At 57.2% G+C, this 108,854-nt stretch overlaps 1 protein-coding gene across 1 annotated transcript; it reads left to right on the forward strand.

Moving 5' to 3' along the window:
* Positions 1-20,287: 20,287 nt before the first annotated feature.
* Positions 20,288-100,807, forward strand: JPH3 (junctophilin 3; the record flags this gene model as incomplete). The annotated part of the gene is made up of 5 exons (XM_082677235.1): positions 20,288-20,669; positions 53,446-54,223; positions 96,703-96,827; positions 97,955-98,808; positions 100,371-100,807. The coding sequence occupies 5 exons, from the start codon at positions 20,288-20,290 to the stop codon at positions 100,449-100,451; spliced, it is 2,220 nt and encodes a 739-aa protein (XP_082533361.1). The 3' UTR covers positions 100,452-100,807.
* Between the last annotated feature and the right edge of the window lie 8,047 nt (positions 100,808-108,854).

A 108,854-nucleotide genomic window follows, 5' to 3' on the forward strand; every position in this document is an offset into this window, starting at 1 on the left:
CAACACCCCTCCAAACTGGGCTGACGTCCGTGCTTTCCTCCTTTCTTCCTGCTCCTGTAAAACATCCCAGAATCCCACTGGCGTGGCTTCCTGGGGGTGGGGACACGCCTGTCCTCCCAGCCAAGGCCTATGATCAGCTCTTGCTGCCGAGGCTGCCAGTGGCCAGTGAAGCCCTTGTCTGCGGTGACTCATGCTGGCATTGCCACGGGCAGCCTGGGCAGCCGTCATTCTAGAACATGGTGCTTAAGACCAAGGGGAGGGCGGGAATCAGGGGCCTCCCGTCACCGCAGCTCTGGGAGCTCCACAGTAAGTGGGTTCCCAGGGTTCTTGAAGGTGCTGGCGGATGCACATGTCCACACAGACAGGCACGGTGGCTTCCCCACCATCTGGGGACGGCGAGACAGGGTCACAGGCAGCCCACCATCAGTTACACGCTGGACCCAGAGACACCTCTCTGTCTGTCTGCCAGAGCCCAAGAGAGAAGGAAGCTTGCCCCTTGTCCCCCACCCTCCGTCCCCCCACTGCTCTTCCCGTTCCATTTCTGCCCGTAATGAGGGCAATTCAGAGGCAGTGTGGACTCTGGAGCCAGCCTGCCTGGGTTCAAATCCTGGCCCTGCCCCTTAGCAGCTGTGTGACCTTGGGCAAGTGGCCGCACCTCTCTGTGCCTCAGCCTCCCCCTCTGTAAAATGGGGTCATAATACTACACTTAGCTCATGCAGTTGTTGTGAGGATTAAATGAGTTAATACTTGGAAAGCATTGAGAACACATGAGCACGATGTAGCCATTATAAAGTTCTAAAGGGATATAAACTATATTTGCATATAACGTTTGCTGTTACTGACAGCTATAGACAGATACTAGCAACCATTAGGTTGGGCTGTAGAAGACAGTTTAATGAAATGAGAAAATAGTCAGGACGTGTGCTAAGTGGAAAAAAAAAAGGAAGTACAAAAGAGCCTCTTCCTAATTTTGTAAAATATATCTCAAAGAAATCCGTTAACTGTGTGGCCGCTGGGCGCTGGGGTGATGATGACTTTCATTTCTTGTGTGTGCTTTGCTGTATTTTCCAAAGCGTGTACAGTAAGTGTAGTTGTTATAACGTGAACCAAGTACATTTAAAAACTGCTCTCAAAGGAGAAAGCTACAGTTCGGGAGGCCCTGACCCTTGTCATGACGGGGAGCCACCTTTCCTTTCCCAAAGCTGTGGCCCTGCTGCAGGGTGAAGGTATGGGGGGATGGACTGGTGAGAAGTTAAGGGAATCCTCTCTCCTTCCCCAGCTCTGCAGGGAACGCAGAGACACGGGGCCAATAGGCTCAGCCCCTCCCCGCTCCTGGCCTCCTGTTTCCTTTCCTGGGCGTGCCTCCCACGTGGGGTTGTTGTATGGATTCAGTGGGTAACACCGAGGCCAGGTCCTGACACACAGATCTTCATAAACAGAGGGAGTGTCACCGCCTGCAGCCAGGTCAACGCTGACAGGCACACGTGACCTCGTTCTCTGCAGGGAGGAGGGGCTGATTCTCCTTCCCATGCGACATGGGATGACTCTGAGGCTCAGAGAGGCTGAGTGACTCGCCCAAGGCCACACAGCTAGCGAGGGGCCGACTTAGGACAGAACACACGTCCTCTGAGTGCACTCCAGGCTTCTGGGAGTTCTTTATTCAGTCGGTGATTCCTGAACTGACACTATTTACCAGCCAAGTCTGGCCTCCCTGTCGTCAGTAACTGTAACTGCCATTCGTCAGCAGAACGCGCTGAGCTTCTACAGACAGCTTTGTGGCCACGTGGGCAAAGGCCACACCTGTCTTGTTCTCGGCCACACCCCCAGCCCTGGCCTGGGGTTTCTGGAACGAATGTTGTGTGAGCCGTTGAGGGTTTGGGGTGAAGGGCCTGTGTTTGGGAGGAAGGTGGAGAAGAAGCCGGTCTGCTCAGCTCTTCACACGGCCATGTGCAGAGCAGGTCCTGCCAGCTCAGGGCGAGGTCTGTTCTCTGACACGTGGGTCTCGCGGAGGCTGTGATGGGCTGCGATCACCAGACTCAAGCACACTCCAGGGTCTTGGCCCCCAGAGGGTGGCCCCCAGAGGGTGCTCACGCTCTGTAATTGTCCCCCTCCCTGTGTCTTTCACTTCTCACTGGCCCTTCCTCCAGGAAGGCCTCCCGTGTCAGATCAGCTCTGGCCACGGTGGGGGACAGGAGTGTGTGGCTCAGAACCTGGTCTGTTTGGGCATCTGAGATGATTTCCACGTTGCTGGGGGGCAGATGACTCTGACATCATTGGCTCAAACGCCCCCTGCCCCATCCCTAGGGCACGAGGCTCTCTTTAGGAGGAAAGGCTGCCATGCTCTCAGGACATAAGCAGGGGTAGGTTGATGAGGAGTGACCAGTTGGGGTAGGTTGATGAGGAGTGACCAGTTGTCTCAAAGGAGTCAGGTGTGTTAGTTAAGATCCTTTAGCAGTGACACCAAAAGCATGAGTGATAAAAGAAAAAGCAGATACAAAGGACTTCATCAAAATTAAAAACTTTTGTGCTGCAAATGATAGAACCATGAAGAAAGTGAAAAGACAACCCACAGAATGGAAGAAAATATTTGCAAGTCATCTATCTGATCAGGGATTTGTGTCCAGAATATGCAAAGTACTCCTACAACTCAATAATAGAAGTACAAATTTAGAAAAGGGCAAAGGATTTGAATACATATTTCTCCAAAAGAAGACATGCGAATGGCCAATAAGCACATGGAAAGATTCTCAGCATCACTAGTCACCAGGAAAGTAGTGCAGCTGGCCTGGAAAACAGTCTGGCATCTCCTCCAGAGGTGAAACAGAGTCACCATGTGACCTAGCGATTCCGCTCCTAGGTTTATACCCAAGAGAAATGAAAACATAGGTGCACAGAACACTTGAAAACAAATGTTCACAGCAGCATTGTTCACAGTTGCCAAAAATAGAAGGAACCCAAATGTCCATTAGCTGATGAATGGATAAACCAAATGTGGTCCATGTACATAATGGAATGTTACTCAACCATGAAGAGGCACGAGGTACTGGTGCTAAAACATGAATGAACCTTCAGGACATTCTGCTGAGTGAAAGAAGCCAGTCACAAAGGGACCTTATTGTATGATTCTCTTCTCTGTGGAATGTCCAGGACAGGCAAATCCATGCAGACATAAGGCAGATGAGTGCTTGCCAGGGGCTGCGCTGCAGGGGGGAGGATAACGAGTGACTGCTGATAGATATGGGGCTTCTTTTGGGGGGTGATGGGAAGGTAAAATTACACTGTAGTGGTAGTTTATAACTTTATACTAAAAACATTGAATTATACACTTTTAAGTGTATTATATGGTATGTGAAGTATATCTCAGTAAAGATTTTTTTTTTTTTTTTTTGAGGTACGCAGGCCTCTCACTGCTGTGGCCTCTCCCGTTGCGGAGCACAGGCTCCGGACGCGCAGGCTCAGTGGCCATGGCTCACGGGCCCAGCCGCTCCACGGCACGTGGGATCCTCCCGGACCGGGGCACGAACCCGTGTCCCCTGCGTCGGCAGGCGGACTCTCAACCACTGTGCCACCAGGGAAGCCCCAGTAAAGATTTTTTTTTTTACATCTTTATTGGAGTATAATTGCTTTACAATGGTGTGTTAGTTTCTGCTTTAAAACAAAGTGAATCAGTTATACATATACATATGTTCCCATATCTCCTCCCTCTTGCATCTCCCTCCCTCCCACCCTCCCTATCCCACCCCTCTAGGTGGTCACAAAGCACCGAGCTGATCTCCCTGTGCTATGCGGCTGCTTCCCACTAGCTATCGGTTTTACATTTGGTAGTGTATATATGTCCATGCCACTCTCTCACTTTGTCCCAGCTTACCCTTCCCCCTCCCCATGTCCTCAAGTCCGTTCTCTAGTAGGTCTGTGTCTTTAGTCCTGTCTTACCCCTAGGTTCTTCATGACTTTTTTTTTCTTAAATTCCATATATATGTGTTAGCATACGGTATTTGTCTTTTTCTTTCTGACTTACTTCACTCTGTATGACAGACTCTAGGTCCATCCACCTCATTACAAATAGCATAATTTCGTTTCTTTTTATGGCTGAGTAATATTCCATTGTATATATGTGCCACATCTTCTTTATCCATTCATCCAATGATGGACACTTAGGTTGTTTCCATCTCCGGGCTATTGTAAATAGAGCTGCAATGAACATTTTGGTACATGACTCTTTTTGAATTATGGTTTTCTCAGGATATAGGCCCAGTAGTGGGCTTGCTGGGTCATATGGTAGTTCTATTTGTAGTTTTTTAAGGAACCTCCATACTGTTCTCCATAGTGGCTGTACCAATTCACATTCCCACCAGCAGTGCAAGAGGGTTCCCTTTTCTCCACACCCTCTCCAGCATTTACTGTTTCTAGATTTTTTGATGATGGCCATTCTGACTGGTGTGAGATGATATCTCATTGTAGTTTTGATTTGCATTTCTCTAATGATTAATGATGTTGAGCATTCTTTCATGTGTTTGTTGGCAGTCTGTATATCTTCTTTGGAGAAATGTCTATTTAGGTCTTCTGCCCATTTTTGGATTGGGTTGTTTGTTTTTTTGTTATTGAGCTGCATGAGCTGCTTATAAATTTTGGAGATTAATCCTTTGTCAGTTTCTTCATTTGCAAATATTTTCTCCCATTCTGAGGGTTGTCTTTTGGTCTTGTTTATGGTTTCCTTTGCTGTGCAAAAGCTTTGAAGTTTCATTAGGTCCCATTTGTTTATTTTTGTTTTTATTTCCATTACTCTAGGAGGTGGGTCAAAAAGCATCTTGCTGTGATTTATGTCGTAGAGTGTCCTGCCTATGTTTTCCTCTAAGAGTTTGATAGTTTCTGGCCTTACATTTAGGTCTTTAATCCATTTTGAGCTTATTTTTGTGTATGGTGTTAGGGAGTGGTCTAATCTCATACTTTTACATGTACCTGTCCAGTTTTCCCAGCACCACTTATTGAAGAGGCTGTCCTTTCTCCACTGTACATTCCTGCCTCCTTTATAAAAGATAAGGTGACCATATGTGCATGGGTTTATCTCTGGGCTTTCTATCCTGTTCCATCGATCTATCTTTCTGTTTTTGTGCCAGTACCATACTGCCTTGATTACTGTAGCTTTGTAGTATAGTCTGAAGTCGGGGAACCAGATTCCTCCAGCTCCGTTTTTCGTTCTCAAATACCTCAAGTTTGCTTTGGGTATTCGGGGTCTTTTGTGTTTCCATACAGATTGTGCAATTTTTTGTTCTAGTTCTGTGAAAAATGCCAGTGGTAGTTTGAGAGGGATTGCATTGAATCTGTAGATTGCTTTGGGTAGTAGAGTCATTTTCACAATGTTGATTCTTCCAATCCAAGAACATGGTATATCTCTCCATCTGTTTGTGTCATCTTTGATTTCTTTCATCAGTGTCTTATAATGTTCTGCATACAGATCTTTTGTCTCCTTAGGTAGGTTTATTCCTAGATATTTTATTCTTTTTGTTGCAGTGGTAAATGGGAGTGTTTAAAAAGGTCTTTTTGCCAGTGCCAGAAAGCCCAGCTCAGAGTGGTGTACACAAAAAGAGATCTGTTTGCTTCTGTATCAGTAAGTGGGTAAGTTCAGACATCCATCTGCCCTCAGGTACCGCCTCATTCAGGGACTGAATCAGGTCCTCTGCACCTGAGTGAAGACGCCCAACACGTAGGCTGAGAATCGGGGAGAATCTGAGTGCTTTTGCCTGAGCAAAGGGGAGTGGGTTCTTAGCAACCCTGTGTCCACTGCAGGCTCAAGTTCGCACAGGACACAGCTGCTCAAGAGGAGGAAAGGGGGGCTGCGTCCATGTGGAAGGCGAGGTGTGGGGCAGAGCTGGACGAGGGGAGGAGCTGTCCCCAGGCCCAGGTAGCCCTGAGTCACCCCATGGTCCTCGGCAAATACTTGCCCACCTTCTTCATTTCATCACCCCCAACACGTACTTGTTGAGCATCTACTGTGGATGGACACTGAGTTGGGTTAGAATGGGAACCCAGCAAACATGGTCCCTGCTTGTAATCATCTGGCAGAGAATACAGATGGGGAGCAAGCCTGGACCCCACGGTACACCAACTGCCACGATTTGGAGGGTCCAAGGAGCTACGGCAGCACAGGCAGGGCCACCCGTCCTGGCCTTGGAAGCGGTAGGGGGTCAGGCAGACTTCCTGGAAAGCGTTACTAAGCAGAGATGGGACAGGATGCAGCAGGAGGGCAAACAGAACAGGTGAAGGCAGAACCAGCAGGGGAACTAGGAGCAGGGAAGGGAGTAGGAAGGGAGGAGGTGGGAGGCAGAGCCCGGCGCTGGTCAGGGAGGCCTTCTAAACCGTGTTAAGAGGGCTGGGTGTAATCCCAAGGCCAGCGGGCACTGACAAGACCCATCGTTGATAGGACCGGCTTGAACTCACCTGGCCTGGCCCGCACACCTAAGGAAGGTGGTCTGCGCTGGTCGGGGCTCCCATCCACTACCGTGACTTCCCCTCCCCCGGCCTCTGAGCCGGTCTACACTGGCTTTGATCCTTGATACACCCACCACCTATGGCAGCTCAGCCCCTGCCCACAGCCCTCACCCAGACTCCACGACTTTCATCTTCCTCTTTGACGAGCCAGCAAATTCACAAGCATCTTCAGGCCAGACCCCCAACACACACGTGCGCACATGCACACGCACACGCACAGGCACACGCACACACCCGCACAGTCATCCAGCTCACCCCTCCGGATACACAGTAGATGAAAGGCAGGAGAAAGCCACTGGCTGCCTTGTTCTAATGAGGTCTAATCACACTCATTAGCCCTGGGAGGCAGAGAAGGAGGGAACAGAGAAAAGCAATCCGGCTGGGAAGGGTTTCCCTGGATGTGTCTCTGTCTCCGACATCCCACCTGCTGAGCAGAAAGCGTGAGTGAGGCGTCCTAATCCTCCCACCCCTCTGCCCATGGACTGTGTCCCCAGTGCCACCGCCGTGACATCAGTGTCAAGCAAGGTCAAACACAGATCGAAAGCAGCCCCAGCTAACAGCACCTCCGGGCTCCACCGTTCCCTTATGTGACACGCTTCGGTTCAACAGATGTTTAGGGAACACCCACCGTTCATTCATTCCTTGGTTTGTTCATTCATCATTGACTCAAAATGCAACGATCGCATTCCTGATGTGTGCCAGCCACCGTGCCGGGCGCAGAGGGGGACGAGAGGAATCGGATGGGATCCCACCTTGCAGGGCTCCCCCTGCCATGTGAGTGGGTGAGACCATGAATTAAAAGCTAACTACATGGCAGAGTGGCATGTGCTAAAGCCAGAGGAGCACAGGTGCTGACAAGGCTCGGAGAAGAGGCACCTGCCTAACCTGGGATCCCTGGAGACGGATGCTGATGGTGGGTCCTGTGACTGAGTAAGTGCTCCTGGGACAGAGATGAGTGCACACATTCCAGAACACATAGATCAGAAAGCAAGAGTCATTGTTTTTAATAGCCCTAAACTGGAAACAACCAGCCTGAATGTCTAGTTACAGTAGAACAGCTGAGTAACATTTGATGTATTCATACAATGGAATATTATACAGTTAAGAGAATGAATGAATCCCAGAGACATACAACCACATGAAGGACCCTCAGCGGAATGTTGGGCAAAAAAAATGCATGTAGTATAATTCTAGTCACATAAAGTTCCAAACAGACGAAACTAAACTACAGGGTTTAGGGATACATATACACAGGTGGCAAACTATAAAGGAAAAATGATATTTATAAATTCAGATTAATGGCTCTGTTTAGGAGAGGAGAGGTTATGATTGGGGAGGGACACACTGTGGGGTTTGGGGTGACGATAACGTTCAACTCCTTGGCCTGGGTGGTTATTCATGTACAACGCTATATAACCATTCATTAAAATGTCTGAATATGTGGCTTGACCACAGATAATAGCTTGTGTTCCCCGGTGAGGGGACGTTTACACACTTGAGACAGAAAAGTGTGGTAGTTGCAAGCGCATTCTTTGCTGTTGGCTGATTGGGTTCATTTTCACCTTGCGCAAGTGACTTGACCTGTCCGAGCCTCAGGTTTCCTCATCTGTAAAATGGGGTTAATGATAGTACCAGCCTCATAAAGTTGTTGTAGGATTAAATGTGATGGCAAATGTCAAGTGCTTGGCACAGAGCCAGGCACACAGATGTAATAATTAATCATGATCACCATCATCACCATCACCAACATCACCATCACCATCATCATCACCAACATCACCATCACCATCATCATCACCACCAACATCACCATCATCACCTACATCACCATCACCATCATCATCATCATCACCAACATCACCATCATCATCACCACCAACATCACCACCATCACCAACATCACCATCACCACCATCACCATCATAATCACCAACATCACCATCATCATCACCAACATCACCATCACCATCACCATCATCATCACCATCATCATCACCACCAACATCACCATCATCACCAACATCACCATCACCATCATCATCATCATCACCAATATCACCATCATCATCACCACCAACATCACCATCATCACCAACATCACCATCACCACCATCACCATCATAATCACCACCATCACCATCACCACCATCACCATCATCATCACCAACATCACCATCGTCACCACCAACATCACCATCATCACCAACATCACCATCACCACCATCATCACCAACATCACCATCATCACCAACATCACCATCACCACCATCACCATCATCATCACCAACATCACCATCATCATCACCAACATCACCATCACCATCACCATCATCATCACCACCACCAACATCACCATCATCACCATCACCATCATCATCACCAACATCACCATCACCATCATCACCACCAACATCACCATCATCACCATCACCATCATCATCACCACCAACATCACCATCATCACCACCATCACCATCACCACCATCACCATCATCATCACCAACATCACCATCATCTTCCTCATCATCACCATCATCATCACCAACACCATCAGCATTACCACCATCATCACCAACATCACCATCATCTTCCTCACCATCACCATCATCATCACCACCAACATCACCATCATCACCAACATCACCATCACCGCCATCACCATCATCATCTTCCTCATCATCACCATCAGCATCACCACCATCATCACCAACATCACCATCATCTTCCTCACCATCACCATCATCACCATCACCAACACCAACACCATCAGCACAGCATCACCACTATCATCACCTACACCACCAAAGCCTCTCTTTTTCCTTCTTGTTAATCCATCCAAATCACTTCTTTCTTATCCTTCTCTTCCTTCTTTATTCCTCTGGCACTCTCTTCTTCATAATTGTCTTCATCTAGAAATTGAATGACCCGGTGACAGCGCCCCCTGGAGTCATAAATAGGTCTAGATCTTGGTAAATAAGGAAGTAAAATTATACCTGCCATTTTTCAAAGCTCTTTCATTCTCAGTTTCAAATCATCTGTCCCATTGACAGAACACACATCCCAATTTATTTTATTTTTTAATTTTATTTATGTATGGTTCATTTACAATGTCATGTTAGTTTTAGGTGTACAGCAAAGTGATTGAGATTATAAATATATATTCTTTTTCAGATTCTTTTCCCTTATAGGTTATTACAGAATATTATGTAGAGTTCCCTGTGCTATGCAGTAGGTCCTTGTTGGTTATCTATTTTATATATAGTAGTACGTATGTGTTAATCCCAACCTCCTCACTTATCCCTCTCCGCCCCATCCACTTTGGCAACCATAAGCTTGTTTTCTTTTTAAAAAAATATTTATTTATTTAGCTGTGCCAGGTCTTAGTTGCAGCATGTGGGATCTTCGTTGCCGCATGTGGGATCTTTAGTTTTGGCACACAGGATCTTTCACTTGTGGCGTGTGGGATCTAGTTCCCTGACCAGGGGTCGAACCTGGGCCTCCTGCATTGGGAGCGCAGAGTCTTAACCACTGGACCACCAGGGAAGTCCCCATAAAGCTTGTTTTCTATGTCTGTAGGTCTGGTTCTGTTTTGTAAATAAGTTCATTTGTATCTCTTTTTTTTTTTTTGGTTCCACATATAAGTGGTATCATACAATATTTGTCTTTCTCTGACTTCACTTAGTATGATAATCTCAAGGTCCATCCATGTTGCTGCAAATGGCATTATTTATTTTTTATGGCTGAGTAGTATTCCACTGTGTATATGTACCACATCTTCTTTATCCATTCATCTGTCGATGGACATTTAGGTTGCTTCAATGTCTTGGCTATTGTAGATAGTGCTGCAGTGGACATTGGCGTAGATGTATCTTTTTGAATTATAGTTCTCTCTGGATATACGCCCAGGGGTGGGAGTATGGGATTATATGCCAACTCTGCTTTTAGTTTTTTAAGGAACCTCCTTACTGTTCTCCATAGTGGCTGCACCAATTTACATTCCTGCCAACAGTGTAGGAGGGTTGCCTTTTCTCCACACCCTCTCCAGCATTTATTATTTGTAGACTTTTTTTTTTGGCCGCACCACTTGTGGGATCTTAGTTGCCCAACTAGTGATTGAACCTGGGCCACCACTGTCCTAACCACTGGACTGCCAGGGAATTCTCATATATTTAGGCTTTTTGATGATGGCCATTCTGACGGGAGTGAGATGATTTTGATTGGTATTTTGATTTGCATTTCTCTAATAATTAGCAATGTTGAGCATTTTTTTCATGAACACACATCCCAGTTTTTGCCTCAGAATCTGCTTCCTCTAACTTGCACTAGAAATGCCAATCATGTCTTCTTCTTGCTGTCACAAGGCAGGACCCCACTCCCTGACCACAGCTGATTGGGTCAGGGATGGACACCTGACTCTAGCTGACCTAAGCTGCATCTCTCCAGGGAGTCAGGATCCAGAGAGTCAAGGTTATTGACTGCCAGGGTGTTGGACTGAGAGGTGATGGGAAGAACACCCCGCAGCAGAGAAAGCTGGTCTGTGGGGAGTGGAAACGCAGAGCAAACAGCAGGAGAGACAGTGGAGCTCAGGAAAAGAGAGGGACTTGGGTTCTGGTTTCTGTCCAGAGCCTGATTTTGCCTCCATCTTTAAGATCAGAGAGATCCTCCTCTGTTCCACTAAATTGCACATTCTTATCCCTGATGGCCTGTGGTTTGCATAATATTTTTCTTTAAATAGATCTTCCCCTGGCCCCCTTTTTAAAAACATGGATAGATTTATTTTCAAAGAAAACTTTACATTCGCGATCTAAACAGAAAATCAGTAGCATATGATATTCTCAGAAGGAAACTGTAAAACTAGATATAAACAATAAATAATAATAGATATAAACATCAAAAATTAAATAGTGAATACAAGGAAAAAATAAGCCCAATTAATTTACAAAGTGTTTATCTGAGAAATGCACATTAAAATCATAATGAGATACCACTACACATTCACTAGAATGGCTAAAATTAAAAAGACTGACATTACCAAGTGTCGGTGATGCTGTGGAGCTACTGGAACTCTCACCTTCTGCTGGGGGCATGCTAACTGATTCAACCACTTTGGGAAACTAAAGACTAAACTTAAATGCATTTGACACTTGAACAACACAGGTTTGAACTGTGTGGGTCCACTTAAAAATAGACAGATTTTTTTCAACAGTAAATACTACAGCACTAAACGATTTGTGGTAGGTTGAATCCATGGATGCAGAAACGTGGATGCAGAGAACCTGCGGATACAGAGGGCCGATTATAAGTTATATGTGAATTTTTGACCGCACGGAGGGTGGGTGCCCCTACTCCCCTCGTTGTTCAAGGGTCAACTGTATACTTCTCCTCTAGTCCCAGTAAGTTCATGCCTAGGTGTATACCCAAGAGAAATGAGTGCCCCCCAGAAGACACATAGGCGTGCTCATACCAGCTTTATTCAAAATAACGCCACACTGGAAACAACACACCTGTGTATCAACAGGAGAGCAGAGAAATAAATTGTAGTACATTCATGCAATGGAACAGGAACAGCACTGAAAAGAACAAAGTGCAGGTGCACGTACAAAACAGATGAATCTGAGACATAACGTTGGGTGAAAGAAGCCATACACACACGTGTGATTCCATTAACATGAAGTTCCAAGGTAAGGCAAAACGAATTTGGGGTGATACAGTTCAGAATAGCTGTTCCCTGCAGTGGGTGGAGGGGCGATGGGTGGGAGGTGCTCAGGGAAACGTCCTGTATCTTGAGCCACGTGGTGCATGTATCTCGTTACCGTGAGGGGTGGGTACCGGGCAGAGCAGAGTGGCCACCTCGCATCAGGGTACTATTACTGCCGCTATTGCTGCCAGCTCCTGATGGCGTGATCCCAGCAGGAAGCGGGAGAAGGATGGCGGGGATGTTGCCGGGCAGCAGGGAGGGGGGGTGCCCGCGTGCTTGCTCCGAATCTAGACTCTGCCCCTCACTGGCAGGTTAGCTCATGTGCCCGAGACTTTCCTCATCCGTAAAGTGACACCATCTGGGGGCTGATGTGGCTTGGGGGTTTCAGGGCACTGAGCCCAGCTTGCTGCAAGCACCCACTGGCTGTCCTAATGAGGGATGGTCAAGGATGAGGGTTCCTGACCCTCCTGGCAGAGAGGACAGTTTGAATGAGTCTGGAAACACTTGAACTTGGAGTGTCAAGCTTGGAGAACCAGCTCCTACAGGATTTACTTGCCTATCTTAGGCAAATTGCTTATCTGCTCTCTGCCTCAGTGCCTTATCTGTGACCTGGGGACCAGCATTTCCTGGGACTAAGATGTGGGCCTTGCAGCCACAGGGTGGAGAGAAGAAGCACCCAGCAGGGTGTCTTAGGGTAGCATTTCAAAGCTCAGCTTAAGTTCTCAACTTTTCTCCTGAGCAGACTTTTGACCCTGGAGCTGGTCAGCAATTAATCAAAAACAAAGGATTCCTTTGTTATCATCTCCACACAGATCAACCCCTGGGGATGGGATGCTTGCCCTGAAGCCTGGGTGCCGGCATCCCAGAGCAGACCAGGAGTGAGATGCCCCAAAGAGTTCTCCTTGCCTTTCGTTTTTTAAAAAATATTTAATTAATTAATTTTAAAATTATTTTTGGCTGTGTTGGGTCTTAGTTGCAGCACACGGGATCTTCGTTGCAGCATGCGGGCTTCTCTCTAGTTGTGGTGTGCGGGTTTTCTCTCTCTAGTTGTGGCTCGCGGGCTCCAGGGCACGTGGGCTCTGTAGTTCGCGGCACACGGCTCTCTAGTCAAGGCACACGGGGTCAGTAGTTGTGGCGCGCAGGCTTAGTTGCCCCGTGGCATGTGGGATCTTAGTTCCCTGACCAGGGATCGAACGCGGGTCCCCTGAATTGGAAGGCAGATTCTTTACCACTGGGCCACCAGGGAAGTCCCCTCCTTGCCTTTCTGGAGCTGACACTTGCTAGCCATATGTGGCCTCGGGTCACTCACTTTACCTGCTTGAGCCTCAGTTTCCCCATCTTTAAGGAGGAAGTGATGGTCACAGTCTGGACCCCAAAGGGTCCTGCCAGGAATTAGATGAAATCAGGTGCTCAGGGTCCTGGCAACAGAAATGGGCCAAGGACATCCAGGAAGCCTGTCTACTCCTCACTGTGCTCCCATCCAGGGCTGGCGTCTTTCCCTGCCTCTGGTTTGGGGAGAAGGAAGAGCCCAGGACAGTCTCGAGGTGTAGACCCTCATGGGCACCTCCAAGCAATTATCTTCTCTTCTCTGGGTCCTGAGCAGGGACAGGCAGAGAGTTACAACTGGAAGATGAATGATGGTGGTTTGGGAGAAGGAGAGAATGGGAGGGGGAGGACCCGGGGGCCTCCTGCACCTCTCCACCTGCTCGGGGCAGAGGCAGCTCCTGTAACAAGATCATCCTCATTCTTGGGAAAATTATCCCTGGAAAGGGGCAGGAATAATACTAATAACAGTTATGAGTTATTGAGGACCAATGAGGCAGTGGGGACCGTACAAACACCTTACTTACCTGGGTTGAGTCCTTTGCTCTTTGCCCCAACCCTACAAAATAGGAACAGGTGTTGGTGTCATTTTACAGATGAAGAGAGAGAGGCACAGAGCCATCCCATAATGGGCGCCCAGCGAAGAAACAGCTGAGCTGGTTTTCACACCCCGGCAGCAAAGGGGACTGCGCAGATGAGATCACGGATGCCTGTCTTAACAGCTGCTCCTGGAGCTGTAGCCAGGCAGAATTCCCACGTTTGCATGAGTTTGTGTAGTGGGCCCAGTTTTGGGGTGGAGAGATCAAGCCTTGGAAGCTGGCCTGGGTGACCCTAAAAAGATAAGCCCTTCTGAAGAGGTTTGCTCATTGCTTACTACGGCCACAGTCCTGATAAGTAATCCATGGCACGGCAGGGCAGGGTCACACTGAAGTGTAGGAAGAGTAGGCGGGGACTGCTAGGGGAAGTCCTGCAGCCTGAGAGCCGAGGGACCAGGGAAACCATCTTGCTCCCCACTTTATAGGTAAAGCCACTCGGCCTCCGGAAGCTCTGGGAGACTTGCCCAGTGTCACACAAGTTAGTGTCAGAACTGAGACCAGAATCCAGGTTCCCCAATGCCTGATAGGGTATTTGTCCCTCTCATCACCCTACTTAACACTAACTCTTAGGTCAGCATATTCATGCAACAAAAGTGTACTGTACACTGACTGTGTTCCAGCTTGGGGGGCATGAGAGTGAGTGACACAGATGTGGCTACATCTGCATGAAGCATGCAGTCCATTCTGGTTGCTACTGCTGTGTAACAAATATCCCCCAAATTTAGTGGCATAAAACAGGCTGTTATGGACTGAACACTTGTTTCCCCCCCCCCCCCAGTTCATACATTGAAGCCCTACCCCCCAGTGTGACTGTGTTTGTAGACAGGGCCTCTAATGAAGTAAAGTTAAATGAGGTCATAAGGGTGGGGCTCTGATCCCTTAGGATTAGTGTCCTTATAAGAAAAGACACCAGAGAGCTCTCTCTCTTTCTCCTTCTTGCTCTCTCTCTTGCTCTCTCTCTCTCTCTGCCATGGGAGGACCCATGAGAAGGCAGCCATCTGCAAGTCAGGAAGGGGCCCTCTCTAGAACCTGACCATGCTGGCACCATGATCTAGGACTTCCAGCCTCCAGAAAATAAATTTTCGTTGTGTAAGCCGCTCAGTCTCTGTTACTCTGTAATGGAAGCCTCAACAGACTAATACACAGGGCTTGGCAAACTTTCTCCGTAAAGGGCAAGCTGGTAAATATTTTAGGCTTTATGGCCACGTGGTTTCTGTCCAAATTATTCACCTCCACCACTGAGTGTAAAAGCAGCTGTAGCCACGTGTAATAAATGGGCATGGTGTGTTCCAACCAGACTTTGTTTATAAAAGCAGGCAGTGGCCCCTGAGCTGTAGTTGACGTGACCTCTGCCTGACCTCACAAAGCAATAATCATCTATTTTGTTCAGAAATTGAAATTATGATGGAAACAACCTAAGTGTCCGTTGCTGGACGAATGAATAAAGAAAATGAGGTAGATATAGAAATAATGGAATATCACTCAGCCATAAAAATGAAGGAAACCCTGCCATTTGCAACAACCTAGATGGACCTTGAGGGCATTATGCTAAGTGAAATAAGTCAGAGAAAGACAAATATAATTTCATCTCACTTACTTGTGGAATCTAAAACAAAAAAACCCAAAAGCCCACAGATACAGAGAACAGATTGGACTGGAGGTTGCAGGGGAGGGGGGTAGGCAAAATGGGTGAAGGGGTCAAAAAGTACAAACTTCCACTTATAAAGTAAATAAGTCCCAGGATGTAATGCACAGCATGGTGACTTTAGTTAACAGTACTGTGTTGCAGATTTGAAAGCTGCTAAGAGAGCAGATCATTTTTTCTTTTTAATAAATTTATTTTATTTTTAGCTGCATTGGGTCTTCGTTGCTGCGCACGGGCTTTCTCTAGTTGCGGCGAGCGGGGGCTTCTCATTGTGGTGGTTTCTCTTGTTGTGGAGCACGGGCTCTAGGCGCGCAGGCTTCAGTAGTTGTGGCATGTGGGTTCAGTAGTTATGGCTCGCAGGCTCTAGAGCGCAGGCTCAGCAGTTGTGGTGCATGGGCTTAGCTGCTCCGTGGCACGTGGGATCTTCCCGGACCAGGGCTCGAACCCATGTCCCCTGCATTGGCAGGTGGATTCTTAACCACTGCGCCACCAGGGAAGCCCTAAGAGAGTAAATCTTAAATGTTCTCATCACAAGAAAAAAATGATTCTGTAACTCTGTATGGTGATGGATGTTAATTAGACTTATTGTGGTGATCATTTTGCAATATATACAAATATCAAATCATTGTTGTACATCTGAAACTAGTATAATGTTGTGTGTCAGTTACACCTCAAAAGGGAAAAAGAGAAATTGGAATTATGACAAGGCATGGGGGGGAAAGCCCCATGGATGGGGTCTCTGATCCACGTGGCATTTGCTGGTGTGGCCGGACAGGAGCTGGTGGACTGACTTTCAAAATGGTGTGCTTACAGAGCTGTCAACTGGGGCTGGCTGCTGGCGGGGAGTCCAGCTGGGGCTGAGGGCTGGAGGGCCCATTTCTCTCCTGATGAGCCTCTTCACGGGCTGCTTGGGCTTCCTGACAGCATGGTGAGATGGGCCCATGCTCCCAGATCTCAAGAGCATGAGGCAGAAGCTGTGTCACCGTTTACACCCTAACCTTCGAAATCACATTGTGCCACTTCTGCTATACTCACCAGCCGGCCCACCTCCCAGCAGATAGAGCGTCAGTATCACGTTATAAGAGAGCATGAAGAAAGGGAGCTCCCGATGCAGATGTCTCACTGTGTAGGGTAAACATAGGCACCTTCAAGGAGACAAAGGGGAAACTATAGATTGCAGCTCAGGTCTCTGAAGGAGACACATGGGCTTCTGTGGAGGTGAGAGGGAGGCATTCTTTATATAGGGAAAACAGGAAGCCTTTCTGGAGCTGAAACCGGAAAACTTCCCGGTCCCAGGAAGAGGGAGTGGGCATAGGAAATAGCAATGCACACCCTGGAGGCTGGCAAAGCAGACAGCTTGGGCTGGAATCCTGCTTAATCAATATCTTCCCTTTGGCCGGGCACTTCCCAGAGCGGGCTTTAACCTGGTCATTGTGGAAGCCCAGGTCACCTGAGGAGTTGCCCGTGGAGTCACTAACATGAGCTGTTCACCCCAGAGCCTGGTGCACAGAACCGTGAAATTCCTCATGGTGGTCTGGCTTTTTGTTCCTTCTCCCTGGCTTGTGTTTTGAGATTGCTGGGTGGTACTGTGTTTATAGCCTTGGACAGTTTCCTCCAAAATGAAATCAATACCGCCAGCCCTACTTTATGGGAGAATGATTTCCAAATTGCACAAAATGAATGCCTCTACTATCTGCATTACAGGGAAGAGAGTCTGTCACTGTTGGAGCTAATCTGAGAGGAGGCAGGGTCATGGGGGGGGGGCGTGTTTGGAATTGCCTGGGGGAAGGGTATGCATTAGCCAGAGGTAGAAGGTGCTGACCAGTAATTGCTCGGAACCAATCACCATTTCCCAGCGAGATCTCAGTTGCAATCCACTGCTTGTGTGAGGAAGGGCTGCTGAATCAGCAAAAGAGAGCTTGGAAATAAAATGAAAGAAAGTGCAGACTGTCCAAGAGAAACGGCAATTTTATGTCAGCAGTGTCGAGGGAAGCAGGCTGAAGGCTGGGCATCCCATGTAGAAAGCCGTGACCTTTGCTGGGGGCTGGGCTTCTAATAACACCACTTCCCACTTCTTGAGCGCCTACCGGGCACTGGGCGCTCAGCTGAGCTGAGTTCTCACAGCGACCTGATGGGAATTGCCCAAAGCCACACAGCTGCTGGGCCATGGAGGCAGGATTTGAATCTGAATCTTGAGGAAAGTCTGCAGCCCTTTCCCTTACACATTCATGATATCTTATTTTTCATTTACACCGAACAGCCGTGAGATACTATTTTATATCCATTTAGAGAGAAAAAAAAATGCAGACCTAAGTCTGATAACACCGAGTTTTAGCCAGAAAGTGGAGAACCAGAAGTGCAGTGCACTGCAGGGTGAGAAGGAAATTGCTCCAGGTGTTCCGGAGAGCCATTTGGCAACGTCCATTAAGTCCAAGATGTGCTCTCCCCAAGAATTCCACCCCTAGGAGTTTAGCAAAACCTTCCGGAGAGTACAGGGAGGCGCCACCTAGAAGGTGCATTGAATCACTGTAACTGCAAAGTCACAGAGCAAAACTGAAAACTCCCTAATTGTCCCTCTGCAGGGGGCTGGTAAAGAGAGGACTGCCCTGCAGGCTGGTGGCCCTTTAGGGAGGGGGCTTTGGTGCTCAGGTCAAGACAAGAAGTTGAGCGTGAACTCTGGGAGAAGGAGGAGGGGCTAGTTTTCCAGTGAGAGCCCGTTTGGCCAAAGGTGGGAACAGTTCTGGCAGGCGGTGTGAGCAGGGCCCCTGGCTAGTGGTGACTTCAAAGTGTAGCTCTTTTGGCGTCCTAAATCTCAGCTCCAAGGCCTGTCTTGCAATTCCTGACTCTGCTCGGCCCGAGTCACCCCTGCACTCCAACGAGCCCCGACCCTGTGCAGTCTCCCCCCGCAGCACTCGGGTGCTGCCGTTTGCCCAACACGTTCCGGGAGAGCTGGGAACTCGGGCTCCTGCCTACGGATTTATGGGCCAGGAAATGCATTTCAAATTGGTCCCAGGATACTCGGATCCAGCAATCAGACACCATCTCTTGGGGGTGGGGGATGGGAGTATGTGTGGAGAGAGACCTAATAACGCCCGAGTGGCGATCCCACTTGCTCCCCCAAAGCACAACCGCTCCCGGGATGGGGGGCTACCTGTTGGCCAGGGCGCGGGGGAGGGACGGAATTTGGGTGTCTTTACTCCAAGGTATGTGCGTGTAGCCGGACTTTCTCTTAATTTATGGGGCGGGGCTAATCTCCAAATACCAGTTTTCTAAGGCGAGCATCACCCTTCCCCCAAACGTGGACCCGAACTGCCTGTAAGGAAAAAGGACGGATCATTTGTCGTAGAGAAAACCACCTGTGGTCCGCCAAAAGCCTCTTCAGTCAAGTCAGGGCCAGGCGTCGCAGGCGGGAACCGGGCGCGAGGGGCGAGGCTCGGGGTGGGGGAGCCGAAACATGCGGGGCGCCCCCGGCCCACCCTGGGCGTGCTGTGCAGGGCTTCACCTCGCAGCTCCCGGGAGGGGGCAGAGAGCGCCCTGGGTGCTGGGCACCTTCCCGTTACGCAGTTCCTGTCCCTTTAAATCCAAGTCCCGGGAAAGGGGGGGCTGGGGCGCCCCGGCTGGACCCCTATTTCCAGGCTGGCCCGAGCAAGAGGGGAAGGCGGGCGGGCGGGGCGCCTGGGGCCTCCGCCTGCGCCACGCGCCCTAGACCAGGAGGAGCAGCTCCCCTCTCCAGGCAGCCGGCGCGCTGGGGGCGGGGGGCCGGGCGGGGGCGCGCGGGCGGCGGGGTGCGGGGGCGCGCGCGCGGGCGGGGCGCGGGCTACGGGCGCGCGCCGCGCCGGCCCGAGCGCGCGAGCCGGCCCCGGAGCGCACGCCGCCGCTGCCGGCCGCCGCTGCCGCCCGCCGCCCGCCGCCCGCCGCCGCCGCTGCCGCCCGACCAGCCGCATTGCTGCTGCCGCCGCCGCCCGGCCCGGCCCGCGGCCCCCAATATGGTGCAGCCGCCCGCGCCGCCGCCCGTGCCGCCGCCGCCCGCGGGCCCCGCCGCCGCCCTCGGGCGCCCGCAGCGCGGCAGCCGCAGGTGGGGGACTGCGCCCCAGGCCTGAGCTCCGCTGTCCTCGCCCGGCCTGCGCGGCCAGCCCGGCGGGCTCGCCTCCGAGGGGCACTTGCAGCTGAGGTGGAGCCGTTTGCACCAGACGCTCCTGCTCCTGCCCCCTCCCTCCCCCTCCCCTCCCCTCCCCCGCCCTCCTCCCCTCCGGTCCTGTCTCCAGCGGGAGCGCGAGACGCTGGTCAGGCTCCGCGGCGCAGCTCGAAAATGAATAATCGCCCCCAATTGACTTAAATTCCACCGAAGCCGGCGCCGCGGCCGCCCGCCGACCGGGACCTGCTCGCTGTGTTTTTTGCTTTCTCCATTCTTCCTTTAAAAAAAAAAAAAAAAAAAGCAAAACAAAACCAGCCAGCCAGCCAACCAAGACTCCGGTTTGTTGATCGCCTTTTTTTTTTTTTTCACCGTTTGCGGGATTTGCAAACCGAGTTACATGCATGTCCAGTGGGGGTAGGTTTAATTTTGACGATGGAGGGTCCTACTGTGGAGGCTGGGAGGACGGCAAGGCGCACGGCCATGGCGTCTGCACCGGCCCCAAGGGCCAAGGCGAATACACCGGCTCGTGGAGCCACGGCTTCGAGGTACTGGGCGTCTACACCTGGCCCAGCGGCAACACGTACCAGGGCACTTGGGCGCAGGGCAAGCGCCACGGCATCGGCCTGGAGAGCAAGGGGAAGTGGGTGTACAAGGGCGAGTGGACGCACGGATTTAAGGGGCGCTACGGGGTGCGGGAGTGCACGGGCAACGGGGCCAAGTACGAAGGGACCTGGAGCAACGGGCTGCAGGACGGCTACGGCACCGAGACCTACTCCGATGGAGGTAGGTGCGCTGGGCGCGCGGGGGCTGGCGGAGGAGGGACCTTCTTCTCTTGCCTCTTCTGTTTATCTCTGGGGAAGTCCAGCTTTTCCCTCCAGAGGGCCGTGGGCACCTGGGGCATTTCCTGGGGCTCCCTGGAGGCCACAGCGGCCTTGGCTACAGGTTGCCCCACTGCCTGGCGGGGGACAGTGCCTCTGTGCTAGCTGAAGGGTGTTGGGGGCTTTCCAGGAGCAGTGCCAGGCCCGGGAGCCGCGGAGCTGAGCAGTGTCAGTGCATCGTCCAAGAGGAGGCCGGAAAGGCCAGACTGGGCCCGCGGCCTCCTCCGGGACCCAGCAAGGGCGCAGGGGGGCTGGGAGAGGGCCCCCTCCCCTTGTTGGCAAAGCTCCCTGGGTGTCGGCCTCTAGGAGTCAGGCCCCAGCTCTGCTGCTTGTTTTCCTGCGGTGCCGACGGGCCTCCCTGAGTCCTGATCAACCCAAGCCAATGGAAAGAGAGTGGCTGGGAGAGCTAGAGGCGGGGGCTGCAAACCCAAACCATCACAACAAGGCAATAAACTTCTAGGTGGTTGGACGCGGGCTAGCACTGCCGGAGCAGGCTGCTGAGGGGAGGAGGGAGGGAGGCCCATCTGTTTAGCGCGAGCCCAGGAAGCTCGGCTTTCAGTGGCTGAATCATTTTCACCATTAGTTTAGGGGCGCTCTGTGCCTTCATCCTAAGATGCCATCACATTCCCGGCTGGAAGCCAGAGCTCTGCCCGCCTGCCCACCCGCCGCCGCGGCTGTAGGATGGTTTCTGTGCGGGGAGCCCTGGCCAGCTTTGCGGCTGTCCCCCCCTCCCCCCGTCCCAGACGGTCCGGTGTCCACTCCTCGGGGCGTCTGAGAGGCGTGGAGAATTTACTGTTTCTGCAAGCCAGACCCCAAACGAGCCTGCTCTCTAGAGGCTCCCTCCCCCACGTAGGAGCTCCTCCCCAGAAGTGGCTCCATGGCTCCCCAGGAATTTTTCAGGCACGCCTGGGAAAGCAGTGGGGCCCAGGGGGGACTTGCGTGCTTCGGCACAGAGATCACGAGCGTACGTGTGGTCTCCTGCTCGCTGCCTCCGAGTTAAACACCTGCTCCCCGGCCACATCCACAAGTGACGGAGGGCTGGAGAGTAATTATTACTTTGGCTTATACAGCCGAGAGGCAGGGTTCGTTATTCCCCCGAGGGGAGGAGGCGTGGGGGGCAGTTACTTATATAACGCTCTTGCCTGTCAAAGCCGTGGCGCCCCGTCCCAGGCGGCCTCTTCTGTGCTGTTGTTGTTTTCCTGGAGTGGGTTGGAGAGCTTCCCTGACCCTGGGGCGCTGGGGCAGGCTGAGCAGACGGCCCTCCCTGGGTTCTAGGCCGCGTGTGTGTGTGCGTGTGTGTGTGTGTGTGTGTGTGCGTGTGCGTGTGTGTGTGTGTGCGCGCGCACGCACTCGCAGGCACGGCAAGGCCCAGGCGCAGATGTGGGTGGCTGAGGTGGGCGGCCGAGCAGCTTGGCGCTCCCAGCTGGGCTCTTCGGGAACCCCGGGACCGTTGTCACCCAGGGGCTCTGGTCTGGCCGCTAGGCAGATCCGTCCCTCCAGAGGTGCTCCCAGCTGTGCCTGTGCCTAGAGACTGGAGCCTGGGAGGAGAGGAGCCCCGGTCCCTCTGGAGCTCAGCAGAGTGTCTGAGAGTGAGGTCCAGCACCCCAGTCGGCCCACCTTCCCCAGAAATCTTCAGTGGCCAACAGAATTCTATGCTCCGTTCCACAGACATCTACTGAGTGCCTACTCTGAGCAGGTGGTCGGGGCTCTGGGAAAACAGCAGGCGGAAGGCCATACCCTCGCGGAACTTCCATTTCAGAGGGAAGGGTGGTAATTTCGCTGTGACGGCTGGGAGGGGAGGGTCTGATTCTGGGGCTGGGCGTGAGCGTAGGAGCAGATGCGTCGTTGTGAGGAGTGCTGCCTTCGTTGGGTGGACATCCTTGGGTCTCTACCCGCCATTCAACCGGCTACGCCGTGTCCACTCCCTAAAGCACTTCCGTCTGCACTGTGTTGCTTGAGTCTCACACGTTGGAGGGGCAAGGGTCATATCCATCATAGACAGAGCCAGGGAGGCCCCGGAGCCCCCGAGACAGGATAGAACCCCCAGCCTTTGGTGGCAGAGTCGAGGGTTTGAACCCCTGATCTGTCCAGGGTGGGGCCCTCTTTCCTCACATCACACCACCTGTATGCCAGCCGAGGCAGGCACACAGATGCAGGGCGCCCGGCCGACTGCTGCCTTGTGGTTGGCAACAGGGCATGATGGAAAGTCGAATTGACCTTCCTGGCCTGGAATAATCAGGCCCAGACATCTGGGGCCACTTTTCTGGAACGTGGTCCCCGCTCCTCATGAGGAAGGAGGGGACTGTTGAGAACGTTTGCCCTCAAGCAGCGCGTGGGGTGAGCAGAGCCGACATGGGGTGTCGTGGTCTGCCAGAATGGAACGGCGGGCCTCCTCGCCTGCTCCCAAGTCAGCTGGTGGGCGGGGGTGGCCGTGTTTCGGAGAGGGCAAGTAGAGCCTTCATGAGTTCACGGTCCTGACTCCAGTCCTACTCTTCCTTTGCAAGAGGAGTGGGAATGTTGGGCCCGCATCAGCAGAGCTCCCGAACTTCAGCCCAGCTCCCAGTGCTGACTTGGGGAAGTGGTGATTTTCATGAATAATGCACCGACGGCAAATGTAGTCTGCATTTAGCTGGAATTGGTACGGAATCCATTTCAGCTGGGGACACTTCTGCCAACTCCCCCTCCTCCAGGTTCCTCCTCCCCCGGGCGCAAGGCATGCATTGCTCACTAAAGTGAGCTGAGCGGCCTTCACTGTCTGTCAGGTGACCCCGCATTGACGGTGAGGCCTGAGGGCGCAGGGTGGCAAGAGCACATGCTGTGGGGTTGGCATCCGTTGGGCTTGAATCCCAGGGGTGCCTTTGCTCTGCTCTGTGACCTTGGGGAAGTTACTTAACTTCTCTGCGTTTCTGTTTCTGAAGCTGTACAAAGGGCTGATAATAACTGTGAAGTAGGTGGAGATTAATTGAGGCGGTGTACACGTCAATGCCAGGAATAGAGTAAGCATTCGTTATTATTTAACCCTGTTTTATTATTACAGTTCATATGTGATGAATGTCACTTACAGTGATCGTTATTAGAACCAACAGCCAGACATGACGATGATGATAGTGAAAATGATAATAAAAGGCAATGTTCAGCACTTGCTGTGTGCCGAGCATGGGGCTGGTGTATGTATAATTACAGCACTCAATCCCTGTACCTCTCCGGGCTTGGTTTTCTCCGTCCTCTCATTTCCCACATTGGGAAGCTGAGTCTCAGAGGAGCCAGATGAGTTGGCTGGTGAACGCTGGGCGGCACCCGGATTCACGCTCGGGGCAGCGGTTCCAGATCCCGTGCTCCTGTGTGGAACACCTGTCTCTAAACTCCCTCGTGCAAAACTCCCTCCTTGTTCCTTCCTCTTCCTCCGTACCCGTTCTCCTCTGGGTGCAGCAGAGGAGTTGGAGGCAGATGCACACGGGCAGACACCACACCCAGGCCCTCTTGTCTGCTCGCTGGACCCCTGCTTTGCTGTACAGGTAAATATTTCCTGCTGGGTGCCATGCACACAGGATCCCACGGACCAAAAGTTACCCCCCCCACAAATAAAACCCTCCCACAGCCCGAAAGATATGAGTCATTGCACACACCCGGCCGCTCCCCCTCAGTTACAGATTCCGTTCACCGGCCCAGATCCCTCAGCCCACACACGAATCACACACGCCCACAGTCAAAATTCAGATTCCCCGGTGCCTGCGCGCACACACAGTACACCTGTCACCCAGAGATGGGTTCCACCCTGTCTTCCAAAACACAGCCATGTGCATCCTCCAGCTTTGTTCGATTGCCAGGTACTCCAGATCCCTCCCAGCTCCAGCTCCTGAGAAGCAGCTCTCCCTGTAAAGGGAGGGTGCCAGCCGCGGAGCAGGGCTCAGATACAGATGACTCGCGGCTTTGCTTCCACTTTAAATACACGTTTAGGCAGTTAATGCCTCGTTGAAGGGGGAAAAACCCTCATCCAAAGTCAGTGACCACTGGTCGTGTTTTGGGTGCTTGGCCAGGAATATGTGAAAAGTAAACTGTTTTGTTTTGTTTTTTAATCCAAATGCTCAATTTAGGAGGAAGCAGGTCCATGGACACGGGTATTACGCCAATAGGAACTCATTTCAGAAACAAAAGGCAGTTGGAGATAAAAGCATCTCCTCAGAGAGCCTTTCAGCCCCTTTGGGGAGGGAAAAGTCTCCATGAGGTGAAAGGAGAGGGGAAAGCAAGTAACTAGTTCTTTGTAGCCAGAAATAGCTGAGAAAGGAGTGTAGCTGAAAGCTCCCCCCATCCAGCACAGCCCCGGGGCGATGTAACGAGCCTTATATTAGGAAGCCTAACTGGGCTGGTGAGGAACTAAGTATCAGCATCCTCCGAAAATAGCCCTCCGCCGGCTGGCTAGTGAGTAGCCCTCGCTGACGCTAACAGTTCGCGCAGCAAACCTGGGGAAAGGGGGCCGTGCGCCCATCTTCCCTGAGGATGCCGTGGAGAGAGGACGCCCCTGGGGGAAAATGGTGATGGTGGCAGTAGGGGGTGGGCCAGGAACGTCTGCCCTTTCTCTTCAAGACTGTTTCTTCCTCATCTTCTGCCAGGCCTCCACAGCTCGAAAGACCGGCTAGCTATCAACCATGAGCTGATAATTCTGTATAAAACATTCCTTAGTCCTTAAATGTCAGCAAGAGATTAGATTTGTGAGCCCTGGAAGAGAGGATGATGTTTGCTTGAATTTTCTGCCGTGGTCCATCCCTTCTTGGATTAGCCACTCCCCAATTTGTACTTTCCTGACTTGTGAAAGGTCACGTGGTCAATGAAGGTGGCACTGCAAGGGGTCCTGGCCCCGCCGAACAGGCCCTGTGGGCTGGAGGAAGGGACCGGCTCTCCCATCATTCCGGAGAGGAGCTGTCCCTTCAGCACCTTGGAGAGCGCCCCCCGCAAACTGCCTGGGCTGCCAGGGAGCCCGCCTTGCTCTAATTCCTCCGGGCATCTCTTCCCGCCAGTACCGGCCAGTGACCACCTGGCCCTGACCCCTCCACACTCGGCCACCAGAAGTCTTCCTGCTCCCGCTCTTTCAGTGTGTGGGTTCCGTGCTCCATGAAACACCACTACTGGGGGTGTTTGTTTTTCACCCCAATCCTATCAGTCTTTTCTGAAAAAGTTGAGTGCCTTCTAGATGTCTCCTGGTGAACCAAGAGAGCATTTCCCAGCTAGGGGAGGCAGCTTTGGGGTGGGGTCCTTTATTAGGACTCATGGAAATAAGACCTGAGGTTTATTTCCGCCTTGGGCTGTGTGTGCTCAGTTCCTGTGGGTGCACAGGGGTTATAAGTGCACACCAGGGACATCCCTGGCGGTCCAGTGGTTAAGACTTCGTGCTTCCACTGCAGGGGGCATGGGTTCGACCCCTGGTCAGAGAACTAAGATCCCGCATGCCACGCAGTGTGGCAAAAAAAAAAAAAAAAGGGCACACCAAAGGCAGCAAAGGAACGATTTTGTCTGTAGCAGCGAATGAAAGACTGTTTTGCTTCTGTTCTCTTTAAACGGGCATCGACGGATTAGTCACCTACACCAACCCTGCCCAATCTGTATGTGGCTATTTGAATTTGAATTTAAATTAATTACAATGAAATGAAATTTAGAGACTCGGCGCTTCCGTCACACTAAGCCACATTGCAAGCGCTCAAGTGCCACTGTGACTCGTGACCACCACCCTGGACAGTGCGGAGACAGAACATTTCTGTCATCACACAAAGTCCTGTTGGACAGCGCTGGTGTGGAGTGTAAGAGTCATGCAGGAAGGGCTGTGTGTCTGTGCCGGTCACTGTTGAATGTCCAGTAACTAAAGTGGTACCAACATACAGTGGTCACTCAATAAATACTTGTGGAATGAATCACCTGTGCCAATGTAGTAGTGTTTCGTGATTTCATCCACTGTCATCATTTCACACATCCATGTTGTTGCAAGGACTTAGAACTGGATGTAGACAGTTAAAGGGGAATTTTAAAGCTCTTTAAAGCATTGCCATTGTAATTCCCTGGTCGGTTTTGTTTTGTTATCAGCTCTGTCGTTGCTTATAGAGACTGACAGTGTGTTACATGAGTAAGGCAGATGGTGTTGAATATGGTGCATAATAGAGATAATGTCCTAATGCTGTGAGGCATTCATGGCCAGAAGAGTTTTTTTTTTTTTTTTTTTTTTTTTGCGGTATGCGGGCCTCTCACTGTTGTGGCCTCTCCCGTTGCGGAGCACAGGCTCCGGACGCGCAGGCTCAGCGGCCATGGCTCACGGGCCCAGCCGCTCCGCGGCCATGTGGGATCTTCCCGGACCGGGGCACGAACCCGTGTCCCCTGCATCGGCAGGCGGACTCTCAAGCACTGCGCCACCAGGGAAGCCCCAGAAGACATTTTTGGAGCACTGTCTAATGAGCAGCTTTCGTTGTAAAGTGCTAGGAAAGACAAGCAGAAAAATAAGCACCCTTTCATTTGCACACTTTCTAAAGATCCCTTTTCCTGTTTGATTCATTCATTCACTGAGAAGCATTTACTAGTTCCTACAGTGTTCAAGCCATAAAGACTGAGAAGCTCAGGTCCACTTTTGATGAATCCACCTGGCAGTCTTTGCCGAGCCTGACTCTGTGTCTTCATTCATTTGGGCTGCTGTAACGGAATACCATGGACGGGGCAGGGTTTGGGGGGTTTTAAACAACAACATTCATTTCTCACAGTTCTGGAGGCTGAGAAGTCCCAGATCAAGGCCCTGGCAGATTTGGTGTTTGGTGAGGGCCTTCTGGGTTGCAGACTGCCACCTCCTCTGTGTCCTTACCTGAGGGGAGGGACAAAGGAGCTCTGTGGGGTCTCTTTCATAAAGGCACTGATCCTATCATGAGGGCTCCACCCTCATGACCTAATCACCTCCCAAAGCCTGTACCTCCTAACTCCATCACTTTGGGGGTTAGGATTTCAACGTATGGTTTGGTGGGGGGAGGACACAGAAATGCAGTCTAGGGGCTTCCCTGGTGGCGCAGTGGTTGAGAGTCCGCCTGCCGATGCAGGGGACGCGGGTTCGTGCCCCGGTCCGGGAAGATCCCACATGCCGCGGAGCGGCTGGGCCCGTGAGCCATGGCCGCTGAGCCTGTGCGTCCGGAGCCTGTGCTCCGCAACGGGAGAGGCCACAACAGTTAGAGGCCCGTGTACCGCAAAAAAAATAAAAATAAAATAAAACACGAGAAACAGGAGGACATGAGTTTTACCAAGAAGAATGTAGCCTGTATGCAAAACTAAACTATGTGAAATAATTACGGGTTTCTTATGCCAGACTTTGGGCGTCCCAAATGGAAGCACCACAGGTGAGAGTTCTGAGAAGGGGTGGGAGAGACGTGTGTGTCCTTGAGTGACAGCAGAGACGTCCCTGGAGGGCCCCTGAGCTGTGTCTGAACGACGGCGGGCAGGGTGGCTGTTACCCCAGGGCTGAAGTTGCTGACTTTGAAGGAGGCTTGTTCTCGGCCTCGGTTTTCTCATCTCTGCGATGGAGTCATACCAGTTTCTTCCATCTCCATCTCCCACCTTCGCGGGAATGTCAGAGGTGTTGATTGGAATGCAGGGAGGGCTCCCTGGTGCTTTTGGAGACCTCTGAGCGAATCGAGGGGCAGTCTCCACGGCTGGTGCCGTCCCGCCACTGTCTGTTACTCGGGCCAGTGCGTCCCACACGTGAGTGTGTGTGAGAGTTGCCTGGGAGGTGTGCTACAACAGGTTGCTGGCCCCCTGCTGAAGTTCTGGGTCTGAGGTGTCGCCCAAGAATTTACATTTCTTACAAGTTTCAGTTGATGCTGCTGCTGCTGGTCTGAGGACCCCACTTTTAGAACCACAGTGCTGGGCGGTGCCTCTTCACCCTGGCTGCACACTGGGACCACCAAGGATGGTTATCCCTGGAGACTGTTAGAAACGCAGAATCTCAGGCACCCGCAGACCTGCAGGGTTAGAATCCACATGCTTGCGGGACGCCCGGGTGGTTCTCACGTGGGCGGCTCCGTTGTAGCACGCTTGTCCCGATCTTGGCTGCTCACGGAGTCATCTTGGGTCCTTGGGGAAATGCTAGTGCCTGGGCCCCACCCACACATGCTGACAAGGTGGTCTGGGTGTGGCCTGAGATTCTTTTTCAGAGTGTGCAGGTGATTCTGACACGTGTCTCAGGTTGACGGCCTCTTGCCCAGAGCAGCCTCAGCCACACGTTGGAACCACTGGGACGGTTTCAGGGAGGGGTCCGTCTGGGTTCCACCCAGCACTGCTCCAGCCAGGATCTCGGACGGTGGCATCTGGCTTGGGTGTGTGATAAAAGCAGGCAGGGCTGAGAGTCGCTGCTCTGGACAGAGTTTTTTAAAACTCTGGGCCAAGTGGCTCATGAAAATGAAAGAGACGGTAGCGTTCGCAAGCACCACATGTGAGTGCTGTTACGTTTCTGCTCTGTCAGCAGTGGCTTCCTCCTCTGTGTCTGTGTCTGCCCTTTGTTTCTTTTTTTAATATCTATTTGGTTGCACTAGGTCTTAGTTGTGGCAGGTGGGCTCCTTAGTTGCAGCTCCAGGGCTCCTTAGTTGCAGCTCGCCAGCTCCCTAGTTGTGGCACGTGGGCTCCTCAGTTGTGGCATGCGAACTCCTAGTTGTGGCATGCATGTGGGATCTAGTTCCCTGACCAGGGATCGAACCCGGGCCCCCTGCATTGGGAGCACAGAGTCTTATCCACTGCGCCACCAGGGAAGTCCCTCCCCTTTGTTTCTTGTAAGGATGCCTCTCATTGGATTTCAGGCCCAGCCCAAATCCAGCGTGATCTCATCTCAAGAACTTTAAGTTCATTGAATCTGCAGAGACCCTTTTTCTACATAAGGGCACATTCCCGGGTACCAGGGTTTAGGACGTGGACATATCTTTTGGGGGACACTCTTCAACCCACTACCATGCCCTACGGGCTTTGGTTTGAACGTGCTCCGGGGTGCATACGTGTTAACTAGAATCCTAAAGCCAGGAGATTCCTGTGGAAGAAGGATAATCACTGTTTTTAACCTCCACTTTGTCCCAAGTACTGGGCTGTGCACTTACCATAGATGTTCCTTCTTTTAGTCCTTAAATCAGTGCTTTGGGGTAAAGCGTGTGCTGTCATTTAAGGGATGATGAGAAAGTGAAGCGTGGCGGGTTCCGTGGCTTGACGAGGTCGCACGGCCGGGGGCAGTGGGCCTCGGCTGGCCCAGAGCCGCCCGTGGCACCTAGCGATGGCATTTCCCAATGGAGCAATCATTTCAGCGCCCACCCCTGACCCCACCCCATACCTTACTGTTGAGGAAGCTGAGGCCCAGAGGAGTCCAAGGTCTAACAGTGAAGCAGAGAAAGGGAAGGAAGACACATTCTTCTGAACCTGAGCCTTTGCTGGGCCTTTGCCCAGCCATGCATAAACTTGTGGGGTCTCCCAGACCCCTCTGAGAGCATTTGGAAGCTGTGGTCCTCTCCCAGGTGGCAGGCAAGTCCCTGTACTCATGCGATGTTTTGTGGGCACCTCTGGGTCGAAGATTCCCTGAGACTTCTCCATGGACCCCGGATAAGAGCCCTTCCATCCTCCACGGATGTCCAAATGGGCCGAGATCCCACAGCCAGTGGGAAGTGGGAGCAGGGCCTGCGGAGTCCACGGCGGAGGCCTGGAGCGGGCAGTGGGCCTCTCCCTGTCCCTCCTCTCCTGTGAGGGTGCTCGGTAGCTTCTCCTGGGGGACTCCTGGGTCCGCCCTTGCAGCCAACATCTGACGCTCTGACCTTCCTCCCATCCCACTCCCCCCAGCTCACTGCTGTCACTCTCAGGCCTGGCGAGTGTCTGGCCTTGAGCTGGGGAGCTGCGCAGGCTTCTCTCCTGTGGTCTCCCTGTGAGAGAAGCATGACTCCCCCGTTTTACAGGTGGGGAGCTGAGGCTCAGGCAGGCAGTGGAGACGGGAAATGCTGCAACAGGGCTGACCTTGCAGTCTCTGGGCTGATCGCCTAACCCTGGCCACCTGGACAGGCTCCCAGGGGAGAGCCCAGGGGCCTGCAGTGGGGCCGTCTGACACAGGCAGTCCCAGGGACCACGCCTTGAGAAGCACCTGTCCCTCCCACCCCGCGAGCCAGCCTCTGCATCAGGGCTGAGGACGGCAGATGGGAGGAGGGGAGGCATTTCCAGGTGGGGGTGGGTGGCAGCCACACTGTGGGCAGGTCAGTGGGGGAGGGTTTCAGGAACCAAGGGTGGCCAGGGGACCCCTCCCAGGAGTACCAGGCAGGATCTTACCTGGTAGGCCGGTGTCACAAAGCCAGGCAGGCTTTGTCGGAGGCTGGTTGTAGGAGCCAAGCCGAGTGGCTGTGGGCCATGCAGCCAACCTGTGTGCATGGCCTTTTCACAGCCCCACCCCCAGCCATTGGGTTGCTTACTGCTGAGTTCAGAGACGCAGCCGCAGTGGTTGACGTCCACTTTGGTGAGGGCGGTGTGTGGCACCAGGCGTGGTGCCCCTCTGCTGTCCCCTCTGGGCGCCCCGTGTGCACACACGCCTGTGCGCTGGCTCCCGTGGCCTCCACGCTCTGGAGGGCAGAGGCCCGTCTGTCAGGTTCCTGACTGCGGCCCCCCGGTACGGCCGCAGCACCTGCAGCAGGGGGAAGCTCGGGGGACCGTGGTTGGACGATGCGTGAATGACACACCAGCAGAGAGCTGAGGATGTGAAGGGGCAGTCGTGTGGAGAGTGGGAGAACGAGCAGGTGGGGAGAACAGCACGTGCAAAGGCCCAGAGGCAGAGGCGTAGGCTGCAGCAGAGTGGGGGCAGAGGGTAAGGGGTCTGAGCACAGCTTCCGGGCCATGGGAAGGACGTTAGATTTTGTCCAGAGGCCAGGAAGGGCTCTGAAAGGTTTAAGCAGGACAGCAATGCGATCTGATGTTTGTCCTCTTGTAATTAAACATTTTGTTTCCAGATAATTGTAGATTCACGTCCAGTTGTAGGAATAATCCAGGGACGTCCCCGAGCCCTCCACCGTGCCTGCCCCAAGGGTAACATCTTGCAAAACTCTAGTAGTGTTATGGCCCAAATGCCAACGTTGATACCGTCCGATGCAGAATATCCCCTCACCGCAGGGACCCCCGTCCCCCTTTATGGCCACACCCACTCCCCCCTCGCCCCCGCGTCTCCTCAGCCTCCGGCAACCGCTGATCTGCGCTCCATTTCTCATTTCAAGACTGTTCTACAAATGTAGCCTCTGGGAGCACCTTTGCCGCTCGCCGTGCTTCTCTGGAGCCCGTCCAGGCCCTTGTTCCCGTCGACGGCCGGTTCCTTTTACTGCTCAGCTGTGCCCCGCAGAGCGGATGGGGTGCTGCCCCGTCACCGTCCGGGGCGTCTGGGATAGTTCCCGCGTGGGGCTGTTGGGAATACCCGCCGCTGCTAACTTTGACGTAGAGGCTCTGTGTGAACCTGGGTCTTCATTTCTCTGGGATAAATGCCCAGGAGTACGTTTGCTGGGCCGTGTGGCAGTTGTACAGTTGTGTTTGGATAATCACTCTGGCTGCTGGGTGGGGAAGGAAAGGGGGGCCAGAGAGGAGGCTGGGGGCCCCTGGGAGGCGGTGCAGGTGTCAAGGGGGGAAGGGATGATGGCCTGGGTCCAGGTGGTGACAGTGGGCTGGGGAGAACCAGAACCCTGAGAGCTCAGAGGTGAGCAGAGCAGGCGGGCAGAGTCAGGGACGGTCAGCACCCAGGCACCGGGGACACAGGGGCCCCTGGGGGAGGGGTGGGCGTGGAGCCAGGTGAAGATGGTGAGGCTGCGGTGGAGGTTGTGAGTCCGGATCTCAGTGGGGCATCATACTCTGGGACTTGATAGCAAAAGGCAGGAGAGAGGTTGTCCCTGGAGGGGCCCCAGGACTCAGAATCGGCTGAGGAGGGGGGCAGGGAGGGGAGGAGGGTGGAGACAGGCCCGGGGGCGGGGGTGGGTCAGCAGGAGCAGAGACGGGATGGGGACCCAGCCCTCACTTGTCCCGGCCACGTGGCCACCATTTTCGTCCGTTAGGAAATCTGATTGCCCCACACCCTGTGAGGCCAGGCCCACACAGTTACTATGCCCATTTTACAGACGAGGAAACCAAGGCCAGGGGATAGAGTGACTTGCGAAAGTCACGTGGGAGATTTGGGTTCTGGAAGCCACAGAATCACACAGCACAGGGCTGAGTTCAGACCCCAGATCCTTGGTTACGAGCCTGCGTGGGGCGTCCTGAACGTTGCATGCGAGCCCAGGCAGAGATTTCTGAGCTGGCGCCTGGATGCACAGATGCTGCATAAATAAGCTAGTGTGACTGTTGTAAACCGTTTACAGACACCAGTGGTGGCTGCTGGTCCCGCTTCTGCGCTGCCCGTTTTCCCCTCCTGTCCTTGCTACATCCTAGAGGTGGTATCAAGCCTGCGCCCTGAGAGGAGACAAATGGTATTGTTTTACTGAGACATAATTTACATAAAATCCATCCTTTTAAAGTGTACAATTCACTGCTTTGAGAAGTTCACGAGGTTGTGCAGCTATCACCACACCCTAATTTTAGAACTTTTTTTTGTCACCCACAAGAGAAACCTCGTTATGCATTAAGCAGTCAGTCACCATTGCCGCCCCCGCCCCCACCCCCCCACCCTCCCCCCACCCCCACCCCCGCCCTTGACAACCCCTAATTTGCTTTCTGTCTGCATTTGCCTGTTCTGGACATGTCAAACAGATGAAATCCTACACTACGTGGGCTTCTGTGTCTGGCTTCTTCTATGCAGTGTCTTCAAGGTTCATCCACGTCCCGCGTATCAGAACTTCATCCGTTTTTAAGACTGAATAACAGTCCACTGTATGGACAGACCTCAGTTTGTTTATCCGTCCATTCATTGATGGACATTTGGGGCGGTTCCACCTTTTGACGCTCGTGAGTAGTGCTGCTGTGAACATTGTGGACGCGGTTTTGTGTGGAAGTATGTTTTCCATTCTCTTGGGTGAACACCCACAAGTGGAATTGCCAGGTCGCATTGTGACTCTTGTGTTTCCCCTTTTGAGGCGCTGCCGCCCTCTCTTCCAGAGCAGCTGCACCGTTTTACATTCCCATCAACGGGGTTTGAGGGCTCCAGTTTTTCCACATCCTCTCCACGCCTGTTATTATCTGCCTTTTTGATTATAGCCATCCTGGTGGGTGTGAAGTAGTATCTCACTGTGGTTTCAGTTTGCGTTTCCCTCATAACCAGTGACACTGAGGAACTTTTCATGCGCTTCTTGGCCATGCATGTGCTTTTGGAGAAATGTCTGTTCAGGTCCTTGCCCACTTCAAGATTGCCCTCTTACTGTTGAGTTCTAAAGCTTTTCTATGTATTGTAGATAGCCACGGTGACTTAAACTGCAGCGCCTGAGTCCTAGCCACCCCCAGGGTGCCCGTTGGCATGCTGCCCCCCCATTGGATGGTGGATTCCTTGAAATAAATCGTGGGTGCCTTCCTCTTGCCCCCAGAGTACCTAGCACGGTGCCAGACAGGGGCTCAGTAAACGTCGGGACCTCAGCCCACCAGCTAAGCGGCCAGGTGGTCCTGTCCAGTTCTCAGCGAGGTGGCTTTGATGGGCTGCATTTAGGGTCTGTTTTACCAACGGCGAGAGAACAGCAGTGGTATCTGCAGGGAAGCTGGGACCCACACAGGTATTTATTGAGCAGGGGCTGTGCCGGGCAATGAGCTGGCCCCAGGGAGAGCAGGGAACCGAGAGCCCCAGGGCGGTGTGTGCATTTGCACAGGCTGGGGACCGTGTCAGTGAATCCGGGATGGAGGAAGCTGGGTCCATGCTAACATGGGCGCTGGCGGGTGTCTGGGGCATCCGGGAAAGCCTTCTAGGGGAGCGACTTTCCCGCAGAGACCCGAGGATGGCAGGAGTGAGGCGGGTGTCCGAGGCACGCCAGGAGGAGCATTTTTAAGCACCCAGAGGCAGAGGGAACAGGGCCGCCCCGGAAGCACGGCCGTGCGGCCACGGCCTGACCCTTTGGGTCTGCACAGAACCAACCTGATTGTCAGGAGAAACAAGAGCCAGGAGGTAACCCACCAGGGACCGAGGTCCCAGGCAACAGCTGGGCCGGAGTGTCCCTGGGCCCTGGTGTGCCACACTGCCCGGACGGCACCTGTGTCCATGGTGCCGGGCTCAATGTGGAAGAAATTAATCGTGGGTCCCAGAGAGAATGCGGCAGAAATATAGCAGAAGTCAGGGTTTTCTCGGGGCTGGATCCAGGCTGCCATGTTGACAGTGACCATGAATCGACAGGCGGAGAGTGTCCTGCTAGCTCGAGGCCAGGCAGGAGGAGGAAAGGACAGGAGTGTTAGTGGAGAGACGGAGAGGGAGGGAAGGGGGCAGATAGAGACAGAGACAGAGGAGACAGAGACAGTGGAGGGAGAGAGACAGGGACGGGGAGAGGCAGGGCTGGGGAGGAAGAGACAGAGTTGGGGGTGGGTTATGGAGGGGAGGGGAGGGAGAATGAGCCCTTCCTGCTCTCAGGGGCACACGTGTGTTATGTCTCACTTCGCCCCTTGTTTCTAAGCCCAGAGCCCAGCCCCTTCCACATACCTTCCCATAAAGTCCCAGCAGCAGCCCCTGAGGATGGCTGTCCTCTAGCCCAGAGCAGCCGGAACCCACCCAGAGCAGGGCCACCCCGGCTGTTGCTGTGCCCCAGGCAGGAACCCCTGCCTCAGTGGGCAGCCATGTGCCCCCGTCTCGGGACACTGAGGGGCGCTAAGTAGATCTGGGTCCCCAGGGCACGGGGGTCTCTAGGTGATGCCCAGCAGTGCTGCCCAGCCACCCGGCAGCCCAGGGCTTGATCCCACTTGAGGTGCTCTCAGTTTGGCCCGAAGTCCTGAGATGAAAATGCGGGTCTGCCTCAGCTGCCCACGGAGCAGGACCCCCCGCCTGGGGACAGCTCTCCATCTGCTTGGAGATGCCCCCTGCGTCATCCTGCAGGAGTGGCCCCGGCCCAAGCCCACTGCCCAGCAAGCCGCGGGGGGTGGGGGTTGTCAGGGCTGGTTCTGAGCCGGAGCCAGTCAGGCTGCACGGTCAGCCTGGGGGCTTCTGAGTTCCCTCAGCACCCGCCCCCGCCCTGGGGAAGGCAGACCTGTGCCTCCAAGCTTCCCCGCCCACCCACAGTGGCCAGCAGGGAGGAGTTCCTGTGGAAACGCCCAGAACTCCCTCAGGGCGCAGAGGCCAGCCCCCCAGGAGCACTTGCTTGGAACAGTGGGGAGCCCTGGAGCGAGAGGGTGTTAGAAAGAGCCTGCTGTGGGAGTGGGCTTTGGGTGGGCCGTTTGGGGAGGGTCTGAGGAAGGGGGTTCACCCTGGAGTGGGTGCTGTCGGAAAGGGGGACAGTCCTCTGATGGGGGTCTGATGCATCTCCGGAGGGAGGCGAGGATGCAGCTGAAATGGTGAAGGGTGCCTTGGCCTCCTTGAGGGTTTGGCACTGTGTGGGTGGCCGGGTGACCTGTGTCACTCCGTGGTGGTCAGAGCAGCCTCGTCTGAGGTCCTGTTTACGTCCAACGGAAGGACAGCCCAGCCTGGCCGGCTGGGAGCCAGGCCAGTGCCCAGGTGTCCGGGGGCCTCTGGGGGAGGGATGGGAGCCCCTCAGGTCTTCACACCATCAGACCGCCTCTCCCAGCCGCCTTCTGCCCTCAGAGCCGCCGTTCTGGCCGCCGTGCCTCGAGGATCCTGGGCGATGGCTGAGGGAAGTTTCCGGAAAACCCAACCTCAGGGGCCTGTCTGCCAGGGGCGCAGGCCGTCCTGCCTGTGTGGCCGGGGACCGTGCAGGGCCTAGAAGGAGCGTGGGCCCTGGGTGGGAGCAACGGGGGTGTGGCCTGGCCAGGTTCCCTGAGGCACAGGGTGCTGGGAGCTGAAGGAGCCGGGTGAGGGCTTGCTGGGAGCACCCAGAGTGAGTCAGGGTCCCCACCCTCTCTCAGAGCCCGCCTGGAGATGCCCAACCCCGCTGCAGCCCCGGGGCTGACCGGGAGTCGGGGTGGGGCTGGGGGACACGGTTTGGCCAGAGGCCTGCCCTGCCCCAGGCCCCCTGAACATTGAGTCCTCCCGGGTGGTGCAGGGCTCCTCCCTCTGCGCTCGGGGTCCCTTCTCAGAGCCGCTCTCTCCAGAGACGCCTGTGGAGCCCGCGACGTCCCTCCTTACCCTGGGGCAGCGGGGTGTGGGGCCAGGTGTCCCCCCACTGGGCCCAGCACAGCTTGGAGCTGCGTCCGTGGGGGCCACAGGGGCAGCGTGGGGCCCTGGCACGGTGTGTCCTGGGCCCGGTCCACCCCTCGGCTGGCCGCTCTGGCATCCGGCAGGGTGGGCGTGAGCTTCATCCTCAGCTCTGGGGCCGGCAGGCCTGGGTGTAACGCTGTCCCAGGGCGTTTGCAGCCACCCTCACTGGACGTGCTGTTTCCATGGGTGACGGGGTCACGGGTTTGGCAAACGCCGCCGTGGTTTGCTGCCTGCCTCAGTCCCAGGTGGAGGCTGGTGAATATAAGGATGTAATTTCTTCCCTCACGATCCCCAAGTCTGTCCTACCCCTGGGAGTCCGCAGACCCCAGGTTGGGGGGCCCCTGCACCGGCCCCGCCCTTTGGGAGCAAATGTCACGTCTGAAGTCAGAGTCTCCTCCTCCGTGTCCTGGGTGGAGTCCTGACGGGAGCCTTCTCCACCCCCTGGGCCACTGGGGCCTGTGGGTGGACTTGGGGGTGCCCTGTGGGGTCCCCATGGAGCCCAGTAATCAGGGGGATTGTTTCTGGCCTTCACAGGAAGTGGAGGTGTCCCCACTGGGGTGGTCAGGGTAGCTGTGATGTCTGTCAGGAGTGGGCAGAGACCCCCAGACCCCCCCCCCAGGGCAAAGGAAGGGTGGGCCCGCCTCACCCCCAGGCCCACTCAGACTGCAGGGGCCCCACTAAGCTGAGGCTCTCTTTTTAATAGTTTGAGGTGCAGGTCACACACCATACAATTCACCCATTTAAAGCACACACTTCCACGATTTCTAGTATATTCACAGAGCTGTGCAGCATCACCAGTCAATTCTAGAACATTTTTATCACCTCAAAAAGAAGCCCTGTCATCCCCCCTCCCCCTCCCCCTGTCATCCCCCCTCCCCCAGCCCCTGGCAACCGCGAATCTGGTTTCTGTCTTATGGATCTGTCCATCGTGGACATTTCACGCAGATGGAGTCCTGCACTGTCTGGCTTCTTTCACTCCCTGTAATGTTTTCAAGGTTCATCCATGTTGTAGCTTGACTACGTGCCGTGTGAATATGAAGACAGTAGTGTTCCAGGCTACGGGTGGACCATCTTTGGTTTATCCATCATCATTGATGGACCTTTGGCTTGTTCCCCTTTTGTTCCCCCCTTTTGCTGTGAACATTCGTGCACAGGTTTGCGTATGGACGTGTGTTTTCATTTCGTTCTTTGCATTTGGGGGTATAAACCGAGGAGTGGAATTGCTGGGTCAGGTGGGGTCTCTAGGTTTAACTGAGGAACTGCTGGGCTGTTTTCCAGAATGTCTGCACCATTTTACATTTCCATTCAGCTTCTTTTTAAAGAATCTTCTGGAAGTTGAGATGTCCTTACAGGCCCTCTACCCCTCACCCAAACCTGGGGATTTATTCCTGGACGCGGTGAAGTCTATGTTTGGAGAAACTCCTAATTTCTCAAGCACACCGTCTGTGCAGGGCGCAGGACCTGCTCAGTTTCGCCCCCTGCAGGTGGCCCTGCCCGCGTTCCTGCCCCTCCCCACCAAGTGCGACTCTAGTTTCCTTCATGGTGGGGTTCACCTAGTGTCTCTCTGTCCCCCTACATCTCAGGTCCGGGAGGTTCTTTGCTCTCTGTACCCTCAGCCCCTGGCACTCGGAAGGTACCTGGTAGATAAACAGTCATTTAGAGTAGGGGGGTGTCCCCACGCCACGGGAAGCGGGCGCTCGGGGGAGGTGGGAGGGGCCCCGAGGAGGTTCTCAGAGCAGAGAGTGACCAGCAGTCCTGCTCTCTGTGTTTCGGGGCTTTGGAAAAAGAGACGGTGCAGGGCCAGCTGGTCCCCAAGCACGCTCTCCTTCTTCTCAGAGAGGGTGGACGGGAGGGGAGGACGTCCGTGAGGAGATGGCAGAGACCTGAGGGTGGATCGGGCACCTGGGCGGGGGCTCCATGGGGATGCTTCAGGTACCTGGGGGAGGGGCTGCGTGGGGACGCAGCAGGCACCTGGGGGAAGGGCTGCGTGGGGATGCATCAGGCACCTCGGTGGCCTCCGTGGAGCTATAACGCACCTGGGCGGCCTCCTCGGGGATAAAAGAGCTCACAAGCTGCTCCCGGTGCTGGTACCCGGTCGGTTAGGAGCTGCAGCCCAGCGCGTTAGGAGCTATTTTATCCCCATTTTACAGGCGTGGAAGCTGCAGATAAGTCACTTGCCTGGCCTCACGGCTTAGTGGTGGTGGAGCTGGACTTGAACCCAGGGTGTGGCAGGTGTCCTGCCCACCCCTGTTGCTCCCTCTGCCGGTCCCCCTGCAACAGGAGCCCCACGCGGGCCTCAGCCATCCCCTCTCCCCCCTGGGGGTCCTGCGCTCCAGGAACTGGGGCCTGTGGGGGGGGTCTCACTGGGGCCCAGGCGGGCCGGTGGTGTGGAACCCCTGCGTGCGGTTGTGGGTGTTAGTGTTTTCCTGCGATAACGGCTCATAGCTCATGTCACATCTCAGACGGCTCGGTGACCCACCTGAGCCCAAATCCTCCATTTTTTTTTGTTTTGTTTTTGTTTTTTGTGGGGTTTTTTTTGCGGTACGTGGGCCTCTCACTGTCGTGGCCTCTCCCGTTGCGGAGCGCAGGCTCAGCAGCCATGGCTCACGGGCCCAGCCGCTCCGCGGCAGGTGGGATCCTCCCGGACCGGGGCACGAACCCGTGTCCCCTGCATCGACAGGCGGACTCTCAACCACTGCGCCACCAGGGAAGCCCCCAAATCCTCCATCTTAATCTGGGTGCTCGGCCTGCGGCCTGGGCCGCCTTCCTGGAGTGTTTGGTGTGTGTGTATAGAGCGCCCGCCCTGGGAAGAGCTGGCGGGGCTCCCCGGAGAGTGTGAGACAGAGGCTGCTGCCTGGGGTGAAGCTGGGAGCTTGACCATCGGGCAGATTTTCAGCAACAAGATCGGTGGTCGTCAAAAAACATAACATAAAAAAGAAAACGATTGTTGGTCCTGAAATAAGAATCACCTGTGAGCTTTTAAAACCCTCTGCTGCTCAGGCCTCGCCTCTGACCCACTGAATCGTCCCTGGGAGGACTGGGTGTCAGTTACTAGTTTTCAAGGTCCTGCAGGTGGTTCTAACAGGACAACCTGGGTTCTTGATCTCGAGTGGCATGTGAGTCACCTGGTGGGCATTACAGCCCCGGTGGTCTGCCCACCCCCAGAGTTTCTGCTTCAGTGGGCCCGGGGGAGCCCGAGAATCTGCATCTCATCAAGGTCCCAAGCGATGCTGTTGCCGCCGCAGTGATGGAGAGCTGCAGCACAGAGCAGCCATGGCCACCCGCGTCCATTACGGCCCCCCAGGTCCTCCGCCTGGTCACGGGCTAGACCATCGCGGCTTCTGATGTGACGTACTTAACGCAGCGCCTGCCACGCGCCCTGCACCATCCTGAGGTGCTTTGCAAGTGTGACTCCTCTTACTCGCCACGAGCATCCCACGGGGTGGGTATTGTCACTGTCACTCGTCACAGCAGGGGACACGGAGACCCAGCAAAGTTAGGTGACTCGGGCCCGCTCTGAGGGCAGTGCGGTGTCGGTCTGACCCCAGCTCCTGGCTCTTCACCCCCACGCTGTTCTCCTCTTCTGTGGCTCCGAGAGAGAAGTAACTTTGACCCCCATTTTGCAGATAGGGAAGTAGAGGCTCGGGTCAGGTCACCTGTCCAGGATCCGAGCTCAGACCTGCCTGACTTCCGGCCACTCTGGTCAAGGACCCTCTCCCGTGAGGGGGCTCCCTCGATTCTTCCTCCCATCCCTGCCCTGCACCCCCTGCTGCCCCACCTCACAGTTATGTCCATGAACCCCTGACCTGTGAGAGGCCAGCCCCGCGGGCCTCGGGCAGCTGAGCCTCAGTGCCTGCTGGGTGACCAGAGAGGGGAGCACGGGTCCGGGAAGGGTGCTCCCCGGATGGCGGGATTGGGAACCCTGCGTCTATTCCTGTCTCCCCTGTTCAGGCCCAGAGGGAGGGGCATGAAGGGTGAACAAGGGTGGTCCCTGCTCACTGAGGCCCGACAGGATATGGGGCTGAAACTTGGAAGCTGGAGTCAGGGATGCCCAGGTCTCCAGAGCCTGCACCTTGAAACCGTTCACATCACAGAGAAGACAGTGCTTGATGTCAGTGGCGTCCGAAGCAGCAGCCGGCCTCCCCTGAGCGAAACCCAGGGTTCTCCTGACGCCCGGGGCAGCTCCTGGGTGCTGGGTGCAGAGCTGCGTCCTGAAGGGACCCTCCTTCAGGATGAGTCATCCTGCCATTCTGAGTGAGGACCGCCAGTCCAGGGGGACCTCGTGTAGTTGGAACTGCAGGCTGCGCTCTTCGATGCTGACCCCCTGTTTTTCGGTGGGCAGTGGAGAGGGATCGTCCCAAACGTGGGCCTGGGAACCTGGCACACATGGCGGGGGTCCTAGCTGAGCCGCTTCCGTCAGGACTTTGGGCAAGTGACTTAACCTGATCACGCCTCAGTTTTTTTCTGTCTGTAAAATGGGTACAGTGTCTCCCTCATGGGCTCTCTGTGGGAACTGACTGGCTTGGACCTGCCGTGAGCACTTGGCAGTGGGGAGAGGAGCCTCTGTCGTCCCCGGGAGGTCAGGGCAACAGGCGAGCAGAGGGCGTCTCCTCAGGGAGTGCAGCTCAGAGGGAGCCAGGCTCCCAGGGGAGAGGACGCTGACTTGGGGTCTACAGACCAGCCACTTCTCTGACTCATCCTCGATGTGCACGCGTCAGCCGACGGTGCCAGGTGTGGGCCTCTCCTCTGATGGGGAACAGGTGGCATTGGGGCTGGCCCCCGCATCCCCGTGGCTCCTTCCAGTTCTGGGGACAGCTGAGTGGGGAGGTTCAGATCTTCGCCCCTTCCTGCTGTGTGGCCTTGGACAAGTCACCTTACCTCTCTGAGCCCCCTGTTTTGATCACAGCTCCTGGCCCTCCGTGGATGGTGAGAGCTCAGCAGATGTCAGCCGATGGTGTCCCTGGACACCGTGGCCGTGGTTTCTGACTGGGCTGCCCTGGAAGGTTTTCTGGGTGCCTGCAACTGAGAAGGCAGCCAGTGTGGGGAAATTCTCAAGGTAAACTTAACAGGGTTCATTCTTCGGAAGTTAGGTCCATCTCTTTTTTTTTTTTTTTTTTCCTGACGTGGAAAAGACCTTCCCTTTATTCATAACTACCAAAACTTAAGCAACAAAGATGCTCTTGAGTAGGAGTGGATGACACAGTATGGTTCAGGTCCACAGAAGACGCGGAGGCCTTAAGTGCGTACGACGAAGTCAGAGAAACCAACCTGAAAAGCCTTCGTACTGTATGAGTCCCACTCTGCGACTTTCTGGAGAAAGCAGAACTATGGAGACAGTCAAGGAACACTGGTTGCCAGGGGTTGGGGGAAGGAAGGATGAATAGGTGGAGTGCAGAGGAATTTTAGGGCAGGAAACTATTCTGTGTGACACAGTAATGGTAGGTACAGGGCGTTACATCCGTCCAAAATCACGGGATGGGCGACACCAGGAGTGATGATGTATCAGCATTGGTTGATCGACGGTAACAAATGCCCCGCACTCATGTGTGTCTGTACTTGCACTCAGTTTTTCTGTGAAGCTAAAGCTATAACGTCTAAACTTAAAAAAACAAAACAACCCCGCGAAACCTTCCCAGGATGAACGGGTGAGGAAAGCAGAAGGAGCAATGCTGGCATGAAGTCGGCCAGGTGGGCACGGCCTAGGGTGCTGGTTGAGCTTGTTTTTTGAGTCTGGTCCTTCCCCGGCCATTGGGGACCCCCTGCCTGCACCGTGGAGGTGGGCACACCTGGGTGGCTCCCTGGTTTGAGGCCAACTGCGCCTGAATCCCCTCCCCTCTGGGCAGCACAAGGATGAATGTGGGGCCCGTGTTTGCTGGCCTCCGTGGTGTCTGTTTTTGCTCTCGACCCCTCCCGGCCTTGGGGTGGCTTCCTGGCTGGTGACCTGGTCTCGGCGTGGGAATAGCCGTCATCTGCATGCGATGCTCATGGCCTCTCCGGTCACTTTCCTGCTTCCAGTCTGACATATCTGGTGCCTTCTCAGGGAAGCTTGCCCCCTCCATCCCCCCAAGAAGGCCACTGACCTGCCACTTGGGCCCCCTTTCTGGCTTTCCCACCAACGTGCTAAATACTCGGGCTGGGCACCTACCAGGCCAGCATCCTCTGGGAGGAGCAGGACTTTCCCCCAACACCCGGGTTCGGATCCCGGCCCCCATGAGGCACAAATCCTGAGTCTTAGTTTCTACAGCTGGAAAAGCAAGCATAACGTCACTATTGAGAGAATTTTCTCATGAAAATCTTTCCTCCCATCCCTCTTGAAAAATTTTAATTTTTATCAAGACGATGTGCCCACAGTTTAAGATGTCAATTAATGTTAAAAACAACAGTGTTTAGGACAAAGCCCCCTTCCCTCTACTGCTTCCAGATGTACAACTTTAAACTCCTTCAGCTGTGTCTCCAGGCACTTACCTCCAAGTCTCTACATCTGTGCTTACTGCTTTCTTGGTTTACGATCACTTTCAGCTGTTATGTACTGACTCCCTACTATGGTAGGTGAAGATTCTCAGTCTTTTAGAACCACCTTTCTCTTCCCTTTCTTAACCATTCCAGCATTGTTAGGTCAATTCTGTTAAATCGATAGCTCTCATTATTAAAAGACTGGGGTATCGAGGCAAGCAATGCACTGATTCTGTATACACGCATGTATTGATACTTTTCACGTGCAGCTTGAGTTAGTAATCGCCTCATTTTTTCAAATACGTAGTTTTCTTTAAAACAGTGGTTAATTTGTTGCCCAACTTCCAAATGCTCAGAAAAATATCTCTCAGTGCTGCGTTTTGCATGAAACATCCACCAGATTCTCTCTCTATATATACAGTATATGCACATTTTTTAGATTTATATATTTTCCTTCAGTGTTTGCTGGAAGATATATACAGTTGACCCTTGATCAGTGTTGGGATTAGGGGCTCCGACCCTCCACACGTTTGAAAATCCACGTGTAATTGATAGTCAGCCCTGAGTATGTGTGGTTCTGCTGTATCTGTGGATACATCTGTGGATTCAACCATGAGTCATGTAGTACTGTAGTCTTTACTACGGAAAAAATCCATGTATAAGCGGACCCTCACAGTTCAAATCCGTGGTATTTTTGTGTAAACATATATAAAATTGCTCCTGGAAATTCCCTTCGCCACCTCATGTTCGTTGGACAACCACGCCCCCCCCCCATGTCTTTCCTCTTCTGTGATTTTCTCCCTCATTTTGGTGGAGTACATCCTGCAGTAGCTTCCTGAGAAAGGATGCATGTAAGATAGATAGTTTTTGTGGCTTAATGAGTTGATAAGTTGGTTGTATATGTCATTCTAGATTGAAAATCATTTTTGTTCAGAATTTGGGTGGGGGCCATTTCCCGCTGAGGTCTAGGTCTCGGTGTTGCTGTCAAGAGGTCTCATGCCCTGCTGACCCTCAGTCCTTCGTGTGAAGTCTGTCTTCTCTGGAAGCATTTGGGATCTTTGCTCACTGAGGTTCTGAAGTTTCTCATGACTTTGTATGAGAATCTTTCCTCCGTTGTGCAGGGTGTCTGTGAGCCCCTTCAGCCTGGACGCTCACATCCTCCAATTCTGGGACGCTTTCCCGTCTTACATCTTTGGTAATTTTCCTTCCTTGCTTTCTGGAACTCCTAATTTATAGATTTGGGGCCCTCTGGATGACTCATGAATGACTCTAATTTTCTTCTCACTATTTCTCACTACTTTGCCCACCTCTTTTTGTTCTAGTTTCTGAAAGGTTTCCTTGGATTTATCTTCCAACTCACTTATCAAAATTTTTATTTTAGCCATCACATTTTTAACTTCCAGGAGCTCTTTTTCTCTGTTTCTTTTTTCTTTTTCCTTTTTTATTGCCTTTGATTCTCATTTTGAGGATACAGTACCTTATCTCTATGAGGATTTAATGTTTGGTATCTATGTCTTCCACACCCTGCATTTTTCATGATTCCCTCCAATTTTTTCCGCATTTACTTGTATGTTTTGGTCTCTTTCCTCTTGGAGGCTTTCTCCAAGTGTCTGATGACCCTGGGCTGTTCACTTATTGCAGTAAGGTACCAGAAAGCTGACTGAAAGCTCTGTGCAGGCTTCACTGCTGGCCTGATCCCGTTTCTCCAGGCAAATTCTCCCCATCCTGCCTGGGTGTAGGAATTCCAGCCGCCAGCACCTGGGTGGGCCGGGGAAGCGGGCAGGGTCTCTGTTCAGAGTGAAGACTTCCTCCTACTAGTCCCGGGTGTGGTCCCATGCCTCCCCCCATGCTCCTCACCTGCCTGGGTCCCCTGGGGCATGGTTTCCTGGTTCACGCAGAAACTTCCTGTGTCACGCAGGAGGGGAGAAGGCTCTCTTTTTAATTCACGATTGATATGTTCTCGGCACCTGGCTTTCTATCTTTTCTCTAGATTTCTCCTAACTTTTAGTTCTTATTTATGTAGTTTGTAGGTCACCTGGCTAGAGACTGAGAATCCTGTATTAGTTTGCTAGGGCTGCCGTAACAGAATGTCACAGACGGGGGGCTTAACCAGCAGCTACTTATCCTCTAGCAGCTCTGGAGGCTGGGTTCAGGCTCTTCTGAGGCCTCTCTTCTGAGGCCTCTCTCCTTGGCTTGCAGACGGCCACCCTCTTGCTTCTTCTGCACATAGCTGTCCCTCTGAGTGCACTCCTGGTGTCACTTACAGGAACACCAGTCATACTCGATTAAGCGCCCCCTTCCCCCCGCCATGGTCTCATTTTTTAAAATATGGTAAAATACACGTAACATAAAACTTATTGGGGCTTCCCTGGTGGCGCAGCGGTTGAGAGCCCGCCTGCCGATGCAGGGGACACGGGTTCGTGCCCCGGTCTGGGAGGATCCCACATGCCGCGGAGCGGCTGGGCCCGTGAGCCATGGCCGCTGAGCCTGCGCGTCCGGAGCCCGTGCTCCACAACGGGAGAGGCCACAACAGTGAGAGGCCCGCGTACCGCAGAAGCAAAACAAACAAAAAAAACCTTATTATATTAACTGTTTTTAAGTATGTGGCTGACTGATATTCAATATGTTTATAATGTTGTGCCACCACCATCACCACCATCCACCTCCAGAAAGCTTTCATCTTGTAAAGCTGTACCTCTCCACACCCGTTAAACAATAACCGCCCTGCCCCCCAGCACCCACCACTGTGCTTTCTGTCCGATTTTTAACTACTCTAAGAATCTCAAATGTAGAATCATACAGTATCTATCGCTTTATGACTGACTTAATCTCACTTAGCATAAGGTCTTCAAGTTTCATCCAGGTTGTAGCCTGTGTCAGAATCTCCTCCCTTTTTTATTTTTAAATTTTTATTTATTTTTATTTTTGGTTGCATTGGGTCTTCGTTGCTGCCTGCAGGCTCTCTCTAGTTGCGGCGAGTGGGGGCTACTCTTCGTTGTGGCGTGCGGGCTTCTCATTGAGGTGGCTTCTTTTGTTGCAGAGCACAGGCTCTAGGCGTGCAGGCTTCAGTAGTTGTGGTGCACAGGTTTCAGTAGTTGTGGCTCGCGGGCTCAGTAGCTGTGGCTCGTGGGCTCTAGAGCACAGGCTCCGTAGTTGTGGCACACGGGCTTAGCCGCTCCGTGGCATGTGGGATCTTCCCGGACCAGGGCTCGAACCCGTGTCCCCTGCGTTGGCAGGTGGATTCTTAACCACTGCGCCACCAGGGAAGCCCCCTCCTCCTTGTTAAGGCTGAGTAATATTCCATTGTGTGGATGGACTGCATTTGGTTTATCCATCATCTTTTGATGGGCACTTGGGTTGCTTCCACGTCTTGGCTATTTTGAGTAATGCTGCTGTGAACGTGGGTGTACACGTATCTTCTTGAGACCCTGCTTTCAGTTCATATGGGCACATACATGCCCAGAAGGAGCCGTCAAGTGACACATGGGTTCAGGGAAGGAGGGAGGGGTGTATCGGGTGCCAGGGCCGAGGAGCAGCCCCTTCTCCTTGCTCAGAGGGAAGAGGCCCAGCTGCTTCTGTCCACAGCCCCTGTCTCGTTTCTTTCTCTGCATCTTTGGGCAGGTAGTAGTCATGTGACCTTCACCTCCTCCCTCCTAGGAGTCCAATGGCATCACCTTGTCAGGGTCCCAGCGACCCAGGGGGAGAACATGCTGGCCAGGGGCAGAGTCTGGCCAGGGTCTAGTCATCTGTGCCCCCAGGCCAAGCCAGGTCAGTCCAGTTGGATGGGAGGTTTCTGGACGGGAAGGGTTGGGCCGTGGCATCGGCACCTGGCTGTGTGAGTGCCGTGTAGGGCCAACCAGGAGAAGGGGTGGTTCAGCCACCTCCAGGCCTGAGCCCCCGTCTGCTGCGGGCTCCAAGCCGCTCCCAGGAAGAGCTCCCCCGTCCAGGGCTTGGCCTCTGGAGGTCACCGCATCTGGCCACACTGACCTGGCCCTCTCCTGGACGTATGGCAGAGGCTGCGTTGTCCCCAGGCTGGTCCCCTGGGCTCTGTGGTGAACGCGTTGGGATAACTTCAGCGGGCAGGCGGGGGCTTCAGAGGAAGAAAATAAAAGCGTGCGAGAGGCGTGCGGGGCCCTGGGGAGGCACGAGTGACTTGGCTAGAGCCAACTGCCCACACTGCCCAGGATGCCGGCTGCAGGGGTCGAGGCCCAGATCTCTGCTGGCTGAGGGCGCGGGGTGGAGTCGGCTTTCGGACTTGGACCCGGTGGTGTCCTAAGACAGACAGCGCCGGTGCCCGCAGTGTGCCTGGAGCGATGGTCTCGGTGGCCCTCAGAGTGGGTCCCCGAGCACCGTGTTGGCTTCACCGGGGAGCTTGTCAGGAATGCAGAGGCTCTGGCCATGCCCACCCGGCTGGGTCAGGAGTTCGGGGGGTGTTAACTCGCCCTGCGATCAGGGACACTGCCACCACCCAAGCCTGAGACCCGCCGGTGGTCACATCTCATTTGCTCTTCCCTACGAGCCTGGGTCACTCAAGTTGGCATCTTACAGGCCATGTTTAGGGAGGTTGGGCCTCCCTAAGGCCCACTCAGATCTCCTGATTCTGGGTTCCGGGTGATGGGGACAGAGGGGTCGTCCCTCATCTTCATGGCGATGGGCACGTGAGGTGGCAGTGGAAGTGGCAGAGCCCCTGAGAGGGTCACCTGCGTGCAACCCTGCCCTCCCAAGCGTACCTGGAAAGAAGCAGGGGTGTCCCCTTGACGATCTGTCCGCATCTGGGTGCCTCCCTGAGAGGGGCAGCCACGGCTGCGGGGCCCGGGGTCGGCGGAGTGCAGAGTGCAGGCAGGAAGTTGCCCCTGCCCTGGGGGCTGCACCGGCCCAGACAGACCCCACAGCACCGCAAGGGTGGTGCCCTGTCGGGCCGTGCGTAGTCTTCTCTTTGCGCGAGGCTGGCTTCTGTCTTTCCGCATACAATCTGCTTGGGGCATAAAACAAAGCAGTGGGTTTAGTCTTTTGCAAATAACCAGCCGGGTTCAGTGGAACCACCATGGGGAATCAGGGCCTTGAATTCAACCTTCTGTCTGGTGGCCCCAAACAAGAAAGCAAGAGGGGGAGGAGAAAAGACTGGCCCAGTGGAGGCCGGCCCAGAGCCTCCCTTTGGGAGAAGCTGTCTCCTCGCTGGGGGCCCGCGTTCTCTCTCCTGCTCTGCGCCAGCCGTTTGCTCTCAAGCGGCGGGGCCCAGCTACCCCGGCCGGTCGCAGCAGAGCTGACCTGGAGCGCATTTCTGTAATAGCAACGTCCATGATTCTTACCGACTTCAGCTCTAAAATCAGAGGTGTGTTCCGACCGGGAGCAGAACCGCAAATACGATAAAAACTGCAAGCTGCAAGGCCAGCTCAGCTGCCCTGTCACGCCGTGTGCAGGAGGCCATTTCACTGCTGTGTGTGCCTGGGGGGTCACGCCGCGTGCAGGAGGCCATGCCCACTGCTGTGTGTGCCTGGGGGGTCACGCCGCGTGCAGGAGGCCATTTCACTGCTGTGTGTGCCTGGGGGGTCACGCCGCATGCAGGAGGCCATGCCCACTGCTGTGTGTGCCTGGGGGGTCACGCCGCGTGCAGGAGGCCATGCCCACTGCTGTGTGTGCCTGGGGGGTCACGCCGCGTGCAGGAGGCCATGCCCACTGCTGTGTGTGCCTGGGGGGTCACGCCATGCGCAGGAGGCCATGCCCACTGCTGTGTGTGCCTGGGGGGTCACGCCACGCGCAGGAGGCCATGCCCACTGCTGTGTGTGCCTGGGGGGTCACGCCACGTGCAGGAGGCCATGCCCACTGCTGTGTGTGCCTGGGGGGTGGGTACAGTTATCACCCCCATTTCACAGGTGAATAAACTGAGATCTGAGAGGTGGAGTGAGGTCCCCCCGGTCGTGGGTGGGCGGAAGGGCCCAGCTCTGGACTCAGGGCTTCTTACTTCTGGCTCTCCTCTCCCGAGGCTCCGGAACCGCCCGGCAGGCGGGTCCAGCAGGGCCCCGTTGGCCTCAGGAGTTTGTTTCAAAGCCCCGTGTCCCTCACTCTACTCTCAAAGCGCCTAGAACGGGTCCAGCTTATCTTCTATCTTGCTTTGGGATTTGAAATTATATATTTCTCACTGCTTCCGTTCATTTTTGTGTACCAGTCATTAACCATCTAGTCTTTTTCAAGTGACCTGAAATTTCACGTAACGCACAACTCACCGTTTTCAAGTGAACAGTTCAGTGGGATATGGCACGTTCACAACGTTGTGCACCCACCACTTGCTCTAATTCCAGGCCGTCATCTTCGTCACCCCAAAAGGAAACCCCGACCCCGTTAGCATCACTCCTGTTCCCCCTGCCCCAGCCCCTGGCAGCCGCCGGCCTGCTTTCTGTCCCCACGGATCTATCTGTTGAGGACCTGGAGTGTGTATGTATTTTAGAGCAAAGGCTGGCTGGGTAGCTGTTAGCTCCCTTTCCTCACCATTCGCTCTTGTCTGGCCGCACCCTGCGTGCACATTTCTGACCCTCTCCAGCCTCTGCTAATCTGTTCGGGGACCCCTGGAGTCACGGAATTGAGGAGTAATATGCCGAGCAGTTCTTTTCGCTGATGTGGAAACAGACTCGGAGACCGTGGTTGGTTCTGGTCACTCAGGTCTGCAGGGGCGCAGTGTCGAGGCTTGTGGAAGGCCAGGGTGGCAGGACCCGGGAGCTCGGAGTGGGAGGGAGGCTCCAGCGCCCACGTGGGACCCTTGTGCTGCCTGCTCGTCTCTCAGAGAAAGCTGGTGTTTGCCTTTGTCTCCGTTTATGTTAGACTGTGCGTTCACGTCTGGAAGGTGGGAACGATGCTGTCCAGCCTGTAGAGACGTGGGGTGGATTCCGTGATGGGGCAGGGCGGCCCGCTTCCCAACACCTCCCCGTTATCACCCCTTTATCTGAGGGAGGGAACGTGGGCACTCATTTTCTCAGGGGTGGGGTCCGCCGCACCGCGCAGGATGCCAGCTGTTGCTCCCAGTCTGGCACCCTCAGGACGAGGTGGGCAGGAGCTCACTGGGTGCAGAACGCGGGTACGACCGCGAGCCCTGGGTTTGAATCCCTCCGCTTTGGCTGCCTGGCCCCTCTCTGAGCCTCAGTTTCCTCATCTGGGAGGTAAAATGCTGTTCACCCCTAAGGGTTGTTTGTTGTTGTTGTTTTTAAAATTACTTATTTATTTTTGGCTGTGTTGGGTCTTCGTTGCTGCGCACAGGCTTTCTCTAGTTGTGGCGAGCGGGGGCTACTCTTCGTTGTGGTGCATGGGCTTCTCGTTGCGGTGGCTTCTCTTGTTGTGGAGCACGGGCTCTACACGTGCGGGCTTCAGTAGTTGTGGCATGCAGGCTCAGTAGTTGTGGCTCGCGGGCTCTAGAGCACAGGCTCAGTAGTTGTGGCACACGGGATTAGTTGCTCCGCGGCATGTGAGATCTTCCCAGACCAGGGCTCGAACCCGTGTCCCCCGCATTGGCACGCGGATTCTTAACCACTGCACCACCAGGGAAGTCCTATCCCTAAGGTTTTGATGATGATGATGAATATTAGTTACCGTTAGCTGAGCATTAATGACCTCCCAGCACTTTACACGGATTACATGGATTACCGCGTTTAAGCAGCACAGCCACCGTCCCCATTTTACAAATGAGGAAACCGAGGCACAGAGAGTTAAAGCAGACATTCCCAAGGGCACAGATCCAGAAGGAGTGGAGCTTGGATTTGACCCCGTGTCTGCTCCACTCCTGACTCCTCCCCGTGCCCCCATATCCACGGCCTCCACAAGGCTGTCTGTGGAGCTCCTGTGCGTCCTTAGCTGAAAGCCCAGCCTGCCTTGAAGGGATGCAGGGGTGCTGGCAGGGCGGTGGGCTGAGTCTCTTCATGAAGGAGCATCCTTAGCTTTGGTCGGGGGGGCACCAGTGAAACCCAGGGTGACATCTTGGGAGGTCCCAGCTGGGGCATCTGGATTCATTCAGCAAATAAACAAGGGACACCAGTTAAACTTGAATTTCAGATCGTCAGTCAGATCATTTCTAGTATAAGTATGTCCCATGTAATATGTCTCTAAAAATTACTTGTTCATGTGAAATTCAGATTGAACTGGGCGTCCTGTGTTTTATCTGACAGACCTGTCGCCAACCCACAAGTGGGAGTGGCAGTAAGCTGGGGGTGAGAGGTCCCTGCAACAGCAGCCTACGCCCAGCTTGCACTGGCCACAGGGAGACCACTGTCCAGGCAGACAGGTCTGGCCTTAAAGGGCCAGCTTCCCGCAGGCCACCCACCCCAGGCAGGGGAGGGGCCGTCCAGGACCAAGAGGCTAGTCTAGGTTCCTTCTCACAACCCCAGGTGCAAGCCCTGGGTCTCTGCCCCAGCGTGGGCAGCTGCAACCTGAGAAAAGGAAAGGTGTGGGGTGGGGCGAGGGGTGGGGGGGGAGGAGGGAAGAGGGTGGGGAGCCGCACCCTGTGGAGTGTCATTTAATTTGCATAACTACCTATGGCAGGAGAAATTTAGACCCATCCCATGGGAGTCACACAGCCTATAAGTAGAGCAAGAATATGGGCCCAGTGCTGCTGAGTTTATTTTATTATGTAAAATACATAGATAACTGGGCTTCCCGCTGGCGCAGTGGTTAAGAATCCGCCTGCCAACGCAGGGGACACGGGTTTGAGCCCTGGTCTGGGAGGATCCCACATGCCGCGGAGCAGCTAAGCCCGTGCACCACAACTACTGAGCCCGCGTGGCACAGCTACTGAAGCCCGTGCGCCTAGAGCCCGTGCTCCGCAACAAGAGAAGCCACCGGAGTGAGAAGCCCTCGCACCGCAACGAAGAGTGACCCCCGCTCGCCACAACTAGAGAAAGCCCGCGTGCAGCAATGAAGACCCAATGCAGCCAAAAATAAAATAAAATAAATAAATTTTATTTTTTTTAAAAAGATACATAGATAACATAAAACTTGCCACTTGAACCATTTTTCGGTGCACAGTTCAGTGGCATTAGTCATGCTCAGAATGTCGTACAACCATCACCTCTATCTATTTTCAAGACTTTCGCGTCACTGCAGACAGAAACTCTGTACCCATTAAGCAATAATTCCCTGCTCCCCTCCCCCCGCCCCATCCCCACCATCTACTTTCCGTGTCTCTGAGTTTGACTCCTAGGTATCTCATGTAAGTGAAATCAAATAGTGTGTGTCCTTTTGTGCCTGGTTTATCTCACCTAGCAGAGTGTCCTCAAGGTTCGTCCACATTGTAGCAAATAGCGGAACTGCCCGTCCTTTTGAAGGCTGAATAATGTTTCATTGTTTGGATGGACCACATTGTCTTTGGCTATTGTGAATAATGCTGCTGTGCACATGGGTGTGCAATGTTGATTCTTTTGGAGATACCAGGCCTGCCAGTTTTCATGCCTTAAGGTGTCCTTGCTGAGTGGTCTTCCCAACTCTTCTTGGATGCCTCCAGCAATGGGGATCTCACTATCTTCCAAGGCAGCCTCGTCAGTAGCCAATTTGTAGCCTGGATCTGTGTCCTTGTAGCTGCCCCTTATGGGCCCCATGAGCCCTGTTTGGAGCTGCTCACCCAGGATGTGTTTCTTCCTTCTTCTCTTCCACCCCCGCTGCGTGTCTTCCCAGGTTGGGCCTTCTGCCCACGTGGCCTGGGGAGCCCTGCAGGTCACTCCTGACTGCCTCAGCCTCTTACTCCTCCCATCGCCGTCCGCGACCTCTAAGAGAGAGAGAACAAAATCCAACCGTGGGAAGCAGGAGGGAAGGGTCTTTAAACACACTACCAGTGGCAGGAATCATAAAATCACCTGTGGTCTGATGGTCTGTCTACCTCGATGTAAACCTCGCCGAGTTGCCCCAAGACCGGGCAGACCGTGGCGGCTGCGTTGCCCGCCCGCACTCAAGCTCACCCTCTCCTGTGTCTCCGCAGGGACCTACCAGGGCCAGTGGGTCGGCGGCATGCGTCAGGGCTATGGCGTGCGGCAGAGCGTCCCCTACGGCATGGCAGCAGTCATCCGCTCGCCCCTGAGGACCTCCATCAACTCCCTGCGCAGCGAGCACACCAACGGCGCTGCGCTGCACCCCGACGCCTGCCCCGCCGTGGCCAGTAGCCCAGCCGTGTCCCGGGGGGGCTTCGTGCTCGTGGTGCACAGCGACTCTGAGATCCTCAAGAGCAAGAAGAAGGGGCTGTTCCGGCGCTCACTGCTGAGCGGGCTGAAGCTACGCAAGTCGGAGTCCAAGAGCAGCCTGGCCAGCCAGCGCAGCAAGCAGAGCTCCTTCCGCAGCGAGGCCGGCATGAGCACCGTCAGCTCCACGGCCAGCGACATCCACTCCACCATCAGCCTGGGCGAGGGCGAGGCCGAGCTGTCGGCCATCGAGGACGACACCGACGCCACCACCACCGAGACGTACGTGGGCGAGTGGAAGAGCGACAAGCGCTCGGGCTTCGGCGTGAGCCAGCGCTCGGACGGGCTCAAGTACGAGGGCGAGTGGGCTGGCAACCGGCGGCACGGCTACGGCTGCATGACCTTCCCCGACGGCACCAAGGAGGAGGGCAAGTACAAGCAGAACATCCTCGTGAGCGGCAAGCGCAAGAACCTCATCCCGCTGCGTGCCAGCAAGATCCGCGAGAAGGTGGACCGGGCCGTGGAGGCGGCCGAGCGGGCGGCCACCATCGCCAAGCAGAAGGCGGAGATCGCGGCCTCCAGGTAGGAGGGCGGGGGCGGCGCGGGGAGGCGCGGGGCGGTTCTGCGTCACGGGGCCTGGTTTGCTTGGTTGTGCTGCCCGGGTTGAGGGCTACACTGGTGTTTCTCAAACTGTGCCCTGCGGAGCCCTGGGGTTCCTCAGAGGGTCCCAGAGGTGCAGCAAGGAAATGGTTGATCTGAGGGGGTTCTGGGTCTTACAGCCTCCCCTCAAAGGGAGCAGACCTCCCTTCCTCTCTTTTACTTGTTCTATATGCTGGTGTTTAATGTAAAACATTGATGGATAAAGATGGTGGCCGTTCTGCTTGGTAACATGCATAGGACGGCTGCGGGCTGAGAGAAACATGTGCTGCCTCCGCGGCCGCACTCCCAGGTGGGCACGGAGTGCCCACTGCCGCAGGGACGTGGGAGCAGGGTGGCAGCTGTCCCGGCCACCCCAGCCCGAGGCCCAGATTCCCCGATTCCCCATGGGCCCTGGATTCGGCACCAGCTGGACAGACCGGCTGTGGGCACTGGCCTGGGGCTCACTTGAGGCTTGGCGCTGTAGGCCAATAGCTGTTCTGAATGGGATGCAGGACTTACTGCATTTAGGGTTCAGCGGGGCCACCAGGCCCTAAGCAGTGGCCCCAGAGCTGACATTGGCTCCGTGTTGGATGTTGAGGTGTCTTTGGTGTTGGTACAGGGGTTGGGGCTTCAGAGCTGGAAGAAGGGGCCCTGGGTCCCCCTGGGAAGCACAGAGGTGAGTGTGTGAGCCTGGGTCTGCCCCCCTCGGCTGTGGGCAGCGGGAACCTCCAGCCACAGCTTGAAGGAAGCTGCCCTATTGCAAGCCAAGGCCCCCAGGTGGCCATGCTCCTGGGTTCTAAGGAAACAGTTCCTAACTTGAGTTCATCGAGAGCTTCCCACCGCCGTCCCCTTTCCTGGGTCCAGGTAAGGCCCTCGGGTCCGCGCTGAGAGTCGTGGGGCCTGGGACGGGGATCTGGTGTTGCTCTAAATGCCTTAGGCTGCCCGGGCAGGAGGTGTTCAGGAGGACAGACGCTGAGTCTTTCTGGATGATTCTGTATTCCCGGCAAGGGGCAGGCCTGGAGTTATTCCAGGGAGACGCCCAGCTCAGTTACAGTTCAGGCCTTCCCAGCCTTGTCACTAATAAAACTTAAGCTCGTTCGGTTCTGGTCTCCAGTGACCTTTGATCCACACTGAAAGAACAGAAAAGGTGGCTGTCGGTTGTTGGCAGACTATCTGAGGTCTTGGAAATGAAACCCATTCCAAGAAGCTGAAGGGGAGATGGAATTACTACCTTGAATGTCGGGGTCCCGCACCGCTCTGTTCACCCTTCCTACTCCCCCAGAAGTGTTCAGGCCGCATGAACAGAAGCAGCATTTATGACCGCTCATCTGGTATTTTAAGATCAAATTTGGTTCCATAGTTACTTTTTCCATTATACATGTAACACTTGCTCGGTATGGAAAAGGCAGGGAGCCGCAGCCGCAGGGCGGGTCTCACGCGTCACTCAGAGACTCCAGCTGGCGCTTGGCGTATTTCCTTCCTTCCAGTAGTTCGTCTGTTTGTCATCTTTGTGTTTGGTTGCCTCATTGACCTCAGTGGACCCAAGGCACTTTCCAGGGCAGGGGGACAGTGTCGTCAGACATTGAGGTGCCTGTGAGGCAGAACTAGGATTTCATGGACAGTGTTCCCCGGAACTGACTTTAAAGTCCGACACCCGGGCGAATTTCTTGAGACTGGGGACAGAGCACATATCTGTGGGAGGTGTTTTCTGACACCTCCCACGGAAACTGCGGGGGGGCTGGTCTTCACGAAGGAGTCCGTGGAGGTGGTGGTGGTGTGGGTGGAGCTCAGAGCCAGCTCCCTAAGGAGCCCCACCTGGGACAGGCTTCCCACCTCTCACCTGTGAGATGAGAGTGGCGGCTGCCCGCCTGCCGCAGAGGCCTGGGAACTCCCCTGACAACGGCTCCGTGTATCGGGTGCTGGCTCGCTGAGACGTCCAGCCTGGGCCCATCACTGCTGAGCAGCCCGGGGGAGGTGCTCGCTCTCTCTGGGCCACAGGTTCCTTGCGGAAGGATGGGATGGAGCGACATGCGGTGCCCTCAGCGTGTGTGGGGCCTGGCGTGCGCCGCTGTCAGCCTCCCAGGCGTCCCCTGAGCTGGGCTGGCCCCTCCCCTCCCGCCCCAGGCCTTGTGGGGAGGTGGGTGTGAATGCCACCCGTGGTGTGATCTCAGCCTTGTGGCTCTGTGGTGCCCGGGGTCACCTCTCGGAGGTGGGAGGGGACAGTGTCCTCGGTCACCACGACAGGATTGAGGACGAGCCTCCATCCCAGGCTGTGGTGGGAGCTGCACTTGCCGTGTTTCTCGATGAGCTTAGATTTGAAAAAAAAGAAAGAAGAGAAAAGGAGGAGAAGGACCAGCGGCGGCTGTCCTGGAGAGTGAAGCCAGCGGATGCGGGCGGGTCGGTGCCCACCCGCCACCGCAGTGTGACAGTGGCCACGGCAGCCGCCTGGGGCTGTGGGGCGGCTGGGCCCGGTCGGGCTGCGGTCACTGTCACAGCCAGGTTCTGGCCAGGCGCGGGGAGCTGCGTCCTCGGGCCCCAGCCGGGCTCGGTCGCTAAGCCGCGTCAGTGAGAAGCGGTTTGGTGTGTCCTCGTCGTGATGCCTGGGACCTTCCCTGGAGGGCGCCTGCAGTGAGGACAGGGGCGCAGGCTTTCCTGGGAAACGGCGGTGGCACGGAGCTCGGGGTCTGAGAGGGGGTCCCGTTACGTCCGTTTCAGGGCGGACCGCACCTGTAGCTTCTAAGGGCTGGGCCCTGGCCCCGCCACTGAGATGGGTTCCCAGCATGGTTTCCAGCATCCCTGCCCCCGGTGTGCGCTGGGATCACCTGGGGGCAGACGCACAGGCGGCCCACCCCCGAGATGCTGAGCTCCTTGCTGGGGCTGCCACCTGGGCTTCAGAGCCCTTCGAAAGCTCTCCAGGTGATTCTCAGGTGCCCTCGGCACCCTCAGGAGGTGTATAACATGCAGATGGCCGGGCCCCACCCCCAGAGCTTCTGCCTTAGCAGATCTGGGTGGGGCCTGAGAACCTGCATTCCTGAGGAGCTCCCGGGATGCTGGTCGGGCAGGCCTGCCGCTCTTGTATCTCCAGGAGGCCCCAGGGAAGAGGAGGTGTGCGCAGACATGCCTGTGAGCAAAGGCGGGAGGTGGAGGAGGTCCCTGCCCCGTCAGGGTCAAAGTGGGAGCCGGGGCTGAGGGGAAGGTGTGCCAGACAGGTCGGTCTGGGCGAGGCAGACGGCATCAGAGGCCCTGCCGTGCCCCAGCTGTGACTTCTCAGCGTCGTGTCTGCGCAGGAGCTCGTTTTGAATGAATGAGTGAATAACTGCTCAGGCCCCACCCCCTCACGTTGTCAGGGGCCCCGGCCACCTCCTTTGGTTCTGGGTCCTGCACGTGTGGCCCTGGCCACGGTGGGGCAGGGGACCACCAGGCCAGGCTCCCGAGAGGGCTGAGGGTCCCTTCTTGCTTCTCGGTGCCCGCAGGTTCTCCAGGGTACGAGGCAACCCCGCCCCCCACCCCGGGGTCCAGCAAGGCAGCGTCTGCTGGTAAAGTTCACGGGAGAGAACTGCGAGTTCCTGTGGGTTTAGTCTGTCTCGGGGCCGGGCCCGCCCTCCCGCAAACACGGGCCAGTCCTGATCCGGGCGCGCTGCTGCGCCTCGCGGGTCCCCTGGCTCCACGGAGGGGAGGAGAGAGAAATCCACCGCCCCAGGGTCCTGCGTTGTGGGGATTATGTGACAACTCGCTGTCCCACCTGGACACCCTGCAGGTACCAGGTCCGCGCCCGAACGTGCCCTTTCAGAGGGGCAGGGGCTGGATGGTAGAACAGGCGCTCGTGTACCCCCCCACCCCACCCCGCCTCTTGGCCTGGTGCCCTCTGGTGCTACACCCGCAGCCTGGAGCTGGGAGCCACCTCTGCTTCCCGGGAGTGACCTCTGTGCTTGGGGCTGAGTGGGGAGCAGCTGCAGTCAGGACGGCTGTGCTGCTCCAGGATCTCTTGCTCCCCGAGGGGCGGGCAGCCCTGGACGGCCCGGGTACGGGGGCAGGAGGTGGGGGCAGCCGGGGCACCCGCTTCTGCACGTTGAGGCTGCTGGGCGGTCGGGGCGGTGGACGGCATCGTGGCCCCAGGCCCGCGTGCGGCCGTCAGCTGACGCCCCTGTCTCGTGATGCTTTGCTGAGTGAGCAGAATCGCGGTGGGGGGAGCTGGGAGGGACCTTGACCAGACGTTTAGGTGTGGAAGATGACAGTTCTTGGCACGCGGGCAGCCGTTCCTCTCTCCCGCACCCACGGCAGACGTGGCTAATTGACGGCTGCGCTCAGAATCCTCACGCCAGGCAGTCCAGCCCTTCTGAAGGTCGGAGGTCATCCCTGGCAGCATGGTGGGAGAGTGGACCCTGCAGGCAGCGTGCCTGAGAGCCGGGCCCCCGTGCCAGCAAGGCAGCGCCCGGGTCTCAGAGCCAGGCAGTGGCCCAGGCGGGACTAGAGTTCACATCTCGGGCGCTGCCTACTGCCCTGTTCCTGTTCTCGGCCCCTTCAGACCTGCACCAGATTCTGGGGACCCTAACTGTGAATAGGGGGGTGCTGGCTGGCTTCCTTAAAGTGCTGTCCAGATACAGCCCTGCCCCTGGGCCAGGCAGGGTTTGGCGTATGAAACCTCGGGTGAGGCCTACACGGGGAAGGGCTTCCAAATCCCCAGTCGCTTTTTTTTTTCCCCCCAATTATTCCACATAAATGTACTGAATGTCAGGAACTACCTGAAGCATTGAATACAAAGATAAGTAAGACGTGGTTCCAGCCATTTAGGGAACTTAGTCCACAAGTTTAACTTTTATATTAGCAGATATTCTGCTGACTTCAAGAAGGTCTTGTCTTGGTTTTTAAAAAAAAGAAAAACGATGTCATTCTTTTTCTTACTGTAACGTTGCTGTGCGCAGTCGCTTATTTTATGCCCGGCCCTGCGTTGGCACCTGTCTGGGCCTCAGGGCGACCTGTTCGCGTTAAACTTTCTGCTGTGGCGTCTCTGCCCCTGAGTTATGGATCTCCACCAGGCTGTCCCCAGAGCCCTGGGTGCAGGGGGACAGCGCACAAGACCCCCTGTGGGGTCTCCCAGACCCGGAGGGTGGATTATTGCCCGGAGATTGCCTGGGGCTCTCTAACTGGGGCATCTTTCCATCTTAAAGGAAACAAAATATCGGAGGATCTGAAAGTGGGGGGCGGGTAGTGGTGTATTATTGTTTTAAAATATGTACCTATCATTCCTTGTTAAAACGTTAAGAGTCATATATCCCTGTAAAAAATGTTAACGCAACGAGGCAGACCGGTATCAAGTAACCGTGTCGCACCGTGGGCTGTCCATCTCCTTAGAGGGAATCACGGTTTTTTCAACACGTGTACAGGTAGGTGTGTCACACCTACATGATTCCCGGTTACGGTGATGGAATTGTACTCGACTTGTTTTATAGCTTGTTTTTCTTTTCCCCTCACTTTTATCCGGGACCGCTTTCCATGTCAGGTATGTTTCCTTAGCAGCTGCATCATATTCCATGGTGTGGAGGTACCACCGCGGTCCAACTTATTCTGCTAACAAATGTTTCAGATGCGCCCCATCTCTCAGTCTTACACACAAGGCTGCAGAGACTGTCCCCTGTCCTCCGCGCTGCACCCCCCGAGCTGCTGGCAGGGGTCTTTCTCACCATGATGCCACAGAGCAGGCATGGCTGAGTGACGTGTGCATTTAAAGATTGTAGAAGCCGCTGCCACGTTGCCTGGCCAAAGGCTGCAGCAGTTTACCTTGGCTGGGTGGGAAGGCTCTGGGAGGGGGAGGTGGGGTGGCCTTGAGTGACTGCTCTGTCATCGAGGGGTTTCTCCCTGTGGTAGGCCGATAACAGCCCCCCAGAGCATCCCCATGATGATAATTCCTGGAACCTGTGGGTGTGTGACCGTCTGCGGCAAAGGGGACCTGGCAGATACGGTTACATTGGGATCTTGAGATGAAGAGATTCTGCAGGATTACCTGGGTGGGGGGCCCAGTATCGTCACAGGGGTCCTTAGTAGCGGGTGGCAGGAGGTCAGAGCCAGAGCTGTGATGATGGAAGTGGAGGTTACGGTGATGTGGCCACGAGCCAAGGGATACAGGCGCCTCCAGACTCCAGAAGAGGCCAGGAAACAGATTCTCCTCTGGAGCCTCCAGAGGGAACCAGCCCTGCGGCACCTTGATTTCGGCCCATAAGACAGGCTCGTTTTGGACCTCTGACCCCGGATCTATAAGGGAATAAATGCACGGTGCCCTAAGCCACTGCGTATGTGGTGAATTGCTGCAGCTCCGTAGGAAACCCATAGGCTCCCGGCCGTAGCCGAGGGTGGGCTGTATCCCCGGTGTCCCCCTTCTGGAGCGGGCATGCCTGTCCCCTTCTCGCTCCCACCAGGCGGCCTGCTCTGCAGCCGTGCTTCCAGGTCCTGCAGAATTGGGCTCTCTGCGGCTTCCTGCCTCCGGGGGAGGGCCGGCCATGTGCCAGGACAGGCCTTCTGGTGGGCGACAGCCATCTGTTCCGGCTCTGCCCTCCCAACATTAAAAAAAAAAGGAACAGGAGAGACTGGGGGAGTGGGCTGCTAGGTCCTGAGAAATGCCTGCATTGGGGACCAGCCCGAGGGCTCCCTGGGGGTGAGAGGCTGCTGCCTCTGGGGCCACGTGTGCCCCAAACTTGGGCTCCGTCCCGGAGATCCAGGAACCCTTGGCCTTGGGCCTGTGTCTCGCGTCTGTAAGGTGCTTCCCGGGGCCTGGCAGGTGTCGTCTTGGGGTGCCAGCTTCTGCCCACACCTCTGTCACCTCCGGTCAGCACGCGTGGGCTTGGGGATTCGGGCTGTCAGATGGGATTAGGATCGTTGCCCGCCTTGCTCTGTGCCACTTGTCAGACAGGACGCACGGGGCCTCTTACTCACCTGCAGGCAGCTTTCCCACCTGGCATCAGAAGGGCACATGGGGTGAGATGCCCTGGCCCTGGCCTGGGGTTCTGGGGCAGTTGAACCTACCTTCCACTGAACTCACCCCTTCACAAGAGAAGCTGTTGTCTCTCACACGGCCCTGGAGAAAGGGGTTCCCAAATGGTCTTGGTGAGCTGTCCCCAGGCTTGGAGACAGTAGGGATTTTTTCCTCTAAATCTAAACCCAAACCCTCCTGTTACAGCTGGAGCCGGTTTCTTTCCCATCTTGGAGGGAAACGGTAAACGATTCCACTGTTAGTAGTGCTGTGGCCTCAGGCAAGGTGCATAAACTCCCTGGGCCTTCACTTTCAACTCTGTAAAATGGGTTGAAGAGAGCGTGTGCCTGGCAGGGTCATTGTGAAGAGTGACACATCACCAGGAAAGACGGGACACCAGGCTGCCTGTGTCAGAGCAGGCGGGGGTGGGGGATATAGGGGAGACTCCCCTGCCCTTGACTCCTGGGCAGCCGTGGAGCCTCAGTCTCCCCACCTGAGTGAAGGGGCTCCCTAGGCGCGGGGACTGCCATATCCACACTGGTCAGATCTGAGGAGTTTAATTTGAGGGGTTTTTTTCTTTTTTTTTTTGGCTACGTCGGGTCTTAGTTGCGGCACGCGGGATCTTCATTGAGGCACGCAGGATCTTTCTTTGTGGCATGCGGGCTTCTCTCTAGTTGTGGTGTGCAGGTTTTCTCTTTTCTAGCTGCGGTGCGTGGGCCCCAGGGCGTGTGAGCTCTGTAGTTGTGGCGTGCGGGCTCCAGAACGCGTGGGCTCTGTAGCCGGCGGCACTCGGGCTCTAGCTGTCCCGCGGCATGTGAGGTCTTAGTTCCCTGACCAGGGATCGAACCTGCGTCCCCTGCATTGGAAGGAGGATTCTTTACCACTGGACCACCAGGGAAGCCCCTAATTTGAGTTTAAACTGAGGCGTTTCATCAGATGGAAGTTCAGTCCAGCCTGTGGTAGGTTACATGTTTGTTCCGCATTCCCCATGCCCTTGGCCATGTGACTGTGGTCCCTTCCCACTGGAGGCTCGGCCACGGGCTTTGTTTGGTCCGTGGGACCGGCCTGGAGTGACGGAGGGTCCATCCCAGGCTGAGGCCCTGGGACGCTCGGTGTGTTTCTGCTCACCCGCCTTGTAATTCTGCCATCGCCATGACAACACGCCCTGGGAGCCCCCATCCCTGGGGGTGAGGGACACTTGGGAAGACCTGATGCACGAGCAAGAATAAGTGATTATTTTAAGCCACCTACTTTGGGGGGGCGGGGTTGTTAAACAGCGATGTTTGGCATCACTGGCTCTACAGCCTTCAGTGGGTGGTTCTGGAGGGAAGAAAGGAGTGTCTTCACTGTGCCTGTCTGCACACACCATGGGCTCTGGGCCACACTGGACCTATTGGTCCTTTTTGGAAACACTCCCGGTCCTTTATATGAGTGTCCTGGGGCTGCTGTATCAAAGCGCCTCAAACTGGGTGGCCTAAAACCACAGAAATGTTCTCTCCCAGTCCTGGAGCCGGAAGTCCAAAGTCAGGGTGTTGTAGGGTTGCAATCGCTCTGGAGGCTCTAGGGGAGGGTCCTTCCTGCCTCTTCCAGCTCCTGGGGGCTCCAGGTGTCCTTGGCTGGTGTCTGCATCCCTCCAATCCCTGCCTCTGTGTCTGTCCTTCCTTCTTATAAAGACACGTCACTGGATTTAGGGACACCTTCATCCAGTGTGACCTTATCCTAATTACATCCACCAAGACCCCATTGCAAATAAGGTCACAGTCTGAGGTTGCAAGTGGATGTGAACTTGGGGGTCTGCGCTCTGCACAGCTGCACCACGGCCGCTGCTCCCGTGGTCATGGATGCCTTTCTTCCTCCTGCTTCACCTTGACCTCCTGCCTCTGGCGCCAGGCCTGCCCTCTAGAGGGCTTGGAGCAGAACTTACTCCTCTCCTGGGTAGCCCCTCCCCCGCCCCCAGTAGTTGTGTCTTTGGGTCTCAGGGTCTTATGTGCTCCTGGGTCGTGTGCCCCAAGCTCAGAGGCACTGCTTGTGCTTCCCCAACTTTTTCTAACCATGAACATCTTCCGTGAGAGGCTACCGTATCCTCATCTAAGGGGTGTGTGTGTGTGTGTGTGTGTGTGTGTGTGTGTGTGTGGACTTTGCAGATGGTTTGGCGGAATGGAAGGGGGTTTCTTTGGTCGCTGTTTGCCGACCAGGCTGTTTGCACAGTGCCCAGCCTCTGCTCCAGCAGGAGCTTCAGGCTTTGTCTGCTGTCAGCTTCCCCCATCCCCGCCGCCACCTCAGACTCTGTCCCGGCCTCCCTTTGCCTCTCCCAAGACCTATTAGTGGGCTCTGCCAGGCGGGGGGTCATCTTCTCCCAGCCTGTCTGGCACCCGGAGAAGTCACACCACGTGAGCATGGAAGTTACGGATTTGACCGTAACGGCAGTGAGTCAGGAGGGAGAAACGGAGGGAGGAACAGAACAAGATCGGAAATGGGAACATCTCACGCGTAAGCACCTCTCTGAACTTAGTTTCCATTGTGAAAAGACCTATGCGTTTTGCATAATGGAGCTCCTAAATGTATATATTTTAGGGGATTTTGAATAGTCATCTTGACCACTTGAGGTTTTCTTGAAACCTAAAGTCTGTGTAAAACGTGACTTGGCCCTGTTAATCAGGACTCTGCTGCAAGCAATAGAATCGTAGCTCAAATTAGCTGAAGCAGAAGGGGACTGTAGGGGACTTCCCTGGTGGCGCAGTGGTTAAGAATCCGCCTGCCAATGCAGTGGACATGGGTTCGAGCCCTGATCCGGAAAGATCCCACACGCCGTGGAGCAACTAAGCCCGTGTGCCACAACTACTGAGCCTGTACTCTAGAGCCCGTGGGCCACAACTGCTGAGCCCGTGCACCACAACTACTGAAGCCCGCGCGCCTAGAGCCCGTGCTCCACACAAGAGAAGCCACTGCAGTGAGAAGCCCATGCACTGCAACAAAGAATAGCCCCCGCTGGCCACAACTAGAGAAAGCCCACGTGCAGCAACAACAACCCAATGCAGCCATAAATAAATAGATAGATGGATAAAATTTGTATAAAAAAAAAAAGAAAGAAAGGGACCGTATTGGCTCCCATTTCCTGTGTTGGCTTCAGGCAGAGCTGGATTCAGGAGTTCAGGTAAGGTCAGGGCTCTGTCTCTCGTGGTTTTGCTTTCCCCTGTGTGATAATTTCATTCTCCAGCAGGTTTTCCATGTGTGGTGGGAAAGGCCACCAGGTCTGCGTTCACATAACCCTTAGAGTTCTCGATCCCGGCGGGAAAGAGAGACTGTTTTCCCCCAGGGTCCATCCAGTGATGGTCTGGAATGGCTCGGATTGGCTCTGCTGGACTCACCTGCCTACTTACTACCCACAAGGGATGGAATTTCCTGATTGGCCAGGCTGGGTCATGTGCCCACCTCCAGTGTGACAGCGGTCAGAGGATGGACATCCTGATACCCCACCAGGACGTGTAGTGGGGGAGGGATGGTCCCTAATGGGGGGCGCTGGGCAAACAAACCATCCAGCTTCAGCAGGGAGCAGTACCGGCTCATGTTGTCATGTCCACGTGGAAAGTGACAGTGCCTCCGCCACTCTTCTTTCTACGGAGACATATTCACATACCATAAAAATTCCCCTTTTAAGGTGCGCAACTCAGTCGTCTCCAGTGTGTTCAGAGTCGTACAACCGTCACTGCTGCTTTCAGAACATTTCCATCGCCCCAAAAGGAACCTGCACCCCTGTGCCAGCCTCCCCCCCAGTCCCTGGCAGCCACAAATCTACAATCTGTCTGTGGATTTGCCTGTCCTGGACACTTCATATAAGGGGAATCGTACGGTATGTGGAATACGTGGTCTTCCATTTCTGGCTTCTTCATTCAGTGCAGTGCTGTCCGCGTTCATCCCTTTTGTCGTCTGTGTCTGCGCTTCCTTCTTTCTACGGCTGAGTAACATTCGTGGTACAGATGGACCCCATTGTGTCGATCCACTCACAAGTTGAGGGACATTTGGGTTGTTTCTACTTTTGTCTATTATGAATAGTGCTGCTGAGAACGTTTGTGCACAAATTTTGGGGTGGATGTCTGTTTTCAGTTCTCGTGGGTGGATACCTGGGAGAGGAGCTGCTGGGTCGTATGGCCATTCCAGGTTGAACTTTCTGAGGAGCTGCCCCACTCCTCCGCACGGTCTGCCTCTTCCACGTTCCCTCAGCACCGCACGAGGGTTCCCACGGCTCTGCGTCCTCGCTGACACTCGTTACCGTGCGTCTCTGATTCTAGCCGTGATCCTGGGCGTGGAGCGGATCTCCTTCTGATCGCATTTCGAGCGTCTTTCCCTGCGCTTGTCGGCCATCTGTGCGTCTTCCTGGCAGAACCGTCAGCAGCTTGGATTTTTAATAAATATTTGTGTCGTCTTGCCTGTGGGCTGTGTTTGCTAGTCGGAGGCACCCAGCCCATGGGGCCGAGCTGCCCTGGGCTCTGGCGGGGCCTCTGCAGGGTGGGCTGGGTTCGGCCGGCACTGAGGGAGGGACCCCTTCCCCAGCAGCCTGCTCTGCACTGACCCGCCTGACTCGGAGCCCTCGGCCGGCAGTGCTGTCCTGGGGGAGCAGCAGGGCCACCCTGGGGACAGACCTGACTCTTCTGCAGTTGTCACCAGGGAGACCAGGTCCCTCCTGCCCCGAAGCCCTGGTGAGCTCATCTTCTAGAGGAAGCAGGGCCCTACCCCCACCCCTGCCCAGCTTGGATTCCTCGGGGATGGGGACGGGGTCGAGACTGAAGCTGCTTAAGACCCTGCCCCCTCCCTGAACCTCAGGTGCCGCCAAGCTCCTGGGACCTCGCAGGAGCATCAGGGACGCTGGAGGGTGTTTGTCGCTTGGCGTCTTTGGCTCCCGCACCCTCTCCCTTGAGCCCCCATCCCTGCCCTGGGCTCCTAGGATGCGGGAAGGGGAGGTGGAGGCAGTAGAGCCCCAGCTGTGCGTCTCAGGCCTCAGTGCCACACCCCAACCCCAGGGACTGGTGAGAGGCCACGTATATGGAAAGTGTAGCACAGTACCTATTGTGGGGGGCTTGCGCTGGGGTGAGCAGTGCCCCCCCAGAATCCATGTCCACCCAGAACCTCAGACGTGCGCTTGTCTGGAAATAGGGTCTTTGCAGGTGTAGTTTAAGATAAGGTCACACTGGGTGGGCCCTAAATCCAATGGCACGTGTCCTTATAGGAGGCCATGTGAGGACAGAGACTGAGATGGAGGGACACAGCCACAAACCAAGTGTCACCGGGACCCCCAGGAGCTGGAGGGGCAGGAAGGACCCTCCCCCAGAGCCTCCGGAGGGAGGGTGGCCTTGTGACCCCTGGGTTTCGGATTCTGGCCTCCAGACTGTGAGAGAGTAAATCCTATCGTTTTGACCCACCCGGCGTGTGCAGCAGCCCCAGGACGCTGTACCTGCCCATACCGCCTGTGTGTCGTCTCCTCGGCCGTAAGAGGAGCTCTCCCACCTTCACGGGGACCCAGGGGCTGCCCGGCAGCCTTCCCCTTTTGACTTGGGCCCATTCATCACTTCCTCTCCATTTGGAAAACTGCCTTGAGTAGGAATTTTCCTGAGGAAATGAGGAAACTTAAGCAAAACAAGGCTTCGTCCCCTCCCCATCCTACCGCTGCTGTCCAGCCTGACTGTGCAGGGCTGGCTCTCTGCAGAGGCAGGTCCCCTCCTCCCTGGGTGCACAGCTGGGGGCGTCTCTGGGCTCCCCCTGCAGCGGGGTGGCCGCAAGCCAGGCGGGAGCCGGAGAGCCGGTGCAAATGACCCTCTGCTCCGGGTGCTTGGTTCCTTCCCTGTCACTCGGCTTCACCACAGTGTGGCCCAGAGCCGGTGTTGACCTGAACTCTGACCCACCCCTCCCCCAAGGTTCCTTCTGAAGAGAATTCCAGGCATCATACCCTTTCATCTATGAAAATTAAAATAATTTAAGAAAACGTAACCTCAATATCATCCCCCCCGAAATAACACCAATATCTAATATTAAAATCCAGCTGCGGTTCTCATTCTGCTGGCTGCCTCATTCTTAATTAGTTTATTTATTTAAATCAGGACTGAAATAATACCAGGCACTGTAATTGGCTGATATGTCCCTGGTCTCTTAAGCTGCAGGTTCCCTCGCTGCCTTTCCTTTTTTAGGTTTTTAATTTTTATTGGAGTATAGTTGATTTCTAATGTGCGTTAGTCCTCGCTGCATTTTTTCCCCTGCAGTTTGTTTGTTGAGAAAACCAAGTTGTTTGTCCTGTAGAATTTCCCACAGTCCGGGCTTTGCTGAGCGCCTCTGGGGGTGGGCTTAATAGGTTCCTCCGTCCCGAGGATTTCTGAAACCGGTAGTTAGACCGAGGGGTGTGATCTGGTTCTGCTTGCTTGTTTGTGTAAGAATATTTGCTGGGTGCTCTGAGCAGCTCTGAAGATAGCAGGACTTAAAGGCCGTCCTGCCTCTGGGTGAGGTCACTGGTCAGTTGTGGCCATTGCTGGGTCATGTTTCAGGAACACCTGGTTTTGGCTTTAAATGAACAAGATATAAGCATGGGTTGCATCCAAGCTGTTACCCATCGTTGGGCCTGTTTGTTACAGCACTCAGCCCAGCCTGACTGATGCATTGAGTGCTGAGCTGGTGCCTCTCCTGCTGCAGCATGTGTGTGGGGGAGGGTGGTTCCGGCCCTGCGCAGGCAGCTGGCTGGACCCCAGAGCCCCAGGCGATGAGGGCCCCTCCCCGCGTGGCTCATCTCCAGGCAAGCCTGGTACTGGTCCCTCTGCAGCCCTGCAGCCCTGCGCGTGGGTGAAGTGATTGCCTGGCTTCCGCCTGCCCAGAGAGGCAGCTGCTGGGAGGAGGGAGGTGGGGCTCTGCGCCCCCAGACTCTGAGACAAGACTCTCCTCCCGCTCCGGCCTGGGGGGGAGCCTTCCCTCACTCTTCCCTCAGCCACTCGTGATGTTACAATACACTTTCTTCTTCTTTTTACTCAACTAAAGAGTCAGATGGGAACACCGCCTCTAAGCCCCACCGCCCACGGGGGCCACTGCCCAGGGTCTTTCTTCCCGTTCACACAATGCACGTGCGTGCGTAGAGGAGGCATGTCATGTCGCTTCTGTAGTTCCAGAGTCACTCTTTATTCACAGACCCTTTTTGAACATTTCTGTGTGATACGCACACCCGCTAGAGGTACTTCTTCTCCGGAGGAAGCTGCCTTCTAAGGGTGTTCTTCTTTAAAATCGCGTGTGGATAGTGTCCTATCTTCACAAAGAAAGGAAGACGAAAAGTATGCATTCATGCACGTATACTGAGAGTATACAGTTAGATGCTTGGCTCTTGGCCGTGTGGCTCGATGCCTCTAACTTTGACAAGCCCCTTACCGCCCCTGGGACTCCCCTGAGACGGGGGTGGGGCTGAGATCTGCCGGCTGACCTGCCGGCTGACGGCTCAGAGCAGGCGGTACAGAGCAGGGTCCCCTATCCTCCCGGCACGGGTAGGGACCCAGGAAGCCCATAGGGAGGGCTCAAGTCTGCAGCCACAAGCCCCCTTGAGTTGGCCACCCGTCCCCTCCTGGGACTCGAGGCTGTGACACTGGCAGCAGCTCCGCAGTGAGGCTTTGATGTGAGGTCTGTGGGGACTGCCCTTCTCAGAGGGAATCGCAGGGAGTGGAGGGATCTGGCAGTCGGGTCCAAGCCCCGGCGGGGTTCTCTGTAACCTCAGGCTTGCTTGTCAGACGGCCCCCCTGATACCCACAGAGGTCCCGCTCGACCAGCCGGGAGGCTAGTCTCGTGGGACCAAGTGTGGTGGCCAGTGTCGCCTGCGTGGAGACTGACCCAGCTCACTGGAAGGTCTCCACCAGTGCAGAGAGGGGATATCGGGGCGGGGGCGCAGGACCCCCGCCTCTGGGACCGGGCACAGCGGCCCGTCCCTAGTGCCTCGTGTTGGGTCATCTCTGCAGTGGACAGAGGGGCACATCACAGCCTGCTCTGTCTGTCCCAGTGCTTCCAAGCCTTGGGATAAAGTCCAGATCCCCAGCGGGATGGCAGCCCTCCTTGTATTCTGGCCCTGTGACCCGCCACCCCGACTGCAGTCCTGCACTGCAGCCCCACCACCCTCCGGGCAGCCTTCCTCTTTGCACACGCTGTTCCTTCTGCTTGGAATGCCTTAGCTCCACCCAGCCACCTCCTATGCATCCCTCAAGACCCAGTTCAGACGCACCTTTCTGAACACATCCCCAACTCTGAGAGGAGTTTTTATCTATTTGTTGGAATTGTGAGTTCCCTGAAGTTATGACCATATCCTTCTCAGTACCCAGTAGGTACAGGAGCGAGGAGGGGAAGGAGGGGATCTCTTTAAGAAAGAGGAACGCGTCAGAGTAATACGTGTCGGGGGCTGTAGGGTCGGACCAGCCGTGGTAGTCCGACCTCATGTGAGCCTCCACTCTGAGGTTGTTTCCCCATCTGTACGTCAGGCATGATGATAGACCCACTCCTGGGGCAGCTGGGATGGACCAGGAGCATGCCTGTGGAATGCTCAGCACATCCTTGCCCCCAGGAAGCCCTCAGGGATTGCATTTCTACCTTGAGATCCTCGGGGCAGTTGGAACTCACAACAAGCTCACTGAACACTAACTCAGGAATCAGAGGAATTCTCCTGCCAGCCTCTGTTCCTCTCACCGCCCACAGACACTGTTCCTCAGGTCCTGGTCACTGCCCCGCCCTCTCCTTGTGGAAGGGTGACCACACGCGTGGACTGGTCACCTGGGATATTCCAGCAAGGATTTCAGAGAAATCCCTGCCCTGGTTTGGCTCCAGGAAGACACTGTCGCTGCAGGCGGGCTGTTCTTTGTTGCCGAGCGCCCAAAGGGCGTGGCGAGCGGGTTCCTGTCGCCCACCTTGGACAAAGGCCGTGTGCTGCCAGCTTGCCTCGGGGGTCCGAGGGGTGGCGCCTTGGGGCTAGAAAGGGCTTGTGGCCTCGCGTCTCTGGCCTCGTTGTGGCCCTACTCTTTCTTCTTCAAAGTCTCACTATTCTGTTCGAGGCAGGAGGTGGGGACCCCCATCGCAACATCCCCTGCCCATCCCCCCTGCCGGGCACGTGAGCTTCGACACAAACCCATCACGCACAGGTGCAGACCTGGCCTCAGGCCCGCCAGCCACCTTGGCAATCTTGCCTCTCCTTGCTGAGCTAGTTTCTCTGTCTGTAGGACAGGAATCATTTGCTATTTTTGTTTGGATTTTCATTTCCCATTTCTCTTCATAACAATTCCCAGGGGTGATAGTCAAAATACTTGTCAACCAATCAGCACAGCACCAGCCAGCATCCCTACAGCTGCATGGAGAACCAGGCACCTGTCCCTGTCCACGCTCCTACTCGGCCCGCCTCTGAGGCAGTTCTGGGTTAAATGAGGAGGGAGGCAAGTGCACACAGTACGCTGGCCCAAGCGCACCTGGAATCTCTGCTGCTCTGCTGCCGTCACTGCCCCCCTCGCATTCCCTTCTACCACCGCTTGGCCAATCTCTGCAAGTTGACTTGAGTAGGGGCTGCCAAGGTCGGGGTATCACCCATGACAGTGGAGCCTGGATAGTGGGTCTCTCCAGGGTTGCCAGCAATACCGAGTTAACCTGTCAGGGTGCCCTGACCGTGAACTTGCTTCCCCGAGCTGGTCAGCTGAGCGGGACACAGCCGGGTGCCCTGGGGTCTCTATGCCCCGTCCTCAAAGGCCCTCAGGGTAGCACGGGAGCCCGTGCGCCTGTTTCACAGCTGAGGAAGCCGAGCACCTTCCGTGCCTTGTGCCTCTCTCCCCACTCCTGGCATCTTTGTCCTCCTCTTTGCCTGGTGTCTTAGCTCAGAATGCGTGACAGAATCTCACAGCCTGAGGGTTTACACAAGACGCAGTTTCTCCCAGTTCTGGAGTCTGCAGAGTGCAAGGTGAAGGTGCCTGCGGGGTTGGCTCTGAGCCTCTCTCCTTGGGGCAGGCGGTACCGTCTCACTGTGTCCTTATGTGGCCCGCCCTCCACGCGTGCAGAGAGCTGTCTCTCTTCTCCTTCTCACATTTAAATTTCAAGGGATACAAAGTTCCCTCCATGGCACCTGGTGTGTTAGGAAGGAGGCCAGATTGCCAAGACCCCAAATAACAGCAATTTAAGGTCTAATACAGGCTGCAACACGGATGAACCCCGAGGACATGGTGCTGAGTGACAGAAGCCAGACACGAAAGGACAAATCCTGTCTGACTCCATTCATGTGAAATACCTAGAAGAGGCGAATTCATAGAGACAGAAAGGAAAGTAGAGGTTCCCAGGGGCCGGGCAGCAGGGTGGGCAGTGACTGCCTGTTACTGGTATAGGGTTTCTGTGTGGGGCGGTGAAAAGGGGTTTGAAATAGATCGTGGTGGCAGTCGCACGACACTGCGGATGGCACCACCGCCGCTGAGCTGCACACTCCAGACGGTCGACGTAGCAGATGTTATGTGTAGTTTGCTACAATAAAGACGCTCACAGCAGCGCAAAGGAGATGCTTATTTCTTCCGAGATCAGACGAGATCGGGCGCGTTCAGGGTGGTATCGCCATAGACGAGATGCTTATTTCTTATGTGTAACATCCATGCTGTCCCCTCCAAGGAGCACATGGCACTGTGCTCACACCCCATTGGCCAGAATGTAGTCACATGACCAACCAGCTGCAAGGGAGGCTGGGAAATGTAGTCCTTATTCCAGGTGGCCATGCACTGCTACAGGGGAGTGGGGCCAGTGGTTACTGGAAGGGCAACAGCTGTTCCTGCCACACCTGGCCACAGAATGGCCATTCTTGATGACCTAGGTGAGCCCTGGGGGCCAGGGTCCTGCAGCGTGGCCTGTGCTGCCCTGTCTTGGGGCTGTGGGACCTGGCTTTGTCCACCCCACCTGCCCTAGACCCCTCACTCTTTGGGTGCAGGGTGCTGCCCGTTTGTTGACTGGTGTCTCCGGGGTCAGATGAGAACCTGGCACCTTGGAGACGCTCAGCAAATACTTTACGCATGAGTGAGAGCAAGTGAAAGTCCGTTCCTGGGGCCATAGCCGTTCAATAGCCGAGCCAGGATGTGAACCCCCAATGCAGCATCCGGTGGAGACTTCTGTGTTTGCCTTTGGGGAAGAGCATTAGGACAAGGGTTCCATCTCTCTGTCTCCCTCTCTCCACCTGTGGACTCTGACACAGACCCAGGGCATAACGGGCAAGGGAGGACAGAGAGAAGGAAGCCTTGCAGCTGACCCCACGTGTGGGCAGCGGTGGCGGGGAGGTGGCGTGCGGGGCTGTGCTCCTGCCCTGGGAAAGCTGAACAAGCAGCCGGCCTTCCCGACTGTCTTCCTTCTCAGGCCCTCTGCGTGGGGCCTGCTGGCGGGGTTTATGTGAGGGAGTCTGAACCCCAGCCTGGTGGACAGGGGGCGGACGGGCGGCTGGGAGCCGGGCTGGGTGAGGGCCTGGAGCAACAGCGTCTGCCCCCTCAGCCCGGCTCCTGCCTTTCCGACTGAATGCGCCCTTGTTAGCTGTTCCCGGCAGGAGGCTTGACTGCGGAATAATTACGTGAAGTGGCTGAACAAGGGCACGATCACCGGCAGGGTGCCACCGTGTCTGCAACCTCGGTCAGCACTGGTGCTGGCCGAGACTCCCGGCCAGTCAGGGGGCCCCAGCCCAGGCCGGAGACAGCCCGCCCTGCGTCTGGGGATTGGCGCTCGTTTGCAGGGCCCCCAGGCCCCGTCCTTCACCTTCCCCCTGCCCCTCCCCCTCCCCTTCCCCTTCCTCTCCCCCTCCCCTTCCCCTCCCCCTCCCCCTCCCCTTCCCCTCCCCTTCCCCTCCCCCTCCCCCTCCCCTCCCCTCCCCTTCCCCTTCCCCTCCCCCTCCCCTTCCCCTTCCCCTCCCCCTCCCCTTCCCCTCCCCTCCCCTCCCCTCCCCCTCCCCCTCCCCCTCCCCCTCCCCTCCCCTTCCCCTCCCCCAACACCCCTCCTCCCTTCCCCCAGCCCCTCCTCCTCCCCTTCCCCAGTCCCTCCTCCTCCCCCAGACCCTCCTCCCCCTCCCCCAGACCCTCCTCCTCCCCTTCCCCCAGACCCTCCTCCTCCCCCTCTTCTAGCCCCTCCTCCCCTTCCCCAGCCCCTCCTCCTCCCCCTCTTCTAGCCCCTCCTCCCCTTCTCCCAGCCCCTCCTCCCCCTCCCCCAGCCCCTCCTCCTCCCCCTCCCCCAGCCCCTCCTCCTCCCTTTCCCCCAGCCCCTCCTCCTCCCCAAGCCCCTCCTCCCTGGGTCCCATCTGGTCCCAAAGGTGGCAGCCCCATCCAGCTCTCCAAGGTCTCTTCTCTTGACACCTCTTTCCCCACGCTGCAGCCACACTGGCCCCTGCAGCCAGACTCTCGGGTTCTGTGCGTCTATCTGCAGGGCCCCTGCCTGCTGTCCTTTACCTGAGCCCCAGCGCCCCTTCTCCAGAGCCTTCTGAACCCTCTCCAGGCCAAATGAGGTGCCCCCTCTCAGAGTCGCCACTGCCCATCCATCCTGGTGTGTGAATGGCCTTGGGTGGGGGTCAAGTCTTGGGGTCTTGGGTAGGACAGGGTCCCCCATACTTCACGCTATAGGGGGTCAGCCAGGCTGGCCTGGTGAGAGGTCACAGGTGTGCCGTGGCCCCTGTGGAGGAGAGGCCTTCCCGAGACCCCCAGGGGTGTGTGGGCGCCCAGGCCCCCTGCACTCACTGCTCTGAGACACGGGGCAAGCGCCCGCACATCTCTGAGCCTCGGTTCCCTGTCTGTGAAGTGAAGCTGCCGCAGGACCCATAGAGAGGCAGTGGTAGGGACCGAGGGGGCGGTGCCACATGGCTAGTCGAGCCCTCAGCTCCCAGGAGGCGGGGGCTGAGTTGTTAGTGTTTCCCGGGAGAGCTTTCTAGACCAGCGAGTTCCCTCCTAGAAGGGCTCTCCCTGGAGCCTGATTCGGGCGACTGAGCCTTTCCCCAGAGCAGACCTGGGTGCCTTCTCCGGTGGATGGAGGTCTTCAGGGTCTAGTTAAGGGGCCCCGGGAGTCGTTCCCAGGACTCTGCTCTGGAGGTGGCTGGATGACTGTCCACTCACCCGCCCCCGTGCTCCCTGCAGAACTGGCCCCTCGGCCCTGCACTTGTCCTCCTGTTTCCCTGCAGCCCTCAGTCTCCCTGGGTCCTGGAGGGGAGACCACCAGCTCCCAGGAGGGTCTCCATGCCTCCTGCAGTCACCTCTTCCTGGATACACCCATGATCACGTCAGGTCACCTCTCTGAGCCTCTCTGTCCTTGCCCACAAGATGGGGCGGCGGGACCCCCCCATGGGGCGTCCTGGGCACTCAGTGGCGAGTCCTCATAAAGCTGGAGGGAGACATCTGGTCTGGAGTCGCCCGGCTGGATGTCAGCCTTGGGGGAATCCCACGTCCTCCTTGGACAGACCCGATGGATCTCCTGGAACTCACCGTAGTTTTTCTGAGCCTAGTTTTCCCATCTGTCGAATGGGATAATAATAGTACCTGCCTTTCAGAGCTTAGAACAGTGCCGGGCACGGAGCGGACTGACAAAAATGCTGTCTCATCCCCCCGGCCCCCATCAGCACAACGGCTCAGAGTGCGGTGGGATGGGGACAGTTACATCTGCATCGCGCTGGCTTCTAGAGGAGATACGCGTTTCCCCATTTCCCCATGTGTGAACGTAGGCTTTTGGCCCCCAAGGCGGCGGAGCCCGGGCTTTGCTGCCAGGGGAGCCTCAGATGGTTCATCATGTGTGGAGGTTTCAGATGCCTAAATTCTGGTGGTTTTAGGCCTTGATCTGTCACGTGCTCATCAAAGAGCCGGCAGGACGTGTGACTGTCACAAACGTAACACAAACGACTTTACACCACAGAACAATCGGTTTCTTCGTAACATCACGTCTTTAATTTTGTGTGTTTAAAACCATCCTGAAACAGGCCGTGGGCTTCCCCTGCCCAGCGCTGGCCCAGAGGAGTTGCAGACAGCTACGCCGTGTCACTGGGAGGTGCCTGGCCTTGAGGTGCTCCGTCCACCTTCGAGGACCCCGGGGGCCAGTGGGTTTTGTTGGCAGTGGACTCTGCATCCCCGTGAAACAGAAACCATGGGAAGAGTTAGATTTTTGCCCCACTGCCTGATTTTGCCAGGCTCGCGTCTGATTTCTGGTACCGTCGGCTAACAGGCCTGGGTTAATTTTACGGCTGTTGGTGGTGGAATTGGGCGCTGGCGTCTTTGGGGGCTCCTGTGGGGTGGGTACAGCAGGAGGCTCAGGGGCCTCAGACCCTCCTTTGCCGACCCCCCAGCGGCCTCTCTGTGGTCCACCTGGGGCTGGCCCAGGGTGCGCCGAGCCCACTGAGGGTTGGGCCGTGCACAGCTGTCTCCGGGGTCAAGGTCGGCTAGTGGGTGAAGAGTATTTGTACATTCAGCCCTGCCCCCAGCGTTTGCAATGAAAACATGAATTTGCTTAACATGACTGATACAGTAGGGAACAGTCTGAACATAAGACAGATCACCTGTTTTCTCCCAGTTTCATCCACTAGAAGCCCTGGTGAATGCGGACATCCCGCTGAACCGAGCCACGAGGGAATGCAAACACGTAGACACGCCAAGCCCACCGTGTCGGTGCTCCCGGGTGTGAGGCCCCCGGCCCCGCTTTGGGCACACCCATCCCACCCACGCCCCGTCCACACTCCCGCGTTTGTCGAGTGCAGAGGCCCTGTAGTGGGTATGTGTTGCCCACCGAACGTGGGAGACGGTGCCGTGCGTACTGCTCCCATCTTCACGTGCTCCCTCAGCTGGTCTGGCAGAAGCCCCTCCTCCGTCCTCGCTCCGTGGCCCTGGGCGTCTGGGTATAATTGCCTCGGTCTCACCGAGCCTGGCTGTGTCCCAGGGCCTTGTGTGGGTGACTCACCTACCCGGTAACCGTCCCACTTCACAGATGGGAGGATGGTGGGTGGTGCTCCGTGCCTGAAGCCGAGCCTGAGTCTCCTTCACCGTCTGTCCCCAGGTGTCTGGCTCGGTGCCTCCACCTGAAGACACAACGAGATGGACCAGCAGATCCTTCCTGAGGGCCCCGGGTGGGGCTGGAGACAGGTCACTGGAGCCGCTGGTTCAGAGCTGCAGGTGCAGCAGGGTGAGACTGTCGCCTCTGGGGCCGCCTAGTGGACAGACGGCCGTCACTGAATAAGTGACCTCGGCAGAGAGGGAACGCCAGACTCAAACCCCCTAAGCGAGGGCCGCCCGCCCTTGCTGTCCTCACGATGCCTTGGTGACAGGGGTGTCATGGGCCGTGCTTCACACGTGGGGAAACTGAGGCCCCGGGGGCCCTGTGATTGGTCCAGGGTCCCACCTAGTAGCCAGCATAGCTCTGTGAGGCCCAGGTCATGGCAGGGTCAGCCTTGCCCCCTGTCCGGCTCGGATGTCTGTCCCCAAGCCTCCACTGCTCAGAATTTGAGCATCTCATGAGCGGGAATCGTCCCATCTCTGCTCACCTAGCTCCCTCCTGCAAACAGTCAGCATGCAGTGGTCGTTTTTTGCAAGATAAACCTGGGAGCTGTCACCCCAAGCTCATCCCTTTGACGTGTGGGCGCGTGAGGAACCGACAGGAAGTAACGGGCTCATTGCAAGTGGCTGGACTGGAACCTCCTTCCCTGGGGAGCGCTCAGGGACCCCCGCCCTGGACCCTGGGCCAGCGCTGCCTGGGACCTCCTGTCTCATCTTGGGGGCTGGTCCCGCAGGCCAGGGCCGGCAGGGGCTCTGGTGTCTCCCACCTGCCCGTCTGTGTGGAGACCCCGTTCTTCCTGCAGGCTGTGGGAATGGTGTCCCGTGAGCCCGTGGCATGGAGCCTTCACCGCGCCTTCCCTTGTGGCTCTGAGGCCTGGACCCCGCCCACGGGCTGGTGGCGGCAGGGGCCGGAAGCTGGGGGCGGAGGGGAGGGGCGGGAGAGGCTCACCAAGCGGGACTCGGGGCCCCCGCAGCTCGCCGACCTCTAAAACTGTCCCCTGCCCGAGTCCAGCTTGTGCCCATGTCCCGCCCCACCCAGCTGGCACCTGCCCACCACGTCCACGTTCCTCCCTTTGATGAGGCCATTTAGACAAAGCGCCTCGTCTGTTCTCCAGAATGTCCCGTCCCCAGTTGGCACGTTGGTCATCATTGGCTCCGTCCTGGGCTTTGAAGTCGGATCTAACGGTTGACCCTGACCCCAGGCAGCCTGTGCAGAACCAGTGTCCCGACACCTGCGTGGAGAACCGGGTCCTAGTGCTTGGTGGTGACAGCTGAGGATCTAGGACAAGGTACCCCCATCTCAGAGCCTCGGAGATAAAGGGGTGAGACTTTGACCCACAAAGTTCCCCTAGATCAGTGTCATCACGCCTTTCCTGTAAAGAGCAAGACAGCAAGTATCTTGGGCTCTGCCGGCCCTGTGGTCGCTGTCATAGAATCTTCTCTTTTTTGTAAAATCCTTAAAAATGCAAAACCCACTCTCAGCTCCAGGTGTCGGCCACATTTGGCGGTGGGCTGTAGGTGGCAGCCCCCTGCCTCTGTCTGTAGGCGTCGTGCTGGACTCCAGCTCGACAGGCACTGGGCCACAGGTGGGGTTTTCGGGCTCCATCCGTCCTGCTTTGGGGGTTCCTTTTCTTTGGCTGTGCATCAGCGAGCAGAGCATGCCGGCCCCCCGTTTCCTCCGACGTTGGTTCCTTGTCCTTCCTCCGTCTGCTCCGGGCCCCTCTGCCTTCAGCGGCACCTCCTCCAGGAAGTCCTCCTGATCTCCGTCCCAGCCTCAGCACATTTGCTGCCTGAACACTCGAGAGCTTGGCCTCCGGTGGAGCTGCCCTGGCACTTGGAGCTGGCCTTGCTTTGCAGTGTGGCGTTCTCCGGTGTGGAACTGACCTGGACTTGCGGTTCCACCGAGGCCCGTCCCTCATACAAGCGCTTGAAGGCGGGTCCCACGCTCACACACTTTTCAGGAACACCCTTTCCGGTTCTTCTCAAATGGTGGGTGAGCACGGCTGAGCCTTGATCCCACTCGGATCCACAGAGGAGGCGATACCATCTCCCGTCTGTCGTGCGAGGGTCGGGGGAGCTTGACTCCGTGCAGAGCGGCCCATCAGGCTGGCCCTGCCCGGTGTCCAGGGACAGTCAGAGGAGTGGATCAAGGCAGGTGAGGCTCCAGACAGGACGGGTCCCGGCCCCTCCCTCCCTGGCGTGATGGCTGCTCAGTCTCTACAGAGGTCCTTGTGTGGCTGGCTCTGAGCCCCTCGTGCCCTCAACATTACTGACCAAGCAGCTGGACTCCAGTGCCACCACCTGGCCCTCCTCCACAGGGAGCGCCGGCTGGGACCGGGACCTCTTCGCCGCCAGCCGGCTCCTTGCACCCGCCCAGATCTGGCCTCCAGGGAGCTCCAAACACCTTACAAACATCTCACTAATCCTCTCTGAGGTCCCGTGAGGTTAAGCTCATGCAGCCCTGCCTTCGGAGAACTGAAGGAAATTAGTAAGGACATCTCTCCCAGCCTCTCCAGCTGGACGCAGGAGTGTTGAGACGCTGCTGGCCTCTGCCATCTCATGCCAGATGGGACAAGGGATATCTGTAGTCGGGGGAGGTCTGCTCTGGGCCCTCCCAGGAGTGCCATCGTCTGCAGCGGGGGGTGCGGGAAGCAGGAGGTGCAGGGGTGGAGTCGACTGAAAGCCCCTGGTCTCCCCTCCGCACCTGCGGGAAACCTGGTCAGGTCAGTGGGTAGAGGATTCCTGATCCAGGAGCCCCCCTGCAGAGTGGGGCTCAGCGCCCAGAGCGGGTGTCTCGTCTCCCCAACACCTGACTCGGGAGAGGCTGAGAAAAGGAGAGACTGGTTACCTGAAGGCTAAAGCTTGCGCCCAGACTGGTGCCGTATCCGCGTGAGAAGGCGGGCACCTGAGCTGGACCGGCAGGATCTCTTCCTCCCCGCCCAGCTGCTTGTGTGTCACCTGAGGCAGGTTGTTGAACCTCCCCTGTGCCTCGGCGTCCTCTTCTGTAAAGTGGGTCCTCCTAGCGCCAGGTGCTGGGATGGGGAAGTGCAGGGCGTCGGGCTGCTGGTACCAGTAGGCAGGATGTGTGAGAGCCACCAGCCCGGGTGGAGGGGGGGCCCAGCTGGATCAGGCAGAGGGAAAGGAGCAGCAAGGGTCGCGGCAACAGGAGCCGCTAGTCCAGGGCACGGCTCTGGGGCCTGGCCCTGCGGAGGGCCTGCGTGTGCTCATCTCTGGATCAGGACCTTACGTGCAGGGCTCTGGGGCTCGGACAGGCTGGAGCCACGTGCCGGCGCCCCACAGCAAGGGTCCGGCTGCGTGCGGAACCCAGCCCCGTGTCCGGGAGGCCATGGGAGTCGTTCCTTTAGCGCATCTCAGCCCTTCCGGGGTGGAGGTGTGGAGCCTTTCTGCAGCAGGTCAGGGATGGAGCGAGGCCCCTCCCACGGCCGGCAGCTGGTTCCCAGGAGCCCGAGGCCCTGAGCGAGCTCGCTGTCACCCTGCAGGGGCAGAAGGGACAACAGGACAGGGTTGTGAGGAGGGGTTTGGACGGGCACGGGTGGGTGGCGGCTGCACCCACGGCTGCGCAGCTGCAGGGCGGCGGCCTCAGGGGGTCTGCCAGGAAGGTGGCACTGCCTCTGAGTGGCCTTTGTCTCCACTGCTCCTGTCACTGAGACCCTGGCAGAAGCGAGCCCGCGTGTAGCATCCGCGGGGTGTCGGCAGTGCAGGGCCCTCCCCGCAGGCCTGGGGGCACGGAGCACGGCCCGTGCCGCTGTCCAAGGTCCCCCAGGGCCCGGCCTGGCCTGATGTTGTTTATTCCATCAATCAGCGCCTGTTGCTTCTGCTGTGGGAACAGCCAGGTGCTGGGATCCGCGGACGGACCCCGGGTGAGGGTCCGTCCCTCACCCACGGCGCCATCCCCCGGCCTCTCCCCCACCCCCCGCACTCCTCCTGTGGCTCGCGCCGGTCTGTCCTCCTTTCCATCCGCTCATTCATCAGGTGAGTGTCTCCTGAGCAGCCTCTGTGCCCTGGGCACCGGGGGTCGGTCGCAGCACATTGTCAAGGGACTGGGATGGGGTGGGGGCAGGTGGGCGTTCCCGGAGAGCCCCAGAAATACACTGAGTTGTCCATTCACCAGTTGCCTCTATGGGGCCCATCCTGCCCCCTGCCGCTGTCCTTGGTACTTGGGAGGAAGATGCTGCTTGGGGGCTTATGCTCTAAGGCGGGAACAGGAACTGGGATGAATGTCCTGGGGTTCTGAGCGTTGAGGGGGAAGGGCAGACTGAGGGCGCAGGAAGGACTTCCCGGAGAAGTGACCTCGGTCAGAGATCCAGGGGCCAGCAGGAATGGGTCCTGGAGTCTAGGGGCAGCGTTGTCATCACCAGAAGGCGCAGTGGGGGTGGGCAGGACGCTGGGTGGGCTGCGGGCAAAGGGGTTGCCCGCGTCCCCTGCCCCAAGGGGCCCCGATACTCGGTGTCACCATCTTGAAATGCCTGACCCTTTGCATCTGTGTCGAGGGAGGTGCAGTGGGGCAGCGAGCAGGGCCTTGCCTTGACCACAAGGGGCGGGTTTGCAGCCGCTGGCCCCTGACCTCTCCTGGCCCCCGCACGCCCCCCACCTGCAGCGTGGCCGGTCTCGTCAGTGAGGGCACCCTCGTCCCACCACTGCCCTCTGCTCCGCGGGGCCTGGTGCGTCAGGCCGGGTGCACAGGGCTGTCCTGAGCCGGCCGGGTCACGGCAGTTTGGTGGGAGATGGGGGGCAGGCCACCTCGAGGTTCCTGGAGAGCCTAGGAGGCCGGCAGTCCTGGGCCCAGTCCACACGTCGTGGACAGACTGGTGCCTTATTAAACTGAATACAGCTGAGTTATTTCAAAGTCCAGGTTTCAAGCAGGGCATTATGTAGGCAAACCAGAGGACAGGGACGCACTTCCAGCTGGCTTCTAAGTAACAGGGACTCGATGGGGAGGGGCCTTACATGCTGGAGAGAGACAGTGCCCACCCCTGCCCCGGCCCCTCCCGACACCCACCCTGTCTGGGCGCACAGACAACCCTGGGAGACGCGGTGCTGGGATCGGCCGTCTCCCACTCGCTCAGTGGGTATATAGGCTACTCGCGGGGCGGCAGCTCGCCTGCTATTCCTGGTGTGCGGGGGCTCGGGGTGTGGGGTGAGGGGGGGGCGCTGGGTCTAAACATAGACCACAGCGGGGGGGAGGCGGCGGGAGGGAGGGAGGAGTGATGTTGGAAAGTCAACCCTTTAAGAGACTTGGGTTTCTAATGAGCGGGAGCCTGTGGGTTGCCATGGCAACTGGGGTGTGCCTCCCCCCCACGCCCATGCCCACGCCCACCCGCCTGATCACAGGCCCTTCTCTGTGGGCTTGCCCGGCTCCGACTGTGGCTGGGCTTCTGGCTGGAGGTGGTCAACGCACCAGCCGTGCCCCCGGCAGGGCCCTGCCTGCAGAGGCCTCAGTGTTCTCACCTGCGAAATGGGGTGGGGGGTGGCTGTGGCGGCCTCAGAGTTTCTTTATGAGCAGTGCTACAGATCAACAAGGAGACCCACTCCCAAAGTGCAAATTAAAACTACAAGGATATATATACATTTTTAAAATATTTTCTTCTTAATAAGTGTATTTATTTATTTGTTTATGGCAGCGTTGGGTCTTCGTTGCTGCGCGCGGGCTTTCTCTAGTTGCGGCGAGCGGGGGCTACTCTTCGTTGCGGTGTGCGGGCTTCTCATTGCGGTGGCTTCTCTTGTTGCAGAGCGCGGCCTCTAGGCTTGCGGGCTTCAGTAGTTGTGGCTCGTGGGCTCAGTAGTTGTGGTGCGCGGGCTTAGGAGTTGTGGGTCACGGGCTCTAGAGCGCAGACTCAGTAGTTGTGGTGCACGGGCTTCGTTGCTCCGTGGCATGTGGTATCTTCCCGGACCAGGGCTCGAACCTGTGTCCCCTGCATTGGCAGGCGGATTCCTAACCACTACGCCACCAGGGAAGTCCCAAAACTACAAGGATATTTAACAAAAGAGAGAGAAAACTACACGGATATAATACTGTTTCACCTGTCAGCTTGGAAAGGAACAAAAAATGGATTCCCGCTGAATTGGAGATGTGGGGAAACGGGCACCCGCAGTCCTGGAAACGTGTCCTGAAGATGGATTTGTGTGTGAGATACCAAATGCACAAGGATGTCATTGGACCTTGATTTGTAAAAGCAGAAAATGGAGAAAAACCTACATGTCTGTCAGCAGGGCAGGCTTAATGTATTTTGGCACAAAATCCATTAAAAAGAACAAGAAAGGCCTGTTTGCTGGTGTGGAACAATCTCCAAGGTACAGTGTTAGGTGAAAACAACAGAGACGGCAAGAGGTAGAGCCCACTGGGGTGAGCTGACAGCCGCGTCCAGACTCTCTAGCGTGTGAGTGTGTGACGGCCAGTGTCGTACACGCAGTGCAGGTTCATGCCGGCATCGGAAACAGTATGGAAAACAGTGGGGAAGTCATAAGCAGAGGTGTTCAGGACATATTAAAGGCAAAAACGAGTCACAGGAAGAAGTATGTAGAGTATGACCCCGTTCGTACTTCAGAAATCAGATGAGCATGCGTGTCAGTACAAACCTCCCCGGCTACCCGAAAGCAGAGCGCTTCTGTGAAACTTCTCCTGCGCCGGAATGGCATAGGTGAAGAAGCAATGGCCTCAGGACACATCTGGCTGTCGGATGCCCAAAAAAGTCCAGACGCAGCACAGATGCTGACACACTTCACAGCTCTGGCGGCCTGATGCTGAGATGCTGAACGTGGTCCCCCGGGAAGGAGCTTGATGGGGGCCCTCTCGCTGCAAAACAAACACTGAACACTGTTTTCGATTTTCTCTTCTTCTCATAAGCACGAAAATCTTCTTTCAGTTATGGGAAACAGGGATGAGTGTAGGTCTTTTGTAAAAGCAAAGTGGCGTAAAGTGAACTTTTGAGAAGCAAGGGATTCCCGTATGTAGAAAAAGAGCTGGAAGGGCGTCAACCAGAATTAAGAGTAGCTACTGTGGGGTGTTGAGTAGATGAGGGAAAGCTTGGAAGGGGAATTTACATTCATTCTCCACAGTTTTTATTTAAACTTTTTTTAAAAAAAAAAAATTATTTTATTTTTGGCTGCGTTGGGTCTTCATTGCTGCGCGCGGGCTTTCTCTAGTTGCGGCGAGCGGGGGCTACTCTTTGTTGCGGTGCGTGGGCTTCTCATTGTGGTGGCTTCTTGTCGCGGAGCATGGGCTCGAGGCATGTGGGCTCAGTAGTTGTGGCACGTGGGCTCAGTAGTTGTGGCTCGTGGGCTCTAGAGCACAGGCTCAGTAGTTGTGGCTTGCGGGCTCTAGAGTGCAGGCTCAGTAGTTGTGGCGCACAGGTTTAGTTGCTCCACGGCATGTGGGATCTTCCCGGAACAGGGCTCAAACCCATGTCCTCTGCATTCGAAGGCAGATTCTGAACCACTGGACCACCAGGGAAGTCCCCATCATATCTATTTTTAATGGTCTGTTTAGCTGGGTATATCTCTCTCTCTTTCCTTCCTCCCTTCCTCTCTTTCTTAATGGCTGTGTTGGGTCTTCGTTGCTGCGCGTGGGCTTTCTCTAGTTGCAGCAAGCTGGGGCTACTCTTCATTGCGGTGCACGAGCTTCTCATTGCAGTGGCTTCTCTTGTTGGGAGCACAGGCTCTAGGCGCATGGGCTTCGGTAGTTGTGGCACATGGGCTCAGTAGTTGTGGCTCGTGGGCTCTAGAGTACAGGCTCAGTAGTTGTGGCGCACAGTCTTAGTTGCTCCGCGGCATGTGGGATCTTCCTGGAACAGGGCTCAAACCCGTGTCTCCTGCATTGGCAGGCAGATTCTCAACCACTGCGCCACTGGAGAAGCCCCTGTTATTTATTTATTTATTTTTGAACCTTTTTTTAAAGAACACACGTGTACACACACACAACACTCGTGTATATATAAAATATATTTTTTAAAAGCTACACTAGCCGGAAAGTGGAAGGTTTCAAGCCCCCCTCTTCAGGGTCGTCCCCACCGCCGCCCCAGGGCCCCGGCACGCCGCTCCCCCCTGCCCTGGGCCTTGGCGCTCGCTGCCTCTTCACCCCAGGGCTCTTGGCGGGCCAGCTCCTCCTCTCCTCTCGGGCCTCAGGGAGGCCCGTGTCCCCTCCAGAGCGTGGCCAGTGCTCGCTGCTCCGTGGTCAGGTCCAGACCGGCCTCCTCATCAGGACTTCCGCCCGGTCGGGGCAGGACCTGCCCCTGTGCGCTGGGTCCGTGGTGTCCCCACATGTCCAGCGCATGGTCACACCAGGTCAGGACACCAGGAGCAAGTGGACAGGTGAGCCCAACAGACCTGCTCTCCCAGTGGGTGTCGGTGGTGACTGAGCCCTGCTGCGGGAAGGCGTTTCCGTGTTTGGGTTGAGTTTTCTACCCTCCTCTCTGTCGTTTGCTGTTTTGTTCCAGGAGGGTGGTTTTCTAGACTTTTATGTATTTTCATGGAAAAGGGTTTCTTTTAACTCAGAAAAGAACAGCACGACAAAGGAAGTTCAGAGATGGCCAGGGCAGCGCGGAGAGCAGGGAGGGGGCTGCGGTGCTGGCCTGCCCCCAGGTCACCTGTCCCACCTTTCCCAGCACCACCCCCGCTGCACCCGATTCAAATGCAGCTGCCTCTCCCCTGCCAGCCCTTGGCCCTTAATTCCTCCCTGAGAGAAATACTTCCATCAGAACAGCAAGGAAACAGAAAGCAGGCTGGCAGCGGGCTGCCAGGGAACAGGGAGGGAGTGACGCTGATGGACATGAGGTGTCTTAAAGGTGACGAGGACGTAGAACGAGAGTCGTGCAGCCACCGCCACAACCTAAATGTACTAAATGCCACCAGCTCCCTTAACAGGAGGATGTGCTGGTGTGTGGCTTCCACCTCAGTGAGGCTGCTTGTTAGAAAGCCTCCTCTACAGAGCGTCCACTAATATGGAAAACTGGGCTGTGTGCTGTCTGTGCCTCATCTCAGGAATCTTTACCAAGATCCCACGAGGATCCTTGTACTACAGCTTCTTCAGCTGAGGACTCTAAGGCCCAAAGAGGCATGAGCTGCCCCAGACGGAGCAGCCAGTGATCAAGAGGCTGGATGTCAGCACTCGCCCCTTCACCCCCATCACACCTTCCTGGGCAGTGACACTGGTCCTGGGAAGCCCAGAATGCTCCTGGGGGTGGGAGGGGCTCAGGACTGCTTCCCGAGCATGATATTTGGCCTGGGATCAAAGGTCCCAAAGAAATGGAGCATTAATACCCCATAGTAGGTTAAATGGTGGACCCCAAAAGATCTGTCCAGCTGGAACCTCAGACTATGCCCTTATTTGGAGTAAGAGTCTTTGCAGATGTAATTAAAGCTCTTGACATGAGATCATCCTGGATCAGGGTGCTCTAAATGCAGTGATGAGTGTCCTTACAAGAGACAGAAGAGGAAGAGCGAAGAGACACAGGGAGAGGCCACAGGAAGACGGCGGCAGAGGCTGGCTGCAGCCCCACAAGGAACGCCAAGGACTGCCAGCCCCACCGGAGCTGGGAGGCAGGCCCGGGACAGAGTCTCCCCTGGGCCTTCGGGGCAGGGGGAGGGTTGGACTTCCCACCTCCAGAGCTGGGAGCGAATAAGTTTCTCTTTTAAGCCCCCAGTTTGCGGTCGTTCGTTGCGGCAGCCCCAGGACCCTTCTGCAGATCCGAGGCTGCTCCCGGGCGGGGTCTCGGTGTCGGGCACAGGTGCCTCCTGGCCGCAGATCGTGCCCCACGCCCCCGGCAGCCGGGGCCTTGCTCATCTCCAGCTGGTGGGCAGAGCACTGGAGGCTGCGCGTCCCTCTGTGACAGCCTTTGACCCCCGTCTGTTTCTGTGCTGTGAGTCAGCCTCGCTGGACCCGCCGGTACACTGGACACCATTTCCTTCTTTACTTTGAGTTTTTCTTCCTCTGTCTTTGAAGATGTTTTAGTAGGAAAAGAAAAGGGGGGAGGAGGTGGGGGAGGCCTGGCAGGAGGCTGGCTGTCGTGGTTTGATCCAGAATGTTCTCCGGCTCTCTGGGCTGCTCCAGTCTTTGATGTTCAAACTGGGTCTGACCAGATGAAATACCCTTTTCAGGGACTCAGGTGGGGTTCAGGCACTACAGACCCCTTCCCCCCGACCCCGAGTTTCCTGGCTCCGGTAGGAAACCCCATTGAAATGGTTGCAACAAGGGACTTGTTTTGTATTCTGCTGTTGTTTTTTGACTTTAATCATTTTGGAAGATGTTGCCAGTCGCCTGCCTTACTTGTGTGGATGGGCTGAGGCAGTGGACGGGCGCGCGGACAACAGATGTGTTTCCTCCCAGCCCTGGAGGCTGGATGGCTGACATCAAGGTGTCGCCAGGTTGGTTTCAGAGACTCTCTCACCCGGCACGTAGACGGCTCTGTCCTCCCCGTGTCCTCATGTGGTCTCCCCGCTGTGTGTCTGTGTCCTGGTCTGTCTTCTTCCGAGGTCACTGGTCACAGTGGATCAGGGCCCACCCAATGACCTCATTTTAACTTGATTACCTCCATAAAGAGACTCTACTTCCAAATAAGGTCATGTTCGGGGGTACCGGGGTTAGAACTCCAACGTGTGTATTTGGGGGAACCCAAATCAGCCTGTAACATACATGTATTTTCGGTGATGCTTAAAGATCTTCCCAGAATTGAGAAAGGAAAAAACCACACTTTTCAGGCGGGAGGAGAGTCCACCTGCCCTTGGGGGCCGGAAGCCCCGCGTTCCCTGGGGCGATGCTGGGTCTGTCCCTTCGTCCTTGGGCCTTGGTTCTCTCACCTGTGAATTGGACCATGTGGAGAGTTGACACCCCCACCCCCGCTCTGGTGCTCACCGCAGCCCCCTCCTGTCCTGCGTCATCAACGTCCCCATCGGTCAGCGGGCTCTGGTCGGCGCCTCTCCTAATGAAAAGGCCTCGATTCCACAGCTGCCCGTTTCCTGCCCCATCTCTGCTCTCCTCCGCGGCCCGAAGGTGTGGACAGGGAGAGATGACATGGCGGTGGGGCGGGGGGTGGGGGGGGACGACAGGAGGTCCTGAACGGGGAACCCAGGGAGCAGCTGACAGGGCCACACGAGGCCCTGGGAGGCAGCTCCTGTTCGGTGGTGTCAGGAGGCTGTGTCCTCCGCCCGGACCTGCCCCAAGAGCCCCGGGCTCTGCCACCACCTCCCAGGGCCCCGGGCAAGTCGCTCCACCCCTTGGGCCCCAAGTTGTCTTGTCTGCAAGATGGGGGCCTTGTCCACCTCGTGGGGCCCTGGGGCTGAAGGGAGGGTGCCCGTGAGGCCGATCTCCGGTGGCCACAGCGTGCGGTGGCTTGAAGTGGAGTCTTAGTTCCCTGATTGGGGACTGAACCCAGGCTACTGCGGTGAGAGCACCAAATCCTACTCGCTAGACAGCCAGGGGCTGCAGGTGGGACCCCAGTTCTTGTCTTCTTTGAAGAAAGAAGTCAGCAAACAGAAAATCTGTGAAACAGAATGTTTATTAGAAGCAAAGTACACGCAGAAATACACAAGGGTGGGCTCGGAGAGAGAGCCGCGTGCTTTGGGGGCGGTGCACATCGCTCACGTGGGGGCAGCCTTCCGGGTTTTCTCTGGCCAGTCATCTTGCTTTGTCTGGCTTTGTGTCCATATTTGGTCTGACCAAGGGCCCTGCCACGTGTGCACCCATGTTTTACCCACGACGGGTTCCAGCGTGAGGGTTTCTGGGAGGTTGGCAGGACGTGTTATGGTGGCACCCGCTCCCTCCTCCGACCCCTGAGGAACGTCTCTGCGCATGTGTAGCGTGGGAGGCCTCCTTGACCCTAAGCATGAGCCCAGCTCCTCCCTCCTGCCTGCCTTGCCACTATCGTGCAGTGTCAACAGGAGACAGAGCCCAGCTGCTCACCTGGGGCCCAACTCTCTCCTGTCTCAAGGCGAGACCGCGCAGGGGTCCCACTCTGCCACTCCCGCCCACGTGAGGGGCTCGGGGCTGACCGGGTTGCCTGTAGCCTTGTCATCTTGGGGGAGCCGCCGTGACCATGACCGTACTCTCACTCACTCACTCGGTGGTCTCGCACATTTCCGTTTATGCACCGTTTATTGGGACGCACGGCTCCTCGGCTGGAAGGCAGCCCTTAGCGAGGATCTAACGATGTGAAAGCAAAGGGCTAACGCACGAGCCCTGCCTGCGAAAGGAAGGCTTGTGTGCTATTCCCGCCTCTGTTTCCCCTCAGTCCTGGCTCCGATCCCTCAGCTTCTCTTCAGGGGAAGTACAGCTCTCGAGTCTGCCCTAGAGACGCCTGCCCTTCACAAGCCCCGTGCGGGGTCCGGGACAGTAACACGTCTGGCACTGCCTTCGAGGCAGCCTTGCAAACAACAGAGTGAAAGGACCCTTCAGCAGGGGTGGGCGGGGCTGGGCTGCCCCTCAGCCCAAACAGTGCCAGCCTCCATCCCCCCTCAAGTGGGCTGAACAGCACCCCCTAGAAGACACGTCCACCCGGAAACTGAGAGCAGCCCTCCTGGGAAGACGGTCTTTGCAGATGGAAGTGAATGAAGGATCTGGAGATGCAGTCGTCCTGGATGAGGGTGGCCCTGAGTCCAACGACTGGTGCCCTTACAGAGGCAGGGGACCACTGTACCAGAGAAGATGGCCACGTGAAGATGGGGTCTTAGAACAGTGTGGATCACCCTCAATTAAGCTGTTATGAAAACAGAGGGAACAGGCGGTGGTTGTGAGGTCCAGATACCATATCTCCAGCATGACCTGACAGGAAGACAGCATGAGCTCCGGAGGACGGGGGCCGTGGGCACGAGAGATGGACGTGGAGCCGGGTCACGGCCTTGGGCAGCAGGGGCAGGGCTGCGGGCCGTCGGGCAGACTGGGCCTCGTCCCTCCTTCCTTGGGGCCCCAAGAACCTCTGGGCCTGTCGAGGAGACCTGGGCGTGAAGCCCAGCCTGACGGCCCCAGCTGGAACCACACGTGGGGTTCCCGGGGCTGCTGCGGGACCCTGCAGGGCCGGCGGGAGGCGGAACAGGGCAGGTGGGACCCCACAACACCTGACTTCCGTTCGGAGCCTTTCCCCCTACATGTGCCCAAGGCCCATCTGCACCTCTGAAAGACGGCCGTTCACGCGGCCAGAGAAATGTGTGTACCTGTCCCACCCTCAGCCCCAGCCCTGGCCCTACAGCGCCACCCAGGCAGGTGTGCAGAACCGCTGCTTCCCGAGCAGAGGAAACCTCCCCAGCTGTGCCTGTGCCTCCCGCTCCCTGGGAGCCCCGTCCCTTCCCCGCAGCGCAAGCACTACCCCTAGCTGCCTGTGGTCGTGACCTGGGGCCGCTGCAACTAACAGCTGCAAGCCGGGGGCCCGCAGTCTGGAGGCCAGGGGTCTGAGGCCCGCGTGTGGGCGGGGCCGTGCTCCCTGCAGAGGCCCCGGGGGAGCGTCCCTCCTGCCTCTTCCAGCTCCTGGGCGCCCCGGCGTATCCCCCCCGATCTCTGCCTCTGCCTTCATATGGCCTCTTCCCCACGGAAGGACGTGTGTCATTGGATTCAGGGCCGCTCTTATCCAGCATGACCCCATCTTAACTAATTGCATCTGCACAGACCCTATTTCCAGATGAGGCCACGTTCGCAGGCTCTGGGTGGACGTGAGTTTGCTGGGAATGCTCTTCACCCCAGTACAGGTCCTTCCCAGGCAGATGCTCACGACAGCCCGTGTCACTCACCCTCTGGATCGATCACTTGTTGTGGACTCGGGGCACCTTTTCGAGCTGGAAGAGAACTTGGATCCTCGATTGGGCCGAACCAGCGAAGGGACGTGGATGCCCAGACCCTGTGCCTCGGTTTCCTCACTTGTCAGCGAGAAGCGATCCCCACGCCGACCTCAGGGTCGTCACGGACGTGGAAACGAGCCGGACTGCTGGCCGCCAGCAGGGGTCACGACGCAGCATGTGACAATTCCTAACCCCGGCGTCCCCGCATGCATACAGCAGGCGCTCAGCGAGTGCTGAACTGAATCTGGACGTGAATGGGCGGGAAGGGGGCCTCTCTGCGGAGATCCCAGGGACTGTTTCAGCCCCTTGGTGACCAGCACTGGTGACAGCTGCCTGGAGGCTGCGTCCCCTGAAAACCAGGATGGGGTATCACAGACCCGGCTGGAGGCGTGGGCTCAGGCTGGAGGAGAAACAAGGAACGGGGTGAGCGGAGAAAGTCAAGTGTGGATTGGGTCAGGGAAGGTGGCGGCCACGAGTGGGACGGCACGCCCCGACTGGGGCAGAGGAGAGCTGGAGGGCCCGGGGCGGCACTGGGGGCGGGCACACCTCGATCCGGGGGAGGAGCGCGTTGAGTGGGTTCACCGCGTGTCGGCAGAGTGCAGAGGACTGGCTGCAGACGTGCAGTAGCCGCTGGGCAGGAGCGGTCAGGAAAGACCTAGGCTCCCACTTTCCTGCAGTGGTTCTCTGAGTGGGGCCCCCAGACCACCAGCAGCTTTACCCAGGGGTGCTAGGAATGCAGGTTCCCGGGCTCCGCCCCAGACCTGCCGAGTCAGACACTTGGAGGGGCCAGGCCATCTAGGGTTTTATCACACCCGTTGCCAAATAAGGTCACATTCCCAGGTTCCCAGATGGACAAAGTTTGGGAGGGATACAGGCAGGTCACCGCACAGCCCACCCGTCCACCCATCTGACACGCCTGTGGCTTTGTCTCGTGCAGCCCTGTGGTTGGCTATCCGTCCCCTGCGCCGTCTATGGGAGATGGTGTCTCACGTTGGAGGGGGCCCTGCCCGCCTTGGCCCCTGGTCGGCAGGAACGCAGGGCCCTCCTCTCGGGGAGCCGGGGGTGCAGGCACTGCTGGGCACGCGGGTGGAGCTGCTGTCAGGAGGTGGGGGCCGGGGGCTCGCAGGCCGGCTCACAACGCTGGCCCGACCCTCCTCGGTGTCCCCAGAGGGACCGGGGCCCAGGGGAGCCGTTACCTGGCTGCCGGCCAAGTCCTGCGAGTCTCACTTCAGGGGAGCGTTCGCGAAGCCTCGGGAGGTTTCTTCTCTATTAAATGCAGTCGCCGTGATTTAATTTTATTTCAGGGTTGCTGCAGCATGTTCTTTTTATATACGTGTGAACGTATATGTGTAAATATACGTATGATGTTGGGGAATTAACGTCCGTGTGTTTTTACTAAGCAAAGCTGCGGGAACCAGATCGTGGCCCCTTCGATCCCTCTGGCTGTGTGTGTGTGTGTGTGTGTGTGTGCACGCACGTGTGTGTGCGCGCGTGTGTGTGTATGAGGGGGCGTCCCGAGCAGGCGGGCGCAGTGCGCCCTCCTCTCTGGGAGCCGACGGTCGACCAAATGGGGACCAGATCTGGGGGTTGGGGCTCGGCCACACCCACCACGCTGGCTTTGAGGACCGGGCCCAAGTCAGGCGTCCACGCAGCCATCTGAGGGCGGCGACCCGGCTCTCACTGTCCAGCAGGGCCTCCCTAGGAGCAGACCAGCCCCGTCCAGGGCAGTCAGCTGGGCAGGAGGCGCCTTTGTTTTCATTTCCGAGGGTTCGGGACAAACAGGGAAGCACGTGCTGTGAAAGCTGGGCCTCTGTTGGCCTTTTGGACGAACCCCTCCCTGGAGGGACTGCTGTGTCTGAGCCACGTGTCCATCAGGGACAGAGGGGACGGCACACGTGTTTACATGCGTGCCATTGGGACGTGTGTGCAGAATTGCGCTGGAACGATGCCTGTTAGCCTGACCTTTGAAGGGATTTAAGCTGGGTCCTTCGAGATGGGCGCTTCTTTAGGGAATGTTCACGTCATTCCTCTGAGCGAGGAGCCATCAAACCCACTACTTCAGAACACACAGACCCTCGCTCACGTCCCCGTCCCTCCGTCCGGCGCGCTGCACTTGGCCGTCGCTCTGAAGGCTCTGACTACCCGCCGGCCCCCCAGCGTCCCTGCAGTCCGGCCCCGCCTCTGCCGGTCGCGTTCCTGCCACCCCATCCCTCTGGGGGGGTCGGTCCTTCCTACCTCTTGGTCCAGAGCCCCATCTGGGCTCCACAACCATCAGCACTTGCGCTTTCGGAACAGTAACAGGTGTAGGGACCTGCTGTTAGCAGGCGCCAGGGAACTCTCCCGGGGGTGTAGGGGGGTGGGAAGGGGTGTCGGCCCCAAGCCACCCAACCTACATGGAGCCGCGCTGGCCCCTCCCAGGCCCACAGTGCTGGTCTCTGGGTCGTTCCAGCCTTTTGCATTTGGCGCTGAACTCACCCTGCAGGGCCCCACGTCCTGCACTGGGGGTCTTTACGGGAAGCACCCCCCTCCCCGCCGCCCCCGAAACCTTGAGGCCCAGAAACTTCCTCCAGGCCCACAGCCCGGCCCAGCCACCTCTCTCCTGAGCCAAGGGTTTGATTTTGTCTGGCAAGTGCCCTGAATGGCATCAACGCCGTTCCGTGCTTGCCTTGGCCCCTGGGGAGCTCAGAGCCCTCCTGGTGCCCTGGGCCCTCCAGCACCCACTCTGTACTCACCCCTGGCTTCCATCCTCCCGCCTGACCTTAAGATACTCCACTGTCAGTGCACGCGTCGGCCTGCTCTTGAGACCGCGAGGTGGCGTTTTGGAGGGGGCTCTGAGCAGCTCGTTTTTTATGTCTCAGGGCAGAAAGAATTCAGCGAGAGGCAAAGCGATAGATAGGAAGTGATTTAGTAGAATAAGACACTTTTGAGGCTTACAGGCGGGCGGGCAAGAGGGTGCTGTACCCAGAACTCAGTGGGCTAGTTTTATAATCAAAGGAAAAGTGAGGGAGGCGGCAGGGAGGGTGAAGACCACCTTCTTCCTCATTCTTGATGTCACAGTCCCATCCTCTCCCACGTCCAGCAGGGGAGTTTCCTCATCTCTACATGGTCAAGCCGGGACTGTCACGGCACAATGAAAATGAGCAAAAAGGTGGTAACGTCTGCTAAAAATGGTAAATCATCTCAGGTGTTAGTATAATGTCACCTTTTCCTTGTATTTTTGTTTTTAGTGCACACGGAGGAGCGTGTCCTAGGAATCATTACCTTACTGAGCTCACTGGGCAGGATGTGGGTCTCGCGGCGCCACTGTATTACTGTTTGGGGGCATGTCTCGTGCTCCTGTTGCATAGTTTTGTTGCTAAGCAAACCTGCTTTCTTGAGTGATCATTAACTCACAGGGGTCTCCCGTACTTTTTTCTTTACTTATAATCCCCTAGTGGGATTAACTGTTTAATCACCTGCTTCGTCCCTTTACTCTGTTCCGTGCCACTCTTAGGGCTACGAGACAACTGCTCTGATGACGGGTGTGCTGGGGACGCGACAGCCCTGTCCCCCTCAGCCTCCCCGGACCTCCCGTCCTCAGCCTCCTCACTCGGGGTGCCTCCACCGCTAGGTACACGGCCCTGACACGTTTACTTCTCGGGGTTCCGCTGTCTGTGAGGGAAGCACACTGCATCCCGAGGGCTGGGCCCGTCCCAGACACGGTATCCGAGGGCCTGCTGGAGGCTCAGGGTGGATGTCACCAGCTTTGGGGACGCCCCGTCTGGTCAGCCGTGATGCTCGTCCGCCAGCCGACGACCCCGGGTCCCCGGGATCGGACAGCACAGCGTGGCGGGGCACTCGGCTCAGACCCCAGAAGCAGCCCCAGGACTGGCCCCGCCGCGTGGCTGGGAAGCGGGGTGGGCGCCGTCTCCGTGCAGCAACGGGAGGGGCTTTGTCAGCGCTGAACTGTGGCTCAGACCCCTGGTGCCGGGGGCGCAGGAGGGAGTGACTGCCCTGGGGTGGTGGGAAGTGTGAGAGCTGGACAGAGGTGGCGGCTGCATGGCGTGTGGACGTGCTGGATGCCTCCGACCCGGGGCCCCCAGGTGGTGCGCCTTGTGATGTGCATGTCACCCCAGTCAACTCCGTCGTGCATGAAATGTCCACAACAGGCAGCTCTACTGAGTGCCTAGGGCTGGTGGGGAGGCTTTGGGGGAAATGGGGTCCTTTGGGGTGATGGAAAGTTCTAAAATCGGCCAGGGTGATGGCGGTACAGCTCCGCGAACAGACTAAAAACCCCTGAATTGTACGCTTGAGAGGGGTGAGCTGTATGCTCTGTGAGTTATATCTCAATAAACCGTTACTACCAAAGCCAAACCCATGGCACGTTCTGGAGAAGCCACGTCATCCAGCAGAGGCGAGCTCGGGCCCACGAGCTGGTTCTGGGCCGAGCTGGGGCCGTGCCGTGACAGAGCGCCTCTGGGCTGCGGAAGCCGCCCTGCGGGAAGGGAACCAGGTCGACCCGTCCGGGACTGGCCACGTCCAGAGCAGCGTGTTTAGGCTTTGGGGCCTCATGGGGTCTGATGAAAGCCGTGGACCCCCTGCTTGCGGGGGAAGGAGAAAAGCACGCAGAGCACCTTGGGTACAATTTCAGGGAGTGCCCTGGGTCTCCAAGTCGGGGTGTCTGTGCTGGGGCTGCTCACCGGGGTCCCAGCCCAGCAGGTGGGACAGGAGTGGGAGAAAGGGTGGGGAGTAGGGTCACCCGATGGGACCCCCGCGTAGCCGGACACCCTGCTATCTGTCCTTTCCTCTCTGTCCCCAATGTTCTGACCCCCAGATGGGCCTTGGATGACCGTGGCCTCACACTGGCCGTCACCAGGTCTGACCTGCACCCTCATTGCTGACGTGACACTGCCAGTTCCTGGGATACGTACGTGCCTCTACCAGCCTCCAACTCGGGGCTGGACAGGAAAGCCTGTCTGTGCCGTAAACTCGTGGCTGTGCCGTTAGGAACGTAGCGGAACGCACTGGCCACACAGGTGGGGGGCACCGCGTGGGAGCCTGCGGGCTGCAGCCGTGGTTTACCGACTGATGTGATAACAACTGATAAACTAAGTATTCATAATTTGTGTTTTATTCCTGGCTTTGCCCCCCTGAGGTTCCTCCCCCTCTTCTGCTGGAATTATAACCGCGGAGTTCCCAAGGAATCTTCTACAAGGCGGTGCTTCCCAGCTTTCACTCCGAGGGGCATGGGACGCAGCTACAATGAGTGACAGAAACCACGCAAAGGATAGAATTTTCTCAATGCTGCGCTTTTGCACATAGGTTTCTTCCGTCTGTGGGTCCTGCTCCCAGGTGACGCGGCAGGTGGCGGGTGGCAGAAGCCTGGAGGCTACTCGCTGCTCCGCGTCCTGGACCCAGGTTCACATGATGACGTACATGTTGTACGTGTGTGTACGTCGTACGTTGGTTTTCTTCTTGTAAATTCTTCTTGGTTAGCACAGTGGCATTTTGAAAAAACAGAACCCAGTGGCGCACGAGGGGTGAGGGGTCTCCAGGTTAAGCCCGTGGAGTGCGTAACGGGGGCAGGCTGCCCTCGTCTCGGGGGATCAGTCGTTGTTGCCTTGGCTTCCCCGGTGGGAAGCAGGGCCTCTGGAGCCAGGACACCAGGCAGGAAGAAATGGAAACCGCAGGCAGGGGAGACCCTCAGGAGCTGGGTGCTGTCCTGCTTCGGGCACCCAGTCCTGCCCCCGAAGGGCCTCACACGGACTCAGCTGGGGAGGGGCAGCTGAGCGCCGGGCGGGAGGTTGTGCTGCTGGAAGCGTAAGGGCGGTGTCATCGGCTCATTTGGATTCGCGGCCCCGTGTCCACCCTGGGGTGTGCCCCGCCCGAGGGCAGTGCCACCACTGGCTCTGTCCATCGCCCCCCCAGCTGCTAAGCGGCGTCGGGCCTCATCCCGGGCCACAGACTTGCCTTCTCTCGGCACCTGCAGACTAGGGCTCAGACTTCTCTGCGCACACCGGACTGGTGACACCAGCTTCCAGGGGACAGGGTTTGGGCTGAAGAACTGCTTGGCCGGGGGCCCAGGTGCAGGGCGCTGGGACGAGCGAGGCCCCTTCACACAGGACAGGGGGAGGCTGGGCAGGACAGGGGGAGGCTGGGCAGGCCAGGGCGGGCCGTGCGCGCCGTACTCCTCATGCCCTGTGCCCTCTTCTGAGGGCGGGCTGGTCCTGCTGTCGAGCCCTCCCCTTCCTGCCCGAAGCTGGCCAGTTGCTCACCCCGGAGGGTGGCCCGCTCTGCCCACAGTGGGGCGGGGGGGGGCACAGCCGCCCCCAGACGGTCATCTCTGGTCGGGTCCACACGGAGTACCTGCCCGCCCCCGGAGGTTCAGAGATGAGTCAGTCACGGGTTGTGGTCTCTAGCCTGTAGCCGGGCTAGGGGACGGAGGGAGCCTCCTGGCGGCAGGATCTGGGCTCACCCCGGATGAAGACAGCCCAGGCTAGGCAGGTCCTGCTCTCGCTCTGGTGCGGTCTGCTCCATGCTCAGAACAGCTGGCGGGCACCCTGGCCTGGGCGGTGCCCGGGGACGTTTGCCGAGTGAGTGAGGTCTCGGGCATCCTGTCCCGGCCCCTCTGCTGCAGCCAGCCCCCACCCCGTGCCTTCACCGCCCTCCCTGTCTCTCCTGCCCAGGACCTCCCACTCCCGGGCCAAGGCCGAGGCGGCCCTCACCGCGGCTCAGAAGGCCCAGGAGGAAGCGCGCATCGCCAGGATCACTGCCAAAGAGTTCTCCCCTTCCTTCCAGCACAGGGAAAACGGTGAGTCCCGGTGCCGCTGGGGGCAGGGCAGCCGGGGCGGGGGGGTGTCCCAAGGCACATCCGACGGTTCTGCCCCGCAGCCGCCATCAGCCCACTGCCTCCCTCCGTCTGCTTCTCCCCCGAGACTGTGTGTGCACTCCTCCCCCTAGGGTTATGCTAGAACCTGTGTGACTGCTCTGTCTGATGAGGCTGCTGCCTGCCAGGCCAGGACTGCGGCCACGGGTCTGCATCCATCCTTAGCTTCACCTCGTCTCACCTGATCCATCAGCAGCCACGCGTGACTAGCAGTGGCCAAGTTGGTCAGCACAGCTCTGGGACGCTGGGGGGCGGGCCTCCCGCCTGTCCAAGGGGTGGGGCTGGAAGGAGCTAGAAGCCACTGAGAGTCAGCCAGACCCGAGGCCCTCGTCCCTCCTTGGGGGACGGGCCTGAGGGAGGCAGGGAGGCTGCAGCAGGGACGTCATCGATCGGAGAGGCCCGCTGAGGCCGCGATCCTCCCAGCCCGACGCGTCGCCCCACCTGGGTCAGGCTTCCCAGAGCGAGTGGAAGCCTCGCGAGGTTTGGGGTGGAGTGTGTGCCGGGACCACGCCCTGAGCTCTCCTCCCAGAGCCTGCAGTTCTTGGCCCCGCCGGTAGGATCCCTGGGCTTTGGCGCAGCCTTGAGAACCACAGGACCCAAGATAGGGAACAGAAGCATTGGAATTCAGCCACAAACACTCCATGTCCTGCCTTGTAGAAGGTCACCTAGCACGAGATGTTTTTTTTATCGTCAGGAGGGGTCCGCGGGCCTGGGACCTCAGAATCCCCGAGCAGGCCAGGCCAGCACGCTCTCGGGCCTTGGGTCACCCCTGCAGCCGGGGGCATGGACCAGAACGACTGTCCACCCTGCCCGTCCCACTCTGGTCATCCTTGAAGTGCCCACAGAGGGGAACTGGAGGGTCTATTAGGGGCTTTGGGAGCACTGCCCTCCCACTTCCTTCGCCCCATAGCCCGCGGGTGGGCAGCGAGGGCCCTGGCTGCCCGCCACCATAGCCCGGTCCTGGTCCCCTGCCATCCTCAGGTGAGACTGGGCCTCCACACGGAACATCCAAGTAACCCCCCTCTGTGCTCCCCATCTCGTCCCTGACCCAGGGCTCGAGTACCAGCGGCCGAAGCGGCAGCGTTCCAGTGACGACATCGAGGTCATCTCCGCCGGGACACCCTTACAGCAGGAGAGCCCAGAGCTGTACCGCAAGGGCACCACCCCCGACGACAGCCCCCTGCAGAGCTTCCCCGCCAGCCCCACGGCCACCCCTCCACCGGCCCCCGCCTCGAGGAACAAGGTGGCCCACTTCTCCCGGCAGGTCTCGGTGGACGAGGAGCGGGGTGGGGACATCCAGATGCTCCTGGAGGGCCGGGGAGGGGACTGCGCCCGGAACAGCTGGGGAGAGGAGAAGGCCGGGGGCTCCAGGGGCGTCCGCAGCGGCGCCCTCCGCAGTGGCCAGCCCGCGGAAGCCTTCCGGGCCCGGGGCCCAGGCCACAGGCAGCCCAGCAACCCCAAGCCCCGGGAGCGACGGACGGGGTCCCCCACCACATTCTCCTGGACTTCCCACCACCGGGCTGGCAACCCCGGCCCGGGGAGCACCAAGCTGCTGGAGCTGGACGAGGAGAAGCTGAGCAACTACGAGATGGAGATGAAGCCCCTGCTGAGGATGGACTCGTACACGCAGGAGGTGCACCCCCCGAAAAGACGCTACAGCAAGGGGGGCACCGACGACCGGGGCTTCGGGGCCCAGAGACTGCGGTCCAAGTCCCAGAACAAGGAGCATGCCAGGCCGGCCTCGTGCGCGGAGCCCGCGGTTCAGAGGCTGGAGAGCCTGCGGCTGGGGGACCGGGCGGAGCCCCGGCTGCTGCGCTGGGACTTGACCTTCTCTCCGCCCCAGAGGTCCTCACCGGTGGCGCTGGAATCGGACGAGGAGAACGGGGATGAGCTCAAGGCCAGCACGGTGAGTGGACGCTAGCGGTCCGGGGCCTGAGAGCCTGGCCCCCTGGGTCTTCCCCGACCCTCCTCTGTAGGAAGCCCACACGGGTGCGGGCTGCACTGCCTTGGACGGGTCCCTGTGAGGGCTACTCCCAGGCGCCATCCTTTCAGCAAGGGCACTTGGGTGGTTTTGGAAGCTCTCCAAGAGACACGGGGCAGCATGGGACCCCAGCCTTGCCCCCAGACCTCCTCCTGCTCATCAGGACGGTCCTCACCTTGGAGGAACGTCCTGCGTCCTGGAGGGAAACACAGAGGCCAGAGCAGGCAGGACACACACGGGTCTGGCTCCCATGTGGGTGAGAGGGACAGAGTCCCCCAGGTGGGATCAGACGCGCGGGGTGGGGCCGTGACTTGGGTTCCTCAGGCCCCGTGGTGGGCGCTGGGTCTCGCTCACGGGTGAGGACCACGCCTCGTGGGTGAGACCCGCCCTTGGCGCACTCCTCCCATGGAGGGCGGGTGCTGTTGAGGAAAGAACAGAGATCCTGGGCCAGGCTGAGGGCTGGGGCTCTTGCACCCAGGGGACACCTCCTGACCCCTGGCCTACCGGCTCCCACCCGTAAGCACTCCCCGCTCCCTGGACCGAATGGCAGCGGGAATGGCCCGTGAAACGCCTTCTCAGCCCCACGGCGCAGCGCTGACGCCGTGCTAACGGCCATCAGGCCCCTCACCCGCTGGTAGGGCACAGCGTGCTCGGCCCCATGTGAACACGAGGAAACCAGAGGGCCTGCCTTGCGGGGCATCCCCACGGGGCCCTCTGGGACTCAGCACCTGCCAGGCGGACCCCAGGGCCGAGAAGCTTTCTGTTGGAAGGTGGCCCTCGAGGCCACTGTGAGCATCCGTCTGGGCGGCGGGCTAGCTCCTGTGACGCGCCTGCCCTCTCTGAACCCAGGTGCTCCCGCTGGGACCTAGATACCAGCTCTATTCCAGAAACACGTGTGGTGTGTGCGCGCATGTGGGTATTTTAGGAAGCTGAATGATGGGCAGGGTGGGAGATGCAGGAAGGGATTCTATATTTAGCCCACTGAACCGTGTTGTGGCTTTAAGACCTCTTCAGGCGCGTCTTGGGTGCTTTAAAACAACGCTGCTTCGGGCAGCAGCACGAGCACGTGGCCACCTCCAGCCGGGCATATACTCACCCCTGAGTGGTTCCACGGGAGGGGGCTTCCAGCAGAGGCCCAGGGTGGTCGGGGCAGCTGGTGCCCCTCATCCTTGTCCAGCACCGTGGCCTCGGCACCGTCACCGCAGAGGCTCAAGGACGGCGGGGTCGGGGTGGGGGAGAGGCTGTGGTCCAAGGGCCAGGTGGGCTCGTGCCCCAGGAGAGCGAGGGGCTCCCGGCGGCTGCGCAGCTCCTGGGCAGTTGTTCACTGAACCGAGAGGGCTCTCCCGTCGCCAGGTCTGGGGCCACGCTGGGTGGGCTGCACCTGGCGTCCCAGGTGTGCAGAGCTCGGGTGGTTATGCTGGGGGAAAGTTTCGCTCAGGAGGAGGGGGTGTGGCCTGGGGCTCACTCCTCTTCCGCTTCCGTTCCAGGGCTCGGCGCCTATCCTGGTGGCCATGGTGATCTTGCTGAACATCGGAGTCGCCATTTTGTTTATTAACTTTTTCATCTGAGGAGACTGTCGCATTAGCAAAAGCAGCTGGTGTACACACGGGGGACGTTAAAAGCAGAACGACAGAAGGGAAGGCTCGTAGCTCGGACACCCAACGACAACTTCCTGGTCTTCTCACAGAACCACGTGATTGGGTATTACTCACAGTTTGCCTTTTTTTCTGGGTCATGTTTTTTGGATTTTAGCCAAAATTCTTTGCTTGTATAACACTCTGCTGTGTGGCATGGCAGAAGGAGGCCAGCACGCCGACCCTCCAGCTTGACGTGGAAAGAGAAGGGATCCCGGCAAATCAATGGCCAAAAATACAGTCACCACCGTCATCACACCCCCGTCCGGGACGTGGAAAAGGAGGCAACCAGAGGCAGAGCCCCTGGAGCGCCCAGCGGCTAGCGGGTGGCAAGCCCTAGCGTGAGGCACGGGAGAGGGCGCCCGCTCCAGCTGGTCGTGGCCTGGGCCTTTTTCTGTTTTAAATCTGTGCTGCACACTTACTTAGGGAAGCAGAGACCTGCTTTCTCTTCTGCCCATGAAACGACCACAACCCGGCCCTCCTGCAGCCCCGACACTGAGTCTTAAGGCAAAGTCCTTCTTTTCCCCACTGTCTCCCCCGCCCCAACCCCAGACCCCAGGGCTGCTGTGCTGTGGGCATCCAGGGGGGCTGGCACCAGGGCCAGGGAGCACTGCGGGCATGGGGAGGGCCTCACTTGGACAGCCTGCCGTTGGGCCTGGGCTCAGAGCACGTGGCGTTTCTGCACTGAGGATGCAGGCTGTGCGTCCAGGCTGTCAGATGTCCGCGGCCCCGACGGCCCTCACACGATGTCGTCCTCTCAGTGTGTCACTGAGCCCACGGGTTTGCACATTCTTGTCCTGTGCCTGCCTCGACTTCCCTCACAGATATGCATATTCTTCCAGATGCCTCGCCCACACTCGGGAGCTGGTCGGGTCCCAGGACAGGAATGTGTTTGAAACCCGGTGGCTTGACAATTCCTGAGAAATCATGGCATATCCATCTCCGAAATATGCAACGTACCTTGTTTCAATCCAACAAAACCAGGTTCCTGGTGTGTCTGCCCTTCCTACCAGCGTTGTCCCACCGTCCAAACAACAGAATAAGGTCCCGGACTGTCTGGATGCCCCGTGGTCCCAGCCATGGAGCAGCCCCGGCCACGCGCATGGATGTGTCTGTGGGGCCCCTGCACCCACGCCTGGGAAGGTCCTGGGCACGGCCGTCCGCGGACCCTGCCTTGCTTTGCTTATGTTCAGCTGTTTCTCTGCTACCTTTCGAGCGGATCTCTTTACTACACTGCACTGGATCGCTATATTTTTAACCAGAAATAAACTAAAGATTAGAGCATGTTCCCGTTAAATTCAGTTTTTTTTCTGTTACATACTCACCCCCCGTCCCTTCTCACAGTTTGGTTGCGTTTGGGGGTCTTCTTTCAGGGAGTGGGGACACAGGAGAGGGAGGGAGGATCCACAGGAAACCCGTTTCTGATGATGATACTTTCTAAAGGGGTATTTCACGTTTTTGTACATCTTACTTCCCGTTCCTTTTTTACAACTGCGTGGTTGCCGCAGCCCTGGAGTGAACCAAATAAACATGCCTGCTCCTCGCAGCTCTCTGCGTCGTCCGTGCTGGGTGTGTGGCTTGTGATTCTGTCTGCAACGCGCTGTGAAGATTAGAAAGACTTCTGTGCATGCCAGTAACTGCAACACAAAATGGTACCTACACAGGCAGGTTGCATCCTCCCATGTGAGCACACACCGTGACGTAACGTAGCTACGCAGAAAAGCAACAGCACAGATGCCCATCGTGCGAGGCAAGCAGTGGTTTCGGGGCTGGGGGCTCACGGGGGGGCTGGCCAGCGTCCCACCACTTGTCTGGCTGCCAGTAACACAACTGAAACCCAGAGCAGCACCCACGTTACTGCCACTTCCCTACACCCGGTGAATTCCAAGTGGATTCCACCGAGACCACGATGCACTGGGTCTGAGAGGCCCTGAAAGCTAGTTTTTACCTGGTTTCCAGAGCAGGCTGCCCTGCACACAGGCCTAACGCTTTCGCTCAGCCTGGCCAGTCTTTCCTACCTGCCGGAGGCCGGGGTTACCGGCAGGCGCGCCCGTGAGCCCCTCTGGGCCAGGCTGGCTGACCCCGCTTCTGCCGGGCGCCTTCCTGGTGGACACGCGGGACGGGGCAAGAACAGATGCTGTCGCGAGGCCCTAGTGGCGCGGAGCGCTGACAGGTTTTAATTAATCCCAGAGCAACCTCGTGAGAGTCATCTTCTCTCCTAACAGCTGCTCCCGTGCTTGAGATGTGAAAACCAGAGGCAGAGAAACTGAGTTACCTGAGCTGAGCCGGGGAGCGGGGGGACAGGCCACCCCCTGCTGCCCAGCCATCCCCCACCCCCAGGCTGGGAAGCTGCACCCGCACCTCACCTGCGAGAGCGGGAGAGGACGCTGCACAGGGTATACGACACCTGCACCCAAACGACTGACGAGGAAGACGGTGCCCATGCAGAAAAGCTCAGCACGGCCACGAGAACACAACGCCCGCGGCTGAGGCCACTCCAGGGGAGGGCGGAGAGGGCTCCAAACACAAGGACTTCCCACACCCCGTCTAACAGCCATAAGCCCATTTCTCTGTTAGACGCCCTCTGGGTGGGGCGTGGGAGGATGACAGGCGCTCTCCTACACGCACGAAGCCCACGGCTCCCCCGGGCTGCACGGAGAACGCAGTGCAGGTCCCACAGACTCCCGCCGGGCCCGGCAAACATCCAACGCCCAGCCTGGCCATCAGAGTGCTCCCTTTCATCTCAAGAGCCCCACTTTGGACAGCAAGTTACACAGCCGCCCCACATAAAAACCGAAGGGTGTTCCCGAGCCCAGGGGAGAGACCCAGGCAACAAGCCCAAGACGCTCTGGACCGCTGGAGCAGACAAACGTTCGGGAAAGTGAATGAAATGAACTGTTTCCGGTTTTCACCCTTTTCTGAGCTCGGGTACCATCCCCCTGGGTCCTCCAGGCGTCCTGGGTGGAGGCCCACCCACTCTGGACCGAGCTCAGCTCAGCCTTACAGGTCTTGTCTCCAACGCTCCATGCCTTTCGTCTCAGAAACTTACCGTGAAGGGGCCTCCCAGGCGTCACGACCTCTCTCCTCACTGCCACGCGGGCCGCCCACCCACCGACGGCATCCAGCTTGTCCCGTCGTGACATCGAGTCAGCACCACGACAGAGTCACTGTTGATCTTTCCAGGGACGAGGATTTGCTGCTGGTCAGCGAAGGAGGAGGATCGAGAGTCCAGATGAGGGCGCAGGAGTGAGGGGGGGCCGGGCTCGGGGCCTGGTCAGTCTCACTCTCCTGCCCAGGGCTGTCCAGGTGTCAGGAAACGGGCAGGAAGCAAACAGTGAAAAACCACCGGCCCCAAGTGCCGACTAGTGTCACTAACGCAGCCTTAAAAGAAGAAAAAGTGCAGCTGCCTTCGTGTAAGACCAGAGGACGAAGGCGCTCCTGTACAGCACGCCCACGAGCCCGGACAACATGACCTCAAGGACGTGGACCACCCTCCAGGGTGGGTACGAGGCGCCAGGCACCGAGATGCCGGGGCCCGTCCTCCAGCAGGGGCCGCCAGGCGCCCAGGGGACCAGCAGGAAGGAGGCGGCCGCAAGGGGGGGGCCCAAAGCAGGCGGACACCCGAGGGCGACGGAAGCAATGCCTAACGCTCCCCAGACACAGCGCGTGCGTTAGCACAGACGGAGCTTCTGGAGTCCGCTTCCACCCCAACGTGGAAGAGCCTGGGATGCAAACAGGCAACACACTTTGTTCCAGATCGCCCCCCACCTCAGGGAAGCAGGCACCCCCGGGGGTGGATCACAGTGTGGACGCGGCCAGGCCCGGGCCTGGATCTGGGGCAGCACCCCTCTTGCGCCCACCTCGCTGCCCCCAACACACACCTCTCACAGTACGCTGGGGCTCACACGGCTATCACATGTGCACACCCTTCCCGTCCTGTCACAGGTGGATGCAGGTCTCCAGCTGTGCAGCTGCTGCCTGGCAACACGGTGACAGCACAACCCTAGCCCTGGAGGCCCCAAGGAGTGGCCGAGATGGGCCTCGGCTGGACCCTGCCCTCCACCCCCTGGCGGTTCCTCGTTCAGCCCATTTCAGTAGCTCACTCCACGCCTGCCAGGACGCTCAGACAGGCACCAGGCTCCTCCTGAGAGGGCAGTGCTTGACACACCCAAGGCAGGCGTGAGAATTCCTGGTCCCTTCAGAGCAGAGCACACTGGTATCCCAGGGCCTCCTGCGTGTGGACCACAGAACAGACCGAGGGTTTTCCGGCAGGTATTGTGTTCAGCCGTGACCAAGAGACGGGCCTGGCCCAAGGGTGCCCCGCTCTGAGCGCCATCAACAGGACCATCAGGCAGCCAACTGCCACTCAGTGGGTGACTCCCACCCCACACCAAGCCCGCAGAGGGCAGAGACGGGGCAGGAGGGGCCGCGCTCCACCGCCCTAGCAAGGGCTTCCCAACGCTGGGAGCTGGTACGGCGAGGAGACGGGCATGAATGCAGGGGAGCAGGGTACAGCCTCCCCCCGTGCTGCTCCTGCACCCCTGGGACCCCCAGCTCTTCCCACTGGGCCTCTCGGGGAGCCCAGCTCCAGTGACAGCAATGTGGCCTGCGCTCACCGCCGGGCCTGCCGCGTGGCGGTCCGCCCCGCGCTGCAGAGCTGTGGCTCACGTGTGGGCAGATGAGCCCCTGATGCTGACCTGGTGCTTCCCTGACAACGTCCTCCAGCGGGACCCTGCTTATGGGTACCACGCACCACCTCCAAAGAAATGCCACCCGACGCAGCCTGACTGAAGGAACCCACACGGTCCGTCCCGTGCGGGTGAGCCCTCACTCACGTGCTGAAGCCACTAACCTGACACGGATGCCCTCCTGTGATTCTCTCACATATCAGTCTCAACCTGCACTTTCTCTTCTCCCTCCTTATGTCCTGGTGCGTGTAAACTGTTAATACAGGCAATCGTTTTGCACATTGACAAAAAGGCAATGTCGACTGCGTTGATTCTTCTCATTGATGAAGCGGTGAAAACGTTACCCTTTGCCTTTCTTCTCTTCTTTTAGCTGGAAAAATGGCTTAGTTACTTACCAAATGAAAATAACTTTCCTTAACGAATGTAACTGTTTAAATCATACCGCTACTACGTTCTTCACTACCTGCAAGTGAGGGACGCTGTCGAGATTAAAGAAAACTTTCCCTCCTTTTGGTAATAAACGCCACCATCTGAAAGCTCGGTAACTTGCATCATCTCGGTGTAAGTCAGCGTCTTCACTGCAGATCCCTTCTATTGCCCACGCTTTGAGATGCACACACACAAACTCCTTCTCACGGAACCAGGTGTATGTTACCTGACGGCGTCCGTCTATCGTGTTTGGAGGGTCTCAGGACCCTGAGCAGCACAGCTCTGAGAGCAGGGATCTGAAATGCGCCCCTTCCCTCGCCAGCGCTGCCCCACTGGGCGCCAGCCCCTCACCGACCCGGGAGCCCACCTCGCGCCCGCTCCCCTCCGCCAGCCAACGGAGGACACAGAGGCAGCTGGCAGAGGCACGCTCTGCTGAGGGACCGCCCAGCAGCGTTGCTCCAAACCTACCTCAACTTTCTGAAACTTCGACAGCCTTGTGTCTCTTGGGGTGGTTACTGTTTCCTTCCGACTGGAGTCTCTCTGACCTCCACACCCTCCCCGCACCCCCATCCCTGCCCCAAGGCCGGGAGGAAACCGCCTCTCCTGCGTTCTCGGCTCAGGGCCCTGCGCTCCACGAGCTGCCCTGGTCCCGGTCCTGACCCAGGTCCAGGATCACAGAGAGCCCCCGCTCTGCCCCCGCACAGCCTGCCGACCAGGCCTGGCCCTGGCTGCACTGCGCGGTTCCTCGGCCCCAGACGGCACACATCCAGGGGGCTCCGAGGTGAATGGCTGGGCTGGCCAGAGCCTAGATCACCTCGGCCCTGGCCCCGTGGCCACCAGCTGCGCCCGTCGGTGCCTCAGCTTCCACTGGAGGCTGTGTTCAGAGCCCTGATGACCAGGCCTGGCCTCGGACAGATCTTCCACAGAAGCGCAGGTGACCGTGGTCTAAGCTCTGGACCAACAGCTTCCATGCAGCTTTGCTTTCTGACCTAAGACACCTGGGAAGACAGCATCGAGCAGAGGCATCGCACGCCCACCCGAGCTGCAGCCACCGCGCTCCTCCAGGCAGGACCTACTGCCCCTCCCTGGCCACACTCCTCCAGTGGAAGCTCCAGGCACACTGTCACATTCTCATCCCCACACACGGTGGGGGGGGGGGGAGGTCCCTAAGCACACGTCTCTCTCGTGTCACGTGGCCAGTGCCTGAGCGAGGCCTCAGGAGGGCCTCCTCTACCCAGCGTGGACAGCAAAGCAGCCGTTTCCCCGGCAGCCCCGCCCAGCGTGTGGTCCCCCAGCACGTTTCTACTGTCACGGAGCACTGACTTCCTACCTGCACCGACTTGGTACAAAAACCGGATGTCACGCTGCAATAAACACCGCTGTCACATGCTAACAAACACGCCACAGACGACTCTGTGAACGACAAGGATCTCCGAGCTCACTGTGTGTTTCCCTTGATTTCTGCTCAATTCAGTCCAACCCCAAGGAATCCACCGCCTTAGACCAACCCTCTCAAATTATCTAAGCCCGACGCCGTCAGCCAGCTGAGCTGCTCCTGGGAAGCGGGGAGAAAGCAGCACAGCTATTCACACTCAAACCCCACAAAGCCCTCCAGGGGCTCTGGTGTGGTGTCCGCAGGAGTGACGGGGCCAGCTGGTGGGCACCAGCGACAGACAGAGGCAGAACCCGTCCAAAGGCGGGGCAGTGAGGGGGTCTTACCAACAGGTCAGCAAACCCAGGAGCAGGCAAGACAAACGTCCACTCAGGGCCCTCGCTGACCCTGAATACAGCTGTCACCATGCTGTTTTGGCTCCAGCAATGCAGGGAACAGAGGCCTAGGGCTCTGTGCTGGCCGTCCAGGCGCCAGAAGCATTCGGTTCGGCAAACCAGCTGCCGGCAGGCAGAAGGGGGAACGGTGAGCTGGCCGCTGCCCTCCCTGGGGACCCCGCAGTCCTGCACCGTACACCCACCTCTCCCTGCAACTGCCCCACCGAAGGGACACTCTGATCACGGGGGTGACACAGCAGAGGCAGCTCCCCGTGTGGAGCGTGTGCTTGTCTTCCTGTCCCTCAAACGGCGTCCTCAGCAATAACCCCGTGGACAGGACAGCAGAGCCAAGAGCAAAAGAGAAGTTTCTTCCGGGGGCTGTCATCTTTTTCTACTTCTTTGATTCCAAACTACCTTCCCTGGAGTCTCCCCCGCTTGCAGCCTCCTTCCTCTGTAATAACAACGGCCCCGGGAACAGAAGCCTGCGCTGGGGCCGACGCTCTCCCAGCCACCTCCTCCCAAGGCGGCAGCCCAGAGAGCGGGAGCTGTACGCCTGGGCCTCGCACCGCGAGCACACAAGGCAGGTACCGGGAGGGCCTCTGCGGCCCCCGCGGGCCTGCCGTGGCGTCCAGCCTGGCTTTGAGCCCTGCCCGCCTGCCCCGGCACCCACGGGGAGCCGCAAGCAAGACGCGGAAGCCGGAGCGCCTCCCCAAGCCCTGTGACCGGGACCCCATGGGCTCTGCCAGCCCCGCACCAGAGGGAGGCTCTGGTGGGCAGAGGCGACGAGAGCGCTTCCTACTCCGGATCCGCGTGCAGTCAGGCGGGAGAAGTCTGACGAGTGAGGTCACACGGCCGGAGGTGCGGGGGCCGAGCACGGCGAGAAGAGAAGTGCTGCTTGGGGTGAGGGGCTGCTTCTGGGCAAGCTGGCCTCGACCTTCCACGAAGCCTGCCCGGGCCCGGGCCCGCTCTGCTGGGTGGGTGCGCCCACTCTCCACTTCTAACTTCCAGGTCATGAGCAGGATGGCCCGTTCAAGGTAACGATGGGTTGTTCGGCCGTCACTGAAAACTAAGAACCCTGCTTTCTCGTTACTGATGATACTTTAGATGAAGATGAATTCACCTGGTGTGAATTCAAAGCCCAAGCTCTGCCCCAATTACATAAACGAAGAGCAGCCTCCTGCCATTAACCCTGGAGCAGGCACCAGTGAGCGTGCCCGGTAGGGGACGGCGAGGCCGTGTGGGGACAGTGGGGCCCGCCCTCCGGTTTCCTGCCCTCTTCTGCTGCTGTGCGAAGGACGACCTTGAGCCCGAAGGGGAGAGGGCAGAGCACAGCTCCACCACCTCCTCCCCAAAGGTGGGGAGCAGCCAGAGGAGCTGGGCACACGGCACTCCAAGAGACCCCAGGCACAGCCACGTGGCAGAGCGAGCAGACCAGCCCACAACAGGCTTTATT

This window comes from Grampus griseus (genome assembly GCF_964374135.1).
Source record: "Grampus griseus genome assembly, chromosome: 19".
Taxonomy (NCBI): Eukaryota; Metazoa; Chordata; class Mammalia; order Artiodactyla; family Delphinidae; genus Grampus; species Grampus griseus.